Genomic DNA, 144179 nt, shown 5'->3' with positions numbered 1-144179 from the left:
TCCTCTCTGTCTCTCTGTTTCTCTCTCTCTTTTCACCATCCACTCCCACAAACACACACATACATAAACATGTAATATTAGAATGGATATAGCATTTACTTTTTTTTTTAACTTGTTATGTTTCCCATAGAAATATGGAGCTATGTAAAGGATAAAAACTGGAGTCTGTGCTACTTTAACCACTCAAGGTGGATACGCAGAGCACCTCCCTTTATTTCATTACTTGAACTTGTGAGTGATAGGTGCTTATTGTTTTGAAGGTATTGCAAAAGCAACCTTCTCCATGTCCTTTAGATAATTGCAGAAAGCAGTTATGTTGCTCAGAATGCCTTCTTCAGGTCCATGCCATCTGATGCTTTCTAGGCAGCCTTTTACCCACATTCCCAGTTAAGCAGAAGGAGTAAACTCAGTACATGCTCGTTCTGTAGCAGTGGTGAAATCAGCAGGTTTTCCCAGAGGAACTGATGTGATGTGGGGAGTAAATGAAGAAAGTTTCAAACTCCATTAGAAGCCACCATTCCTTTAACACTCTGAAATGCATTGGGCTATGATATGGGATGGTCTTGGAAAAACAGAGACATTAAGACAAATACACCTAAGGTTTATCATTATCTTTTTTTTTCTGGAATGGTTCAAGTAGAGAGGCATATGACCCAATCTGCTCCTTGGCAGGAATCCCAGAGTATCTGTGCTTTTGTCTGTGATAATGTGTACTTCAGATAATCTGTTTCACTTTGACAGGATATTTGGCTGGATATTAGCATTTTTTTCTATGTCAATAAGTGATGCATGAATCATTAGATAATTTCTGCATTTTCTATTTATGGAAGTGTCTTGTACATCTATCCTGTCACTTTACTTTCTAGATGGCCTGTCGCCTTTTGGATTACATCTGCATTTCCATGTGTCCACCCTTGATTTTTTGTGTGTTTCTCTTCAGACAGAAGCTTTACAAAAGGTAAAAGCTATACAAAATTATTCCATATTTAATAGCAAGTTCTGTGTCTTAATAATTCTGCCATTGGCTTCCTGATAAACCTTGGAAGTTAAAAAAAAGATTAAATTCTTTGAGACTGGCTTATTCAAATGAGTATGGTCCAACTTATAATAAAAAAGATACATTCATAAGCCCTTGCAGATAGCAACTTTTCTTCATTTTTGCTATATACTGAAGCACTAAGGTAGTCATTTTCTAACCATATTCAAACTTTTTTCTCCTCCTTCTAGGAAAGACATCTCCTTCTCTGTCATTTGGAAGGATGTTTTACCCGAACAGGAGCATTTTTCACCCAGCCACATTCTTCCTCGTTGGAATCCCTGGTCTGGAAGGGGCCCATGCCTGGATCTCCCTGCCTTTCTGCTCTGTTTACCTCGTGGCTTTACTGGGCAATGCCACGATTTTGCTAGTCATCAAGATGGAGCAGACCCTGAGGAGGGAGCCCATGTTCTATTTTCTGGCCCTCCTTTCAACTATTGATTTGGCCCTTTCCACAACCTCTGTGCCCCGAATGCTGGGAATCTTTTGGTTTGATGCTCATGAGATTAACTTTGGAGCTTGTGTGGCCCAGATGTTTTTAATCCATGCCTTCACTGGCATGGAGGCCGAGGTCCTGGTAGCCATGGCCTTTGATCGCTACGTGGCCATCTGTGCTCCCCTCCACTATACAACCATCTTGACATCGCGAGTGCTGGTCGGCATCAGCATGTGCATTGTGATTCGTCCAGTTTTATTTACACTTCCCATAGTCTATCTCATCTACCGGCTACCCTTCTGTCAGGCTCATGTAATAGCTCACTCCTACTGTGAGCACATGGGCATTGCCAAACTCTCCTGCGGAAACATCCGTGTCAATGCCATCTATGGGCTCTTTGTGGTCTCTCTCTTTCTGCTGAACCTGGTCCTAATTGGCATCTCTTATGTGTACATTCTCCGAGCTGTCTTTCGCCTCCCATCACAGGATGCTCGGCTAAAAGCACTCAGCACATGTGGTTCTCACGTTGGAGTCATCTGTGTTTTCTATATCCCCTCAGTGTTCTCCTTCCTCACTCACCGATTTGGACACAACATACCACGCTACATTCACATTCTTGTTGCCAACCTCTATTTGGTTATCCCACCATCACTCAACCCCATCATTTATGGTGTAAGGACCAAACAGATTCGAGAGCGAGTGCTCCGTGTCTTTGCTAAAAAGTAGGTACTCTTGCCTTTGTTTACCAAGCATATTGACCTTGCAAGGAAAATGTGTATTCTTTTCAGAGATTTCTCACTGCCTAAATTTAGTGATGCCAAATTATATTTCAGAGCATTTGATGTTGGCTCATTATTGATTCTATGATTTGAAGAATCTTCAAAATATTTAAAGTTCAAGGAAGCAAGAACTTTTTGCATTATTTCACTCTGTGTGAGAGTGAACAGTCCAACCAATGACCCTTCCCATCATTACATTTGTTAACAGTGCTTTTGTTCTCCCCCCAAGTTTTAAGTCTTATTTTTCCCTCCATTCAACAAAAGTAAGACAAGAAAACATACAACAAATGCCTTTGTTCTCAACATGTAATTAAAAACTATTATTACTGTAATTTATTTATCTTGAATAAATTCAAGATAAATGTTTTTTGAATAACATTCAAGATAAATAAATTACATGAGACATTTAAGTTGAAAGCACCCAGTTCTAGTTTTTTCTTATCCTAAGAGACAGGAATGATGACTACATACTTTTCATCTTTCTTAGAGTCTAAATTGTTCATTTTTAATTCAATAATTTCATGGGGTTTGGGATTATGATTTTTTTATTTCATGTAAATGGTAATGCATTGTATATCATTTCACAGACAATTGTTTCACTTAATATTAAATGCAAAGATCTATGTTGATACATGTTAGTATTCCTCTTAAATGTACTAGAATCATTCATTTGGATTTTATCTTTTCATCATTTGAATATATGTATAATATTTTAGTTATTTTTTTAAATTTTTATTTATTTACAATAGTCACGCAGAGAGAGAGAGGGAGAGAGGCAGAGACATAGGCAGAGGGAGAAGCAGGCTCCATGCACCAGGAGCCCGACGTGGGATTCGATCCCAGGTCTCCAGGATCACACCCTGAGCCAAAGGCAGGTGCTAAACTGCTGCACCACCCAGGGATCCCTATTTTAGTTATTTTTAATTCAGAATTGATGTTGAGATATCTTTCTGAATTGTTTTTGCACATATTTGAAAAATTCTAAAGTTTCTACACTTAGAAGAAGTAGAAGTAGGATCATCAGATAATAGATTCTGGTTGAATAGGTCATGTTCTTGTTTATTTTTATGATGTTTATTTACTAATTTCCTTGACCCTTCTCCAGGTTTTCTGCCTAGTCTCAAAGCATGAGATTTTGAATACACTTGACATATTAACACTTTACTATAGGTCCTTTATATTTAATAACTTATTTTCATATGACAGATTAAAGTTTTAAATGAAATAAATACTTATTATAATACCTGTAACACAGCATTTTATCACTTTCAAACTTAGGGCTTCTGCATAGCTGTATTATATATCAACATCCCAACATCTATGTTGTTATTTGGATGTGTGTGTGTGTTAGGTTTTACTTCTAATTTCAATCTAACTGCAATTTATTTGGAGGTGAAATCTAAGAAAACGAAATACTTTTCTGTTTCTATTTCCAACCTGTTGAATAACATAATTGACTTAACAATTCATCACTTCAGAACTGATTTGCATTTATTCTTCTCATATTAAATTTCACCTTGTGCAAGAGTCTGCTTTTTATTTATATCATTGGTCTGTCTGTTTGTTCTTGAACCTGTATCACAATGTTTTCATCACTACAGAATTATAATATATTTTAATAACTTTTAGAGCTGATTAATCCTCCTATGATTTTTTCACTCTCCCTTTGTTGTTCAAACTAATTTGTAGGAAAATAAAATAACATACTGTCATTTTGCCATAGTTAAAATTACCCTGATGGAATTTTTTGAGTTCACTTGTTCCTCAGTTTATTTACTATTCATTGATTAAATAATGTGTCTTTAATTACTTAAAATATTAGCTGAGAATTAATTATACTCCTCACCTGGACAAAGACAGATGATAAAATGTGTTTGGCATGACTGCACTATGACTACCTTGCCAACACTTTGTTTCCAGAATTCTCTTCCCTATTAAGTTTCCAGTTTAGAGTTGGTCACATCAGAAAGGCATAAGCTGTGGGAGCAAATGTGAAACACCAGCTACTATTTTCTGTAGTTCAATATTGTTTACAGGTAGTGACAGTCCAACCAGAGAAACAGTGATACTAGAGGATTCTACTTTCTCCCCATGTCCTTCAGCTCTACACAAAGCTCTCCATGGCTACCGACCTACTCATCAACAGGGATCGCAAATCTGCCACTAGATATTTTACTGAAAACACAGAAGCAATAGGCCAGGGATAACAAATCACCTTCCTTAAATTTCTACACTCACTCCCTTTGTGTTCCCACCCCAGAAGCTGAGGGTACCTCATCTTCTGCAAACACCAACTCATTCATGTAGGCCTAATCTGGCTGGTAAATTGTTTTTAGATCTTTTTCTCCCTAGCTCCTCCCACAATTATATCTAATTCCTGTAATAAATCATTTATTCCTTAATACTCATTGTAGTTCTGAACCCTAACTGCCATTAAGTATAGGTACTAAAAGTGCTTCCTGGGCAACAAATTCTTAAGAATGGAATTTAGAATTAGTTCCTTGTCTAATTAGCCTTAGAGACAGTAGGGCCTCTGCTGCTATTGGCAAAGGAGACATTGATGGTATGCAGGATGCAGTGTACTCTTACTAACCTCTATAACCAAGCACTTAAAGAACGCAAGGCTTTCAGTGTCCAAGTATTTCTGCCAAATATTTTAGTAAGAATAAAAAAAAAAGGATAGATTTGTTCTTTCTTTGATAAAGAAGTTGGAGAATGTGGATAAAGGAAACAATGAGCTTTAAATATCCAACCCAAGGCTCAGGCAAGAAAACAGAGCATTTTTGACTACACTAAAAAACAAAACAAACCAAAAAAACAAAATAAAACAATCTCCTAATCTCCTGCTAGGACATTTATTAGATAGAAACAGAATTCTAAAAATTGGAACAGCATTGTGCGAGTAGACTTCAATGAAGGAAATTCTGAGTTCTGCCAAACCCCCTTTACCATTAGAAGCAGCTTTTCTTCTCTTGTATGAGGTAGATAATTTCCTCCTCTCCAAAGAAAATGTAATATCTTTCCCTGAGGTAGTTGGCTTAAAATAGATTGGTGATCTGTGCCATGAAAAATTGCCACCACTCTGCACGGTTTCTGAGAAAAGTGGTATCTAATAGGAATAAAATGTGGGTCATCCATGTAATTAAGGTTTTCTATTAACCATGTTATGAAAGCTAAAAAATATATAATTAGTTCAATAGCATATTTAATCTAACTTAATATTATCCAAAATTTATTTAAGCATAAAATCAATATACATATCAATTAAATATTTAATATCATTTAAATAATAAAAGTAAATCTTCTTAATCTAGTATTTAACACATAAAACACATCTTATTTTGTACACTAAATTTTCAATGGCTAAAATAAAATACAAAACAAAACAAAACATGCCAAACTGAAAAATATTTTATACTGCTTCAGACTTTAAACTTTAATTGAAATAAATAAATATTAAAATACATTCCTTCAGTTGAATTTGTCACACTTAGATGTTCAATAATCATATATGGATAGTGTCAGTGTGTGAGAAATTACAATTCTAAATCTATGATTGGACACAAATGCCTGCAGGGAGTAAAATATATTAACCAAAAGAATTGAAAGATTTCGCCACTTTATACAATAGAAATCTGGGGAACATGTGTGATACTAAATTCTGAGTACTGGATCTGAGTAGTAAAATTTATGACAGCATGAGGCTGAATTGTAATAAGAGGACCTTAAGTAGAGATTCTGGACTCAATGCATTTGGGAATCATTCTAACAGTTGGACAGTAGAATGAAACTTATACTCAAAGATGGTCTTCAGTAAAATGAAATGCCAGAATTACCCTGAAGAAAACCATAAAGGAAATTTCCCGAAGACTTCCAGGAACACAGAATGTTAGAGTGGATTTATTCTACATGCCTGCTCAACCAGCCTATAACTCTGCCTTAGAGGCCCTAGAAAACACTCTCCTCAAGAAGGCTGTGGGAAATATATTCCTGAGGAGAATCTGGTAAGCCAGGAGAAGTTCCTTTTGGGCTACTTTCTGCAGGTCTGGAACGATGTCAGGAATTTCTGCTGTGTTTCCTGAATTCAATCTTGACACAACTCTGAAACGTGGAGCCCACTGAAATGGAGGCTATCTCCCCCTGAAGAAGGATCTTACTGAACAGCCACTTATACACTGGTCTTCCTGAAGGGGACATGTAATCGTTTATCAGCAAGACTGTGCATTGAAAAAGAAAAGAAAAGCTGGAGGCATCATAATTCCAGACTTTAAGCTATATTACAAGGCTGTAGTCATCAAGACAGTGTGGTATTGTCACAAAAACAGACATATATTTCAATGGAACAGAACAGAGAACCCAGAAATGACCCAAAACTGTATGGTCTACTAATCTTCAACAAAGTAGGAAAGAGTATCCAGTGGGAAAAAAAGACAGTCTCTTCACCAAATGTTGTTGAAAAAATTGGACAGTGAGATACAGAAGAATGAAACTGGACCACTTTCTTATACCATACACAAAAATAAAGTCAAAACGGATGAAGACCTGGATGTAAGTCAGAAAACGACCTAAATCCTAGAGGACAATATAGGCAGTAACCTCTTTGACTTCAGCCAAAGTAACTTCATACTAGACATGTCTCTGGAGGCAAGGGAAACAAAAGCAAAAAGGTAGTATTGGGACTTCATCAAGATGGAAAGCTTTTGCACAGTGAAGGAAACAATCAACAAAATTAAGAGGGAACCTTTGGAATGGGAGAAGATATTTGTGAATGACATGTCTGATAAAGGGTTAGTATCCAAAAATCTATAAAGAACCTATCAAACTCAATATCCAAAAGACAAATAATCTGGTTAAGAAATGGGTAGAAGACATGAACACACATTTTTTCCAAAGAAGATATCCAGATGGCTAACAGACCCATGAAAAGATGCTCAACATCACTTATCATAAGGAAATACAAATCAAAATCATCATGAGGTGTCACCTCACAACAGTCAGGATGGCTAAAATTAACAACCTAGGAAACAACAGGTATTGGTGAGGATGCAGAAAAAGGGGGTGAGAATGTAACACACTGTGGGTGGGAATGTAAACTGGTGCAGCCACTCTGGAAAATAGTATGAAGGTTCCTCAAAAAGTTAAAAATAGAACTTTTTTCCACTCTCCAGTTTTCCTGTATTTTCTCTATTTCTGATTTTCTGTTAGAAAAGGAATTATCAGAAACTAGGGACAGTGTCCTATGTATATTGCTGGGGTAAGGACAAAGAATGTCCTTGGGTGAGCTATGTCCACAATCAGTACTTCCCTCAAACTTCCTACTTTCACCAACTCCCATCATTGTCTTTCTTGTATATCCTCCTGGTATACAAGGGAAACACCTGAAGTCTTCCTTGTTACCTTGTCTTCTTCCATCATCCCAGTAACAAAGGGATGCACATTGCTGTAATAACAAGTATTTTGGCTCTGAGATTATTTATTATGGGTCAAATCCTCTTGTGCCTAGTTCAGTTTAACATTTGTTTGATGGTATTTATCTACAAGTGTCTGTTTAATAATTTCATGAGGATATCTATTGATTTTATTTATTTTTTTATTTTTTTTATCTATTGATTTTAGAGATGAATTTCTGAATTTGAAGTCATGTGAAAATTAGTATCAAATGAAACACACTTAAGTCCGTTGGCATATGATGGTTCTTTATGTTAGTGCAGCTCTGTTCAGAGACCCACATCTGTCTTTCTCTGCCTTAATGGTTTGTTTAGGTTTGTCCTTAACATGCTCAATTTGGGAAGTCCTTACATTTTATATTAATCCAGACACTAATCTTTGCTAATAAAAAAGTAGCAGAATATAGATTATTTTGGTTCAGAACTACAGAGGATGTTCTATTATTCCTTGGCATTGGCTCTGCAATTACTTGCCATAAAACTTTTGTTCCTTAGATTCAAGCTGTGTCCAGTGTCAGGAACTTTCCCTTTTCTCTCTCCGATAGGCCAATACAGATAAGAAACAATATCACTGCCTTCTCTTGTACTCTACTAAGTATGAACTAATCATCTGAAAGCATTATGTTTTTTTTCTTTCTTTTTTTTAGTAATAATTTTATTTTTTATTGGTGTTCAATTTGCCAACATTTTTTTTTCTTTCTAGGAATGAATTGGATCTCCTCATATTCCAGCCAAATTCAGAATTCCCCATCAATCCATCATTCTCACTTTTTCTTTTAGGCATGCCAGGGCTTGAGACTACCAATGCCTGGATTTCCTTGCTCTTCTGTTGTATTTAGATTTTAGTTCTTATTTGAATGTAACAATTTAAATAGTGATACAGGCAGACAGAATCCTTGTGACCCCTATAGTATTTCTGGTTCTATATTTGGCTTTCTCCACATCCTTGGCACTACATATCTTTTGGTTGAACACTCAAGAGATTGGCTTTGGGACTCTGGGGCCCAGATGTTTCTCATACACAGGAATGGTGTCTTCAGGACTTCTGCAATGACTTTTGACCATTCAGTGGCCTTCTGTGCACCACTCCACTACACCATCATCGTGATAGTTTATTGCACTGAGTGCAGTTATGCTCACACTGTCTCCAATCTACCTAATCCAGTGTCTGCCTTTTGTGATGCCCACAATATTGCCCAGAAAACAGTGAGCACATGAGCATTGCCAAGTTGGCTTATGCCAATTTTCAAATCAATGCTATCTGTGATCTCTTAGCCACTTTTTTCCTTGTCCTCATCCTGGTACTGCTGGGAATCTCCTATGGCTACATCCTCTGGGTTGTATTCCACCTCAAATTGCAAAATGCCCATCACAAGACACTGAGCAATTGTAGCTCTCATGCTACAGTCATGTTTGTTTTCTACACACCCTCTCTCTTCATTTTTTAAAAAATGTACTCTACATGGATAGAACTGGAGGGTATTATGCTGAGCACAGTAAATCAATCAGAGAAAGACAATTATATGGTTTCATTCATTTGTAAACTATAAGAAGCAGTGTAGAGAATCATAGGGCAAGGGAGGAAAAGCTGAATGGGGGGAAGAAGTCAGAGAGGGAGACAAACCACAAGAGACTCTTAACAATAGAAAACAAACTGAAAGTTGCTAGAGGGGAGGTGGAGAGATGCAGTAACTGGATGATGGGCATCAAGAAGGAGACTTGATGTGATGAGCACTGAGTGTTATATGCAATTGATGAGTACTGAACTCTACATCTGAAACTAATGATGTACTATATGTTGGCTAATTGAATTTAAATAACAAAAAATGTACTAGTGTACATTGTTAATAACAGGGGAAACAGTGAAGGTTGCATAGGAACTCTGTACTACCTTTCAATTTTTCTGAGATCAAACATTTTTAAAAGTCTACTTAAAATAAAAAGGAAAAAGAATCATAGGATTTGAAAATTTCTGGTTCTTCTGGCGGTGAACACATAATTTGGTAAACACTATTTTGGAATAACTGAAACAGCAGTATCACATGTATGAAATTAGTGTTGCATTTGAAGGAATCAGAGAGGTCTTGCGGTTGTCAAGGAATTATCAGAGCAGGGTAAAAAAAAGGAATCTAAAAAGAAAGTTTGGCATTTATGGTCACTTTTCTTTAAAAATGCTTGTCAACTCTTGCATAAGATAATTAAGAGGATGAATCAGATTTTCTTTAGATTGCTTTGCCAGTTGGAACAATATTTTACTGGAATATGGCATCTAGAGAATATTAACAAAGACCTTGTCCATGCCACGGAATGATTCCCACTTGTTTATGAACTTTTGCATGTGTAAGAAAGTTATAAAAAATATGCTAACAATAAACACTAAAGTTGGGACAGTAGTACTTCTACCTGCTGAGGAAATGAGACAGGAGTACAGAGCATGCCTCCATTTTAATTCATGTCTTATTTGTGCTGAAGCCCAAGTGCACAGTTTACTTAAATGACTTCCCATATTCAAGATATTTCATCACAAGAATTGTTAGATGCAAACACTTTGGAGAAGTCTGCAATGACTTATGATACATTTGTTGGATACTGGAGATTAGGAAGGCCCTCATGAGAAGTGTAAGAAAGTGAACGCTAAATGAAGGGCAAAAGGGAATGACGTGCTGGGACCTTGAGATGCATGTGGGAGCTTGAGTCTGTTTTGGCTCTGTGAAGAAACATGAGGGAATTTATTTGTAATAAAGTGAATAGGGAGCACCCCAAAGTTAGTGGAATTTTCTAGTTGTTATTAACATTCATTAAATACTTATTGTGTAAAAGACATCCTATCAGGCAAACTACATGTTACTTCACATAAAACATATGAAAAAGATACTATTTTATTTCCTCTTTTCCATATAAAAAGAATATTAGAGAGGCACCTGGGTGGCTCATTGGTTGAGCACCTGCCTTTGGCTCAGATCCTGATCATGGGGTCCTGGGATTGAGTCCTGCATCAGGCTCCCCCAGGGAGCCTGCTTCTCCCTCTGCCTATGTCTCTGCTTCTCTTTCTGTGTCCCTTATGAATAAATAAAGAAAGTCATGTTTTTAAAGAATATTAGACGTTAATGAGAATAAGTAGCTTGTTCAAAATCACACAGTTAGTAAGCAGATGAGCTTGCAATTAGAATCCATTCTGCTTGAGCTTTATCACATTAGAACTGATTTCTAGAGTGTTAGAAGTATCATAGTGGTGATGGCCAATCTTCCAGGCAGTGACTATATTTGGTTCACAGGCTCAGGTGCACATCACTGATTCTGGATAGTTGGCATCTTTATCCGTATAGAAGAGCAGAACTCCCTAGTGGATTTTTTCTACCTAGTGTAGGACCTGGCTCAAAACAGGGACCTCAAGGCCCTCCTGTCCTTCACAGATAAGGCCCTAGAGAGTTTCCGTTGGAGGCTATCCTTTGGGGAGCATCACATGAAGGATATAACTCTATTTCTTATTTGAGAACATATGAAAATAGAGAGATCAAGACAGGCTCAGAATCGCTTATGGTGCACAGTTTGGTGAGTGGGCTACACCCTTCCCCAGCCCATGGGCAGGATGGTAGCCAGAGCAGAGGGGAAGAAAGGAGAAAAGATAGAAGTGTCATAAAGCTGAGGAGAACAGAGGGGCTGAGATTAGGTGTATGGCACAAAAGAAGTTCTATATGTATACGTAATAACAAAAATATCACTAACTCTTGTTTGCATTTTTATTTTTTCAATCATTATAAGATTAGATGTTTTAATCTAGAAAGATTTGTCCATTGTTTTCTATCAGGATAAGGTGCAAGAAAACCAAACAAACCCTACATGTGTTCTCTCACACTTCAAGGATAGGGTAATCACAAGTAAAAGACATAGAAAGTAACAGTAGAAAGAGTCCACTGTGTTTCTGAGCACTGCTTTGTGCAGTGCATATTAAGGCTTGACCTCATGCTCAGTAAGAGTATGTGTTGAATAAACAGTTCGTAGCACGTGTGGACACTAGAAAAAAAACATGGCATATCTGTAGAAGTCACAAGGTTTTGTTAATGTATTTCCTTGTATAACATTGGCATATGGCACCATCTCCTAGGGTTCAAGATTTTTAGGTTGTAGTTCCTTTGATGGGCATACATTTTGTGTCAGAAAGATAGACCATTTTTTGAAAATTGGAATATATCTTATATGTAGCATCATATAGATTTAGGTGTACAACATGTTAATTTGTCACATTTATATAGTGTCATATGATTGTCATTACGGAGATAATTAACACGTTTATCATATTACATAATTATCCTTTTTTACTGGTTGAAACAATGAAGTCCTAGTCTCTTAGCAAATCTTATGATATTTATACAGTATTGTCTATATTCACTACACTGCATTAGATCTTTAGGGCTTAATTACTGCTCCTTGTAAGTTTGTTCCCTTAAGCAACAGTGACAATTTTATGCAACCACAAAGATTTCCCTACTTTAGAAGCTAAACTTCCTATGATAGACAGAAACCCTTGGGTTCACTTCACTGAATATCTCCATCACTCAAGACTTAAGACTCTTTTTAGGAAATATCCTATATGATTTAAGCTATATTTCATTATATTTTTATGAAAGAAATCTTACAGAGTACTTACATTTTATTAGCTATTTAAATAACAGAACACAAAGATCACAGTTACAATTGTCTCTGTATTGGACAACTTTAAGTTTATTACTAAAAAAAAGAATACCACATATCTTTTCTAATTCAGTAGGTTGCTTTGTTGTTTCATTGATGGTTTCTTTCACTCTGTAATGGAAAAAGATATTTGCAAATGGTATATCTGAGAAGGGGTTAATATCCAAAATATATAAAGAACTTATACAACTCAGCAGCAAAAAACAAAAAACAAAAACAAAAACAAAAAAAAACACACAAATAATCCAATTGAAAATGGCCTGAGGATCTGAATAGACATTTTCCCAAAGAAGACATACAAATGGCTCATAGACTCTCAACATCACTAATCATCAGGGAAATTAAATGCAAACAAAATCGCAATGAGATACCATCTTATACTTTTCAGAATAGCTCAAATCAAAAAGACAGGAAATAACAAGTGTCAGCAAGTATGTGAGGAAAAAAGAACCTTCATGCCGTACTGGTGGGAACACAAGTTGATGGAGCCACTGTGAAAAATAGTACAGAGGTTCCTCAAAAAAATAGTATTACTATATGATCCAATAATTCCACACTGGATATTTACCCAAAGAAAGTAAAAACACTAATTTGAAAAGATATATGTACTCTATGTTTATTGCAGCATTATTTGTAATAGACAAGATAGGGAAGCAACCCGAGTGTCCTGCAATAGATGAATGGATAAAAAGATGTGGTGAGTGGGTGTATATATATATATATATATATATATATATATATACCTATATCTGTATATATGTATATATATTACATATGGAATATTACTCAGACAAGAAAAAATTAGATCTTTGCTATATACAATGACATGGATGGAGCTAGAGAATATAATGCTTAGTGAAAGAAATAAGACTGAGAAAGGCAAATACCATATGATCTCACTCAGATGTGGAATTTAAGAAACAAAATAACAAAAAGAGGACAAGACAAAAAGACTTAAATACAGCAAACAAACTGGTGGTTGCCAAAGGGAAGACGAGAGGGATAAATGGGTGAAATAGAAGGAGGGGTGAAATTGCTGTGATGAGCACTAAGTAATGTATAGAATTGTTATTGTTGAATCACTGTACTGTACACATGACGCTAATATAACACTGCATGTTTATTATACTTCAATTTAAAGAGCTCCCTTAAAATATATATTTAACATTCTCTTAACTGATATGTCAGGCTCAATACTAGGTTTTATATATACAGATATAAGTAAGAGAGGGTTTCTTTAACATTAAAGGGCTGCCTATACATTAGACTAACACAACAGGTAAATATAATTTCACATAATTTTGTAAAATGATAATTCCGAAGAAAATAGGTATATAAAGGAGAGATTATCCTATCAGTATTTCTTCCTCACTCTCTGAATTTTCAGGAAATTTTATTTCTTCTCTTTTTCTGACTACCTTAATCAACATCTGAGGCTTTTTGTATTGCTTTTCTCTTAGTTTTTAAAACGTTATTGTCAGCCACTCTAAAATATACCTATGAGAGATGGAAGATCAATTTTTACAAATATAATTATTATTATTAGAATAATTTAGATTTTCCTTAACAGCCAGGAGAAAAACCAATCCCTTCACAATAATTTTTGTAACCACTACTTGTATTGATTTTACCATATGCAAAATGTAAGCAAACTGTCACCACAACTTTTATGTATGTATAGAGAAACATAAGAATAGCTCATTGTTCACATCTTACAACCTTGTATACACATTTATTAAGTTAAATAAAGATGATATTTGAGATTTAACCAAAGACTTATCTGACAAAAAGATTTTGTTGTCACATCTGTAACTTTTTGTTGCCCAAAAATGATTATCTCTTAGTTCTCTAGCAACCCGTCTTTTTTTATTGAATAAGTTTGCTATCAACAGTGTGTAAATAAATTTAAGGTGTACAACTTTTACTTTACTAACAGTTATATATTGTAATATAAATGCCATTGTAGTGATATTTATCACCCTACCCCTAGCTTCCTGTCTTAACACTCCATGTTCTTGACAGGAAGGACACATTCTGAAGCCATGGGACATGCTCAAAAATGTGTTAAAATGAAGAGGCTCAACTGAAACCACTTTATATATAGTGAAACCACTATATAATACCCACTTTCTAGTATTTTCCTGCCTTCCCCTTTCTCACTGTATTTCTGGATTAAAACATTTCTCAGACTACCCAAGGCTTTTGCATTTAAGCACTTATTTATTTATTTAAAGATTTATTTATTTGAGAGAGAGAGAGCACGAGCAGGAGGGGCAGAGGGGGAGACAATATCAAGTAGACTCTGCCCTGAGCATGGACCCCAATGTGGAGCTCAATCTCACAACTCTGACATCAGTTGTGACACCTGGGTGGCTCAGTGGTTGAGCATCTGCCTTTGGCTCAGGGCATGATCCCAGGGATCCAGGATGGAGTTCCACATCAGGATCCCTGTATGGAACCTGATTCTCCCTCTGCCTATATCTCTGTCTGTCTCTCTCTGTGTCTCATGAGTAAATAAATAAAATATTTAAAAAATAAAAAACTATTCTGACATTAGGGCCTAAGCTGAAACCAAGAGTTGGATGCTTAACTAACTGCACCACCCAGGCACCCCTGCACTTAAGCATTTAAATGAGACCTTTCCATTGATATGGGCACTCTCCTCTATTTGGCTGGGTATTTTTGGCTTAAATAAAGGCCAACATTTATCCATTTCAACAAATTCTGTCACTTTTACTCTGCCTTTAACATAACAGAATTATAAATCACCAAATACTGGATGAGAGAATATTTGCTTTATCTGCTTTCCACTATAATAGTGGGAGAACCAGAAAGACTCCCTTGAGATTTACAACATTTTACTAGTTACAAATAGATTGGTCATTATGAGATATAGACTGTTCCTCATAGTCCAGTGTAATTTATATTTTCTCCATGTGGTATCCTCCTTAGTACTTAGGTTGATTGATGTTTTGTTTTTGTTTGTTTGTTTTTGAGAGAGAGAGAGAGATGGAGAGTACAAGCAGTGGTGGGAAGGATAGAGGGAGAAGGAGAAAATCTTAAGCAGGCTCCAAGCCCAGTGCAGCCTGACATGGGGCATGATTTCTTGACCCTGAGATCATGACCTGAGCTGAAATCAAGAGTGGAACACTTAGAGCACCTGGGTGGCTCAGTCAGTTGGATGTCTGCCTTTGGCTCAGGCCATGATCTCATGGTCCTGGGATCTAGTCCCGTATTGAGTTCCCTGCTCAGCAGGGAGCATGCTTCTCCCTCTCCCCACTGCTTGTACGCTCTCTCTCTATATCAAATAAATAAATAAAATCTTGAAAAAATATCAGGTCACCTAGGTGGCCCAGTTGGTAAGTCTTTTTAAGACACTAGTTGGTCACTAACATTCATGAATGAGGTAAATAATACGTTATTAACATTCTATGTACCATCTTAGTTGGCATGTAACCCACTTTGGATATCAGTATGTTAAAACCTCTGAGGATCATCATTCAAAGATGATGAATTTAAACATTTCCTCCTAGCATGTGGTTTTCAGTAATCTCTAGAGCTCTTTTGGAAATTTAAATACAACCACAAAGGAGAAACAGTTTTGTATGTGTATGTGTGTGTGAATGTTACATGTGTTTTTGGTTAGGATATTTAATCCACAAGCAACCATTAAGTGTCATTAATACATATGGGACAAACTCAGGTTAGTAAGCAACTAAAAAATCATGATCCTGGTTTACATCATAGCTATGTGAAAAAGGGACAGAAATAAACTATATGGAGTGTAGTGAGTATGTATGCTTACATATATGCATTCATATGTATATGTGTGTATTATCTTTATTCATTAATTAATTCACTAATTTCCTCATTGTATGTGTGTATATGTATGCATATATATGTAAATAAGTAGATATAAAACATATACAATAAAACAAGGTCTTGAATAGAATAAGTGAAATGCCTTATGAAACAAATATTTGAGTAATAAAATTGATCCAGCTTTCAGCAACTAAATTCTAGTTATAAACATTTTAAAATAAAAAAAGTTTTAGGATAGAGGTTTTCAGTTATTCTTGCAGCAAGACTATTGATGAGATTTTTGATAATGGGATAAACAGATAAGATATCCACTTTTGTTTTGGTTTTTGTTTTTTTGCAGTAACATAAACATCATCATAACTGACTGGTACCTTCCAATATGGATCAGCACACATCTGCAATGGCACATTCATATGAAATCAAAAGCAAGATGTCTCTTTCCAATCAAACTCAGCTCCACCCCTCCTCCTTCTTGCTGGTGGGAATCCCAGGACTAGAAACAGTCCACATCTGGATTGGCTTTCCCTTTTGTGCCATGTATCTGATTGCACTCATAGGAAACTTCACCATCTTGTTCATCATCCAGACTGAGCACAGCCTCCACCAGCCCATGTTTTACTTTCTAGCAATACTGGCTACCATTGACCTGGGACTGTCCACAACCACTATCCCTAAGATGCTGGGCATATTCTGGTTCGGCCTCAGGGAGATCACTTTTGATGACTGCCTTACTCAGATGTTTTTCATTCACATTTTTACTGGCATGGAATCAGGAGTCCTTCTTGCCATGGCTTATGACCGTTATGTAGCTATCTGTAACCCTCTTCGTTATAACACAATCCTTACTAACAAAGTAGTATCTCTTATTGGTTTTGGGGTGGTTGGGAGATCTTTTTTCATTGTACTCCCCTTTGTATTCCTCATCTTGAGACTGCCCTTTTGTGAACATCATGTCATCTCACACACATACTGTGAGCATATGGGTCTTGCCCGTCTGGCCTGTGCAAGTATCAGAATCAATATTATATATGGTCTGGGGACCATAGCAATCCTGGGGCTTGACATCATGGCCATTTCTCTGTCCTATGTCCAGATTCTCTGTGCCGTTTTCCATTTCCCCTCCCATGAGGCCAGGCTCAAGTCTCTCAGCACCTGTGGCTCCCATGTCTGTGTAATTTTGGCTTTTTACACCCCAGCCCTCTTCTCTTTTTTGACACATCGTTTTGGCCAAAATGTTCCCCACTACATCCATATCCTTCTGGCCAATCTGTATGTAGTGATTCCACCAATGCTCAACCCTGTCATCTATGGAGTCAGAACCAAGCAGATTCATGAAAGGGTGCTCAGAATATTTAGCCAGAAGTAAATAATGGCTGAACATATCCAGTTTTTAGCCAGGGAATTAAATGTTAACATGTATGCATCTGAGGAATGAGAAGAGGCCTTAGAAAGGGAAAATGAGGTAAGGCCATCATCACTTACTTGGAAGGGTGCCATTTTTTGTGCATCAGCCATTCAGGCAGTGAGAACAGAAGCTATGAACTCTAAATATCAAGGTGCATGAGCAACTGTTCCATATTATTTTTATGAAGATGAACATAAATATGTTCATGGTTCCCAGAGATCTGAGGGGTGAGTTGCAGAAGACATTTTTCCAAAAAAAAAAAAAAAGAAGAAGAAGAAGACATTTTTCCATTTCCACTATGAGTGCCAGGTATTCCCTCTTCCTTCTCCGTCTCTCTCTCCTTTTCCTTTTCCTTCTTTTCCTCTTCTTCTTCCTCCTTTTTTTCTGTTATTCATTTTCTTTCTTTTCCTCTCTCCTCCAATTCTCTGTTGGATTGCTTTGCTGTGTCCTACTATAGCTTTTGCCCCCAGACCCCTGTCTTCTCACTTTAGTACTCCATTTCATTTACTCTCAAAGTATAAACACCTTTTTACTTAATGGTTTTATTGATTGAATTAGTGGATTACTTTAGTTAAAGAAGGAAAGGAGTTAAGTCCCCAATGTGATGAGCATGCCATAGAACCAGTGTGTAGCAGGTCAGGGGCCAGCACATGAAAAAAAAATTGGTCAAAGGACAACATCAGAAGAAATTAGAAACAGAGAAGTATAAGTAATGGCAGGAAGCCAGGGCACTGAACAGAAGTAAAATGAATTTTTAGAGATACTAGAAATTCAATATCTTTAAACCAGATACATAACAATCTCACTAAAAGTATTCTGTAGATGGTTTGTGGAAGCACTGTTCATTCAGAAGCCAATGAGGGATACGCTTTGGTCATATCAAACATCTCTCTCTCTCCTTCTTTTCAGAACAATTTCTTATTTATTATACTATTCGTACACTTTGGCTATAAAAGTAATTTGCCTGCAAAAGTAGCTTGTGTGTTTGCATAGAAAACATAGAATCTCTGCAATGAAATATATTTGGGGTGAAAATATAGATCTACAAAATACTGCTGAGTCTCTGAATAGGAAGGAATTATTTCTATTCAGGCAGAGAATACATGTTCAGGTATAAGGTTATAATTAGCATGCAGTTCCAATGACTACTTTCCTAGTGTAGTACACAAAAGTATTTCAAGAAGAGAAAACATGAGGATGTCCAGGAAGATTTGCTAAAATCTTATTTTTGCAGATTCATATGTAAAGTAGAGCAGTTAGTTAAAACAGAGATCGGAGTAGGAACCAAAACTGGTAGTGACCCTATATCAGATCACGCACCACTTATTTTGTAAGGTAAATAATTTGATATTTAATTAGAATAACTAGCTCTGTGACACTAAGGGCTTTCTCATGTATAAGATAGAGGTAAATTATATATGTTAGGAGGAAAAGAGAATATGACCAAAATGTCAACACTGCACTTGACACACAGCAGGACTAGTATATGGTAAATGATTATTCTTTTCATTGCCTGAAAGTCTTGATTTTTTTGTACCGGACAGAACATTATTGCATTCACATTATTCCCAAATTCAATTGGAAAATTTTTCCTACTGTACTTTTAGTTCAAACTGAAGTAGACACTCTAATATCCTCAAAGTACAATGATGCATTTTGAAGACAAAGGGGAGGTATCCACAAATTTAAGTATGGGTATCAAAACAGTAGTATTTGAAATCGGTATGACCTTAAATGTTGAACTAATAATAAATAAACAAATAAATTATTCAGAATCATACAATAGCTTAATGCTTCTAAAGCTCTCACTGTGTACCAGGCAGTTTTGAACACTTTACATATATTATTTGGTTTCATTATCACAGCAATCCTATGGCTCAGGTGTTATTTTTATACTCTAACAGGTGAGGAAAGTGAGACATGCAGACATGAAATACATTGCCCAAGGTCACACAGCTAGTAAGAACTGCAGCCTGATCCCAAGCCAGCTAGTGTGATTCTACCGTTTGATTTCTTTCTTTCTTTCTTTCTTTCTTTCTTTCTTTCTTTCTTTCTTTCTTTCTTTCCTTTCCTTTCCTTTCCTTTCCTTTTGTTTATAGCTATGCTAAACGTGAATAATATATAGAATCTTTAATGATTTATTTTTAGATAGCTTACTTTCTTTCATTGGACTCTCTTCATGATTTAGTGTCAAGAGAAAAAAATTGCGAGCCATAAAATTATATGTAGTATGTAAAACATTAGGAAAATCGAATTTCAGAAATTGACCAGATTTTAAATGATTTATCCCTAGACTGTGAAATTTATTTTTATGGAAATTTTTTAATTGTATAAAATGTTTAATGTTGAACATATATAATTTTTGTTATCATAAAATGTTATCATAAAAGACCATTAAGAGTAAAGAAAGAAGATTTAAAACAAAATAAAATTGAATATTTCCTGTTTAATCATTTTTCCACTTGATATTTTTCCAGTCACTTTTTAACTTCACTTATAAATAAAAATCTATTATTGCCAAAGTTCCTAAATGCACATAACACTCCTGTACACATACACATAACATATCTTCATTACTGACCATCACTATTCAATTTCTAGTGTCCTAAGAAAAATACAGCAGGGACTCTTCCTTGACCTCTCTTTTTCTAGCAATCCACATCAAAGCTATTGGTCAACTTTATTTGTTCTGACTTCGAATTATAGGCAGAATCTGAACATTTCTTGAGATAAATCCACGCTCTTAATCTAATTATTGAAATTCAAATGATAAGTGCTCTAGAAGAAATAATAAGATAATATATTTGAGATGTTGAAAAAGGAAAAGATTTCTTAAACACTTTTATTCCATTAAAAATTATGAAAAAATTTAAAGGGAACCACAGGGAAAAAATATTTACAATATATATAACTGGACTATATAAGGACCTTCTATGATTTAGTTATCAAGAAATTTAAAAAAACATAAAAGAGTGGGTAAAAATTTGCATATATACTCACAAAGAAAGAAATGTAATATACAATAAACAGTAAAACATGCCTAGAAACTTTAATCATAAGGCAAATAAATATTAACTCCTAATGAAATGCCTTTCCCTGCCTCACTAGATTGATAGTATGATGTAGTGACATTATAAATAGAGAGCAACCAGGAACCTCTTAAGTTGATAGTGAGGGTAAAAAGTGTTATAATGTTAAATATACATTTGGTCACATCTATCCTGTGGCCTAAATATTATACTTCTGGTCATTACCCCGAGAGAAATGGAAGCATTTATCCACAGAAAAAGCCAGCATTTAAATGTTCATGGCAACTTTATTCCCAATACTGCCAAAGGGGAAACAATCCAAATACACTTTCACTGGACAATGGATAAACACATCAGGGTATATTTACCCAAGGGAATATTACTCAGTGATTAAAAAGGTAAGAACTTGGGGAGCCTGGGTGGCTCAGTTGTCTAAGTGTCTGACTCCTGCTTTCAGCTCAGGTCATGATCTGATGGCTTTGTGGGGTCAAGCCTCACGTAGGGCTCTGTGCTTAGCAATGAGTCTGCTTGAAGGTTCTCTCCCTCTAAACCTCCCCCCACTCTCTCTCTTTCTCAAATAAATAAATAAATTTTTAAAAAGGGAAGAACTATTGTGCCCAGTACAACATAATAAATATACAAAAAAACACTTTTCTGAGTGAAATAGACTAAAAGGAAAATGAAGACTATTCAAATGCTTATATCTATCACCTTCAAAAACAAAGATTAAAAATTTTAAACAGATACTATAATAACTGAGTAAAAAGAAACAACCAACTAAAAAATATAAAATCATGTAAGAATTACTGTAGTCAAACTTTACAATTGTTGAATACAAATACAATAAAGTGGGAACCTAAGAAATAGCTACAAAAAATTTCCAAATAATACTGAATACTTCGCTAAAAATATAGTAAAAAAAGAGTAAAACAATGAAAGGTTGTTGAATATTTACATCATTTGAGCATAAGTGAAAAATAAGTATTTTTTGAAGAATTTTTAAAAGAAGAAATTGGAAAATAGTGTGAAGGAGCTATATTAAAGATATGGGGGCAGCCCATGTAGCTCAGTGGTTTAGAGCTGCCTTCAGCCCAGGACCTAATCCTGGAGACCCGGGATCCAGTCCCACCTCAGGCTCCCTGCTTGGGGCCTGCTTCTCCCTCTGCCTGTGTCTCTGCCTGTCTGTGTGTCTGTGTCTGTCATGAATAAATAAATAAAATCTTAAACAAAAAAAAAAGTCTGCACCAGATTCTTTCTGGATGGAAAGGCGCTTGCAGGGAACTCGGGCAGAACCACAGGAGGGGCAGTCGGGCCCCCAGGTTCCTGGGGTCACTAACAGAGGAAGCACGCCCCGGGGGAGAGCAAGCCACACACCACAGGTGGAGCGGGTAAAGGGCTGGATCTCGTGCCCGGAGGGACCTCGGGAGAAGCTGGTTGGTCAGGCAGGGGCTCTGGGCGAAGGGGGCTGCACCCTGCTGCCTTCAGGGAGCCGTGGTCCCCAGAGCACAATTCCAGCAGCACAGGCCCGGATCCCAGGGCACGGGGGTCACAGCCCAGTATCCTGTGCTCCCCCGGGACAGGCAGAGGTGGGGAGAGCACAGGACAGGGAGGACACCCCTGTCCCCGGGCTCACCCAAGCTATGCAGGTCAATACCCCCACCCCCAGGAGCATCCAGGCCAGTGTGGACTGGGACACTGTGGGTGCTTACTGGGGGAACTGACTCCAGAGCTGGAGAGCTGGCTGCCACCAGTGTTGTTGTTCCTCCTTGTTTCACTCAGTGCCTGGGGGGGGGGGGCACCAAGTAACAGAGGCCTCCAGGGGTAAACAGCTCCCACTGAGCCCTACACCTGGCAGGGGGTGTGGCAGCTCCCCCAGGTGCACACACCTGAGAATCAGTACAGCAGGCCCCTCCCCCAGAAGACCGGCTGGAAGGACAGGAGAAGAGTAAGTGCTTGACCCAGCAGCACTAGAAAGCTCCAGTGGAAGTTGAGGGATTTACAGTATATAGAACCAGAGGGTACCCTTCCTATTTTTTTCTTCCTTTTTTCAGGAAAACACGTTTTTATATCAGACTGTAAATTTCCATTTTTTTCTCTTTTCTCACCTTAACTACAATATTTTAACACCTCTTCGTTTTTAAGATACTTCCTTTTAGATTTTCATATTTCTACAATTACAGGTCCTAGATATATTTTCCACTTCTAAGATTGCCTTCAACATCCTCAATTTTGGGAGATATACAGGATATGCTTTGTGTGTGTGTGTGTGTGTGTGTGTGTGTTGTTTTCTCTGCCTCATTTTGTTTTACAATGGCAGAAGTTCATACCTCTCTAAAACATGACCAGTATGCACCCAGAACCAAGTGGTACACTGTGCGGGTTCATTCTGTGAGATGCTTCATTCCCATTCTACCCTCCATCTTTTATTTCATTTATGTTGGTGGTCAATGTTGGAGTCTTCTACAAGTATTTCTCGTTTATATAAATTTGGCACTGAGTATGTTATAACCTGCAGAACTTAATATACTCAGAAACAAGAGGACCACCTCTTGTTATAACCTGCAGAACTTAATATACTCAGAAACAAGAGGACCATCCTCAGGTAGAGTAAATTCTCCCTCCACTACAACTTCGTCACCACCACCAATTCTCAGTCCCCCCCACCCACCTTTTTTTCTTCTCCTTTTTTTTTTTCCCTCTTCTTTGGGATTCTTGGCTTTTTATTTTTTACTACTTTGTTTTAAAATTTGTTTTTCACTTCAGGGTCCTTTTGTTTTATTTCATTCTGACCTTTGTTTTCAATTTCTGGTCTCTGACCTAGTCAGAATCATCTATGTGAAATTTACTTAGGTCATGGTTGATATTCTTGACTCAGCCCACTCATACAACCACTCTGCACTGAGCAAAATGACTAGAAAGAAGAACTCACCACAGAAGAATCAGAAACAGTACTCTCTGCCACAGAGTTACAGAATTTGGATTACAATTTGATGTCAGAAAGCCTATTCAGAAGCACAATTTTAAAGCTACTGGTGGCTCCAGAAAAAAGCATAAAGGAATCAAGAGACTTCATGACTGCAAAATTTAGATCTAATCAGGCCAAAATTAAAAATAAATTGAGATGCAATCCAAACTGGAGATCTTAATGATGAGGGTTAATGAGGTAAAAGAAGAGTGACTGACATAGAAGACAAGTTGATAGTAAGGAAGGAAGCTGAGGAAAAAAGATAAAAACAAAAGACCATGAGGAAAAGTTAAGGGAAATAAACAATAGCCTCAAAAGGAAAAATCTCCGTATAATTGGGGTTCCAGAGAGCGCCGAGAGGGATACAGGGCTAGAAAGCATATTAACAAATCATAGCAGACAATCTCCCTAATTTGGGGAGGGAAACAGGCATTCAGATCCAGGAGATAGAGAGGTCCTCCACAAAATCAATAACAACTGTTCAATAGTGAAAGTTGCAAATTCCAAAGATAAAGAAAAAACCTTTAAAGCAACAAGAGACAAGAGATCCATAACTTACATGGGGAAAAGTGCTAGGTTAACAGCAGACCTCTCCACAGAGACCAGGCAGGCAAGAAAGGGCTGGCAAGATATATTCAAGGTCCTAAATGAGAAGAACCTGCAGCCAAGAATACTTTATCTAGCAAGGCTCTCATTCAGAATAGAAGGAGAGATCAAGAGCTTCCAAGATAGGAAGAAACTGAAAGAATATGTGACCACCACACCAGATCTGCAAGAAATATTAAGGGGGACTCTGTAAAAGAAAGAGGAAACCCAAAGAAATAATCCGCAAAATCAGGGACTGAATAGGTATTGCAATGACACTAAATGCATATTTTTCAATAGTAACTCTGAACATGAATGGGCTAAATGATCCCATCAAAAGATGCAGGGTTTCAGACTGGATAAAAAAACAAGACCTATTGGTTTGCTGTCTACAAGAGACTCAGTTGAGACCGAAGGACATCTACAGGCTGAAAATGAAAGGTTAGAGAACCATTTACCATTCAAATGGTCCTCAAAAGAAAGCTGGGGTACCAATCCTCATATCAGATAAATTAAAGTTTATCCCAAAGACTGTAGTAAGATGAAGAGGAACACTATATCATGCTTGGGGGGGGGGGGTATATCCAACAAGATGGCCAGACAATCATGAATACTTATGCCCCTGATGTGGGAGCAGCCAAGTATATCAATCAATTAATAACCAAAGGAAAAACATACTTAGATAATACTACACTTATACTTGGTGACTTCAATATAGTGATTTCTACAATCGACAGATGTTCTAAGCACATCTACAAAGAAACAAGAGCTTTAAATGATACACTGGACCAGATGGACTTCACAGATACATACATATAGAACTTTGCATCCTAACAAAACTGAATACACATTCTCAAGTGCACATGGAACTTTCTGCAGAATAGACCACATACTGGGTCACAAATCTGGTCTCAACAGATGCCAAAAGATTGGGATTGTCCTCTGCATATTTTCAGACCATAATGCTTTGAAACTTGAACTCAATAACAAGAAGAAATTTAGAAGAAACTCAGACTTGTGGAGGTGAAAGACCATCATGCTAAAAGATGAAAGGGTCAACCAGGGAGTTAGAGAAAAATTAAAAAGATTCATGGAAACTAAGGAGAATGAAGATACAACAGTTCAAAATCTTTGGGATACAGCAAAAGCAGCCCTGAGAGGGAAATACATCACAATACAAGCATCCATCAAAAAATTGGAAAAAACTCAAAGACACAAGCTAAACTTGCACCTAAAGGAACTGGAGACAGAACAACAAATCAAACCCAAAACAAGCAGAAGACGAGAGTTAATAAAGATTCCAGCAGAACTCAATGAAATCGAGACCAGAAGAACTGTAGAACAGATCAACAAAACCAGGAGTTGGTTCTTTGAAAGAATTAAAAGGATAGATAAACCATTAGCCAACCTTATTAAAAACAAAAGAGGAAAGACTCAAATTAATAAAATCATGAATGAAAAAGGAGAGATCACCACCATACCAAGGAAATACAAACAATTTTAAAAACATATTATGAGCAGCTATACACCAATAAATTAGACCATCTAGAAGAAATGGACGCATTTCTGGAAAACCACAAACTACCAAAACTGGAAGAGGAAGAAATAGAAATGCTGAACAGGCCAAGAACCAGGGAGGAAATGGAAGCAGTCATCAAAAACCTCCCAAGACACAAAAGCCCAGGGCCAGATGGCTTCCCAGGGGAATTCTATCAAACGTTTAAAGAAGAAACCATACCTATTCTACTAAAGCTGTTCCAAAAGATAAAAAGAGATGGAGTACTTCCAAACTCATTCTATGAGGCCAGCATCACCTTAATTCCAAAACCAGACAAACCCCACCAGAAAGGAGAATTATAGACCAATATCCCTGATGAACCCAGATGCAAAAATTCTCACCAAGATACTAGCTAATAGGATCCAACAGTATATTCAGAATATTATTCACCATGACCAAGTGGAATTTATCCCAGGGATGCAAGTCTGGTTCAACACTCGTAAAGCAATCAATGTGATAGATCCTATCAATAAGAGAAAAAACAAGAACCACATGATCCTCTCAATAGATGCAGAGAAAGCATTTGACAAAATACAGCATCCATTCCTGATCAAAACTCTTCAGAGTGTAGGGATAGAGGGAACATTCCTCAGCATCTTAAAAGCCATCTATGAAAAGCCCACAGCAAATATCCTTCTCCATGGGGAAACACTGGGAGCCTTTCCTTAAGATCAGGAACACGACAGGGATGTCCACTCTCACCACTGTTATTCAACATAGTACTAGAAGTCCTAGCCTCAGCAATCAGGCAACAAAAGATATCAAAGGCATTCAAATTGGTAAAGAAGAAGTAGAACTCTTCCTCTTTGCAGATGACATGATACTATACATAGAAAACCCAAAAGACTCCACCCCAAGATTGCTAGAACTCATACAGCAATTCGGCAGCGTGGCAGGATACAAAATCAATGTTAAGATATCAGTGGCATTTCTATACACTAACAATGAGACTGAAGAAAGAGAAATTAAGGAGTCAATCCCATTTGCAATTGCACCCAAACGCTTAAGATACCTAGGAATAAACCTAACCAAAGAGGTAAAGGATCTATACCCTAAAAACTACAGAACACTTCTGAAAGAAACTGAGGAAGACACAAAGAGATGAAAAATATTCCTTGCTCGTGGTTTGGAAGAATTAATATTGTAAAAATATCTATGCTATACAGGGCAGTTTACACTTTCAATGCAATTCCTATCAAAATACCATGGACTTTCTTCAGACAGTTCGAACAAATAATCTTAAGATTTGTGTGGAATCAGAAAAGACCCCGAGTAGCCAGGGGAATATTTAAAAAGAAAACCAGAGCCAGGGGCATCACAATGCTGGATGTCAAGTTGTACTACAAAGCTGTGATCATCAAGACAGTGAGGTACTGACACAAAAACAGACACATAGATCAATGGAACAGAATAGAGAATCCGGAAATGGGCCCTTAACTCTATGGTGTGCTAATATTCGACAAAGCATGAAGGACTATCCACTGGAGAAAGGACTGTCTTTTCCATAAATGGTGCTGGGAAAATTGGAAAGCCACATGCAGAGGAATGAAACTGGACCATTCTCTTACACCATAGACAAAGATTAACTCAAAATGGATGAAAGATTTAAATATGAGACAAGAATCCATCAAAATCCTAGAAGATAACACAGGCACCACCCTTTTTGAATTTGGCCACAGCAACTTCTTGCAAGATACATCTATGAAGGCAAGGGAAACAAAAGCAAAAATGAACTATTAGGACTTTATCAAGATAAAAAACTTCTGCACAGTAAAAGAAATAGTCAACCAAACTAAAAGACAACCTACAGAATGGGAGAAGATATTTACAAATGATATAGCAGAGAAAGTGCTGGTATCCAAGATCTATAAAGAACTTCTTAAACTCAATGGCAAAGAAACAAACAATCCAATCATGAAATGGGCAAAAGACGTGAACAGAAATCTCACAGAGGAAGACATAGACACGGCCAACAAGCACATGAGAAAATGCTCTGCATCACTTGCCATCAGGGAAATACAAGTCAAAACCACAATGAGATACCACCTCACACCAGTGAGAATGGGGAAATTTAACAAGACAGGAAACAGCAAATATTAGAGAGGATGTGGAGAAAGGGAACCCTCTTGCACTGTTGATGGGAATGTGAACTGGGACAGCCACTCTGGAAAACTGTGTGGAGTTTCCTCAAAGAGTTAAAAATAGACCTGCCCTACGACCCAGCAATTGCACTGCTGGGGATTTACCCCAAAGATACAGATGCAGTGAAACGGCAGGACACCTGCACTCCAGTGTTTATAGCAGCAATGTCAACAATATCTAATCTGTGGAAGGAGTCTCAGTGTCCATCAAAAGATGAATGGATAAAGAAGCTGTGGTCTATGTATACAACAAAATATTCTCAGCCATTAGAAGCAAGGAATACCCACCATTTGCTTCAATGTGGATGGAACTGGAGGGTATTATGCTGAGTGAAATAAGTCAATCAGAGAAAGACAAACATTATATGGTCTCATTGATTTGGGGAATATAAAAATAGTGAAAGGGATTAGAGGGGAAAGAGAGAAAATGAGTGTGAAATATCAGTGAGGGTGACAGAACATGAGAGACTCCTAACTCTGGGAAACGAACAAGGGGTAGTGGAAGGGGAGGTGGGCAGGGGGATCGGGTGACTGGGTGATGGGCACTGAACGGGGCATGTGACAGGATGAGCACTGGGTGATATGCTATACATTGGCAAATCGAACTCCAGCAAAAAAAAATACACAAAACAATAAATAAAATCTGAAATTCTTGGGGATCCCTGGGTGGCTCAGGGGTTTGGCGCCTGCCTTTGGCCCAGGGCACGATCCTGGAGTCCCGGGATTGAGTCCCACGTCAGGCTCCCGGCATGGAGCCTGCTTCTCCCTCCTCCTGTGTCTCTGCCTCTCTCTCTCTGTCTATGATAAATAAATAAATAAATAAATATTTTTTAAAAAAATCTGAAATTATTTATAAAAAAAGAAATAAAATCAGTAGCTCAAAGACAGATGCACACCCCTGTGTTCACTGGATTGTTAGTTGTGGTAGCCCAGATAAGGAGAGTGTCTAAGCATCCATCAACAAATGAATGGATAGAGAAATGTGATATAGGTAAAACAATGGATTACTACTCTCTTCTTGAAAAGAAGGTAATCTTATGCAAAGTGCAATAGCCAGACACAGAGACAAATACTATATGGTCTCATTTTTATATGGAATCTAAAAAAGTAATCTCATAGAACCAGAGAGTAAATGGTGGTTAAGGAGGGGGGAAAAGAGAGGACACTGATAAAGGGTACAATCTTTCAATTATAAGATGAATAGGTGCTGGGGATCTAACGTACAGCATGTCAACTATAGTTAATAATACTGTATTGTATTCTTAAAATTTGCTAGAGTAAACCTTAAGTTTCTCACCACAAAAAATGAAAGGTAACTATGTGAGGTGATGGATTTGTTAAATAACTTGATGGTGTGAACATTTATATATATATATATATATATATTTAAAAAATCACATTGTACAAACTACAGTTTTTATTTGTCAATCATATTTCTATAAAGCTGAGAGATCCACTGTTAATTTATAACTCTGAATCCTCTAAATAACTTTAAAACTAAGATGAAACAAAGTTATTTTTAGGCAAAGAAAGGGAAACTCACTACCATAAAAGTTGTATCAAGGAAATATTTAAGTTTATTCTTCAGGCATGAGTGAAATCTTTACAGATGAAGTAGTAAAGATGCAAGAAGGAAAAGATAACAAAGAAATAGTAAATATTTGGAAACATTTAAATGAATATTGACTTTCTGAAACAATAACCTCATGTGTATAAGTTTTAGAGTTTATAAGAAGAGAATTAAACCAACAATAGTATATTCCAGAAAGTAGAAAAAGGACTACATTTTTTTTTTATTTTAATTAACTTTTATTGGTGTTTAATTAACCAACATACAGAAAAACACCCAGTGCTCATCCCGTCAAGTGTCCACCTCAGTGCCCGTCACCCATTCCCCTCCAACACCCGCCCTCCTCCCCTTCCACCACCCCTAGTTCGTTTCCCCGAGTTAGGAGTCTTTATGTTCTGTCTCCCTTCCTGATATTTCCCAACATTTCTTTTCCCTTCCTTTATGTTCCCTTTCACTATTATTCATATTCCCCAAATGAATGAGAACATACACTGTTTGTCCTTCTCCGATTGACTTATTTCACTCAGCATAATACCCTCCAGTTCCATCCACGTTGAAGCAAATGGTGGGTATTTGTCGTTTCTAATTGCTGAGTAATATTCCATTGTATACATAAACCACATCTTCTTTATCCATTCATCTTTCGATGGACACCGAGGCTCCTTCCACAGTTTGGCTATTGTGGCCATTGCTGATAGAAACATCGGGGTGCAGGTGTCCCGACGTTTCATTGCATCTGAATCTTTGGGGTAAATCCCCAACAGTGCAATTGCTGGGTCGTAGGGCAGGTCTATTTTTAACTCTTTGAGGAACCTCCACACAGTTTTCCAGAGTGGCTGCACCAGTTCACATTCCCACCAACAGTGTAAGAGGGTTCCCTTTTCTCCGCATCCTCTCCAACATTTGTTGTTTCCTGCCTTGTTAATTTTCCCCATTCTCACTGGTGTGAGGTGGTATCTCATTGTGGTTTTGATTTGTATTTCCCTGATGGCAAGTGATGCAGAGCATTTTCTCATGTGCATGTTGGCCATGTCCATGTCTTCCTCTGTGAGATTTCTCTTCATGTCTTTTGCCCATTTCATGATTGGATTGTTTGTTTCTTTGGTGTTGAGTTTAATAAGTTCTTTATAGATTTTGGAAACTAGCCCTTTATCTGATATGTCATTTGCAAATATCTTCTCCCATTCTGTAGGTTGTCTTTTAGTTTTGTTGACTGTATCCTTTGCTGTGCAAAAGCTTCTTATCTTGATGAAGTCCCAATAGTTCATTTTTGCTTTTGTTTCTTTTGCCTTCGTGGATGTATCTTGCAAGAAGTTACTGTGGCCAAGTTCAAAAAGGGTGTTGCCTGTGTTCTCCTCTAGGATTTTGATGGAATCTTGTCTCACATTTAGATCTCTCATCCATTTTGAGTTTATCTTTGTGTATGGTGAAAGAGAGTGGTCCAGTTTCATTCTTCTGCATGTGGATGTCCAATTTTCCCAGCACCATTTATTGAAGAGACTGTCTTTCTTCCAATGGATAGTCTTTCCTCCTTTATCGAATATTAGATGGCCGTACATTTCAGGGTCCACTTCTGGGTTCTCTATTCTGTTCCATTGATCTATGTGTCTGTTTTTGTGCCAGTACCACACTGTCTTGATGACCACAGCTTTGTAATACAACCTGAAATCTGGCATTGTGATGCCCCCAGCTAAGGTTTTCTTTTTTAAAATTCCCCTGGCTATTCGGGGTCTTTTCTGATTCCACACAAATCTTAAAATAATTTGTTCTAACTCTCTGAAGAAAGTCCATGGTATTTTGATAGGGATTGCATTAAACGTATAAATTGCCCTGGGTAACATTGACATTTTTACAATATTAATTCTGCCAATCCATGAGCATGGAATATTTTTCCATCTCTTTGTGTCTTCCTCAATTTCTTTCAGAAGTGTTCTATAGTTTTTAGGGTATAGATCTTTTACCTCTTTGGTTAGGTTTATTCCTAGGTATCTTATGCTTTTGGGTGCAATTGTAAATGGGATTGACTCCTTAATTTCTCTTTCTTCAGTCTCATTGTTAGTGTATAGAAATGCCATTGATTTCTGGGCATTGATTTTGTATCCTGCCACGCTACCAAATTGCTGTATGAGTTCTAGCAATCTGGGGGTGGAGGCTTTTGGGTTTTCTATGTAGAGTATCATGTCATCGGCGAAGAGGGAGAGTTTGACTTCTTCTTTGCCAATTTGAATGCCTTTAATGTCTTTTTGTTGTCTGATTGCTGAGGCGAGGACTTCCAGAACTATGTTGAACAGCAGTGGTGAGAGTGGACATCCCTGTCTTGTTCCTGATCTTAGGGGAAAGGCTCCCAGTGCTTCCCCATTGAGAATGATATTTGCTGTGGGCTTCTCGTAGATGGCTTTTAAGATGTCGAGGAAAGTTCCCTCTATCCCAACACTCTGAAGGGTTTTGATCAGGAATGGATGCTGTATTTTGTCAAATGCTTTCTCTGCATCTAATGAGAGTATCATATGGTTCTTGGTTTTTCTCTTGCTGATATGATGAATCACATTGATGGTTTTACGAGTGTTGAACCAGCCTTGTGTCCCAGGGATAAATCCTACTTGGTCATGGTGAATAATTTTCTTAATGTGTTGTTGGATCCTATTGGCTAGTATCTTGTTGAGAATTTTTGCATCCATGTTCATCAGGGATATTGGTCTGTAATTCTCCTTTTTGGTGGGGTCTTTGTCTGGTTTCGGAATTAAGGTGATGCTGGCCTCATAGAACGAATTTGGAAGTACTCCATCTCTTTCTATCTTTCCAAACAGCTTTAGTAGAATAGGTATGATTTCTTCTTTAAACGTTTGATAGAATTCCCCTGGGAAGCCATCTGGCCCTGGACTCTTGTGTCTTGGGAGGTTTTTGATGACTGCTTCAATTTCCTCCCTGGTTATTGGCCTGTTCAGGTTTTCTATTTCTTCCTGCTCCAGTTTTGGTAGTTTGTGGCTTTCCAGGAATGCGTCCATTTCTTCTAGATTTCCTAATTTATTGGCATACAGCTGTTCATAATATGTTTTTAAAATCGTTTGTATTTCCTTGGTGTTGGTAGTGATGTCCCCTTTCTCATTCATGATTTTATTAATTTGAGTCTTCTCTCTCTTCTTTTTAATAAGGTTGGCTAATGGTTTATCTATCTTATTAATTCTTTCAAAGAACCAACTCCTGGTTCTGTTGATCTGTTCCACAGTTCTTTTGGTCTCGATTTCATTGAGTTCTGCTCGAATTTTAATTAACTCTCTTCTTCTGCTGGGGGTGGGGTCTATTTGTTGCTTTTTCTCTAGTTCCTTTATGTGTAAGGTGAGCTTTTGAATTTGAGATCTTTCCAGTTTTTGAATGTATGCTTGTATTGCGATGTATTTCCCCCTCAGGACTGCTTTTGCTGCATCCCAAAGATTTTGAACGGTTGTATCTTCATTTTCATTAGTTTCCATGAATCTTTTTAATTCTTCCTTAATTTCCTGGTTGACCTTTTCATCTTTTAGCAGGATGGTCCTTAACCTCCACGTGTTTGTGGTCCTTCCATATTTCTTGTTGTGATTAAGTTCTAATTTCAAGGCATTATGGTCTGAGAATATACAGGGGACTATCCCGATCTTTTGGTATCGGTTCAGACCCGATTTGTGACCCAGTATGTGGTCTATTCTGGAGAAAGTTCCATGTGCACTTGAGAAGAATGTGTATTCAGTTGAGTTTGGATGTAAAGTTCTGTAGATATCTGTGAAATCCATCTGGTCCAGTGTATCATTTAAAGCTCTCGTTTCTTTGGAGATATTGTGCTTAGAAGACCTATCCAGGGTAGAAAGAGCTAGATTGAAGTCACCAAGTATAAGTGTATTATTATCAAGGTATTTCTTGAGTTTGGTTATTAATTGGTTTAAATATTTGGCAGCTCCCACATTCGGGGCATATATATTGAGGATTGTTAAGTCCTCTTGTTGGATTGATCCTTTGAGTATGAGATAGTGTCCCTCTTCATCTCTCACTATAGTCTTCGGGGTAAATTTTAATTTATCTGATATAAGGATGGCAACCCCTGCTTTCTTTTGAGGACCATTTGAATGGTAAATGGTTCTCCAACCTTTTATTTTCAGGTTGTAGGTGTCCTTCTGTCTAAAATGAGTCTCTTGTAGACAGCAAATAGATGGGTCCTGCTTTTTTATCCAGTCTGAAACCCTGCGCCTTTTGATGGGGTCATTAAGCCCATTCACATTCAGAGTTACTATTGATAGATATGAGTTTAGTGTCATCATATCTATTCAGTCCTTGTTTTTGTGGATTGTTCCACTGAACTTCTTCTTAAAGGGGAATTTTAAGAGTCCCCCTTAAAATTTCTTGCAGAGCTGGTTTGGAGGTTACATATTCTTTCAGTTCCTGCCTGTCTTGGAAGCTCTTTATCTCTCCTTCCATTTTGAATGAAAGCCTTGCGGGGTAAAGTATTCTTGGTTGCATGTTCTTTTCATTTAGGACCCTGAATATATCCTGCCAGCCCTTTCTGGCCTGCCAGGTCTCTGTGGAGAGGTCTGCTGTTACCCTAATATTCCTCCCCATAAAAGTCAGGGACTTTTTTTCTCTTGCTGCTTTAAGGATCTTCTCCTTATCTTTGGAATTTGCAAGCTTCACTATTAAATGTCGAGGTGTTGAACGGTTTTTGTTGATTTTAGGGGGGGATCTCTCTATTTCCTGGATCTGAATGCCTGTTTCCCTTCCCAGATTCGGAAAGTTTTCAGCTAGGATTTGTTCAAATACATATTCTGGCCCTCTGTCCCTTTCCGCGCCCTCGGGAACCCCAATTAAACGTAGGTTTTTCTTCCTCAGGCTATCATTTATTTCCCTTAATCTATCCTCATGGTCTTTTAATTGCCTGTCTCTTTTTTCCTCAGTTTCCCTCTTTGCCATCAACTTGTCTTCTATGTCACTCACTCGTTCTTCCACCTCGTCAAGCCTCGTCGTTAGGACTTCTAGCTTGGATTGCATCTCATTTAATTGATTTTTAATTTCTGCCTGATTAGATCTGAATTCTGCAGTCATGAAGTCTCTTGAGTCCTTTATGTTTTTTTCTAGAGCCACCAGTAGCTGTAAAATAGTGCTTCTGAATTGGCTTTCTGACATTGAATTGTAATCCATATTTTGTAACTCTGTGGGAGAGTGGGCTGTTTCTGATTCTTTTTTTTGAGGGGTTTTCCTTCTAGTCATTTTGCTCAGTGCAGAGTGGCCAAAAACAAGTTGTATTGGGAAAAGGAGAAAAAGAGAGAGAAGGAAAGAAAAGAGAAAAAGAAAAAAGAGAAAGAAGAAAAAAATAGGGGAAAAAGAGAAGAAAAAGAAAGAAAAAGAAAGAAAGGAGAAAAAAGAAAAAAGGGGGGGGTGGGGGAAGCAATCAGAAATCAAGAAGAAAGAGAGAAAAAAAAGCACAAAACAAAACAAAAAAAAACAAAAAACAAAAAAAAAACAAAAACAAAAACAAAAAAAACAAAAAACAAAAAAAACCACGGGGGAGTATCTTCCGATTCTGTGTAGTTTAAGTCCCTTGACTTCCCTTGGAACTGGTCCGTCTCGCTGGTCTTCTGGGGGAGGGGCCTGCTGTGCTGATTCTCAGGTGTTGGCACTTGGGGGAGCTGCTCTGCCCCTGCCTGGTGCAGGGCTCGGTGGGGGTTGTTGACCCCGTGAGGCCCCGGGAGGAAGCCACAGTGGCGGGGGCAGCTCTGGGACCCTGGATCCAGCCCCCGCAGTAGCTCCGGGGCTCTCCTTCTGCAGGGCCTGGGGGCTCCGGGGCGGGGCCGCTGATCTGCTCAGTTCCAGGCAGGAGCGTCCTTGCTGTCCTGGGCCCTCCCGGCCTCTGCCTGTCCCGGGGGAGGCCGGATCCTGGGCTGTGTCCCGGCGCCCTGTGCTCCGGGGCCTGTGCTGTTGGATTCGCGCTCCCGGCGGTGCAGCCCCCTCCGCGGAGCCGCCGCCCGAGCCTCTCCGAGCTGTTCCCGGAGCCGCGCAGCCCCCTCCGCGCGGAGCTTCTTCCTCTGCGCGAGCCGCCGCCGCTGAGCTGTTCCCGGAGCCGCGCAGCCCCCTCCGCGGAGTCGCAGCCCGAGCCCCTCCGAGCTGTTCCCGGAGCCGCGCAGCCCCCTCCGCGCGGAGCTTCTTCCTCCGCCCGAGCCGCCGCCGCTGAGCTGTTCCCGGAGCCCCGCAGCCCCCTCCGCGGAGCCGCCGCCCGAGCCCCTCCGAGCTGTTCCCGGAGCCCCGCAGCCCCCTCCGCGGAGCCGCCGCCCGAGCCCCTCCGAGCTGCTCCGGGTCCCGCCGAGCGCTGCAGCCCTTAGGGAGCTCGGCGCACTCTCCGGGGCGCAGTTCCTCTGTTACTGTCCCAGGGAGCCCGAGGGCGTCCCCGCCTTTCTGGGGATCCTGCTCCAATTCCCGGGGAGCCCCTTTCCGTGGGGAAGGTCGGTGCAGCTCCTGCTCCTCCGGGACGGGGCTCTCCTGTCCTGGGGACACTCGCCCCGGCCTCAGCCCGGCTCCTCGCGGGGCCCCTCCCCCTTGGAGGCCTTTTGTGTCTTTATTTCTTTTTCCCCGTCTTCCTACCTTGATAGAAGCGCGAACTCTTCTCACTGTAGCGTTCCAGCTGGTCTCTCTTTAAACCTCAGGCCGAATTCGTAGGTTTTCAGGATGATTGGGTGGTTTTCTAGGTAATTTGCTGAGGACAGGTGACCTGGAGACCCTACTCTGCCGCCATCTTGCCCCTCCCCAGGACTACATTTTTTAAAGATCTTTTATGAATAGAAAGCAGAAAGACTGCTTGTTTATATTAAAATTTGATAATTTGCATGGGCATCTGTGGGACAATGGCAAAAGTAACTGTAAAATTATGAATAAAATCAAAGCAAAGTATATGAGATTTAACATCCATGGTTAGAAAATTCTAAAGAGGAAAATCTTTGTTGTGTAAGATCTGTGTCTCAGGTTGAAGTAAAAGATAGTAAATACAAGATTTAATTAATAGAAAAAATAATTATGTTAAATGGGCATAAAATTTGTAGCGTATTTAAAATAGAAAAATTGTCAGACTGGTTTGAGTATAAATTTTTGATACTTGTAAATAGAGACAAATCTAGTTATCGAGATATTAAGAGGCTGAAAGAAAAATGATGAATGTTTATAAGTTCAGTTTAATGACTAAATTTAAACTCCATAAATTCCATAAAGTCAGAGAAAGTGAAATAGTGACTATTTTATCACCAGCTGCCTGCAGTTGTGAAAATACAGTGAGAAAATGATTATATTCGGAGAAGAAAGAAGATCCATGAAACATCAACTAATCTAGTGATAATGGATGCATTCAAAACTTTGACATAGGGCACGTGATCCAGGAGAACCGGGATCGAGTCCGTGGTGGTCTCCCTGCATGGAGCCTGTTTCTCCCTCTGCCAGTGTCTCTGCCTCTCTCTCTGTGTTTCTCATGAGTAAATAAATAAAATCTTAAAAAAAAACTTTGAAAAATAAATATCAGATATTGAAATGAATAAAGTGACATGACCTACTACATGAAATTTTATGGGATGAAGAAGATGTAGCAATGTATATTGGGAAGTGGCCTTAATAGCAGATGGAAATTAAATGCATTTCAATACTGAAAGAATAGAGCCAACATAGATACATATTTTAACAGAATTTTTATGAAAAGGTATGTCTCTGATTTAAGTTTCATACAATGTCATATTGAACTACACATGTATTAGGTGTCATTCTTTTTCCTTTCATTGTTTCTGTAATAATAGTTTCTTCACCCGGTCATAGATCTGCTTGGTCCTGACTCCATATATGACAGGGTTGAGCATTGGTGGCACTACAACATAAAGATTAGCCAGGAGTATGTGGATATAGCGGGGAACATTATGGCCAAAGCGATGTGTCATAAAGGAAAAGAGGGCCGGTGTATAGAAGGCAAGAATTACACAAACATGAGAACCGCACGTGCTGAGGGATTTGAGTCGGGCTTCACGGGAAGGAAGACGGAAAACAGCTCGCAGTATCTGAACATAAGAAAGGGCAATGCCTATGATGTCAAATACTAGATTACAAATTGCACATAAGCCATAAATAATATTGATCTTGATGCTGGCACAAGAGAGACGAGCAAGACCCATGTGTTCACAATAGGTATGGGCAATGACACGATTCCCACAGAAGGGCAATCGCAAAATCAGAAACACAAAAGGAATCACAAAAATAAATGCCCTCACTAACACACCAACACCAATCACAGAAACAACCCTGTTGGTGAGGATGGTGCTATATCGAAGTGGGTTGCAGATGGCCACGTAGCGGTCATAAGCCATTGCCAACAGGACAGCTGACTCCATAAGTGTGAAGCTGTGAATGAAAAACATTTGCACGAGGCAAGCTCCAAAGATGATCTCTCTGAGGTTGAACCAGAAGATTCCAAGCATCTTGGGGATGGTAGCTGTGGACAGACCCAAATCAATAGTAGCCAACATGGCCAGGAAATAGAACATAGGCTGGTGTAGGCTGCTCTCAGCCTGGATGACAAACAGAATAGTGAAGTTCCCTATGAGTGCAATTATGTACACAGCACAAAAGGGAAAGCCAATCCAGAGGTGCAGTGTTTCCATTTCTGGGATCCCCAGCAACAAGAAGGAAAAGAGGTGGAATTGGGTATTATTGGGAGGGAACATTCTATTTGGTAATAAATCTTCAGAAATGTATGCGGACCCAATCTACAAGTCACCAGATAGTTTCTATACTGCTAGAGACCTAAAGATAATAGAAGACACTTAATTAGCTACTTCTTCTCATTATCACCATCATCACCAACAGACACCCCCTTCAATTTTGACCAATTTAGGATTCTGCTAGCTTCTAAATATAGTGATGGAAATCGACTCCAGTCGATTAAGAACACTCTGGGATTAAAACACAGGATGAATAATAACTATACAATAAACACATAGATTTAACAAAATATATACCAAAATATTAGAAATATTGTAATTAGTTAAATTGGTCCTTCTTTTAGTATTTAGTAATTATTATTACAAAATATAATTGGGAATAATAGTGAAAACAGCAACATCAAATAACAGTTATTGTGGTGCTGCCTATTATTTACAAGGCTTTTTGTCAGATTCTATGCAAAAATCATCTCCAATATTTAAATAAAAAAGTCCTTCAAGAAGAACATTAATTTTATTTATTTTACATATAACTTATCTAATGATCACAGAGTAAGTAGCTTATCAGAAGTTTAAAATGCTTTCAATGAAAGGTCTGGGAAATTAAGTTAGGGAGGAAATTAACAAATGGAAATAAAGGAAAAGATGTGTTTTACCTATGCATCTGTAGGTACTATACAACCACATACACACAGACACACACACACACACAATACTCCACACATGTACAAACACAAATTACAAATCTTTTTTAAAAATCACAACATCTATCTGAATAAAACTTGTTAGTATTTCTCATTTTTAGCTAAGGGAATTGTGACTTTAGAGTTGAAGACACAGGTCAAAATGTTAATAAAAGAACTAGTGAGAGAAAACAATTAGGAATATTGGATAATTAGACACATGATAATTCAATCATTTTTGAAGTTCCCTAAACCCTTATTATATGTCTTCATGTAGCTTGTATAGCATTTGATAGGTTATTTCCAAAATATATACTCATTCATGTGTGCAATTATTTTATAGTAAAAAGTATGTCTTCTGGAGTGCCTGGGTGGCTCAGTCGGTTAGTGTCTGCTTTCAGCTCAAGTCATGATCCTGGAGTCCTGGGATGGAGTCACCCGCTTCCCCGCCCCGCTCCACCCCATGGGCTCCCTGCTCAGCAGGGAGTCCGCTTTTTCCTCTCTTTCTTCCCCTTCTCCCCCATGGACCTGTGCTCTCTCTCTCTTTCACTCACCCAGTCTCTCTCTCTTAAATAAATAAATAAAAACTTTGGGGGGAGGGGATGGAGGGAAGCCTCTCTTCTGATCATTTGAAGATTCCATGGTGGCAATGCTAATGGTGACCTCATTTTCAGCATGAAAATCAGTGTATTATCTAGACGTTGATATAGAGGGGCAAATACCCAGAAGAATGTGATAAGCGAGGTATGGAATAAGCAGTTAAATATGGATGGGAGAAAAATTAGAGAGGGAGACAAACCATGAGAGACTCCTAACTCTGGGAAACAAACAAAGGGTTGCAATAGGGGAGGTGGGCAGGGCGGGGGTGTTGGGGCAATGGGTGACAGGCATTGAAGAGGGCATTTGAATCACATTTTGATTGGTAAATGTAATAATAGCTAGTGCTGGTGAGTGAGTGGTATGCTCATTGCTAGTGGGAGTAACTTAGTTTAAGCCTTCTGGAAGGCAATTGGTAATAGATAAAAAAAAAATCTTATAATTGCTTACCTATACTAATCAATTCTGCTTTTAGAAATTCTCTCCATGCTACATTCCCACCCCCTAGTTATCAAAAAGTGGAAAAATATATTAGCAGGGATGTTATTTAAGCATTATTTATAAATACCAAAAATTGGAGACAATGTAATTATAGAATTGGCTAACTACATTTTAGTATATTCATGTAAGGGATACTATGAGCTGTTTGAATATTTTTTGTAGAATATTCAATAATATAATTAAAAATGTTCACATTAAATTGATATGAAAAAAGAAAACTTGTAAAATTATATACAGAGGACATATACCAAAATGATAGGAGTGGTTATCTTTGGGTAAAGAGATAATAAAGCTTGTAATTTAAAAAAAAAAAAAAAAAAGAAGAGGGCATTTGATGGAATGAGCACTGGGTGTTATGCTTAATGTTGGCAAATCGAACTTCAATAAAAACAAGTGAAAAAAAAAAAAAGAATATGGATGGGAAACATGAGAAGAAGCAAAGCCAAGAGCAAGAGATCCTCTGGCGGTTTCAATAGGAACAGAGGCTATTTCCACAAAGTTATGTTATTAGAGTGAAATTAGGAGTATTTTTAAAAGGTATGATTGATAATGGATAAGAGGAGTAAAAGTAGGATTCAGTCCCCAGAGGCAAGTTTTTCTGTGGAAATCAGCAAAAGAAATCAGCAAAGTCTTCCTTTTTTGCAGTATTCATAATGCAACAGTTTCTCAATTGATGGGAAATTTACTTAAGGCACTAGTTGTAGATCTGATTGCAAAGGGTAACAATAAGCTATCTCTGGCTTTTCTAAGAGAGACAGAATGGTACTATATTCTGTGATTGCAAATAAAGTAAGGGAAATTAGTCTCCCAGGTCATACAATTATATTCTGTATGACGCAGTATTAGATAATATTAGTTAAGTATCTAGAAAGTGGTAGGAAAAAACCAAGTAGAAGAAAAATATAGACAAAGAACACAGAAACCAAGAGTAGAAATAGGAAATATGGAGAAAGGAACAGGATCTGATTTCTCTGCAGTTATCTTTATGCTCCTACGGACATTAAGTAGTTTTTCTTAAATAACTATTAAAGAATAAATTTTGTAAAACCCCAGGGACAACGTGAATATATAAAGGTGAGACAGAATAGTAAGGATAGTCTAACCCTGTTGACAAGATCTTCAGGAACTACAAAAGTTTAAATGGAGCAAAGTTACAATGAAATGGATGTGTTGAAGGAAAGGTTACTAGTCTAGTCATCTTGGTTCTTATATTCTCAACCCAAGATACCTACAAGCTTATGCTTAAGCCATCTTGAACTTTTACTCCTTTCCCAAGATATTTTATCCATTTGATGTTACCATAGGAATACCCCGATATTTTCTCCTTGACTCCCTTGTGTTTGAATTGATAAAAAATATCAGTGTTCTGTCTAAGCTTCTCATGGAGAAAAGTTCAAACAAAAAAATTTTTGAAAAGCATCCTTCAAGACATAATCCAGATCCATACACAAGGTATTGGTGACATGATCTCTTCTGTGTTCCTACAAGATCTAATACCAATCTGTATTACAGCATGATTACAGGTGTCACTCATCCTTACATCTCTGTATCTAATTTAAAATGTAAACCACTGGGCAGCCCCAGTGGCTCAGTGGTTTAGCATCACCTTCAGCCCAGGGTGTGATCCTGGAGTCCCAGGATTGAGTCCCGTGTCGGGCTCCCTGCATGGAGCCTGCTTCTCCCTCTGCCTGTGTCTCTGCCTCTCTCTCTCTGTGTCTCTCTCATGAATAAATAAATAAAATCTTTAAAAGAAATAAAAATAAAAATAAAATGTAAACCACTTGCCAAATGTCCAGAGTCTATTATATTAAGTTAATATTTAAATGATTAATAATTTTAAAATGATTGGTATTAATAAATAAAGATTAATGATTAAGACTAAATAATTAATGGTTATAAAGAATTCCTGGATCAGACTAATTCATTCTCTAATTTTATTGTTAATAGTTTCATGATAATGTATGCATTACTCTTTGGTTAAATAAATACTACAGAATGGTTTTTTTTATGTGCCAGAAACTGTTCTGAGACATTTTAAAATTGAGGCCTGTGCAATCATGTGTAATAAAAAAAATGCTCTATATAATCTGATGCAGTGTTTATAAATAAGCATATGCAAGAAAAACAAATTTCTATAAATAAATTCACAGAACTATCCTACAGTCAGTGAAAGAAAATCTATATCAACATTTTAATCTAATCATGCAGTCTATTCTTAAAATTAATACAGAGTAGGATTTCTCAAAATTATGACATTCTGATCACATGTACATACCTCTTCTTAATAGCAAGATCAAATGCTTCCTTGTAAATGTCAACATGGTCTTATATCCTGATATCTGTAGGTGAAAATGTAGACTGTAACTGCATTAGTGTAAGCTGCAGAAAGATAAATGCTGTGATATTGAACATTTCTGATTTTTTTCCACCTCTCTGGTTTCATCTTCTCATTTTCCTTTATTTTTGTTTTTTTCATCTTCCTTTAGACACTTTTTCTGCTGACCATTCATTAACTGTTGGTGAACCTTAACCATCACCTTTAGCTACTGTTATTTCTCATCCAGTTTGATCTCTAGGAACCATCTCATTCACATACATTGCTTTAATAACTATCTTTATAATGAAGAATCCGAAATAATAGTTCCCAACCCTCTGTATTTTATCAAATTCAGATTCTCAAAATTAAATTCCTTCTGGCAATTGCTTTCACTTTTCTTTTGCCAAATATTACAAATAAAACATTTTTAAAACTGAATTCCCAGCCCTGCCTCTACCAAACTCTAGCTTTAACTTCATCTTACTTTCCCTGTTGTTTAATTTTGATAAATGTCATTACCATGTAACCAGTGGGTCCACTCAGAATTAGGAGCAACATCCATTTCCTTTCTCCACCTGTTAAAACAAAAACAAAAACAAAAACCACTCTTGATTCTATTTCTAAAAATAGCACGAAAACCAGTACCAATAATCATTTCTTGGGTTGATTAAGTCACAGCACTTGCCAGTGCCTGAGAGCACGAGCTCTGCAGTCAGGTTAATTGTGCTGAAACCTGGCTTCATGACTTACTCTAGAGTTGAAAGAAAGTAAAGAAAGTATTACTTAGTTGCTGTGCATGCTTGCACAAGAACTGTCACATTGATACACCTCAGTTTCTTCACCTAGAAAACAGAAATAATAAGTGTAAATAAACCTTTAAGAATGAAACCCTTAATTTTAGATAATTCTCTTAAAACACTGAACCATGTTCCAAAGATACTAGTTGTCCATCATTCTTTAGATATCCGACAGACTGATTTTTCTAAAATGCATATTGAATGGATTCAGGCTAAAATCCAAATTCTTTCACTAAAACTTTTTAGATGGTTTTTCCTAATATGATCTTACTCCTTCTCTAAGCATCAGTCTTAGCCTTCTTTCCCTGAAACTTACTTCATGTCTCTTCCTATTTCTCTTTTTCCCCTCAGCCATCACTGTGACATGAGGATGCCATGTGAGCTGGGAGATGGGAAAGACTCACCAGACTGAGTACCAGGATGCAATACTGTCTCTTTTTTGTCTCAACCTGTTCAGTCTTTATGAGGATGCTGCTCTTCGCCAGGGGGAAGCTTTCAATAGAAAATCCCCTAGGGGGCATCTAAGTGGCTCAATCTGTTAAGTGTCCAACTCTTGGTTTGGGCTCAGGGTATGATCTCAGGGTCTTGGGATTGAGCCCCACATGGGGCTCAATGCTCAGCAGGGAGTCTGCCTGGGATTCTATCTCTCCTTCTGCCTCTCCTCACTCCTTCCCTGCTCACATACTCTCTCTCTAAAATATATAAACAGATGAAAATATTTAAAAAGAAAATCTCATGGAACCAGTTTTGTGAAAAACACAAGGTCTCTGAAGATACTAGTTTCTAATCTGGTCCTGAGACAGGAATAGAAAGCCATGACTTTTAAGGAAATGAAGGCATGAAAAAGTAAGGTTCCTTGATCACTTGGTCACTTTGCAAGTCTCCATTAACCTTTTAGTTCCTTGCTCTGTGTTAGAGCATAGGATGACTGATACAGGCCATTCTCTCACCTTCCCGCATCATCATTTTGGGGGACAGTATAATTATGTGTTCAAGAGCAGGGCTTTCAAGCCAGATCACTGCTATTCTACTTGTAGCTCTAACAATTTGCTGAGATACGTGACATCGGTCAGACAATTTAACCTGAGAATTCGGTTTCCCATTTATTTTTCAGTTGTTCCCTCTCTTTTATGGCACCAGCCTACTTCTCACTCAGAGTTAACTTCAAATGTAATCATGTACTCTTTCAATTCTTTTTATGGATATTTAACTTTGTGCTTACATTTTGAGTTACAACCAAAAGGCAAAATTAACATAAAATTTGGTAGTGGAACCCTGTAAATCTTGTAAATCAATAATTTTAAGCAGATGCTAATACTGTGTCTTGGGTATTGCAAGTCAATCCTTATTCTATGAAAAATAAAAACTTGATTGGTGCAGGTACAGTCCTTTTGCTTTCTTTTTTGCCCAGTTACTAACCAATATATCTCAAAAGTTAGGCTAGTAGAGGCTTAGTTAATACCATTAGGCTCTTCATGAGTGTGTGATCACTGCAGCACTTAGAACCCTCCTTCAAAAGGGGACCCTACACTTGACGTTTAATCTCTGCCATACTTGGTCTTTAATGTTGTCTTCAATTTTTAAACCATCTTATCTTCACATTTATGTTCTGTGATTGGAATCTGACATGAAAATGGGGCAGGTGCTGGGGTTTGGAGCCTGACTCATACATTCTCACCTGCTATACCCTCCATATATTCCCAAGATGCTTGCTTGGCTACTTGCTACCTTCCTCCTGCTCAGAGCCTGCTGCTGCCTTTTGCCCTTGGCATACTCCTGACCCCAATCCTATCCACACCTGTAACCAACTCGCCAATTCACAGGACAATAACCCTGTACCCCTGTGCATGTCTGCACCTACCCCATAGGTTTTCCCCAAGCCCAAAAGAGAGCAAGATAAAAGAGAAAATGGGAAACACCATCACTGGTTAAAAGAGAGACCATGGAAGAAAAATGAAAGCTCTTTTCTTCCCTGTATTTTTAACAAAGGGCCAAGCACCTTTGCTTCATACTGGGTCTCTCCTGTTGTGCAGCCAGCACTAGTTAAGACACTGGCTCAGACACACCTGCAAGTTCAGGGCACCCTTATGGACTGAATGCTCATGCCCTCCCCCTCCCCTGCCAAATTCATACATTGAAGCTTTAACCTCCAACATCATAGTATTTGAAGATGGATCTTTGAAGGTAATTAGGGTCAGATTAGGTCCCAAGGGTGGGGCCCTTGTGATGGGATTAATGGCTTTATAATGAAGAAAGGCCCTGGGGGGAAACAGCAAGAAGGCAACCATCTAAAAGCCAGAAAGAGAGGTCTCACCAGGAACCAAATTGGCTGGCACTTGATCTTGCACTTCCTGGGTTTAGAAATGTCACTGAGAAAACTAAAGAACAGTTATGGTTAGAATCCAACCCCCTGCTTTTAAAGTTTCTTCCACCTCCACTGAAACATTTTAACTGTGTTCAGAAACCTGCCTCACCTCTGCATGTGAGGACCTCCATCACACGCTAGGAATTAGAGTGGTGGATGCACTGTCTTGATTCCTCCAAGCTTTACCTCAACATGTGTTACCTTTTCACTTTTCATTTGCATTTCCCAAAAAAGATAGGTCTAAAAGAAAACAGAGAGGTTAGGTCTTAAAAGGAAAAGCTTTTGCTGGGCACAAAGGAAAGTGAATAGAGAGAGTTGTGAAAATCTTAGTGGCCAGAGTGCTACCTTAGGCAGTTGGTGGAACCCAATTATTAGGGAAGAAAAGGAAGATAATCAGATAATTAGATGTATTTTGGCACTTTGACACAGAGGGATAGTATTCTGACTTTTTAGCAGCTTTTGACTTTTGTGGAAAGTGAAACAAAACTGGACATTTCTATGGTGAGACTTGAAATCCTATAACTCGGATCTAGGAATGTAAACATGTTTCTGGTAATAAGGCTTAAAAACAAGTGAATGAACAATATCATCCCCCAAAGATTATGGATCCATTGGAATTCTCTAAAAATATGTGAAAAAAAAGACCATGAGAGAACAATAAGGTGTATAACATGTCTTTCCTCACCTCACTTCACCTCATCTCTCTAGTCTGGCATCCTCACTAACACCTTGCTAGAACTGAAACACCTCTAGTCAAGTTAATGATCTCTAGTCACCAAACTCAAACAAACCCCACCCTCATTCTACAACTTGCAGCAGTGTGTGAAACTGACTGTTCTCTCATTTGAAAATGCTTGCCCTCACACACATTTTTTTTGTAACTACCCTTACATGCTTTTGTTTCCTCCCACGTCACTACATGACCTTTCTTTGTTGGGTCCTCCTCTATTGCCTGAGCTTTAAATGTTGTCATGAGTACCCCATCTCTTACTTCTGCTTTTATTTCTGTTCTCTATAACTATTCTTTTTAAAGATATTTTACTCAGTAATTGGTTATATATATATATATATGAAAATCTGCAGTACTTCTCCATCCCTTACCCCTCTACTGATCTCTACCATGAGATCAGTCCACTAGATACTTCTGCTTATATGTTTAAAAGGCACAGCAAAGATCATATGGCCAAAATGGAATTCTTGATAATTGCCTTAATATTTCCATCTTAGTAAATGTAACGCTTCCTGTACAGTTGGCCAAATTTAAAATTAGGCATTGTCCTCAATTAACAAATTTTTCTGCCCAATCCAATTCATCAACATGTCCTTTTGTTATGAAAGTTGTCAAAAGGCATGTCCTATTTTCCAAAGTATTTTAATTTATTCCCTTCATCACTGTCATGATTTTTCTGTTACACTAATTAGGTTCGTGACTTGAGACTTTTAGTGCCCACGGTCACCTGACAGAGGTAAATATGAATCCTCTAGACTGAAATAGCATTATATAGCATTATTCTAGGCTTCAAATTATTTCGACTTTATTTTTACACAAAATATCCTGCATTAGCATAACAAAGCACAAAAAGAAACAAAGAGATGTGACATAAAACAAAACCATTAAATCATAAAAAACCAAGAAGAAACACTGGAGATTCAATAATACAGTTTTGAGACAGATCTTCTAAGAACTGGTGAAATATACTCAAGAAAATGAAAGACAAGATTGAAATACTCAGAAAGAAACTGGAATTTTTTTTAAAAGAGTCAAATGGAAATTCTATAACTAAATTTTTTTTTAAACCCAAATTAAGAAATTAAGAATTTACTTCAATATTATTAAGGTGTTTATATAATTGAGAGGTTAAGTAAATGTCCAAAGTTGTGGAATTCTTTAGTAAAGTGAAGATTTCAATATGTTATCAAGATACACACACACATGCACATGTGCCACAACAAAAACATAAAACACTTAACTATAAACACTATATAGTAAGTAGAGCATATACAAGCAAATATTTCTTAAATTTCAAAGATTTCTTAATGTTATTAACAAATAATCAAAACAACCTCGGTAGTAGGCAGAATAATGCTCCTCCCATGAAGATAGTCACATCCTGGTCTCAGGTAACTGTGGATAGTTTACCTTACAGAATAAGATGAATTTAGATTATAGATAGAATTAAGGCTAATAATCAGAACTTAAATCAGAGACATTAATCTAGTTTATCTAGATAGGTTCAAGGTAATTACAAGGGCCCTTAAGCAGTAGAAGTGAGAAGCCCCAGAGTTAGTGTCTAAAGGTAAGGTATGAGAAATCCTGACTAGCTGTTACAGACCATGTTTATGTCTCCCTCCAAATCTGTATGTTGAAATCTAATCCACAATGTGATGGTATTTAGAGGTAGGGCCTTTGAGAGATGATTAGATAATGAAGATGGAGCTTAATTATGGAATGGAATGAAATTAATGTTCTTTTGAAGGAGACCCCGAAGAGCTTCCTTGTCCCTTTTGTCATGTGAGGACACAGCAAGAAGACAACCATCTATCAACCAGGAAACTTCTCACAACAGGCTGAATCTGCCTGTCCCTTGATCTTGAACTTCCCAATCTCCAGAATGGTAAAAAATACATTTCTGTTGTAGATAAGCCACACAATCTATGGTATTCTGTTATTGCAACCCAAATGGACTGACAACAGCCATTGCCAGTCTTGAAGACTGATGGAGGCATGCAGTCAAGGAATGTGGGCAGCCTCTAGAAGTCAAGAAAAAAGATTTACCTCTAAAGTTTCCTGAAAAGGATTCTCGCCTGCTGACATCTGGATTTTTAGCCCAGTGATACATGTTTTGAATTTCTAACTTACAGAATTATAAGATAATAAATTTGTGTTGTTTTGAGCCACTAAATTTGTGATAATTTATTATGGCAGCAGTAGGAAACAAATGCAACTTCCACATAATTAAGTTCCTATAAAGACTATTTGGAACAAAAAGACACTTTAATAGAGTTGATCTAATCAATATATATAAAATTCTGCATGTAAGATCACTGAACAGCACACACACACACACACACACACACAAACTGTTATATATAAGTCATAAAGAAATTATGAAATTATCACTAAAGAATATAAGAAAATGAAAAAAAAGGAATATATTGAAAGATTTATGTAGAATTGCCAAAAGCATATGTAATGAATTTTAGAAGGAGGGAAATAATAAATGAAGAGGTGAAATATTTGAAAAAATAACTTCAAAATTAAAGATACATAAAACTTCAGATTTATGGGTTGAATAGATCTTTTTTAACAATACAAGAAGATTTTCACAAATTTAATACAATCATCAGTTTATATATATTTGGGGCCTGGACCAATGGCATCTCCTCCCCCCCCCCCCCCCCCCAGCCTGCTTTGAGGAGTTCAGAATTAATAGCCTAAAACCAATTCCAGGAACCCTGTTGGAAAAAATGTTGAAAAATTTTACAAGACCAAAATAATAATAATTATCCCCCCTGGATATATATTAATTCTAGATTTGGGAGTCAAGGTCCAGAATCAGGATATGGTCTCTCAGTGTCTGGTGATTCTGTTCCACTAATTCACTTAACACTAGAAAAGGCATTAATCCAGATCTCAGAGCTTTGTAGCCCCCACTATCCCCCAAGGAGTTCCAAGACAAAGTTCTCACTCTAGAGGCTGTGGCAACAGTATAAAAAAATCCTCCCACCAAAGCAAATGGAGCTCAGAAGGATGTTAGGGGAGATTTGCCAACTTCTCCAGGAGTCCCTGGCTGGCAAGTAATGCTTTAGAAGTATGGATTCTTATCTGTGGCCTGGTGAGCACAAGGGAGATTGGTAGATGATGATAGGATGCGTGGGGGCAGGGGACGGTAGGAAAACTTGCCGACTAAAGGGAGGGGATGAGAGGACTGACTGTAAGAATGTGTTGGCATAATCTCTCATGTGCACATGAGCAGCTACTGCTTTCATTTATAATACATCCTTATACCATCTCTGTGCACAGACCTTACATCTTTTAACACCTCTGCCACTCTTTCTGTGCATAGAGCTCTTCCTTGACCTGGAGCCTATCTAATTACTAATCTATTAAGGTTCTTTCTTTTCATGTGTTCTGTCTCTTTGCTCACTGTTATCTCTCCTTCAATCCCTTCTAAACTAGTTTATTATTTATTTTAAAGATTATTCATTTTTTTTATTCAAGAGAGACAGACAGAGAGAGGCAGAGACATAGGCAGAGGGAGAAGTAGGCTCCATGCAGAGAGCCTGATGTGGGACTGGATCCTAGAACTCCTTGATCATGCCCCGAGCCACAGGCAGATGCTCTACCGCTGAGCCACTAGGCGTCCCCTAATCTAGTTTAAAGGTTGGATAAATAAATGTCCTCATCCTGGGTGCATTTTTGACACAGAGGGAGAACAGTAATGAAACTTACCTTAAGCTATTCAGAAATTATCTCTCACTAATTACAACCTAGTAAAATACACCAAAAACTAGCTACTTTCTCCCAACTAAAGGTAGTACTAATCCTCTTAGAATGGTTTGGTGTCCGGGTAGATAATGCTATTATGGATAGGGTAATCAGATATACTTTATTGTAAATGTTAGAAACCCTATCAAAATATTTGTATGCAGATAAAGTGAGGATCAGGATTTAGTCTGCTGACCCCTGATGTAAGGATTATCTGAAGGCCTGAGATAAGTCGGAACCACTTCCACTGTAGCTTTCTACTTTATTGTGTTCTTATCAATAGATTCACGAGTAATTGTAACTATACTTTTTGATGGCCCATCTTGGGTCATGCAAAACTTGCATGAATTCTGCTATGTAAGCATTTTAGTCTCATTTCATTGGTGAGGAAACATAGACCCAAAAAAGAAATAATTTAACCAAATTCACATGGCATAAAGACTCTGGCTTTAATTCCTAGTGTGCTTCTAAACATTATGCCATTTCTCATATACTACACTCTAAATTAGCTGAACCTCAAACACAGAAAAATAAATCTGATTATAGGATTCTACTTCATTCCCTTCCCAAATCCCCTGGGTTTAAAAGCCAATCCTTGCATTTAGTCATCCCTGTTTAAATTAGGGATAGTTTTTTTTTTAAATTTTTATTTGTTTATGATAATCACAGAGAGAGAGAGAGAGAGGCAGAGACACAGGTGGAGGGAGAAGCAGGCTCCATGCACCGGGAGCCCGACGTGGGATTCTATCCTGGGTCTCCAGGATCGCTCCCTGGGCCATAGGCAGGCGCTAAACCACTGCACCACCCAGGGATCCCCTAGGGATAGTTTTCTATATAGTTCTTATTTCTTTCTTGAAATCTCTTCTATATCCTCCATCTAGTAATTTGCTTGGCTTGACTAATTATTGTAACTGTCTCCTTCCTGTACCTGTGATCAAACTCTTCTTTCTAGGATTTCTTAAGCAATTTGCCCAAGACTCAAACTGCAATGCACCCTTCCAACACACAGACATACACAGACACATGCTTCCATCCCCAGAAATACTATTCTAATACAGTTCGTCTGGCTAATGTAGTTTATAGCTCATTTCTGCTTTGCACAGGACTTAGAAATCTCACAGAATACTGAGCAGAAGAACAATGGAAAGGCCCAGTTCTGTCTATAAGGGAGTGAAGTACATCAAAGGTGATATATCACAATAATACATTTTACCTCAGCTCTCCAAGTTCTTCCAAACTTCTCATGTTAATAAGGAAATACCCTCCTAGTGGTATGGATTAGATCTACTTTCCAGTTGGTGGTAATTTTCTGAAAATTAGTAATTCTTATTTGAACTGAGTACTTTTAAATGCCAGACCTTCTCTCTGTGTGTGCAGATATCTATCTATCTATCTATCTATCTATCTATCTATCTATCTATCTATCATCTATCTATCTATCTATCTATCTATCTATCATCTATCTATCTACTTACCATCTATCTATCTATTATTATCTATCTATCAAGAGTATATAAAAGGGAAAGCAAGAGCTCTGATACAATGTACTTGAGTTATTAAGGTGCATTTATTGTAACACCTTAGAGAAATGATTATTTCCAGGAGTGATGTGTATAAATTCACTCACTTTACCTGACAATTTTGTGATAGTTCATAAACCTGAATATTATTATTTATGTGCCCACCTGTCAATCTGTGTTTCTTTCTGGACAGATATCAGCAGGAGAACACTTAAGGGTCAAGGCTCCATTTACCTATAATCAGAACAGGAATGAAGAGGAATATATATGTTAAGCAGACCCGGATTAAGAAGATTATCCTGAAGCATTTTAAGCAGACCCGGATTAAGAAGATTATCCTGAAGCATTTTAAGCAGACCCGGATTAAGAAGATTATCCTGAAATGACATTTTGTGTGACTTCTTTAATACAACTTCTTTAATAAAACCTTCTCTGATACAGGCACCAGCAAGAAAAGAGAGATCACAAGATGACTATGGCATGAAAAATGTTTTTGGGGACCTAAACAGTGAGAAGCCTAGATCGAAAATTGTCTAGGAATTGTCTAGATCAATTTTCATAGATCGAAAATTGTCTTAGAAATTTCTGGTTCACTGCACTTGCAGGTTCTTTGAAGAGTGCATTATATGTGTTCAGCTCAGAAATGTGGTACATACAGAATTATAATGACTCTCATTATGTTTATGTTCCTATCTTGTACATAATGTATATAGTCATAAATCAAATAATTTTTCTATACCATAAAAATAATTTTCAGTAAAATATTTCATGTACCTAGGTAGCAAGGAAACAACTTTATCTTTACAATTATTTTGTTAATTGAAATGATTGATTTGCTTAACTGTTTCAACCACTAAAACTAAGTTCCATCGAAAAAAGGAACCTTCTCTAATTCGTCTTTTGCAATCAGTCTTAGCACAGAACTTGGCACATATATACTAGATACTTAGTCAATCTTGGTTGAATAAAAATATTCAATTTAATTGAATGGCTATGATGCAGTACAAGTGGCTTCATTTTGCCATTCAATTTCGTATATTTTCAAGTCTCTGTGATGGGTAGATAGAATAAGTGTTTCACTGAATTCTTCATTTTCTCTGTGTGCTAAGCAAGGATGAGTCTTCTTCACTGAATAAGAGATACTTATCTATAATATATAGCACTATAAAAAATTTCCCAGAAAGATGACCTCACTTAATACTACCCTATTTCATCCCTACTCTTTCTTCCTTCTGGGGATTCCTGGGTTGGAACATATACATATCTGGATTGGTTTCCCTTTCTTTGCTGTGTACCTGACAGCTGTTCTTGGAAATATCATAATTCTTTCTGTGATTGAGACTGAGAGCAGCCTCCACCAGCCCATGTTCTACTTCTTGGCCATTCTGTCATCTATCGATCTGGGCCTGTCAACATCCACCATCCCCAAGATGCTTGGCATCTTCTGGTTCAACCTGAGAGAAATCTCCTTTGAAGGATGCCTCATCCAGATGTTCTTCATCCACCTATACACTGGCATGGAGTCAGCTGTGCTTGTGGCTATGGCCTATGATCGCTATGTGGCCATCTGTAACCCTCTTCAGTACACATTGGTGCTGACAAACAGGGTGGTAGTCGTCATTGCATTGATAATCCTACTGAGACCTTTGTCTTTTGCCATACCCTTTGTTCTACTCATCCTACGGTTACCATTTTGTGGACATCAAATTATTCCTCACACTTACTGTGAGCACATGGGCATTGCCCGCCTGTCTTGTGCCAGCATCAGGATCAACATCATCTATGGCTTATGTGCCATCTCTATTCTGGTGTTTGACATCATAGCTATTGTCATTTCTTATGTCCAGATTCTTCGTGCTGTCTTTCGACTGCCTTCCCACGATGCCCGGCTCAAAGCACTCAGCACCTGTGGCTCTCATGTATGTGTCATGCTGGCTTTCTACACTCCTGCGTTTTTTTCATTTATGACCCACAGGTTTGGCCAGAATATACCACGCTATATCCACATCCTTTTGGCTAATTTCTACGTAGTCATTCCACCTGCCCTCAACCCTGTAATCTACGGTGTCAGAACAAAACAGATTAGAGAAAAGGTGCTGAAAGTCTTTTCCAAGAAAAATACATAACTCTTGTAAAGAATCAAATTAAAGAAGGGAACAGCACTAATTCTCTTTGTTCAGATTGGAAAGAGAACGTTTGGAAGTTATGCAGTTCTGCCTCAGAAGAGGCCTGTCAGCCTCTTTTTCAAACCCAGAAATGAAAAGTGAGGCCCATTTCAATGCATGAATGAAAGTGTCTTATAATTTTCCATTGTTTGGAAATAATTCAGATTCTCCACTTGGAAGAAAATGAGCACTTCGTTCTACTTCCATCAGTACTGAACACATCACATTCCACAGTCTGTATCATTTTAAAGCAAAACCAACCCTCCAAAAAGAAAATACCACACAAATAATAAAAAACCCCATAAATTTCTTAATATCCTAATTTAAACAAAAATAGCATATCAGCCTTACTGTACTGGTTCCAAAATAATAGATGCTTAAACACTTCCCATATGCCAGGACTCCCTCTCAAAAAGAATGTTATTTTGACTCTACCATGTTAGTATTCTTAGACATGAAAGTGATCCTACAAATATAATAATCATGTGAGAAAAGGTGAGATTTTCTATCATGAACAGAATTGTAAAAACTTGACAATTGTAAAAACTTGGCAAATTCATAGGACTTTTGTTTGTTTTGAAGCTATGTTATTTATTTTATTTTATTTTTTTAAGATTCTACTTATTTATTCATGAGAGACACAGAGAGAGAGAGGCAGAGACATAGGCAGAGAGAAAACCAGGCTCCATGCAGGGAGCCTGATGTAGGACTCTATCCCAGGACTCCAGGATCACACCCTGGGCCAAAGGCAGGCACTAAACCTCTGGGACATCCAGGGATCCCCTTGAAGCTATATTATGTTGTTTATTAGAGTTGTTTCCCTCTTATGGAAAGCAGGAATTTTTGGTGATGTCCCAAGTCCAATATTGCCAAATGTGTACATGTGTACTCTTGTTCCATATGATACAACTCAGTGTTCTCTAGTTCTAGGTCTTATTACTGACATTATTTATAGAAAGAATTCAGGGGAAATATATTTGCAAATCCTGGTCAATAAAACAAAAATTTTAACTATATTTTTATTGCAGGATTTCTCAGATCTTTTATTTAACAAATATTCATTTGAAACCTTAAGACAATATTGGCTTCAGATTGCTCCTTTGACCAACCTATTACACTAATATTCCATAGCATACACTTCAAGAAAAAAAATCCAACTTATTCTTATTATAACAGAAAAAATAGTTCTAAATTTATAGAGGGAATTTGTATTAATTAACATCACATCCTGAACTTGAAATTCTTTGAAGCAATCAGTATGCTGTATAATTATAGGCACAAGTGGCTTTTCCTGGAATCCTGTTGTGACACTGATCTCATCCTCTGTCTATTTATTCTACTTATGAAAAGGACTTTAATGATATGGTCTCAGTTGTACCTTATCTTAAATGATTTGCTTAGTGTTCAATCTGTTTATATGTTTTGGCTAATTTGTGGAGAATTTGTATTTATCATTTAAATGACTAAACTCACCAATACAGTCACCTGAGCCTGGAGTCCTCTGTGTTAGAAGGTTCCTAACTACAGATTGAACTTTTTTAAAAGGTAAAGGACTATTTAGGGATGCCTGGGTGGCTCAGTGGTTGAGTGTCTGCCTTTGGCTTAGGGCCTGATCCTGGATTCCCAGGATCAAGTCCTGCATGGGGTTCCTTGTGGGAAGCCTGCTTCTCCCTCTGCCTATATCTCTGCCTTCTCTTTCTTTCTGTGTCTCTTATGAATAAACAAATAAAATATTTTTTAAAAAAGGTAAAGGACTATTCAGGTCATCCATTTCTTCATGCTTTGTTTTGAATGTCCTCTGTGAATGCTTCACATTCATTTAACTTTATCTTTGTTCAGGGTGTGGGCTGATGAGTTGGATTTTTCTCAGTGTTAGATCTTCCTTTGTTGCTGTGGTACAAATAAGGCTACTCCTCATGTTCTCCACACTCCCTCAGGTCTAGAGCACTGTTACCTGTTACTCAAACCCTGCTGGTCTGGTGGTAAGTGCCAGAGGACATTACAATACCAATTGGGCTGGTTCATCCTGCCTGAACCATGTACTATGTCCTTGAATCTTGAAAGTGAAGCCTCCTCAGTGATTCTGTTCCTCCCCTAGTGCTATAGGACCCTAAGGAACCTGCTTCATCTTCAGTTACTGAGTTTGTTTCTGTTCCTTTGTCTCAGCAGCACTGAGTCTCCACTTGTGTTCTTCCTTCAGATGAAAACTTTTGTTCCTTAGGGGAAAGAAACTAGGTGACTGCCCCGGGTAAGCACAGGATCATGTTCCATCATTTTTTGGAGTTACCTATCTTCCCTTGAATTTTTGATTAGTTAGTTGCATTGTGGTTTGAACTTTCTGACAGAGCCAAGAAAATTGTGTTTTTTGATTATCCAGCATACATTTTTTTGTCATAACGTTTTGAGTGACATTCTTTCCAACTTTTATATTCTAAGTAAAAATTGTAAATCTTGGTAGGAATTTTAAATCATGCCACATTTTCTGAGTAGAAGGACATCTATGTGTTTATTCTCAGCTTCTTACAAATGTGGCATAGAGTGTGGATCATAAATTATATAGAATGATTGATGAAAAGTAAATGGGATTTTATTTATGCGATGTGCCACAGACATTTTGAGTCTAATAATCTTAGTGTGGACCTAAGCAATATGTATTTTTAAGAGGCTTCAAGCCTAAATTTTGAAAACTGTCATTCTAGGAAGCTGAAATGTGGTTAATAATAAAATTGGTTGATTGTTAGATGGAGAAAATGAGATAATCTTTAGGAAGTGAAATGACTGAATGCAGAATTAGCTAACTCAAAATGCACAACACTCTAATTCCCAATACACACAGTCCACACTCTATCCTACCTATCTTGACCTAATCCACAGGGAATTTCGATTAGTTGCCTACCTAATGTTCCTGATGTATGTCCTATCTTCTGGAACTATTTTTGACTTTCTATACTCCCTAGCCTTGGTTAATTATGTATCTACTTTCTATTTTATCATAACACTTGTCACATTGATACATCACTGTATATATCAATATGTAACTAAATATGGAGTAATGGTTGAGAATATAAACCTGGTGTCAAAGTTCCTAGGTTCAAATTCTCCATTTTTAACCAATTCTCTATTTTTAATCATTTCTGTGACTATGAGAGAGCCAACTGATCTCTCTATTTCTCAATTTCCTTATTTGTAAAATGAGGATATGAATCCTACAAATCCTTTTTATTTCACATGAAAATTTAATGCATTGATGTATGTAAAGGACTCTGGGGTTGTTATGAGAATGTACACATTATCTAAGTGTTACATGTCATTCTACTGAAAGTAAATGCTTGTATGTCTGAATCAACTTTATAAAAAAAACTATTGGAACAAAATGTTTCTAGCCTACTGGTGAGAAGTGTGTTCATGGGAGTCCATTCAGTGATTTAGCTGTATATGAAACTATTGTAAGATTATAAGAAAATTATGGCTTTAGAGCTAGATAGACTTTATATCCTAGCTCCTCTAAATTAGCACATTGAATATGAGTTTGTTGAGTTACTTATTATGTGGGTATTTATGATAATTAATTCTAAAAAATATCATGATTAAGTGATTATGTATCTAAAACCGACAATAAAAATCTTAGAATCTAGTAAGTGCTTAACAAATGTTGCTTCTCTTCACATTTTAGCTTGAAGGGAGGTACTTGACTGAAATATTTTTCCTATGGTCAACTAATGGTTCTGTGCCTCAACTTATACAGCTGCAGCTCAGTCTTAGCTGCATTTAAGAATCACCTACAGGAAAAAAAAAAAAAAAAGAATCACCTACAGAACTTTAAAACATGAATGCCTGAATACTACCCCCACACCAGCTTTCCTTTCTTAGAGGTTCATTTAAACAGAATCATACAGTATGTAATCTTTTGTCACTTAGCATAATGCCTATGAGGTTTATCTGTGTGATACTATAGAACACCAAAGAAAGCAAGAGGATTTAATGACAGTCAGACAGAAAAGATGATTACCTACAAAATAAAAAAACTTGGCCAAGAACAGATTTCTTCAAAGTAATAGTAGATTCTAGAAGACTGTAGAATAATGATTTGAAAAGGCTAAGGAAATGTAATAATTGGAGAATGGAACTGTCTAGTTAGAAAAGCATCATGCAAGAAGAAATAAAGAAAACATTAGATGAACATAGAACACAAAAGTTAGCACCAAACTATTACCAATAAAAAAGTAATGAGTTATGTATTTGAGAAAGGACATTAGTTAAGAAAAAATGACTGGGGAAAAAAAGGAAACCTGTAAATCTGGTAGTAAATCTTAAATGGTAAACCTAAGATACGTGATTATATATCATGTTAATTTTAAATATTTCTTGTTTTTAGCCACAGATGATTCTATATAGTCTTTATGTTTGTTTTGTGTTTTTTAGGAAATAATATTTTAACATTTGGTGACGAGTCATATATGTGATGATTGTTCCAACATAAAATATATCTTTAGGTGAGTTACTTCCCACAGAAAAATCCTAGCCCTCTGACCATTAAAAGAGGAGTTTCATGAAGAAATCACACACTCTAAGGTAGATAATATAAGATTTGTTCATATATTACTCATATATACACATAAGACTTAGTTCACAGACTTTGAAAAACTGAAAAATTTAAGGAACCTGTCTCATATCCTCTTGGTCCTTACTCCATAGATAATAGGGTTCACCATGGGTGGGACCAGAAGATAGATGTTGGCCACAAATATGTGGACATGGGGAGCCACATGGTGCCCAAACCTGTGGGTGAGGAAAGAGAAGAATGCTGGAGTATAAGACACTAAGATGACACAGATATGGGAGCCACAGGTGCCCAAGGTCTTGAGTCGGGCCTCCTTGGATGGGAGGTGGAAGACTGTGTGGAGTATGAGAACATAAGAACAAATAATCAATATGAAGTCCACCCCACCAGTAAGGAAGGCAACAATGAGGCTGTATGCTCTACGGATTCTTGTCTCAGCACAGGCAATCTTAATAAGGGCCATGAACTCACAGTAGGTGTGGGAAATAATGTTGGTTCTGCAGTAGGGAAGCCAACGTAACAGAAAGGGGTGAGGACTGAGAAGTACTGTGCCACGGAGTACTATACCTAGACCCATCCCCCCTATTACAGCCTGTGTCAGAATAGCTGAATGTCTTAATGGGTTACAAATGGCTATATAACGGTCAAAAGCCATGGCCAGGAAGAAGCCTGATTCCATGGTGGAGCAAGAGTGAATCAGGAACACTTGAGTGAGGCAGGCTTGAATACGAATTTCTCCATCATGGAACCAGAAAAGGCTAAGGAGTTTTGGTACAGCTGTAGTACACACAATAAGATCAGCCACAGCCAGCATGCAGAGGAAGAGGTACATTGGCTCATGGAGGCTGGAGTCTGTCTTGATGATAAACAGAAGAGAACAGTTTCCCAGGAGGGCCAAAAGGTAGACCACACAAAAGGGGATGGAGATCCAGATGTGGGCTGCCTCCAGCCCAGGAATGCCAATGAGAATGAAGATTGATGGATGGACATCAGTCTTATTGTATGCTGACATACCTAGCATCAGAAGTTTCAGCTTCCTCTTCAGGAGCTTTTCTCTACAACAAACAAAAATAATAGCTTATAATTTTTTAAACTTTTGGTGAGTTAAGTCAGTCAAAATGCAGGGAATTGGATGTCATGGAGTAGTTACAATGTCTATAAGTATTTATACATGATTTCATCATCATATCTGACCATCAGATATTGTTTCACAGTTGTAATTTGCAGTGTGGTTGATCTGTAGATGCCAAATGAGGGAAAATATGTAGGTACCAAAAACTGGAGCTAACTGTATGAAAAATGAAAACCCATAATCTTCTATCCACTGAGAAGAAAGTAGTATCAACTGAAAGCTAAAAAATGTGTAAGAGTCCAGTACTCACATATAAGACCTGTATTATCATATGTTAATTAACTAGAACTTAAATAAAGACAAAAAATAAAATAAACAGAAGCATAGATGCACATGGAATAGCTGTATGCTTACCTCATTGAACTACACTGTATGTAATGGCTCCTTCAACTAACTTCTCTCATTAAGATACATGTATTTGTAACCATTTATGTAGAATCATATGGGAAAAACGTGTAAGAGTCATGGGTTAGGAGGGCTTAGAAATGGTTGTAACACAAATTAGACAGGCAGGAGGGATGACAGGAAGTTTTGAATAGAAAATATATCTTTCTTTTTTAGATTTTATCTATCTTAGTTCTGGGACATGGCAAGAAGCCGTTATAGGGTGTAGTTTTGAGAATGGAACACTGAAATTTGGGAATATACATTGCTTGCTTTGGAAGTACCAGAAGGAGGTTTATTCACATCAACATGGAACTCATTAAGTATGATGGCAAGAGTGGGGCTGATAGCAGTGTGTCAGGAAATGAACAGCTCCAGTTCGTTGCATCACTTTGGACTCATTTATGTTTACTCTTGACTTCCCAGACAAGAATTGCAACAATGTGATTATTACCTCTATCATGAATTTCCACTTCCTTGCACGTATTCATGTATATATACTACTTTATGACTTGCTCTCCATTCAGCTTCCTCTCAAGGCAGTTTTCTCACAAACTTCCCCTCATGACCTTCTTTTGCTCTGCACACTTCTTCCTGCATTGGATGATCCATCTCCCCACCCCATATTGTGGTTTGCTGACTATACTTTTACCATTTCTTAAGACTATTAGAACATTTTGAAAGTCATATTGATCCCATAATCAACAGATTTCCTCCCCTTTTCTTCTTAGAAACACGATTGATATTATTCCAAAGACACTTCTTTTACTCTATCACTATTGCAGACTGTTGAAGATTTTGGAGTGTTGTGATCAGAAAAAATAATCCTTAAGGGAGTATTCACTGTAGCCGAGATTGGAATATATACAGCAGACTGGACATCAATATGGAGTGAGAGTGATGACACATATTTTCCTCTTTCTCTGTTGAAGTTTCATGCATAGAGATTTTCTGCTCACTGTGGTTACTTGCCTTCAAGATCCCTAGAGATAAATATTCTCTTTTGAACGTGAAATCAACTGGATACAGTGTCACAGAGCTATAGAAAATTTACATAACATTTCTGTCTAAAGCACACAATGAATTGGGGCTGGAGAGAAATCTAGGGAAACCAGCTTATTGGGGAATTATGTAATAACTGTAATAGTTAAACATTTTACAATGCTTGACGTGAGTCAGTTGTTTTCCTGAAAACATTTCACATATTACCTCATAAATTTTATCTCCATTTTAAAACCAGAAGAATTTAGGTAATTTCTATATAGTTAAATAGCTGGTAAGTGATGGACCCGCTTCTACTCCATTTACTGATTCTAAAGCACTTATTCTTAACTGTGGTGATAAAAATTGCCCTAATGATGTGACAGTCTGTTTGCATTTTTGCATATAAGATGAGGATTGTTTTGTATCTAACAGTAAAGAAATCCATCACCATTAATTTGACTATGAATATTGGTTGAAAGGCCCCAACTATATTCCATAAGGGAACTGGTCCAAATCGAAGCCTTTCTTTTCTTAATTAACCCTTCCTGCACTTTCAATAGGTGACCTGTCAGAGGTAAAATTAAACTCTTAACCCCAGAGAGGTTAACACTTGCAACCAGATAGCTCTGTCAATCTTACCTTGTCCTACCATGAAGTTTATGTGTATGTATATACATCAAGTTAATGCATTTTCACATACTTTCACTTCTTCTGTCCTACAATGAAACTTCATATCTTTTTATCTATATTTGTAGTTCCATCAACATTCTCATATTTCTCTTGCACTTTTGCCTTCATTCCTTCTATTTGCCCTATGCCATTACATAATTTATACATATTTTACCAACAGAAAATATGTGGACGGGGACACCTGAGTGGCTCAGGCAGTTAAGTGTCCAACTCTTGATTTCAGCTAGTGTCATGATTTCAGGGTCATGAGATAGAGCCCTGGATGGGGCTCCATGCTCAGTGGGGAGTCTGCTAGAGATTCTCTCCCCCTCTCTCTGACCTCTCCCCTCAGCTCTCTGTCTCGGTCTCTCTCTCTCTCTCTCTTGAAATAAACAAGTCTTTAAAAAATGAAAGAAAATATCTGGACAGATTATGTAGAGAAAATATTCACACTGCACTGAATGCAAATGTTCAATCACACAAAATAGACTTATTCTTACTGGCAATTAGGAAATTAAAAATTAAATGAATATGATACAATTCATACACTATTATATTTTTAACCAATAAATTTTTAAGATTGATTATAATAAGCATTAGTGAGATTTGGGTTAAAGAGTGGTTCTTACACCCAACTGATTGGAGAAAATTGACTCTACTCTTAGAGGAAAATTGCATAGTAACTATTCTTATTGAAAACAAAGACCTAGGAAGAGCAATTTAACTACTTACCATCCTAGGGAATAATGTTCACATATACATATAGCAGGAAGTATACGAAGTAATTCTCACTGTAAAAGTGCCTATAATAAAATTAATATTGAAGCATTCAAAATGTTCATCAATAAAGTAATACCAAACTTAAAAACCTGTGGTTTCTTTATATTATAGAACACCCAGAAATGCTTAGAATAAGTATACTTATGTCAACTGACAGAGAAAAGCATTACAATGAAAAAAATGAAGCAAATATTTGAATCTTCCATTAATATTGATACATATGCAAAAATTAAGCATATATATATATAGACAGGCATATACACACATTTATAATGAGAATTTTACAAACATAAGAAATAACCTAAAAAGGATACATAGGCAATGTAGAAGAGATCTAAAATGTAGTATGGATGGAAAAGAATATAGACAGTATAATTTAGCTATATCTATATGGCTTGACTTTTTAAACAGTGTCAATGTATTTATTCTATACATATTCATGTGTTAGCCACACAGTTTAAAGTAAGTAAATAAATAATGTAGAATTACAATCATTATTTATCAGAAAAAAATACAGACCAAGAAATCACAAAGAAAATGTGATCTTCCATGTCTTATCAAATGTTAGCAAGTTTTCTAACCTCTGGAAACACCTTTTCTATATCTATTTGCATATACAGAACTGGTCATCTACTCAATTTATGAAGATGGTAACCCCATGTCTTTGTTTGTCATGGCATTTCTTTACACAATCAGACCCTTAGTAACATGGTTAGAATTGAAGACTGATCATATATCAGCTCCTATGAGAATATTTTTCTAAAACTTTGAACCATTATGGATATTCATCTTCAAGTGTTCCTATGATATGTGTACTTACCTGTCTTCTATCTCTTGTCATATTGTATTTTATGTTTCATCATGTTTTTCTCCTTTATTATACTGCAGATTCTTACTTAGCAGAGGCTGTGTATTTTTATATATTTGTTCCAAAGAATGAAAAAAAAAAGAAAAGGAGAAGATAATGGAGTGTAATTATTTTTCTGGTAAATAATTTCAATATAAATTTAAGACAACCAGTGGAATCACTATAAATTTATTATAGTCCACACTATCCTCAAACACTAAGTGCATTAAAAGTTTTCCCGATTCTAATATTAAATCTTCAAGACATACTCAGTGATTACTTTCCAACAAAATCGAAATCTGCCAACATTTGATTCCTTGCCTGACTACATAGCATGGAAAAAAAGAAGGATTGGAGGGAAAGAAACTCATATCTGCTTTGGGGGAGGAATAAAATGGAAAAAAAAATCCTTGTAGTGTCTTCTTCTGGATAAATTCTATGCCTCTATTCATCTCTTTACAAAAATAAAATAACATGAGTTGACATACAGTAGGTACATATAGTACTTACATTGTAGGCATTATCCTATTTAATGCTTAAGGGAGTTTTTAGGTAGATAACTATACTTACAACACAGATTTAAAAAACCAACACCTAAGAACATAATTTAAATTCCCCAAAACCATTCTGCTATGAATTCAAGAATCTGGAATTTAAACCCAAGTATAATTACCAGGTTTGTAATCTTTACATTATAGAAGATGAACATTCCATAGGTTTTATAAATGTAAAATGGCATAATGCATTTAAGACTACTTGAGAAGCATGAAACATTGCTCAAATACCATAGATTTGCTCAAGATATAGGACTGATACATCTATATCCTCATCCTTTCCTTTATCAGCTTTCCTTTGATTTACTAGACTAAGTGGAGAACCTCAGGCACACATTTATTCTCAGTAAAAGCTGTAGCCCAATCTCAACCCAAACATAGTAAAACAGAAGCAATCCACTCAGGGGTCACAAACCCAAATGGATTCAGGTGCTCTAAGAAATGTTAAACAAGATATCTTTCCTAGAACCTGTTTGCTCTGATTAGAGTTCTGAAACCTATTTGGCTATTGTCCACTTAGCTCATGATACAAATGAGTGTGACTAAAAACTACCTTAAGTACCAGGGTTTCTGTGAGGATGAGAATAAGTAAAGGAAGCCTTTACTTCTCTCAAGATTTACAGTGTTTCTAAATGAGCTCAGTTATAGACATGTCTCCTGATTTCTATGGCTCCCATGGGCACAGAGTGGGGATGGCCTCCCCACATGTCAAGAAAAGAGGCCACTGGGAGTTGAATTTGAGTTCAGAACTCATTCTAAGTCTTTGGATCTCACATCTTAATAAGAGGGGAATCCAAGGTGGGGGGGCGGGCAGGAGAGTTTTTCTGGACTGTCTCTGGAGCCTGCCTTTCAGCAGTATTGCTTGAGTCTCAGAATTGTTTGTTCTTAAATACATCATGTGTATGTATGAAAAAAGGATAGATGAATGTCTATTTCCTTCACTTTAAATAGTGCCTTTTTATTTTTAATATAGGAAAATATAAATAAAAAACAAACATCAACCATAATGTCATTTTGATATTAGGTTTAATTTTATTCCTTGATTTTCATATTCCTATGATTTACAATATTCAAGTCATAGTAGACTTTAAAACTTCATATCCTAATTTAAATTGCATGTTATGACATGTAGTTGGACCCTGGCTCACGGGTGCCAACGTGTCCCGGTGGACGCCCCAGAGACTCAGACCCCAGACAGGCAGATGCAATTAGCAAGAGGGTTTATTGGACGTTTGCGCAAACGGGCTCTCCGCCTCCGAGGAGGAAAAGAGCCCTGATTAGCAATTACAGGTATTTTTTAAAAGGCAAAAGAAAAGAAACCGCCTAAAGACAAAAGAACCGCAGGAGTCGCATAGCATCCAGGTTGATTTCTCAGGTCAACATGAACCTATTCAGGGACATTCCTTTTTTTTTTTTTTAATTTTATTTTATTTTTTATTTATTTATGATAGTCACAGAGAGAGAGAGAGAGGCAGAGCACACAGGCAGAGGGAGAAGCAGGCTCCATGCACCAGGAGCCTGACGTGGGATTCAATCCCGGGTCTCCAGGATCGCGCCCTGGGCCAAAGGCAGGCGCCAAACCACTGCGCCACCCAGGGATCCCTTCAGGGACATTCCAATCAGGGTGTGGGGGGAAATGGTTTTCTTATTGTAAACAGAATGCTTTTAGTTGCTAAAATTTCAGGAAGGCACCTGGATGGGCTGCCTCTGGATTAGGGATGGTTCTACTTACAAGGGGGGAGGTTTCTTCAATGTGCCTTATTCTTTTGTAATTTTTCAGAATAAATTTCACAGAAAACTTATTTAATTATACAAAATTAATCAAAATGGGTTTTTGATGAAAGTTGAATTGCATCTAAACATTAATGAAATTTTGACAACTCTAAACATGCAATCCTCTCAGCCATCTAGATTGATTGTGCTTTTACATGTATTCCAGGATCCTTTGAGAGCTTTGAACAGTTTCTAAATTATTTTTGTGTCAACCTCACCAATTTTTAAATTGGAATTTTATCACATTATTTTACATTTACTTGTATTCTTTTTTTAAAATATTTTATTTATTTATTCATGAGAAACACACACACAGAGAGAGAGAGAGAGAGAGAGAGAGAGAGAGAGAGGCAGAGACACAGGCAGAGGGAGAAGCAGGCTCCATGCAGGGAGCCTGACTTGGGACTCAGTCCTGGGTCTCCAAGATTATACCCTGGGCTGAAGGTGGCGCTAAACCCCTGAGCAACCTGAGCTGCCCACATTTACTTATATTCTTTATGTATGTCTTTATGTATGTATGTTTTGGGTACAGTCATATAAATTACATATACATAGTGGGGACCTATTATATGTAAATTCCATATTTATAAGTTTGTCTACTCAGTAAAATTTATTTGTAACCCCAAATAAATTCTTATGGCTATTTATTTATTTATTTATTTATCTTAAAAATAATTTATTTGAAAGAGAGAGAAAGAGTATGCACTAGTGGGAGGTGAGAGGCTAAGGGAGAGGAAAAAGCAGACTCTCCACTCAGGAGGGAGCCCAAGGAGGGGCTTGATCCCAGGACCCTGAGATGATGACCAAAGTCAAAAGTGAATGCTTAACCGACTGAGTCACCCAGGCGCCCCTCTCATGGCACTTTAGCTGTCATTTGCAGACATGCAAAGAGCTGGGAAAAATTTGAGTTGCCTGACAATCACATTCTTAGCTGAGGCTGAACAAAGTGAGGTTCTGACTTCTTATTTCAGCTATAAACAACTGTTTTTACACTCAATTTAATGCCAGGTTTTTCTTTTCTTTTTTTTTTTTTTTAATTTTTATTTATTTATGATAGTCACAGAGAGAGAGAGAGAGAGAGAGAGAGAGAGAGAGAGAGAGGCAGAGGGAGAAGCAGGCTCCATGCACCTGGAGCCCTGATGTGGGATTCGATCCTCGGTCTCCGTGATCGCGCCCTGGGCCAAAGGCAGGCACCAAACCGCTGCGCCACCCAGGGATCCCTAATGCCAGGTTTTTCTTATTTTTGTGCTTTTCGTTGATTCCACTGTTTAACATGGAGCTCCAGTTTAGTGCTAAAGTGCACTAGAATAAGTAAATACCTTGTTACTTATTTGTGGAGTGCACCAGAATACAATAATATTTTCCTAGTGTTCCTAAGTGCAGGAAGGTTGCACTGTTCTTTATGGAGAAAATAACCATGTTGGATAAACTTCACTCAGGTGTGAGTTGTAGCACTGTTGATTGTGAGTTCAAAGTTAATGAATCAAAGATATATAACCACTCAAAGGAAGGAGAAATTCGTCTATCTGTATATGAACTCACTCTGGAAAGTACTAAAGTAACATTGGTAGCATGTGATAGGAATATGGAAAAGATTAAAAAGAGGCTAAATTTATGGATTCTTGAGATGACAACTAATAAAAGTGTTGTGCCCAAGATTGTGAATCCGAGAAACCACCAAGGAGCCCACATCGATGCAAGCGCACGAGGGTTTATTTACAAACTCGAGCTTGGGTCCAAGTGTACCTGACACAGCAGAGCAGGGACTTGGACCCAGAGGTAGGTTCCAGCTTAGTTTTATGGGCTGGTCTAGGGGACCTCCAGAAGGGGGGAGGAATTTCTCAAATTCTGTTTACATTCAGATATGGGGCTTTCAAGGGCATTGAGCTCTGTTCTCATTCTAATTTGGGGCTTCCTGCCACTGGCTTGAGCTCTGTTCTTATTCTAATATGGGGCTTTCTAGGGCTGTAAACTGGTAAGCTGTGAACTGTTTTTTCCCTGTAACTGAAGTAATGTAAAATTCAGCTCTTATTCACAGGGGCCTGAGATGGCTGTACTTGTGCTAACCTGAATTTAAGGTGGAATGGCCTTAATTTCTTCGGCCTCCACAAAAAGTGTAGTGGACAACATCGTGGCAAGGTCAAAGATATTTACATTTACATTACCCAGAGTCAGAAAAAAAAAAAAATCAAGCCCTACTGGCCAGCACATTTCAAAAGGCAACAAATCATAGACAATATTAAACTTAGAGTCTAGGCAGGTTCTGCTAATTAGGAAGCTTCAGAAAAGTTTTTAAAATGCTTATTAAGTGTTCCGGAAAAGGATTATGTAGAAAACAAGTTTCAACACTGATGAGACTCCCTTGTACAAAGATGTTGGTGAATGAAACACAAGTGGACTCCAGAGCTTCTGGTTTTTGATCATGTAAAGGCTGCACAATTAATTATGAACTATGATGAGCTGTGATTTACTGTGAACTATAGTCAATTATGAACTGTGATTAACTATGAACTATGATTAATCAAGAACTATGATTAAACTATGATAACTATGTATTAAAGGAGCTATCTTTTCACAGAAACACATAAAAAAAGGTTATGTATTGATTGATTGACAAAAATGTTGTGACAAGAGGCTTGGAAAACTTACTCTGGATTTCCTTTAAGAGCAATGGCACCAAATTATCTAATTCAGTGTTCAAGGTGACTTTATAGAACAAGCTACTGAAAATAATGAGAACTGACTATGTTTGTATGAACACATACATGTGTCTACACACACACATTCACATATATACACACACACACGCACAAACACACACGTCTCAGGGCCAGCTTGCCCTTTCTTTCTTCCATGAGATAACTCATGCGCTGAGGGAATTTCCCTTGGGACAGAACAGTACTAGGTTGGGGAAAAGAGGATGTGGGTAAAGTGAAACTTTTCTTCTTTTCCTTTTCAATTTGTCTTTTCTTGTATGCCCGGCCAGGGTCCTGTATGTAATCTCTCATCCAAATTCTGGTCCTCTCATAAAGGTCTTTTCATTCGTTAATGATTGTTAAATCTGTGTTTTTGTATTGGGAGGAGTGCTGAGTCTTCCTATTCTGTCATTTTGCTGACCTAAATCTCACTCTTCTGCCTTTATTTCCTTAGAAATCAGGGACCCCTAATGGTTCTCTTTTTGAATCAGAATTAGCCACTAGAATCCTCAAAGACCTTCTGTTTTTCACAAAATTGGCTCTAGGGGATTTTCTATTGAAAACTGCCCCCACCCCACCCCACCCCTCCTAGCAAAGAGCAGCATCCTCATAAAGACTGAGCAGTGTGAGATAAAACAGAGACAGGATTGCATCCTGGTCCTCAGCGTGGTGAGTTTCCCATATCCCAGCTCACAGGGCATTCTTACTTCACAGTGATGGCTGAAGGGAATGAAAGGGGGATAGGAAAGGAAGAGAAGAGATGTGGGATAAGTTGGGTGGAAAGATTAAGACTGATGCTTAGAGAAGGAGTAGGATCATGTTGGGAAAAAACAGCTAGTCCTGGTGAAAGCATTTGGATTTTAGCCTGAATCCATTCAATGTGCATTTTGGAAAAATCAGGTCTGTCTAAGGAAGGATAAACAACTAGTATCTTTGGAACATGGCTCAGAGTGTTTTAAGAAATTATCAGTTTAAAACTAACAACGTACTTAAGGTTTTTATTTTTATTACCTCTATTTTATAGATGAAAAGTACTTGTTACTTTCCTTTGATTACAGAGTGAATAAGTTATGAAGCTGGGTTTCGACACAATTGGTCAGACTGAGGAGCTCATGCTTTTAGGCACTGTAAAGTACTGTGTTGTGATAAATTCCCAAAATGATCCCATTAAGATGGAGACAAGTGTACTGATTTTAAAGATATCGGAAAAGTAGAATCCGTTGTGGCCTTTTTAGTTTTTTTAATATATGAAAGGGGAAGAGGATGCTTTTCAGATTTTTTTCTTTTTAATTTTTAAAAAAGAATTTAGATATAATTAACATAGAACATTATATTAGTTTCAGGTGTACAACATGATGTATAATTGCTGAATGATCCCCTCAATAAGACTGGTTAGTATCCATCACCATACAAAGTTAATCAGAGTTTCGATCTAGCCAGTTCACTAATTGGTAATAACATAAGACAGACAACTACCAAATCTCATTGTTCTCTCTGTCTCCCAACTATTTCTACTTGGCTACTCATAACACTGCCTCTCTGCTTCACTAGCTACTGAGGCCCCATTGTAAGATATAATTATCTGAGTTAAGAAACATACTAATTTATTTCTCTCCACTATTTTATTTTTTAACAAAGAACATATTATCTACGCCTCTATTAACAACAACAAAACAGAAATGGAACTTGTTTTTTTCCTTTAATGATGAACTCTGTACCTAAAAGTAAAGTACTTTTCTTATTTACTGAGAATCTATTATGTATGGGTATGATGAAAAAAGGAAAGCATGGTTTTTATAGCTTTCTGAGACTGCTGCGTACATTCCTGAGCTTCAGAGATGTTCTTGAGGAACACAAAAAAATTAATAAGATAATCTGCCATTGGTACTTTACTGGCATTGATAAATCACAGAAAATTAAGCCCTCATAATTGAATCATACTTTTTATACTTGCGTTGTTCACATCACACCTTTTTAGAGTATTCATTATTCCATCATCTGCCCAGAACACAATAGCGAAAGTTTTTATTCTTATGGTCATTTCACAGTGTCTCCTACAAATAAGATCTATTGTTTTTTGCTTCCTTTCTTTTCAAATGTCTACCATTTCTTTCTAGAGTTCCAGCTTTCTTTACCCATAGTGTACTATGCCTTCTATTACTCATTTATCATGGGCATGGCACTCTTGGCTTTGCTTTCCATATAACCATGTCTGGTAACTACCCTGATTGTCTTACTGAAACTGTGATCATCCTTAGTACTGCTCCTCTGGAATCCTCCAATGATACAAAATGATAAAAAGACACTTTTCACTACAAAACAATTAAATGTAATGAATGATCAAATGTTTTGAAAATACCCTAACAATTGCAATAAATAAGGTATATGAAAATATGTAAGAACCGTTTAAGTAACTTTGAAAATGATCCATTCAGCTCACTCAGAATATGCCATCTAGTCTTTTCTTCAAGATGTTTGTCATGTATCTTAAACTATTAAAATTTATAATGAAGACACTGATATCTCTTATGCCAATGGATATGAGTTTAAAAAGAGATTGTGTAGCTGTGAGTGGACAAAGGAAACCTGGGAAACCTGTGTGTCTGACATGACTGAGGCATGACTTCCTTACTATCCATTCTCTTTCCATTTTGATTTAATTGTTTCTTCTCTACTCTCTGCACTTCTGTAACTATAAGCACTTCAAGCATTTGACAATTGTTTTGAACTATTTTAGGTTCAGATACATATATAAAAATATGGTAACCATGTTTCTCTACATGTGTTTATAAAGCTTAGAGCTGATAATGGCACAGGTTGTGGCAACTTGGAAATAGGCAATACCTTAACGAATGGCTATTACTGCTGTTTTAACCACAATTACTTCTTATTTTGTAATAATAACAAATGAATATTAACAGATGGATTGATTTTAATAGTTTAGACTACATTTTAATGATTCTGTGTTCGTTAACCACCTAATAAAGTCACACCTATGTGTTACCATATAACCAAATGGAACTAATAGAAATAACTATTTACAGATACTGGCATATCCCCATATACATGCCAAAAATGGAAAGTGAATTACATTGATGATGATTGAAGGTAATTAATGAAATAGGTATTAAGGCAAAATCTTAGCATGTTACCAGTGGTGAGACCACTATAAATTAAAGAAAAGAAAGGTGCTAACAAAGATGAATATATTATGTAAAATGTTTTATTGCAATCTACTGCGTACTTCTTCCAAAGGCTTCTTGCTGAGAATTCACTTCTTCATATTGCTCTATATGGATTTCTACTTGTATATTTCTGATTGTGTGTTAACTGAAGAAGAGAATGTATACAATTGTATGATGTTTTTATTTTTCTCTAGGTTTAAAACGTTGCAGAGTTTTACCCAGTGTCCTGCAGATTGGTGAACACACATCTGTAAGAATATGGACTTTTGCATTACCAAGCAGGATGCCCCTTCCCAATGACACCCAGTTTCATCCCTCTTCATTCTTGTTGCTGGGTATTCCAGGACTGGAAACAGTCCACATGTGGATTGGCTTTCCCTTTTGTGCTGTGTACATGATTGCACTTCTAGGAAACCTCACTATTCTGTTTGTCATCCAGGCTGAGAGCAGCCTACACCAACCAATGTTCTACTTCCTAGCCATGTTGGCTACTATTGATTAGGGTCTGTCCACAGCTACCATCCCCAAGATGCTTGGAATCTTCTGGTTTAGTCTCAGGGAGATACTCTTTGATGCTTGTCTCACTCAGATGTTTTTTATCCACAACTTCACTGGTATGGAGTCAGCTGTCCTGTTGGCAATGGCTTATGACCGCTACGTGGCCATCTGCAACCCACTTCGATATAGCACCATCCTCACCAACAGGGTTGTTTCTGTGATTGGTGTTGGTGTGTTAGTGAGGGCATTTATTTCTGTGGTTCCATTTGTGTTTCTGATTTTGCGATTGCCCTTCTGTGGGAATCGTGTCATTGCCCATACCTATTGTGAACACATGGGTCTTGCTCGTCTCTCTTGTGCCAGCATCAAGATCAATATTATTTATGGCTTATGTGCAATTTGTAATCTAGTATTTGACATCATAGGCATTGCCCTTTCTTATGTTCAGATACTGTGAGCTGTTTTCCGTCTTCCTTCCCGTGAAGCCCGACTCAAATCCCTCAGCACGTGCGGTTCTCATGTTTGTGTAATTCTTGCCTTCTATACACCGGCCCTCTTTTCCTTTATGACACATCGCTTTGGCCGAAATGTTCCCCGCTATATCCACATACTCCTGGCCAATCTTTATGTCATAGTGCCACCAATGCTCAACCCTGTCATATATGGAGTCAGAACCAAGCAGATCTATGACCGGGTGAAGAAAATATTATTGCAAAGATAAAGAATTAAAAAGGAATAGCACCTAATGTATATGAGATGGAACTTCTGAGCAGAGATACTTGCCTTGTTATACTAAGTAATTTTAAATGTGCTTGACAGAAATGTTTAATACTCATTTCACTCCTTCTTATTTTTTCTTGTTTTTAAAATATATTTTTAAAGATGTTATCTACTTATTGTGAGAAGAGTGAGAGAGCACAAGCAGGGGGAGGGGCAGATGGAGAGAGAGAATCTCAACTAGACTCCACACCCAGCACAGAACCCAATGTGGGGCTTAATCTCACCACCCTGAAATCGTGACCTGAGCCTAAATCAAGAGTTGGATGCTGAACCGACTGAGCCACCCAGGAACCCCTTATATTTATCTTTTAATCCATGCAGATAGAACGCTTGGTTTTTTGTTTTATTTTGTTTTTTTTGTTTTGTTTTTGTTTTTTGTTTTTTGTTTTCTTGTTCCTGTTTCTTGTCCCCAAAGTTCCACATAAAAACAATCAAGTGTAAAAATCTTAAGAGCACAATTTGATGTGTCGGGTTTTATCTTTACAAGATTTCTGTTAGATTAATACATTTTGCATATAACAATAGTTCAGTTGTGTTTCTTTTTTTCCATTTGTTTGCTTCTTATTGTTTTATATATGTGTTGTTTTATTTCTTCATAGATAGTATTTTCATTAATGAATAAACCCAATAATGTAGTCTACTATTGTTGAATAATTTGACTTGTTTGATTTTTTTTCACTATTCTGAATACACTCCTATGAATATTTTTGCATATGTATTTTGGTGAACACAATCATTTATTTGCTTTGAACATTTACCTAGTAGTAATTGCTGTTACATAGGGAATATTTAGAATACATAGACACTTCCAGTTTCCAAAGTGGTCCATAGAAGCTCCTTATTATGAAGAATATTTAGAATTAGCAGTCTTAATTTTAGCCATACTGGAAAGGTTGCTGGGTGTCACACTGTCCTTTGAATTCACATTTTTTTAAACTATTTTAAACATTTTTTTTTTAATCTTTATTTATGATAGTCAGAGAGAGAGAGAGGCAGAGACACAGGCAGAGGGAGAAGCAGGCCCCATGCACCGGGAGCCCGACGTGGGACTCGATCCCAGGTCTCCAGGATCGCGCCCCGGGCCAAAGGCAGGCGCCAAACCGCTGTGCCACCCAGGGATCCCCGAATTCACATTTTTCTGATAAGTAAAAGTGATGAAAAAAAATTTTTTTAATAATAAATTTATTTTTTATTGGTGTTCAATTTACCAACATACAGAATAACACCCAGTGCTCATCCCGTCAAGTGCCCCCCTCAGTGCCCGCCACCCGGCCCCCCCCCCCCCCCGCCCTCCCCCCTTCCACCACCCCTAGTTCGTTTCCCAGAGTTAGGAGTCTCTCATGGTCTGTCTCCCTTCCTGATATTTCCCACACATTTCTTCTCCCTTCCCTTATATTCCCTTTCACTATTATTTATATTCCCCAAACGAATGAGAACATACACTGTTTGTCCTTCTCCGATTGACTTACTTCACTCAGCATAATACCCTCCAGTTCCATCCACGTTGAAGCAAATGGTGGGTATTTGTCGTTTCTAATGGCTGAGGAATATTCCATTGTATACATAAACCACATCTTCTTTATCCATTCATCTTTCGATGGACACCGAGGCTCCTTCCACAGTTTGGCTATTGTGGACATTGCTGCTAGAAACATCGGGGTGCAGGTGTCCCAGTGTTTCATTGCATCTGAATCTTTGGGGTAAATCCTTATTTTCATCAGGTCTTCTTTTCCTTTTAAGTGCCAGAATAAGTTTTTGCTCTTATAATTTTATATTCAGTTGTCATTTCTTTGTAAACTTATAGTAATTTCAATACACTATTTTAATGTGTTATTAATATAAGGGCTTAACCTATATATATATAATGGGTATATCATCTCCAAGTCAATGATTTTCCTACTGCATCACCATTCTAATAGAAACTTTGGTAAGTGGTGTTCTTATATTTTTCTATGACTAAGTAATGTCATTTCACTTTTATCTTTTATTCATTATGTTGAAAAATATATTTTGACTTGTATTTTGTAATATTAGGGTAACATCTATCCTTTCTTTGGCTTCCACATATTTTGTCTCTTCAAATACATTTTATGTTATTTTATTTTTCTGTTAAATTAATTTATTGACTTTTAGTTAAAGCCAGTAAGACCAGCACCACAAAGAAAAGATACAAGAAATTTTGTTTTATTTGATAACTATGATATATTAATAAATTATAGAGACTGCTAAGAAATGGGTGTGGGGAAGGAAGATAAATATATTGTTCATTAATGTTCTAAATCTGCATTTCTATAATAGCTAATAAAAACCAGGTTGCAAAATTTACCCAGTAGGAGATTCTGTTCATTTCATCTTTCTCTCTCTTTTTTTAAGCTTTTATTTATTTACTTGAGAGGGAAAGAGAGGGCAAGTCAGAGAGAGCATAAACAACAAGTGGGGGGAGAGACAGGGGGAGAGGGAGAGGCCAACTCCCTGGAATGTAGGACCCAAACTCGGGGCTAGGTCCCAGGACCCCAGGATCATGACCTGAGCCAGTCAAACTTTAACCGACCAAGCCATCCAGGAACCCCCATTTCATATTTCATATGAATACATTTGGTAGCATTAGTTTGTGTCTCTGACTTCTTGTCTATTGACAAGACGTGTTAGGTGGAGAGGAATGAGGGAGATGTCTGCATCTCCATCAGTCCCTTTATCCCAGGTGCAGAGAATGAGATCTTCCTCAGGAGACTTTCAGGTGATTAGTTCTGATTCATGCAGGGAATTTGAGTTGGGTTTGTTTTCAGGCCACCAAGGACCCTAAATATGGGTAGTATAAAGCCTTATTCCCCTTAGTAGATATACCAGAGCTCTCTAGCTCTAGTCCTACTGGAGGTGAGTTTCCTATTAAATGCCTGATGGAAATGAATAGTGATCAGAGTCTTGTCTAATAGTTAAGGAACAGGCTACCACTGAATTTATTAAGCTGATATATTCTATCTCATTACTGTAGAAAGATTACCAGATTGAAAGAGGTCCTTACTAGATTATACTGAGACAACTTAAATTTTTAAAATAACCCTCTATAGAAAGAACTTAAATTTGTGCTATAAATGAGCTCAATTCTCAGTGATAATTGTGCATTAGGGTATGATCTTCCATAATAATAATTTAAAAATATGTTCATCAGAGGCCCAGAGTTAAGTGTAGGTTTATAAAATTGATTACGAAGAGGGAAGCAGAGAAAAAAGCAGCCTGCAGATGAACAACAACATTATGTACAGTCTTGCAAGACTTAAAACTAACTGGAGAGCCTCTATTTTTTAAATGTCATTAATAACATATTTCTTCAAATTTGGTCTTTGTCACTTTTCTCAGGAGTCAATTAGAGCTGAGATGATCTTCCTCCCTATCTTCCTTCTGTTTTTCTTTCCTTTTTACTTCTTTTTTTTTTACTCCCTCTAGCCCTATAGTTCTTTATCCTTTCCTTCATTTTTCTATAGTACTATCTTATCTCTGCTTGGTTTTTTTTCCTAAAGAAAGGAAGAAGGAAAGAAAGAATGAAAGAGAGAAAGAAAGTAAAGAAGGAAGTAAGGCAAGGGAGGGAAGGAAGGAGAGAGGGAAGAAGAAAGAAAAGAAGGAACACAGGAGAGAGAGAGAAATCACAACTACAGTGTAGTGAATCAGGAGCATGGGTTTCTTAAGCCTGGTGTTGACCACCATCATTGTCATTGGAAACAAATCTTTACTTCTCTCAAAGCTTCTCCTTTGAATACACCTTTTCACTATTCTTCAACCAAACCTCTCCCTCACACACATACAAGGGTGGGGAGAATTGTTGGGTATCTTGGAGAATTTTTGAGAATTTGGCGACTGACAGAAACTGGGATTCTTTATTAAATTAATTCCCATCAGAACGGTAGAGGAAAAGGTTTCATTTCTCTCTTGGAGGTGATTTCCATCTGCATTGCCCTCCTATCTTTGTGTGGCTCTTTTCATATCTGAGGTACAGTACAATGTGTCTATTCATCTTTGTGCAACTTTACTATATCTGAGATATAGCCCAGAATGTCTATGGGAGCATATGAGTAAATATGGAGGGATGCATTAATGAAACACAGTTCTTCATTTTGGATTAATAACTGATGCTGATCAAACTGGTTTAAGAAGTCCTGCTGTTTTTTCTATCATTCTATAGGTCTAGATACACTTATATTCTTATTATGTTGTCATATTCTGTGTGCAAGTGTTTGTTTCAGTTGTTCTGTGGTTTTGTGTTGATGTGTTTAGGTAAAGTATATTTTGTTTCCAAAGAAGATTGATATCTCAGTGTAAATATAAGCCCTTTCATGTTTTTAAAATTCATTCCAGGTTTTATATGGAGTTTCAGCAAATCAATATAAGATATTATCATCCAAAATTTGAGAGGGATACCTTTCATAAAGTTAATATTCCTCCTATTTGAAGGGGGCTCAGTCTTTGCCTACATATTACTCTGAACTCAAGTTTTAGTATTAGATTTTAAAATAATAAAACTACAGATAAAAAATAACTCTACTGGAAAGTTTTGAGATATGCATTTATAGCTCTTATTTTTCCTTCTAGAGGTAGTCAACTATTTCTCTTCTCATCAGTGGCAAGATGTTCCACACAAATACTTCCACTTTCCACCCGGAAAACTTTTATCTTATAGGCATTCCAGGACTTGAGGGTTCCCATGGCTGGATCTCCCTGCCTTTTTGCTCCATTTACTTAATGGCTCTGTTGGGCAATGCTACAATTTTGCTGATCATCTGGTCTGATCGTGCTCTGCGGGATCCTATGTTCTACTTTCTGGCCATCTTATCAGCCATAGATTTGGCCCTTTCCACATCCTCAGTGCCCCGAATGTTGGGTATCTTCTGGTTTGATGCACATGAAATTGGTTTTGGAACATGTGTGGCTCAGATGTTCCTGATACACACTTTTACAGGAATGGAGTCTGCCGTTCTGCTGGCTATGGCTTTTGACCGCTATGTGGCTATCTGTGTACCACTCCTCTACACAACCATCCTGACACCCCGAGTGCTAGCAGGCATTGGGGTGGGTATTATAATGCGCCCTGTCCTGCTCATGTTGCCCATTATCTACCTAACCCATCGTCTGCCCTTCTGTGAGACACGAATTATTGTCCATTCCTACTGTGAGCACATGGGCATTGCCAAGTTGGCCTGTGCCAACATTAGAGTTAATGCCATTTATGGACTCTTTGTGGCTTCTTTTCTTATTTTGGATGTGGCGCTAGTTGGAATCTCTTATGCCTACATCCTTCGAGCAGTTTTCCGCCTCCCATCTCAAGATGCTCGTCACAAAGCTTTGAGCACATGTGGGTCACATGTTGGGGTCATGTGTGTTTTCTATACACCTTCTCTCTTCTCCTTCCTCACCCACCGATTTGGCAAAAAAATTCCCCGTTATGTCCACATCCTGGTTGCCAATCTCTATGTGGTCTTCCCACCTGCCCTCAATCCTATTATCTATGGTGTGAGGACAAAGCAGATTCGTGAGCGTGTGATCCATACTTTCACCTCAAAGTAGAGTCTCGTATTTCCTTAGTTCTTGAGTATATGGATGTAGCTGAAAGAAGTTAATTTTGACCCTAATGCTAGGTTGATTATCTTTTTAAATATTCCTCATATCAAGAGATCTTACAACTACTAAAGGTACAAACTCTGGAGAATGATTTATGTTTTTAAATCTTAATGTTTCCTCTATGTATTGGTGTTGAGTGCTTATTCTTTTGAATATAGGGTTCCATTACAGTAGGGGAAACATCCCACTGAGAGCCCTTTCCCTTTTAAACATGGAGATTTTGTGAGTCTCAATTTCTCTGTGTTTGAAAATAGGATAATATTCCAGCTAGCACAATTAGTTTATGTCAATTGTCTTGCTTTCTCTGAAAGAAAGAACTAAATTTGAATGTAAAATTATAAAGATCTTCATAGATTTCTCAGTTAAAAACTTAAACGTGTCTGACTTATCTGAAGACAATACCGGGATATTTAGTGCAATTAAAAAAAAAAAGTCTCCAGTTTTTACCTTTCATTTTAGCAACATTTTTTTTTTTATTCTTCATAAAACCTGTAGGCACTATGTGCCACCACCTCCTTTTCAGGAGAAACATGAAGTTAACATACCTGAAAATAATACTTGTGTTAAAGAATGAAAATCTTATTTTTAAGAGAAGCTTGAATGTATGGAATTCTAACAGTGGTTTTGAGTCATGATTAATCAGATTGTTTCCTTGGGAGAGTGTATGGTGTGTTGTAAAGTGTGTATGTATGTATGTATGTGTGCGGTAAGTGTATTTAGGCAACCTTTTGTCTATAGCGTCAGTTCTGCCTTTCCAAAGCCCTCTTTCTTGTGGACTGCAACATACATGCATCCTTTGGAAGCTGATGCTTTGCAAAGTAGATGAATCTCAGACAAGTTGAGGTGGAAAATAAATTTTCAAAGTACCCTACGTTTACAAGAATTTGCTGGATATTCTTACAAGCATTTTGTGTAATCTCTTAGGGACATATTTCCTCCATGACTCCTGGGGATCAAAGATATTTTTATTATTCTTCCTGAATTTGTTGTCAGCAAAAACTGCTGTGCACATAAAAAAAAAATCATGAAATAGAACACAAAAGTGACAGCTCAGGACGCCAGGAACTAATTTCCTGATGGCATGTTCACCATCTGATGGTACAAAAATGACAGTAAAACTCTGCAAAGTGACTGAACCAGAACATGTATCTTCAGGGTTTGGAAGTCTGGATGATTCTTTCAGTAAGGGGCATGGACTAGAGATTTCAGTAAACACTTTCTGAAAGGAGTTAATGGAAGGTGACACAAGGGATATCTAAATATGATATTTAGAACCTTAAGAGTTTATTTCCTGTGAGCACTTTGAGTACATTAAATGCTCTTTTCTCTCAGAGACAGAAAGATGTACATTCTGAGCTTTTGTCAAAAGAATATCAACAGCATTCTTTCCAGTGTTTTCCCTAATTCGGATGTTGTGTCTTATTTTAAGGACACCTCAAATTTAAAATATTTAATAATAAAATACACAAAATAAAGATTGATATTTTTACATTTATAAATTATTTATTTTTATAAGTTGATTTTAAATCTCCATCCAATATGGAACCCCCTACCTCCAAAGTCACACAGGATTAACAGCAGGTGTTATCAAAAAAAACTAAATTCAGCATTTTACCTTTTAAGGGAAAGTTCCTACATATTTCCATTTGGTCTGATTGATAAGATTCTGATGTGCTAATCTGTAAGTAATGATGTTCTCTATTAAAATGTTAATGGCTACCTTATATTCATGTCCTAACCATGTTTTTTATATTGATAATGTTCATTGTCTCCAACCATCTCCTAACTTTTTTTTTTTTACCATCTCCTAATTTTATGTAAATTGCATGCACTACAACTAAAAGCTAAGCAGGGTTTAGCAGCAAGAGCATTGAAAATATCTTTAAGTCATATATATAGGGTCAGCACCTCTAACCGCTGTGTTGTTGGATTCTTGATCCCAAACAACACAAGAATTGGAGCACTCTCCTCCCACACCCACACAGTCAAAAATACACTTACAACTTTTGACACCCCACAGACTTAACTACTAATAGCCTACTGTTGACTTGAAGTCTAACTGATAATATAAACTGTCAAATAATACATATTTTGTAAGCTATATGTATTATATACTGTATTCTTATAATAAAGAACTTATCATAGTACTGTACTGTATTTAAGTGGATCCACACAGTTTAAACTCATGTTGTTCAATGGTCAACTGAATATATATAAATGATATAAAGCCCACAGAAGAAAATTTATAGTTCTGAATACTAAATATACTTATTTTAAAAATTGCATCACTAATGAATAATCATAAAAAAATAAGGTTCTGAGGGTTTCACTGATGAATTCTACCAAACACTAAGGAAAGAAATGATGTCAATTCTCTAAAATCACTTCCAGATCACAGAAGCACAAAAAATACTCAGTAATTTTATGAAGCTGGACATACCTGAACACCAGAGTCAGTTAAGATGTCCAAAAAACAAAACAAAACAAAAAACCCCCAAACATATATATAGGCCATGTCTCAAAATTACATCTCATGAACAGATGCAAAAATCCTCAATGAAATATTAGTAAATTAAAACTAACAATTTACAGAATAACTATACAACATTGACTAAATGGTATTTATTCTTGGTATGTAAGACTGACTCCATGTTTAAAAACAAACAATGTAACCTAGAACATCAACCTAAAGAAGAAAAATCATATTAATCATATCAATAGTTGAAGAAAAATATTTTTTTAAAAAAATGACAAAAACACATATTTATAACAACACATGGTAACAAGGATTAAAGAATTTCCTCAATTTGATTTAAAAAATAAAACATGTAACTTTAAAAAATAATAATAATCCAAGTAAAAATTGAGCTAAAAATTTGTCCAGACACCTCCTAAAGACAATATACAGACTGAAAAGGAAGACATGAAAAAATGCTCAGTATATTTTTCCATCAAGGAATTACAAATTAAAAAATGAAATATGATTCCACTTCACACCTCTAAAAATGGTTGAAGTTAAAAATAAATAAATAAAGCAATACCATAGATAGGTGACTATGCAAAGAAAATAATAGAACTTTTCATTCATTTTTGGTGGAAATGCAAAATGGCACAGTCATTTTAGAAAAAAATTTGGAAGTTTCTTACAAAGCTAAATACAGTCTTACCATATAATCCAATAGTTACATTCTAAAGAATTTACCCAGTGGGTTTCTAAACTATGTCCATGCATAAACCTGCACATGGATACTTACAGCAACTTTATTCATAAAGAACTGGAAACAACCAAAATGCCCTCAATAGGTAAATGAATATCCAAACTATGGTATATACAGTATAACTAAAACAATGGATATATCCAGCAGTAATAAGAAATAAGATGCTGAGCCATGAAAAGACACAGATAAATTTTAAATGCATATTCTGATGTCAATGAAACCAATCTGACAGGGCTTCACACTATGAAGAATCACAATGTGATTCTAGTGAAATTACATTAGAGGAAAAGCAAAATTATACAGACTGCAAAAATATCCAGGGTTGCCAGGAGAAGAAGGACCGGGGAGATGTTGAATATGTGAAGCACATGGAAATTTTTAGGTTGGTGAAACTATTCTATATGATACTGTAATTGTGGATGTTTGATAATACATTTGGCAAAACCCTTAGAATTATAATCCCAAAAGATGATCTTAATGTCTGAAAATTTTAAAAAATCATCGAGGAGTTCAGGGAATTCCATGATGAAATGCTCAGTATGAGAAATACTATGCATTCAAATTGTAGGAAAAAAAAACTCACTAAAGTGGATGAAGAAAATATGTTAACCTAAGTAACTCTGGAAATGAGTGGAGTAGGCAAAAAGAACTACACATAAAGCATTGTACTCTATTAGATATTTTTTTTCCCATGGAGTTATAGATTAACAATTCTAATGCATCTACATATGCATATTGAATAATTTTGTAAATGTATGGCATGTAGTCAGGACTATGTTTCTCATTTTTGGAGTTTATTAGTTTATAGAGAAACATGAAAGGATATTAGAATAATTCATGTAACAGATTGGAGACATCACTATGTTTAGTTCTAGGTAGATGACAGATGATAGAAAGATGACAGATAAATAGATGCTATGTGTTCACAGATACATGCATATGCAAACAGGTTGGCATACACACATGTATTTCACTGCCAGCTGAGATGGTCTAAACCAATGACATCCCAGGAGCAAATACATCCAACACCCCAAACTTTGTTTCTAATACTATTATCCAATTAAAAGTATCAGTAATCCTTGGAGAAATACCACATTCTAAGATTTTCTAAGATTGGACAGGTGATGTATGGATATGACTGTAGCATCCTATGGTCTCGGTAAATAAGGAAGTGACCCTCCCCTACCAAAAAAGAACACACATTTATGGGTATAAGTCAAAGGGACACAAGAGCCAACTGAAAGAGCTCCCAATAGCCAAAGCTGATCAACGTGACAAAATAAAGTAGAACTGGATTACGACACAAAGTACAAAATAAGTATTTGAGGCCATACTGATAAAAATAAATGAGCGAATATATAAACAAAAGGTGGAATAGATTATCTCTCATGCAAAAAAAAAAAAAGTCCAAGCAATATATGAGGATGCCTCATGTTCAAGAGGTGGAACATAACTATTCCCCGTTTAATTTGTAGCATACACTTTGTAACTTACTTCTAAAGAGAAAACTTGGAAATGGAAGAGAAAGAGAATCTGACAAACATGACCTCAGCAAGGTGATGAAGCTCAATATCAACAGTGATAAACCGTGTTGATAGTATGTATCTTTGACGTGGTTTAACATAAATAGTATTTTACTTCATTGATCTTCCCCAGTCATATAACTCTGTTCTAATCATGGGGGAAATAATCAGCCTAATTTCAATTTAGGGATATTTTACAAAAACCTGACGAGTACTTCTTTATAAAAAAGAAAATAGGGGTGCCTAGGTGGCTCAGTGGTTGAGCATTTGCCTTTGGCTCAGGTCTTGATCCCAGGGTCTTGGGACTGGGTCCTCTCCTGATCCCAGGGAGTCTCGCATCAGGCTCCTTGCAGGGAGTCTGCTCTCTGCCTATGTCTCTGCCTCTTTCTGTCTTTCATAGATAAATAAAATCTTAAAAAGAAAAAAGGAATTTATGTACTTGAGCACTAGTGTGCACATGCATATGCACATGGGTCCCAGTGATAGGAAGGGCAGTGGGAAAGAATCTTCAAGCAGGGCTCCAGGCTAAGCTGGGAAGCCCACCACCTATGGGATCATGAACCCAAACGGAAACCAAAAGTCAGAGGCTCAATTGCTGAGCCACCCAGGCACCTCCAAAACCTGACTAGTACTTCTAAAAATTGTGAAGTCATCAAAACTAAGAAAAGCTGTAGTAACTGTCACAGTCAAGAGAACCTAAGAGACCTACTAGATAAAACTAGTAAATGTAATTTGGTGTCCTGGATGGGATCACATTAGAGAAGAACATAAAGTATGACTATAGAAATCTGAATATGAATGTTAATAAAATATGAACTTTAGTTAATATTATCAATTATAATAAATGTTACTAGTAGGGGAAATTATGTATGTGTTTATATGAAAGCTCTTTGTCCTATATTTTCATTTTTCTGTAATCTACAAGTGTTATAAATAAACTTTTTAAAAAGCAGATAGAAAATCAGTTAGCCAGAAATTACCTTATATACCTAGGAGACAGAAACACGGTATGTTCTATGAAGTATCCACAATTTTAATATACTGGTGAAAGTATCAAAGAAAATAACTGACAAAAGAATAAACAAAAAAAGTGAATACACTGAATAGAGAATTCTAGAAACTCAGAGATTTAATTGTCACATGACAGTGCTGACATTGCAGATCCCAGTATCACTTTCCAAAATTCAGGAATTCCATAACTTTCCTGACAAGCCTCTGCCCCTCCAACCAAAAACCTGAGCTTTTGAGGTAGGTTAAATTTAGGGGCTTGAAAGGACAAAGATTGTTAGGAAGCCCAAATGACCAGTTTGTATGCACAACTAAACCAAGAAATACTACAGAGATTTTACTCAGTAATAATGCTGGTGTTCTAAAGCTATTTGTTTTACTCATATGTTTTGTTCTTTATTGGAAATAAAGAAATAGGGCTACAGAATATTGATAGACAGCTTGAAAGAAAAAGAGCTATGATTTAAACAAAATTTTTTAGCTCCAAATCCTGAACTTTTTCCATTATTACATATCTTAAAGTCAGTTTTGGTTACGTGGGCCCCAACTGCAATCCCATAAAGCCCTTTCTATATTTCTGACTCCAAATTATTGCCCTTGAGTATGTATCATTGCTACCAATCACTGTCTTTTCTATGTAAATTTATTATTTTTTCTCCTTGTCACCAAAACAGTCATAATCCAGTTAACTGAAAAAGATCTGACCACCTAACTTACTATTATTCCTATGAATAGGATCAACAAAATAAAATATTCCTTTCCTTGGTAACCATAGTTTTGCATAATAATTGCGAAATTCATGGAAGTCTTCTGAATGAGAGTTGATGAATAAGTAGGGTTCTAAGAATCTCTGAACCTCTAGAAACTCCAAAAGGCAGAAAATGTCTTGTCTGGGTCAATTCTATTTATCTTTTTCTTCTCCTTTCGCCTCTAAAAGGAGAACATCAACACAGTAAAACCCTGAGAAAATCTTTAGTAGCTACCTAATGTTGTTATTGTTGTTGTTGTTGTTATTATTATTATTATTATTATATTTACCACATACTAGTCATTCTTCTTTGACATAATTCTTTTGAGAGCTCCTAATATATACTTTTCAAAAAGTGCTTGAAAGTTACAACTTCAGTAAAGCAAAAAGTTCTCTCACAAATAACTCTAGTTGAGGAAGGGATAGAGCACTACAAAACCTGAGAATAGGGATCCCTGGGTGGCGCAGCGGTTTGGCGCCTGCCTTTGACCCAGGGCGCGATCCTGGAGACCCGGGATCGAATCCCACATCGGGCTCCCGGTGCATGGAGCCTGCTTCTCCCTCTGCCTGTGTCTCTGCCTCTCTCTCTCTCTCTCTGTGACTATCATAAATAAATAATAATAAAAAAAATTAAAAAAAAAAAACCTGAGAATATCATAGTACACAATGGAATCAGTGCCCATGTTTTGTTTTGAGAATTTAAAGGAGAGAAAAAGACATGTAAAATCCGGGCTACAAGATATTGTAATTCACACTGTTTTATTAAATTCACCCTTATATTTTTAAAACACATTCTAATTCATATATAATTGCTTATCTATATTATCTTATCCTTCAGCAGTTTCCAAATGTCGAATAAGTTAAATCAGATTAACTTGAGGAGATTTATAGAAATCATAAGGTACTGTCCCATACCTAATATCTCAGAATTTTCAGGGTCAGAACTTAGAATCTGTTTTTGTGTCTAATAATCCACAGGCTATTATGAAAAGTCAGGATTAGAAATCACTGCTGTGTAAACCCTCTCTCAGTGTGTATATTTATAGGAACTCATGCAGAGCTTTGGTTACTTCTTGCTTGCATTAACTTGAGATAACCTTGAAGAGCAAGTCAATTGTCACACATATAACCACCTGGCAAAAATGAAGCCAAACATGAGGTGCTCGTAAATCTGTGAAGTCACTTCTTTCAATTTCTTAGGATACGGTAAGGTAAATATTTGCTAGAAAACATGAGAAAAATGATAATGTTAAACATTAATGAAATATAACAGGTATTTTTGAAAGGTGGTTGGAATCTGACACAGAGAAATGAAGTAGAGTGTGGGCATAAAGAAGGAGGAAAAAATAATGAAGGAAATAGTGAAAAGTGACCATGTTGTCATGTAATCCAGAAAATTCTGTTAGTGTGCCCATCTCAGCTATGCGCCTTTAATATCTAGACTTTCCCTCTCCTGTATGAAAAATTCTATCATATCAACTCTCTCTAATTTAAATTTATAAATACTACTCCGATGACATTATTATTTCTTAAATAGCCCTTGGACTAAGTTTGTTAAGTACTTAGGAAGCAGCATGACATATTGTCACTAGTATGGTATTTGAATCCCAAATCCTAATTCTGATGTTTTTGGGGTGGGTTACTAAGTGGTTTTGTGATTCATCAGAGCCTTTCTCTCCTCTTCATTATAATTGTGTCAATAATTACTACCTTTCTGAATTCTGGATTTTTTTTTTTTTTTAATTCATGAGAGACAGAGAGAGGCAGAGAGACAGAGGGAGAAGCAGGCTCCTCCCAGGAAGTCTGATATGGGACTTGATCCCCAGACCTGGGATCACACCCTGAACCAAAGGCAGATGCTCAACTGCTGAGCCACCCAGGCATCCCCCTTTCTGGATTCTTAAATAATGTATACAAATTGACACAAAGCTGTGTTTATTAACACAGGCTGGTGAAGATCTAGAAAGATGAATACATTAAAAATTTCATTAGACACTGTGTTGAAAACAAGGTTTAGCTCCAGCAACCAGAGCACTTGGAAAGGAAGTGGTTGCAGAAGTCAGGGTTAAATTTGGGGCAGTTGGTTTCACAACTGAATGAAGAGATAGCAGCAAAAGAAAGACTTTTCTTTCTTTTGCTGAGAGATGGGAAAGGATCTGATCTGGAGAGTTGAAGAAGTGAAACTGTCAGGAAATACATAATTGTGAAGAAAAAGAATGAACCACGGGCTACAGAACTTGATATGACCAGGAACAGAGGTGAGAATAAAGATCTATAAGAGGGAGGGGAAAATGTGAGGTGTGATCTGGCTGTACGACTTGGAGTTCAATAATTGAAAGATAGGGTATCTATATATGCAAACAGACTGAGGATATAACTGTAGGAAAAACAGCAAAAGATGTGTGGCCATGAACAGCTATTGAAGCCAGTAAGAATTCAAGTCACACCTTTTTATGATGTGAAATAGAAACAATGCTAATGACACATAGATACTAAATTCATTTTAATGCAGCTTGGCACTATTTTGTTATTATTGTTTTGAATGTTTCTACACAGGTATTAAAAATATCTCCTAAAACAGCTTCATAAGGAAAAGTTCACACTACATAAAATATTCTAATTTAATTTCTTTACATGGTAATGCAAAGTCAACCTTTGATTGTTACTGCTGCTTTGACCCAAATTGCTCTTATGGTTTCATCGTTATCTCTTCTGCTATTTTCAACAATCAACTATAAAATATAATGGTGAAGTCACCTCAGTTGTATGCATTATAAACACCATGAGTTGGATTTCCTGCATTTAATACAGTCTTCCTTAATTGTAATGTTTCTGAAGAAAGAAGTATAAGAATTGACCTAGCTGCTTTTTCCATTAGGGTTTCACACATTTAAAGGTTTTTGTGTAAATTTTACTTCCACAGGCTATAACAATTGACTATGAGATGGTGTTGCTTGGGATGAAAAAGGAAAATGTACTCGTTAAAATCCCAGAGAAACCATACATTTTATTATTATTTTAATTCCTAAGCTAGAACTGCTTTAAAGAAGAGTAACGATGTATAATCTGTACACCAAATATTTAGCCATTTACATGATATTCTATCGGTCCTTAATGAAAGTTTAATTATGTTATAGAAATGAATGAAAACAAATCTAATAAATCTGAAAACTCGGTTGAAATAAAATAATAACAGCATGTACTTCAGTTTTCAAAAAAAATCACACAGTTATGTCATGATGGTCAGGGATATTAGAAAACCTCAAACATATTTTTGTATCATTGTGTAGGAAATCAATAACATTGGGAGACATCTAGTCTATGCAGCTGTACAAGTTCTACAGAAGCACGGTGCCTTCTAATGACACACAATTCCATCCCAATTTCTTTCTCTTGCTGGGAATTCCAGGGCTGGAAGACATGCATATGTGGATTGGTTTTCCATTTCGTGTTATATATCTGACAGCCTTATTGGGAAATCTTACAATTCTTTTTGTGATTCAGACTGATCATAGTCTCCATCATCCTTTGTTCTACTTTTTGGCCATTCTCTCCTCTGTTGACATGGACCTATCCACATCCACCATCCCCAAGATGGTTGGCATTTTCTGGTTCAACTTGAGAGAAATCACTTTTGAGGGCTGCCTCATTCAGATGTTCTTCATCCATTTATGTACTGGCATGGAGTCGGCTGTGCTCATGGCCATCGCCTATGATCGCTATGTGGCCATCTTTAACCCTCTTCGGTACACACTGGTGTTGACAAACAAGGTGGTATCCATTATAGCATTGATCATCCTTCTGAGATCCCTAGCTTTCCCTAGCAATCCCCTTTGTTCTGCTCATCTTAAGATTACCTTTCTGTGGACACCAAATCATCTCCCACACTTACTGTGAGCACATGGGCATTGCCCGCCTGTCCTGTGCCAGCATAAAGGTACACATCATCTATGGCTTATGTGCTATCTCTATTTTGGTGTTTGACATCATAGCCATTATCATCTCCTATGTCTGTACCCTCAATGCTGTCTTTTGTCTCCCTTCCAGGAATGTCCAAATGAAGGCACTCAGCACTTGTAGCTCCCATGTGTATGTAATGTTGGCTTTCAACACTCCAGCATTTTTCTCCTTCATGACCCACCGATTTGGCCAAAATGTTACTCAATACATCCACATTCTTCTTGCCAACTTCTATGTCATCATCCCACCTGCTCTCAACCCTGTAATTTATGGGGTCAGAACTAGGCAGATAAGAGAAAAAGTAACTAGAACTTTCACATATAAACTATGAAGTTTGGACTTCAGAAATTAAGAGGCTTGAGTATGAGAAAATGGAACTTATTCTCTACTCTCAAAATTGCCACAGTACAATGTTTGGGGAAGATGGTATCCTATGTGCAGATTTATAAAGTCTTTCATTCATCTTAGAAAATGTCAGCCAAAAGAAACAATAATAAATACTTAATATAAGCATAGTTTCAACCACATATCACAAATGCCAGAAATTGTGATAAATTAAATAGCATTTACATGAAAAAATTCCATAAAATTGATAAAAATTTAAAAATAATAACAAAAATAGACATATATTATGAGCCAGCCACTGCTTCCAAGACTTTGTGTTTATTCTTTAAATTCTTACAACTATAATAAGTAGTTTCTATTTTTTCTCCCGTTCTATAGCTGAGGGAACTGAAGCAATAATAATATTACATATTAACATTATTTTAGAGTAAGTACTATTTTCAAAGTTTAAATAGAAACTCTCATTTCTCAGATGAGTAAACTACACACACAACATGAGCATATAAAAAAGACTATGGACAAAAACAAGTAAATAAATTTTACATGTAAGTAGGGATAAGATACTATTAATAAGAAAAATGAACTCTTTATATAAGGTATTGTTGGGAAGACGCACTCCATAATCTCTTATGACTTAAGAGTCATTGAACTCTATGAAACAAGAGGTAATATGGCTACTAATAATGGCATCTAATATTTCTTGACCCTTTATAATGTTCTAGAAACTACATTTGGTTCTTGGGTAGTTCACATTTTATAATGAGTTAAGTGGAGATCCAGAAGTTAAGTAATTTTTACAACTATGTAACAGGATTTTAAATGAGTTATTTAGTTTCAGGACAGTTTTCTTACCTGCTTTGCTATAATTTAATATAGAAACAGACTGTGAAATAGGTGCTCAAAGGTTAAGAAAACATGTAGGTGTCAACATATTATTATGTAGCTTAAAATGGAATTATATAACACAGTGAGCATAAATATTCAGAAATGAGAATGAAAGATGTCTTATATAATATATATATATACTTTGAATACGAAGATACTATCATTAAAATAGAGAAAATTAATAGATATAAAAGATGGACATGAAAGTGAACGACATAAAAATTAGCATGCCTAAGAGACAAATACAAAAAGAATTCTCAGTTCCCTGGAAGCAGGTATGAACCCAGATGCTTAAGAAAGCCTGACTCAAGCTCTCCAGATACTCAGTCCCTGAAGGGATTTACCAATGATGTCCTTCCCACGGGAGCTACATCCTCTGCATAAAGTCTTCTTGAGGGATCCTGGACAGAAAGGCCAGCCTGACACTGCAGGAGAAGGCATAACATTTTCCCTGAGAAGGTAGCCCAAGTTATATTTTCATACTTATGGGAGGTCTCCCATGAAAAAGTTGAGATGGGCGGGGCAGCTCAGCATAGTGAACACTGAGGAGAGTTTTAGAAAGTTGCATCAGGTAGTGCCACTTACAGATATATCACAGATGGAAGTCCTTTTTTTTCCCAGCTACCCCACAGAGAAGGAACATACAGGAAGGAGCACTTCCCTACAGATGTTAGCCTGGGTGAGTGATCAGAGGCCAGAACCATGGAAACCAAAGTGGTAGTGAGGATGATGACCTTTGTGCTCTGAGCTGCAAAATTCATTCTACCTGTGAATTAACCAGTGTTTAGATTTTGTAAAGATGAGAGTGTTTTTCAGTTTGAGTGATCAAAAAGGAAGAATTTGAGATAGAGTCCTGTTTTGTTCCAGTTGAATCAAATCCAACCTATGTATTCTGTGTTTCAGAATGAAATTAAAGTAATTTGCATATTTAACTCAGGAAGAAAGTTTAATGGAATTCAGTAAAGGAGTCTTAAAAGTCTTACCATTTGTCCCCTAACTAAATGAGCAATGCTTGCCTGGAATATTATGAAGATGCTTTAAAACATATCTCCTAATCTAATTAGATTAAGTTTTTAATTTTTGACTTAGCTTGAATGGTGAGGACTCCGTTCTCACGGTCCTTTCTATGGACTATGTTTAAAGTATTAGTAAGCTAATAGTGTTTTTTTTCACTTTGTGTTGTTTTTAGAAAATCAAATATTAACATCAAGAATCACATCTATGGACAAATTATGGATAATGACAAATTATCCTACCTAATGGTGCTAAGGTCATAGCATCAAGACATTTTGTTAGGCACCATATATACAGCCTCTTATTGTATTAGCACTAGATCTATTTGAAGTTTATACAATGATTATCTCAACCTCTATAGATAAGTAAAATAAAGCTCAAGGAATGACTTTCTAAAGGTTATTAGTATGTGAGAGAGTGAAGGAAAATGCTATGTTTACCTGGGTTAAAAGAGAGCGTCACTGAACACCAACCTAACTGATTCTTAATCAGTCACAATAGGAAGATGGGTTCTGATGGGGACAGAAAGATGAATTTGACACTGAGCGGACATCAGTTGGCAAAAACAGTCTAGTAAGAGGCTCTATCTACTGGTCAGGGTCTGAAACAATGTAAATCATAAGACTTTCAAATAAATCCACACCTTTACAACTTTTGAGAAAGGGTAGGCATGGGACACACTGGTTCATCTGTCAGGCAAATGTCTATAAATAGACAGTGAATGTCGGAAGTACTCTGTGGAGAAATTTTGGCATTAAGCCTACCTAGTCTCAATAATCTAATGATGTATTGTTGGTGTCAAATATTTTTAACCCTGAATTAGACTGAAATGAATGTAATGAAAATATTGAAATAAGTTACTAATCCCTAATGGTGGCAAAATCATAGATACTAAGGAGAAGACTGACTTTGTTAACAGAGAATCTTTCACCATGAACCTCACATTTATGATTCTCTCTTTTTTTTTTTTTGACTTTTATTTATTTATGATAGTCACAGAGAGAGAGAGAGAGAGGCAGAGACACAGGCAGAGGGAGAAGCAGGCTCCAAGCACTGGGAGCCGGATGTGGGATTCGATCCTGGGTCTCCAGGATCGTGCCCTGGGCCAAAGGCAGGCGCCAAACCGCTGCGCCACCCAGGGATCCCTTTATGATTCTCTTTAATTAAACTTCAAACCATTGAAATTTCCTTTTACATGCCTGTAATGCCTGTGTTTCAACTGGGATGTACTTATCAGATGGTATCATCAACACAATAGCAAATGAAGATGAAATAGTCCTAGAGAATGTCAAGTCATACCTTCTATGTTTTAATTACAACAATTTTTCCTAAGTAAAAATAGCTCCCTGAAATTCACTAACTTTTCCTTTGTGTACTCCCCCAAAACTCAACATATTTCCATTGCTCTAGTTGCTAAGAACCACTGAAATCCTCAGACTTTTCTTTCCTTCTAATCTCACCTCTACCTGGCCCTGGGATCACTCTAGACCCTCACCAATTCTAGATCGTATAATTTGTGGTCTAAACTGCCAACCTCTTTCTTCTTATACTTGAAGAACACATATCTTGTTTTTGTTTTAGGATCTGACTGCTAAACACTACAGGAAATGAGACAGGAAGAAAAAAACATGAATATTTAATAATTATAAAATTATTTCTATAATTCTGAATAGAAGTTTTTTATTTTTAATTTATAATTAATCCCTACTTCTATATTTACCTTAGCAGTGGTATTAAATTTGCCCAGGGTAAATTTAATAATAGGGAGACAGACACATAATTCAATTTCTAATCATACAACAAATGTTTGTGAGTTATGTAAGACAAACACCTTGGACTCTTTTCACTTTAGCTTTGTTTGCCTGTAAATCTGGTATGATAACAGCTACCTCAGAGAGACGTTTTGAAATTTGAGTGAGAATATTTATAAAGCATTGAGTATTGGTGTTTGGTAAATATTTTTTTCTTTGCTTGACCTTTTGGTAGCATAAAGTCAGTCAAATAAAGGAGAATAATATCTATGTATGTATCTGAATTATCTATGTATGTATCTGAATTAGAGAAAAAATATATTTCAAAGACCATCTCAGTTGATTATTCTCAGTTGATTATGCCTCTGGATTCCTAAAATAAGTTATGAATTTTAATAATGGAGTAATTTGAAATTTGGTTGAAGATGTTGAGGATGTTTGGGAAATTTCAATAGAACATAAAAATACCCTAATAACTGCAAAACAAATGATAAATTTAAGAAAGCTCAGAGATAAGAGTAAAACACATCCTAGGATACACTGCTAGCATACAGTGTGGTTGTGTACTTCCCCCTCAAATTTGTCATTATTCAGAGTGATTTTGGTCAGTGAACTTGTTGCACATAATCATAAAGAAAATACCACAGTTAGCATTTGACTTAAAAGCTGATGAGTGTGAATAAAAAGGAAAATATCAGGAATAAAAGCTAAATGCCATTTGAAACAAAAATTATTACAGAATATTTAAACTTAACATAGATTATTTATTATATGTTATGCTCCTTGAGTGGGATTTTGAAATATTTTACATTTTGGGAATTTTTAGGGAGGTAAATAATTCTGTGTTTAAAATAAGCTCCCAAACTGAATATTTTATTAAAGCAAATGATACTGTACTTTATAAAACATTAAAGATGACACTTATTTCAACTAGGTTTATATATTATACCATTTCAATGGAGCATTTCAAAAGTCCTTTTGTGTTCTTTCCCAGTCTGTCTGTGACCCCTTTCAAATTCTGGGCGACCACTAAATAGATATTTTCAGTATCCATTTTTTGTTAAATATTTAATTTTAAGTAATCTCTACACCCAAGTTGGTGCTTGAACTCACAACCATGAGATCAGGAGTCACAAGCTCTACCGACTGAGACAGCCATGTGCTGCAGTTCCCATTTTCTTTGTATGGTCTAGATCTTCATATAAATGAAGTTGTTTAATTAGTACTCTTTAGTAATTAGTAGCAGTTGATATTTCACTATAATGATATAGATTCATCTACATTGTCACACATATAAATAGTCAATTCATTTTTATTGCTGAGTAGAATTTCATTGTATAAGTATTTCAAAATTTATTTGTCTGTTCACTATTGATGCTACCAAGATTCTTGTACAAGTCTTTGTGTGGACACATACTTTTACTCACCTTGAGAAGGCTCCTAGGAGTTCAGTTTTTGCTGGTTATTTGCTAGCTGTAAGCACTGTCATATGCTCTTAACACAAATCCTTTTACAGAAATAAGAGGTTGTGACTGTTTTCTCCCTGGCTTTGACCAGGGAGAAAGAGTAAGTTTTGTTCTTAAGAGTAAGTTTTAAAATTTAATAGCATTTAAGAGGCTATATTTTTATGGTTATTGCTTTTTGTGTTCTAAGAAACCATCACTTTCCATTGGGTTGCAAAGATATTCTCCTTCCTTTGACTTCATACATGTTAGAATTTGAGTTGCTTTTTTTAATTTCAACATCTATGTCTATTCTAGAAATGTAATTAATATTTGATTTTGTTGTGAAGCTAGAATCAAGATTCTTTTTTTGTTTTCCATAAGTATATTTAGTTGCACCATTATTGTTGGTAGAAACAACTCTCCTATCTACACTGAATTACTACATTGGTCACTTTATAAAATTTACCTGATGATGGAAAATATGTCTATTCTGTTCTTTCTATTATGCTGTATTTATCTATTTGTCCATCTTTGTGCAATTAGCTCACTTCCTTGAACTTCTTAAAGTCTGAAGTCTACTATAAGTACCTCTGTCTTGTTATTCTTTTTCCAAAGAATTTAGGATATTCTTATAATTATTTTAGAAAAAGCTTAAATTTCTTGGTATTAATTGAAGCTGTTTTAAAGTTATTGATCAATTTAGGAAGAACTGACATCTTAACATATTTCAGTTTTCCAGACCATGGACATGTTGTATGTTTTAAAATGTCTTTTAAAATTTTAAGTGCTTATTGTTAAGTACTCCATGCTTTTGATACCATTATAAATGGTATGTGAATTTTCACAAAATTTTAATTTAAAATTTTAATTTCTAATTGTATGCTGGAAGTATACAGAAAAGTATTGATTCTTGTATCTGATTAATTGGTAAGCTAAATAATTAGTTCTAAATTACTGATTTTTAAAAAAAATTATTTATTTATTTATGAGAGACACAGAGAGTCAGAGACACAGGCTGAGGAAGAAGCAGGCTTCTTGAGGGGAGCCTAATGTGGGACTCGATCCTGGGTCTCTGGGGCCAAACCCTGAGCCAAAGGCAAGACACCTAGGCATGCCTAAATTTATTGATTTTTATGTAAGTGTTCATATCACTTATGAATAAGAAAGTTTACTTCCTTCATTCCAATTTTAATGTCTTCTTATTTACTTTTTCTTGATTTTGTTGGAACCTCCAGTAAAATATTAAATATAATTGATGGTAGTTGATATGCTTGCTTTATTCTCAACCCCAGAAACAAACCTTTCTGTGTTTCACCACTCACTATATGGGTTTTTCATATTCCTTTCACTAAATTGAACAAGTTTTATTTTTCTCCTACTTTGCTAAAAGTTTCTTATTTTTAAAATATCACATCTAGATTCTGAATTTAATGAATATTTTTTACATGTACTACAATTATCTCTCTTTTTGTATTGTTTATGTGGTGAATTTTTGATGGTAAAAGTAGAAAACACTACTAATAAGTTCATTACAGCCTAAATGCACAGTTTTATGAAAATATAAATATAAATACAGTCTTATTAAGGCAAGTAAAGGGAAAGGTATCACCTAACAAAGAGGGCACTATGATAGACAAATAAGCCTTGTAAGTAGATATCTTCTTGATCATCATATCAAAAGTTTCTTCTCATTCCAATTCCTCATTCTTTTTTTTCCATAGCATTTTTGTAGAGTTTTCTCTTACATATCCACTCAACTAAGTCACCAAGTTGATCTGAAAATGTAATACAAATTTTGGTTACTGGAAGGGTTTGCAGTTGATAATAGTAAATACAGATGAGATTTTCACAAAAGAATGAGCTAAAGATGATCATGGATCACTACAACACACTACCACCAGAAAAGACTATTTTCAACTTTCACAGTCTCCATGGAATATTACATGGAATAGTCAATAATTAAATTTAAAGGTCAATTATCCTTACATTCTTTCCCATTATGTTTGTAAGTGTCTAGTTGGTGTACCATTATATATTTACAATCACCATATATATTCCCTTGTGTCTCCCCAGAAATACTGAAGAAGACCATAGAGTATTTTCCAAGAGTTCTCAGCAGGATGTCTTCTGTCAATGACAGTGCCTCATATCCCTCTGCCTTCCTTTTGTTGGGTATACCTGGTTTGGAAGCTTTCCATATCTGGATTGCTTTCCCTTTCTTTGTTGTTTATCTGATAGCACTTGTGGGGAATGTCACAATCCTGTTTGTGATTAAGACTGATCAGAGTCTTCATCAACCCATGTTCTATTTTCTGGCTCTCCTCTCCTTTATTGACCTAGGTCTCTCCACTTCTACCATTCCCAAAATGCTAGCTATATTCTGGCTTAACTTCAGGGAGATAAGATTTGAAGGCTGCCTCATCCAGATGTTCTTTATCCATACCTATACTGGTATGGAATCTGTCGTACTGCTGGCCATGGCAATTGACCGCTTTGTTGCTATCTGTTATCCACTGAGATACACCACCTGTTCTCACCAACAGAGTGGTAGCCATCATGGCCTCCTTTGTAGTGGGGAGGCCAGTCCTCCTTGTCATCCCCTTCTGCCCTCTTCTCAAACGATTGCCCTTTTGTGGACACTACATTATTCCTCACACCTACTGTGAACACATGGGAATCGCCCGTCTTGCCTGTGCTAATATAAGGGTCAACATAATCTATGGTTTATTTACCATTGCTGCCCTGATTTTTGACTTGATCCTTATTGCCCTTTCCTATGTTCAAATCCTACGAGCTGTTTTCCGTCTTCCTTCAAGGGATGCCAGACTCAAAGCACTTAGTACATGTGGTTCACATGTCTGTGTCATCCTAGCCTTCTACACACCAGCATTTTTCTCTTTTATGACACACCGATTTGGCAGAAATATTCCTCACTACATTCACATCCTCTTGGCCAATCTGTACGTGGTTGTTCCTCCTTGTTTAAATCCAGTCATTTATGGGGTCAGGACAAAGCAAATTCGGGATCGAGTTGTGAAAATATTTGTAAAGAAAGAGTGACCCAAATGTATTCAAAAATCAATAAATTCTTTTAGGCTGACCTTCAACCTGTATATTTCTCAAGGTGCCCCAAACTGGAATCATGTAAGGGCCACTTTAGCATCACTTCAGTCTTTATTAGTGTCTCCTAAATTCACACTTCATCATGCCTTTATGTAATTTGCACTTTTTCAATAGATTACATACTGCTTTTTCTCATTGAAGGTGAAAGAAGACTGTGGGGCTTCGTAAAGAATGTAACGAAATTCTCAAATGTGTGTAAACATGCCAGCAGTGAAATTTATGTACAGATTTGATTTAAAAAAAGATTCTGGTGGCATAAAATTCTTCAGTTTTTCAAAATATTGATGCACCAATATTTTGGAATCTGTTATTCAATTACACATTTATCTGCCAATATTACTTTTATCTAGGTGATATTTCTTAATTTCACTCAGAGGGTTATGGCAGTCTGCATGCTATTTATCACTCAACTGAGTCTCTGAAAGAGTTAAACTCATTCTATGTTGCCAACTCTACAAAACCAGAGGAAAGCATTCATGAAAACAAAATTATTTATCAAATTCCTTCATAAACTCAGTTGCAAAAAGTATTAAGAATTATGTAAATTGAGTTTAATGATAAATAACATAATCCTATATTATGGCCAAGTAGCACTTACCTAACAAAAGCAGGGGAAATTTTAATTTGAAAATAAATTAATGCTTTTCAACATATTTTCAAACAAAGGTAATTATATACTATGTTAATAAATGCAGAAAAAAATTTGACAAAATCCATCATGAATTCCTGATAAAAATTTCAGAAAATGAGAAAGAGAAGGAAACTCACCAGTAGGATAAGGAAAACCTCTGGAAATTGATAGATTACATCATAATGAAGAAAAACTATTTTGTCTCTATTATCAAAAATATTCAAGGCTCCCTGTTCTTAAAATGTCTACTTGCTTTTGTCCTGGAGGTTCCAGCCAATGTAGTAAGGTCAGTAAAAGGAAATAAAAATCATTGATATTAGAAAGAAATTTACTATTGATATGGTTTTTCCATGTAGAAAAATCTTACATAACATACTAAAAGCTGCTAGAACTAATCTGTGGGTTTAGAGGATACCAGATTACTATACAAACATTTAAATTTCTTATTCTAATGACATTCTGTTAGAAAATTATATAAAAATATTATTTGCAATAGCCTCAAGATAGAATATTTAGGGACACATTTTATTTTTTAAAAAAGTAAGACTTGCAGAAAGAAAACAAAAAACAATGGTGAGAACATATATAAAAGGAGAGATATACACATTGTCATGTATCCAAGTCTCGGTATTGTGAATATTTCTATTCTCTCCAAGTTGATATATAGATTTAATCATATTCCAATTTAATTTCCAGCAGGCTTTCTCTTGTAGAAATTGAAAAACTGTTTCAAAAATATATGTGGAAATGTAAAGTAACTAACCAAACAAATTTGAAAAAATGTTAACAAAGTTGGAAGATTTAATAAAGACAGTATGCATAAAGTAGTGGCATAAAGAAATGCAAATTAATCAACAAACTAATATAGGAAGCCTAAAATAGATCCACACATATAGTCTTAATTGATTTTCAACAAAATGCTAAAGTAATTCAATATAGAATGGATAGATTTTGGAACAATTGGGTGATCATATGCAAAAGTATGCCCCTCAATCTATACCTTCCATCCTATACAAAAATAAGTATGGATCATAAATATAAACGTAAAACCTAAAATTAAAAATCTTCTAGGAGACATTAAAGATTAATAATCAGATATACTTTTTAAATTATTGAGCTGCATTTCATAAAATTTAAGAGCTTCTGTTCTTCCAAAGTTTAATTAAGAGAATAAAAACACAAATTGCAGAGTTCAAGAAAATCTAGCAAATTAATTATATGATAGTGCACTTGTATTTAATATACACAAGGTAGTTTTAAAATTAGATAAAAAGATGGGCACTTGGATGGTTCAGCCAGTAAGTGTCTGTCTACAGCTCAGGTCTTGATGCCAGGGTCCTGGGATAGAGGCCTGCATCTGGCTCCCTGCTAGGCGGGAAGTCTTCTTCTCCTCTCCCTCTGCTGCTCCCCCCTGCTTTTTGCATTCTCTTTCTCAGTCTCTCTCTCTCTCTCTCAAATAAATAAATATTTTTAAAAAATAAAATAAAATTAGATAAAAAACCTAACCATTCAATATTAGTGGACAAACTATTTTAATATAAAAATAAAAAAAATAAAATGAAAAATTTATGCAGATTGAAAATCACTGCATAAAACATCTCAGTGCCATTAATAATCAGGAAATGTAATTAAAGTCTCAGTGATATTCAACACACTATTATGAAGTCCAAAAATATTATGACTTTAATATGTGTTGACTCTATTTTGAGGGACCTATTCCTGAGCTCTCTATTCTGTTCCATTGATCTGTTTATTCTGTTGTCTATATCACATTGTCTTAATTATATAGATTTATACTAAGTCTTTAGGTCAGGTAGTATAACCTCCAACTTCGTTCTTTTCCTTCAATGTTGCATTGGCTATTCTGGACATCTTTTTCCTCTTCATATAAACTGTAATCAATTTCCCAATACTCACAAGTAACTTCCTGAGATTTTGACTGGGATTATAATAAATCTATACATCACGTTGGGAAGATCTAACATCTTGACAATATTGTCATCCTTCTATGAACATGTACTACTCCTCTTTTTATTTCTTTGATCTTTCTCTTTACAGAGTTTTACAGTTTTTCTCATATAGATATTGTACATGTGTTTTAAGATTTATACCTAAGCATTTTTGACTTGCTAATGTAAATTGTATTATGTTTTTAATTTTAAATTCCACTTTTTCATTGTTGGTATTTAGGAAAGTAATGGACATTTTTAGAGGTTTTAATTTTAATTCAAGTATTGTTAACATATAGTATTATATTAGTTATAGGTGTAAAAATATGGTGATTCAACAATTCTATACATTACTCAGTGCTCAGCATGATAAGTGCACTCCTTAGTCCCCATCACCTATTTTATCCATCACTCCACCCACTTCCCCTCTGGTAACCATCTATTTGTTCTCTACAGTTATGAATGTATTTCTTGGTTTGTTTCTCTTTCTCTTTTCCCCCCTTTGTTTGCTTGTTTCATTTCTTAAATTCCACATATAAGTGGTATTTGTCTTTCTCTGACTGACTTACTTAACATTATACTCTCTATCTCCATCCATGTGTAGCAAATAGTAAAATCTCATTTTTTTTATGGCTGAATGATATGTGATTGTATCTATACTGCATCTTCTTTATCCATTCATCTATAGATAGACAGTTAGGCTGGTTTCATAATTTGGCTATTGCAAATAATCCTGCAATAAACCTAAAGATGAATATATTCTTTGGAATTAGTATTTTGTATTCTTTGCAGTGCTACCACTGGATATTTTTAGTACTATTTTTAACTTTTTGAGGAACCTCCATACTGTTTTCCATAGTTGCCACAGTTCATGGCAAACGCAACAGTTTGCATTCCCACCAATAATGTACTAGTGTCCCTTTTTCTCTACATCCTCGCCAATACCTGTTGCTTCTTATGTTGTTGATTTTAGCCATTCTGACAGATGTGGGGTGATATCTCATCACAGTTTTGATGTACATTTTCCTTTTACAAATCATGATGAACATGTGTCTGTTGCCCATCTGTATGTCTTCTCTGGAAAATTGTCTATTCATGTCCTCTGCCCATTTTTAATTGGATTATTTGGTTTTTGAGTGTTGAATTGTATAAGTTCTTTATAAACTCTTGATACAGATACTTTGTCAGCTATGTCATTTGCAAATATCTTCTCCCATTCAGTAGATTGACTTTCAGTTTTGTTGATTGTTTTCCTTTGCTTCTGATTTTGATATAGTCCCAATGGTTTATTTTTGCTTTTATCCTCTTTGGCTCAGGAGACAAATTTAGAAATCCATTGCTTTTGCTGATGTCAGAGAAATTATTGCCTGTGCTCTCTTCTAGGAATTTTATGGTTTAGGTCTTTAATGCATTTTGAATTTATTTTTGTTTATGGTGTAATAAAGTAATCCAGTTTCATTCCTTTGCATGTAGCTGTCCGATTTTCCCAACACCATTTATTGAAAATATTTTTTCCCCATCGTATATTTTTCCCTCCCATATTGAAGATTAATTGACCAATTAATCACTGGTTTGTTTCTGGGCTTCTGATTATCTTTGTGTCTATTTTTCTGATAGTTCCACAGTGTTTTGAGTATTACAGTTTGTAGTTTAATATGAAATCTAGAATTATGATATCTCCAGCTGTATTTTTCTTTTACAGGATTGTCTTGGCTTTTGTAGTTCCACATAAATTTTAAAATTATTTGTTCTGGTTCTTTGAAAAATGTTGGTATTTTGATAGGGATTGCATAAAATCTGTAGATTGCTTTGGGTATTGTGGACATTTTAAGAATATTTGTTCTTCCAATCATAAGCATAGTTAATTTTCCATTTGTTTGCATCATCTTCAATTTCTTTCATCAGTGTTTTATGGTTTTCAGAGTATAGAACTTTCACCTACTTGATTATGTTTATTTCTACGTATTTTATTATTTTTGGTGGAATTATAAATGGGATTGCATTCTTAATTTCTCTTTCTGATGCTTCACTCTTGGTGTGTAGAAATGCAATGGATTTCTGTCCGTTGATATTTTAACCTGCAGTTTTAGAATTCATTTATCAGTTCTAGCAGGTTATTATTTGTGTGTGTGTGTGTGTGTGTGTGTGTGTGTGTGGTGTGTGTGTGTGTCTGGAGTCTTTAGATTTTCCTCTAAGAGTATCATGTCATCTGCAAATAGTGAAAAGTTGAGTTCTTTATTACCAATTTGGATGCCTTTCACTCTTTTATGTTATCTGATTGTTGTGGCCAGGACTTCCAGTACTATATTGAATGAAAGTGGTGATAGTGGACATCCTTGCCTTGTTCTTGATATTAGGGGGAAGTCTCTTATTGAGTATGATGCTGGGTATGGGTTTTCCATATAAGGCCTTTATTATATTGAGGTAAGTTCCCTCCAAACTTACTTTGTTGAGGGTTATTACTGTGAATGAATGTTGTACTCCATCAAAAGCTTTTTCTACATCTACTGAAATGATCATAGGGTTTTTGTCCTTTCTCTTATTGATGTAACATATCACATTGATTGATTTGTGAACATTGAACTATTCTTGCATCCTGGGGATAAATCCCACTGGATCATGATGGATGATTTATTTTTGTAATGTTGTTACTTTCAGTTTGCTAATATTTTATTGAGAATTTTTGCATCTAGGTTCATCAGAGATATTAGCTTGTAGTTATCTTTCTTGTGATGTCTTTATCTGATTCTGACATCATGGTGATATCAACCTCATAGATTGAATTTGGAAGTTCTTCGAATTTTTTGGAATAATTGAGAATAGGTGTTAATTTTTCTGTAAGTGATTAGGAGAATTTTCCTGAGAAGCCATTTGGTCCTGGACTTTTATTTTTTGGGAATGTTTTTTTTATTATTCAAGCTCATTACTGGTAATCAGTAATCAGTCTATTCAAATTTTCTATTTCTTCCTACTTCAGTTTTTGTAGGTTATATATTTCTAGGAATTTATCAATTTCTTCTTGGTTGTCTAATTGGTTGGCATATAGTTTTTCATAATATTCTTTTACAATCATTTGTATTCTATGATGTTGGTTGTTATTTCACCTCTTTAATTTGTAATTTTGCTTATTTGATTCTTTTCTCTCTCTTTCTAAAAATAAGTCTGGATAGAGATTTATAAATTTTGTTGATCTTCTCAAAGAAATAACTCCTGGTTTAATTGACCTGTTCTGTTGTTTTATTTTGTTTTGTTTTTAGTTTCTATGTTACTTATTTCTACTCTAATCTTTATCATTTCCATCCTTTTGCTAGCTTTGTGTTTTACTTTTTCTTCTTTTTCTAGCTCCTAATATAAGATTTTTCTTGCTTCTTGATGTAGGCTTATATTGCTCTAAACATCCCTCTTAGAACTGCTTTTGCTGAATCCCAAAGATTTTGGATAGTTGTGTTTTCATTTTTGTTTGTTTCTATGTACTTTTTGATTTCCTCTTTGATTTCTTCAATCACCCATTCATTGTTTAGTAACATGTTGTTTAACCTCCACATATTTGTAATCTTTCCAAATTTTTTTCTGGTGGTTGATTTCTAGTTTCATAACATTGTGCTCAGAAAAGGTGCATGGTATGATCAATATTCTTAGATTTGTTGAGTCTTGTGCCATTGCCTAATATATAATCTATTCTGGAGAATATTCCATGTGTGCTTGAAAAGAATGTGTATTCTGTTATTTTAGCATGGGATATTTTGAATGTATCTGTTAAATCTATCTGGTTCAGTGTGACATTCAAAACCACTGTTTCCTTGTTGGTTTTCTGTTTAGATGATCTGTCCATGGATGTATATGGGATGTTGAAGTGCCCTATTATTATTGTGTTGCTATCAATTATATCCCTTATGTTTGTTTTTAACTTCTTTAAGTATTTGAATGCTCCCATATTGGGTACTTAAATATTTATAATTATTATATCTCCTTGTTGGATAGTCCAATGAATAATTGCATAGTGTCCCTCTTTGTATCTTGTTACAATCTTTGTTTTAGAGTCTTTTTTTTTCTGAGATAAGTTATTGCTGCTCTGGCTTTTATTTTCATATTCATTTGAATGATAAATGCTTTTCTATCCTTTCACTTTCAATCTGCATGTGTCTTCAGGTCTGAAATGAGTCCCTTATAGGTAGCATATGGATGGGTTTTGGACGTTTTTTTTTTTTTATCCATTCCACCACCTTATGTCCTTTCATTGGAGTGTTTAGCTCATTTACACTCAAAGTAATTATTGATAGGTGTGTTTTTATTTGACATATTTTTTTCCTGTTGTTTTTTTTTAATTCTTCTCTGTTCCTTTCTTCCCTTGCTGTCTTCTCTCACAATAAATTGGCTTTCTTTAGTGATATGTTTAGATTCCTTTCTCTTTATTTTTTGTATATCTATTATTGGTTTTTTATTTGTTGTTACCATTTGGTTTGTATATACCATCTTCTGTATATAGCAGTCTATATTAAGTTGATGGTAGCTCTAGTTTCAACTCATTCTTATTCCTCTCCTCCCTACATTTTAGGCATATAGTGTCATACTTTATATCTTTTTACTTTGTGAATACATTGACTGATTTTTACTAATATACTTATTTTTATTGCTTTTGTGCTTCCTACGTTCCTTAATCTCACTTACAGTTTTCCCACTCAAAGAGTCCCCTGTAACATTTCTTGTAGAGCTCATTTAGTGATCATGAATTCCTTTAACTTTTTGTCTGGGAAACTCTATTATCTCTTCTTCTATTCTGCATGAAACCTTTGCGAGATAGAGTATTCTTGGCCATAGATTTTTTTTTTTCTTTTCAGCACTTTGAATATATTATGCCACTCTCTCTGGACTGCAAAATTTCTGCTAAAAAATTAGCTAAGAGCCTAATGCGGTTTCCCTTATATATAACTGCTTTCTTTTCTCTTGCTGCTTTTTAAATTGTCTCTTTGTCACTACTTTTTGCCATCTTTAATTGCTATGTGTCTTGGTGTGGACCTTTTTGGGTTGATTTTATTTGGTGATCTCTGTGCCTCCTGGATATGGATTTCTATTTCCTTCCCCAGATTCAGGATGTGTTCAGCTATTATTTCTTCAAATAAATTTTCCAATTCCTTTTTTCTTCCTCTTCTCCTTCTAGGATTCATATAATGTAAATATTATTATGCTTTATAGTGCCTCTGAGTTTCCTAAGTCTTTTTCTTTTGCATTTTTTTCCTTTCACCTGCTCAGCTTGATTAATTCCATTTCTCTGTCCTCCAAGTCACTGATTTGTTCTTCTTGCTTTGTTTAGTTTGTTTATTCCATCTAGTGTGTTTTCAATTTCACTTCTTGAATTCTTCATCTCTGATTGATTCTTTTTTTATCTAATTGTTAAGGGTTTCGCTGATGTCCTCTATTCTTTTCTCAAGTCCAGTATCTTTATGATCATGACTTTAAATTCTTTATCAGGGGCACCTGAGTGGCTCAGTGGTTGAGCATCTGCCTTTGGCCCAGGTTGAGATACTGGGATTGAGTCCTGAAGGACTCTGCCTATATCTCCCTCTGCCCATGTCTCTGCCTCTCTCTTTGTGTCTCTCATGAATAAATAAATGAAACATTTAAAAAATAAATAAATAAAATTAATTAATTAATTAATTAATTAATTTTCTATTAGGTATACTACTTATCTACATCTTGCTTAAGTCTCTTGCTGTGATTTTGTCCTGTTCTTTCATTTGATATATATTTCTATGTCTCTTCTTTTTGTTTAACTCAGTGTCTGTTTCTCTGTTTTAGGAAAGACAGTTGTATCTCCTGCACTTGAAAGTAATAGCCTTATGATGAAGAGGTCCTGTAGTGCCCTACCAGGCAGTGCCTCTGTTCACTGGAACCTGGCACTTCAAGGGTATCTTTTATGTGTGATGTGTATGCCCTGCTCTTGTGGCTGAGCCACTTTTTCCTTTAGTCCAGTCATCTGCAATGGCCTTTTGTGGGCAGTGTTTGGTTCCTGTGGTGTTACTGGGCCAGTATAAGGATACCTTGGGCTTGGTTGACTCAGACTAGTTGCTTAAAACTGAAGGGTGCTTTCCTTGTCTTGTCCCCTGAGAACCTTTTTTTGGTGGGTGGGGCCTGCAATCAGATCAGTTGTCTTCTTCCAGCCCATTGCTGGATCTCTATCTAACTAGTGCGTATGGTTATCTTTCCCACTTTCCAGAACAGGACTGACTTTGGACTGGTGCTGACACTGTATTGGCTGCATGCACTGCCTGTCCTGTGGTATCCCTTTCTATAGCCTCTTGCCAAGAAAGTACTGGAAAAGGAAGATCTGTTCAAGTACAGTACAGTGGGGCACCTATACCACCCAGATTGAAGGAGGCTGTCTAGAGGGTGGAAATACAGCATGGATTGGGGGGACACAGCAGTGCTAGCAAGTTAGGTAAGGAGTCCACAGGTTGTGTTTACCCTGAGAGGGGAAATGGCTTCTGGCAGTTCCTCTGTTCCTGGAGGACTTCCCCAGTGATTTCTGTCCCTCCAGGACACATTCTGAGATTAGTAAATAACTCTCCTGTATGCTCCAAGCACCTTTCAAACTGTTGCTTCTATGCTGTATCTCCTTGGGCTGTTTGTTATGCTGTCTCTTTAAGGGCAAGGACTCAGTGTCTTCTCATCCTCCAGGCTCTCCCAGAACTTAGCACACTGATTTTTTTTTTAAAAAATTCATGGTTTAAGTCCTACTAGTTGTAAGAAGCTGGTGTTCTGGTACTCCTATGGTGATTCGTCTTCCCCATGTGGGCTCCCTGGTGTGACCGTCGGCTTTCCTCTCTTCCAGGCCTACAGCATCTCTCCTTGTTGTGGACAGTCCCACAAGTCTGTTTAGTTCCTGATTGCATTTCTACAATGTCTACCCTCTGAGGTGTGTCTAGACCTCTTCTCTATGTGTAGCTGTGGAGTTTCTTCTGCCAGTTTTCAGGTCATTTTATGGCTTATTTACACTGATGTGAGTGTTTTCTAGTTGAATCTTGGATGAGTGAGCTTAGGGTCCTCCTACTCCACCATCTTCCCTGGAAGTCTGGAAAGTAACTGACTTTTACATATTAACCTTGTATCCTGCAACATTGTTGTAATTGCTTATTACCACTAAATACTTTTACCTATGAAAATTGTAGGCATATATTCACAGAAAGTTTTATACACAAATACTCAGAGCTACTTCATTCACAATACCCAAAAGCTGGAATCACCTCACATATTTATCAATAATGACTTTATGGACAAACTCAGGCTTATCTACATAATATTATACCCTCAGCATTATAAGGGAATTAGCTGATGATATATATCACATGTGGATAAATATTAAAATAATGTGTTTAGTGAAAAAAGAATATACCAGAAGAAAAGAGGCATAGTGTATAATTACATCTATATAAAATTAAAACAAAGACAAAAGCCCCAACCTGATCTACAGACACAAGCTGCCATTACTTGGGAAAACAGGATGGACTTCAGGAGAAGACAATAAGTATGTATTTCATAGGCACATGAGGAAATTTAAAGTAATAAAAGATATGTTTATTACTTTGGCAATTCTTTCACAGTTGAATACATATGACAACATATCTTAAATTGTATATTTTAACTATATTTACTATGTTAGACATCAATAAGGTTGTTAAAACATATCCCCAGTGACTGCCATTCTTACTCATAACATAAGCCAAATACATTAGCATTACCTGGGTGTTCTACATGTGGGGTTGAGATATCCTTGAGCTATTTCTTTTACTATTCTCTCCTTTACATTTTCCTTTTTACTCTGAAGCTATATTGGCTTTCTCATTTCTTTCAGATTTGAAAGACAGTGCAAAATGCAATGCTTTTTTCTATTTCTTCTCCTTAAAGTACTCTTAGAGTTTGTCTTGTTAAATCTGTTGTCTCCAAATACTTTCTCATGTACCATCTATTAAATGATACTTTTCTGACAACCCTAAATAGAAATATATCTTCCACTGCATACACAACATCTCTTCATTCTCCTTTCTTTATGTTTTCCACAGCATTTCTCTTCAATTGTTCTACTATTTTTATACTTAAAACTTTATATTATAAACAAAGTCTAGTTTTACTAAAATGCAACAAGTCCACCATAGCCAGCTTCTCCAACAGATTAAAACTAAAATCTGGACAAATTATAAAACAGTTACCATAGAATTCTATAAAGTTAGCAAATCAATCAAGTTAAAATTGAAGTCAAATTTTGAAGAAGTGACTTATAGCATATAGGTTCTCAAGAAAATTTTCCCTATATTTGTTTCCTCCACTGATTAGAGAACAAGCATCCCACAGAGACATAGCAGGTTTTACAGGGAACAAAATTACAAAATAAACCTCATTGTTTTCTGGTCAGAGGATCAAGAGAAAGGTGTCTGCGGGCTGAAGAGAAAGAGGAGGATCCTCCTGATTTATTCTTTGTTTTTCTACTGGACCCAGCTGAAAGTTGCCTCCCTTTCTTAGAAAAGTACAATCAGCTGAAACTCCAAGAAAAGGTTTACCTTTCTGGCCAGTAAGAAGGAAGGAAGGAAGGAAGGAAGGAAGGAAGGAAGGAAAGAAGGAAAGAAGGAAGGAAAGTAAAATAAGGAAAGCAGGAAAAGGAACGCCTGGGTGGCTCAGCGTTTAAGTGTCTGTCTTTGGCTCAGGTGGTGATCCTGGAGTCCCAGGATTAAGTCCCACATTGGGCTCCCTGCATGGGGCCTGCTTATTCCTGTGCCTGTGTCTCTGCCTCTCTCTCTCTCTCTCTCTCTCTCTCTCTCTCTGTGTGTGTGTGTGTGTCTCATGAATAAATAAAATAAAATCTTAAAAAAAAGCAAAGCAAAAAAAAAGGAGGAGGGAGGGACAGAGGAAAGGAAGGGAGGGAGGGAAAGAGGGAGGAGAGAAGGAAGAGAGGGGAAAGGAAAGAAAAAAGAGAAGGCTGATACTGGAGAATGTATGTGAAATTCCTATCATTATCTTCCCTCTTTCTTCTTTCTTTCTATCTCTTTGTCTCTCTCCCTCTCTTCCTTTCTTCCTTTCTTCCTTCTTCCCTCCCTCTCTTCCTTTCTTCCTTTTTTCCTTTCTTCCTTCCCTCTTTCCTTTCTTCTTTCCCCAAGGGCAGTACGTGTTTTGATGGCAGGGTGATACATGCAGCTACAACTCTTTCAGAAATGCTGCCTTTTTGATCATGGAAATGTGAGAGGTGTCCCTTTATAACTGCAGAATATTAAAAGAATCCTGGAGAGAAGAGAAATGGATAAGTAGCTCTTTAAATTATGTATATGAACTGACACAAACCATGAGTTTACTCCTGAACTGCACATGCATAGGACAGACCCAACAGAACACACGAAAGCACTGAGAACTGAACTACAGTATAAACCATCTCCAAATCTCAGGATAAGTAACACAAATATTGGACAGACAAAAGGCACTTATTAGAACCACTACAGGAGGCAAAGTGGACTTGTAGCCTGAATATAACCAAATTGATTTCCTGGTAAAGCAAAACAAAATGAAGGAAAACAAAATCAACTCCCTATAAAGAGTTTTAAAAGATCCATATTCAAAATGTCCAGAATAAAATTTTTCAAAAATTGTTAAACATATGAAAAACCAGAAAACATGTGACTATCAAGGGAAAGAATAATCCACAGATCCCAATCTCAATATCATTCAGTGTTAGAATTATTATACAAAGACTCTAAAGCAGTTATTACAACTATAAATTCTGACTTAAAAGTAAACACTGTTAAAATATGGAAAAGAGAGGTCCTCAGCAGAGAAAATAGAAAGTATTAAAAAAGAACAAAGCCATGATTTTAAAAGTAAAAGTCTTAACATCTGAAATTCATCAGATGAACCCAATAGCAGAATGAAGATGAGGAAAGCATAAACTTGAAAACAGATTAGGAAAAAATGATTCAATCTGAAGAATAGAGAAAAAAATAAAATCATGAACAGAGCATCAGGGATGTGGAGCACATTTAAAAATCTCTAATATTCATGTCACTGGGAACCCAGAAGCAAAAGAAAAAAATATTGGACAGAGAAATATATTTAATGAAACAATGGGAAATCATTTTCATACTTGTTAAAGACATAAATTTACAGATTTTAAGACTCCCAAAACAAGTAAATTTGATGAAAATCATACATATAGAAAAAACATGGAATTGATAAAAACCAAAGATAATGAAAATTTATTGCAGAGTCAGAAATATATGTCATATTATATATAGATGAATAATAATTTGAATGACTGTAATTCCTCAAAAGAAGCTGAAACGTCAGAAAACAGTAAAACAATATTTTTAAAATACTGAAAATTACTTTCTAAAAAATCAGTTACCCCAGAATTCTATATACAGAGAAAATATATTTCAGGAATATAGATGAAATAAAGGCTTTGCTAGATGAGGAAAATCTGAGAGAATTCATCACCAGCTGACATCCTTAAAATGAAAACCTAAAATGAGATCCATTTGAAAGGAAATTATACGTGAGAAAATTAGACCAGTAGTAAAGGAAGAGCAACAGAATTTATAATAATTTGCCTAAATATGAAACACATTTGCTTCAGTTGTTTAAAATAACTTTTAAATAGCCCTTGTAGGGTTTTCAGGCATGTGGAGTATATATGACAACTGCAGCATGTAAGGAAGTACAGGATCCTATAACGGTAGGGTTCATTTAGATTTCACTTGAAGTGGTAAATATTAACTTGAAGTCAATTGTGAAAGATTAGGTATGTATACTGCAATCTGTAGATGGGTAGTTTTCAGTTATTTTTGCTCTCAATAATACATTTGACAATTTCCAGAGGCACTATTGGTTGTTACTAGTATCTAGCAGCCACAGACCATAAAAACTGCTAAACTTCCTGCAGTACACAGGACAACCTTCATATCAAAGTATTATCTGGCTGAAAATAGTAATCATGCTCAAACTGGAAAACCATGTTCTGGAGCAATCCCTAAAAAATATAATAATTATAGCCAAAAACCAATAGATACATTAAAACTCAATACTAAAACTATTCAAATCCAAAAGTAGGCAGTGGGGGAAGGGGATGAAGATGAATAACAAACAGGAAATACACATCAAAATGGTAAACTTAAATCAACCATATCACTAGTTACACTAAATGAAAATGGTCTAAACACACCAATTTAAAAGAGAGATAGAAATAAAATAAAAGAACAAAATCCAAACTATATTTGTGTACACAAACATACTTTAAATATAAATACATATGTAAGTTAAAAAGATGGGAAATATATTCCATGCAGACAGTTTTTAAAAGAGGCTGAATCAGCTATATTAATATAAGACAAAGTAGAATTCAGAATAAGAAATATTGTCAAAGATAAAGATGGGTATTATATAAAGAAAAAAGAATCCTCCAAGAATATAACCATACTAAGTGCATACGCACTTAAGTGTAGAGCTTCAAATTACATGAAGAGAAACAGATGGAATGAAAGAACATATAGTCAAACATACTATTGTATTTGGAGAATTTCAGATTCTTATTTTAGTATCCAATAATACAAATAGAAAATCAGCAATCAAAAAGTGTGGGATACAACTAAAAAAACTGACTAAAATTTATGATATTAAACAGTATTAGAAAAGGCTATATGATAGTGAGTATACATTAATTACTTTCATTTAGCACCTTTCTTTATTGGTTATAAATTCCACTTAGAGAAGTAATTCTGCTTCTTTTGTTTACTGTCATGTTTTCTATGCCCATATAAATGCTAGGCACATTACAGATGCTTGCTAGATAAGGAGTGAATAGATAATGCAAAATCAGTCATCATTTTATTTTATTTGCTCATTTCAGGAATAAGAGTTCTGATTGTTTGAAAGTTTCCACAAGTTTGAAAGATACACAATGTTTGCACTAGCAATGGGAATGACTCACTTTACAATCCGTATTCATTCTCTATATATTAACTATAAGTTCCACTTACAGAATAGTAAGTGGAAGAATTAAGCTTCTAATACTTGGTCTTACTGAAGCTAGAATAGAATCCAAAAAAAAAAATTTGTACCAAAGAATTATAGGAAGATGAGAATAAGTAGAAAAGTAGGACCCAGAATTCTCAGTTGATTTAATTTTTTTTCTCAGTTGATTTTAGTCATAAATAATTGTAGAACACATTCTCGGATGTGTCTGGTCCTTACTCCATAGATGATAGGGTTCAGCATAGGAGGTACCAACAAGTACATGTTGGCCAGCAGGGTGTGGGTGTGCAGTGGTATATGCTTACTAAAACGGTGGGTGAGGAAGGAGAAAAGAGCAGGGATGTAGAAGGTGAGAATGACACATACATGAGACCCACAAGTGCTGAGAGTTTTCAACCTGGCATCATTAGAAGGGAGATTAAATACGGTACGAAGTATTTGTACATAGGACAGAGAGATACATGTCACATCAGTCCCAACAATTAAGATGATGACAGCCAAACTATAAAGACTATTGATGGAAATGTCAGCACAAGCCAATTTCACCACAGCCATGTGCTTACAGTATGTGTGGGGAACTACATTGGACTGGCAATATGGCCATCTCCTCACCAGGAAGGGATGTGGTGTCATTAGTACTAATCCACGTAGAAGTGCCACCATGCCAATGTGAGCCACCACAGAATTTGTAAGAATGGATGAGTGTCTCAGTGGGTTGCAGATTGCCACATACCGGTCAAGTGCCATGGCCACAAGAAGCCCTGACTCCACCCCAGAAAAAGCATGGATGAAAAACATCTGAGTGAGGCAGGCATGGAAGCTGATTTCATGATCACTGAACCAGAATATACCCAACATCTTGGGAAGAGTGGAGGTTGACAACGTGAGATCTGTGATGGCTAACATGGAAAGAAAATAGAACATGGGTTCATGGAGGGCAGTCTCAGTTTTGATGATGAAAAGGATGAATATGTTTCCTAGGAGAGCAACAATATACATTGAGCAAAAAGGGATGGATATCCAAATGTGCAAGTCTTCTAGACCGGGTATGCCCATCAGGAAGAAGGTACTAGGATTGGTGAATGTAGTGGAGTTAAAGTCAACCATGGTGATTCTGGCTACCTGAAGATATATTCTTGCTTTCTTTCCCTCCTTTGTCCCTGTAGTAGTCAAATGCACATACGCTCAGATAAATATACGGTAGAATTACTTAGTGAAAAAATACAACTGTGCAAATTTATTCAAATTTTTAGTCCTCCTTGATGAGCTTCTCTGAAATTCCAAGTATTGCATTACTCAGTGCAAGTTATTAATCTCACTAAGAACTAGCTAGAGTAGAGAGTGGCTTCTAAGGCTCAGAAGCTCTACAGTACTCTGCCTAATGCTAAGTGTTCTCTTTCTGTCTGTGATACCAGGCTGAGCAAAAGTTTTGATAAATAAATCACATTCCTCACAAGCCAATGGAGGGAACCTATAACATTGTCCTCAGTGAAAAGTACCTCTCCAAAATAATTATGGTCTTGGAAACGTGTTGCCTGAGGTCAATTCTAAATAGAGATTTTTGAAAGCAAGACCTGAAGGAATAAAAAGCTTTCCAAACTTAACAATGCTTTGAATGACAATACCTTTGAAATTTGCTGCCCTGAGGAGTTTTTGGCAATAAAAGAACCAGCATCTGAGCACTTAAATGTATAATAGCTTTAAAAGCAGCAACAAAGTCATTGACATACCCAAAAAAGTACGTTCCCTGGATTTTCTAGGATTCCTGGGGAAATGTGACTTAGATAGATTGTCCATGTTTTCATGGTAATTCATATTACACATATATATGAATTATATATACTATATACATATACAATATGTATATTTAATTTCCCCAAAAGGATGACCATTAAATTTGTTTAAAACAATTCCCAGGGAGAGGAAGTTACTTGCTAAAGAACACAGCCTCTTTTTAGTATTATTGAAGTGTAGTTGATATACAATTTTTTATTAGTTTCAAGTAGGCAACATAGTGATTCCACAATTTTATACATTATTCATTAAGTTATTAAATCTTTCTCCTTGTCAAATTTATACTGAAGTGCTAACTAAGGTACAGGAGCTTCTTACCACACCAAAGAAATCAGAATACACTTGGGAAAGAAGGACTGATGAGCTCTAAATCAATCAAACAACATCAACATTTGAAAGTAGTAACAGTGGCTACCTTCTTGTACCATAACATGTTACCACACAAAATGCAAATGTCATTTCTAGTACTCCAATTCCTGATTTGTATAAAATCTAGTGATGCTGATATTACTCTCAATTTATGAAAGAAGAAACTTTTTTTTAAAGATTTTATTTATTTATTCATGATAGACATAGAGAGAGAGAGAGGCAGAGACACAGGCAGAGGGAGAAGCAGGCTCCATGCACCGGGAGCCCGACGTGGGATTCGATCCCTCCCGGGACTCCAGGATCGTGCCCTGGGCCAAAGGCAGGCGCTAAACCGCCGAGCCACCCAGGGATCCCCCTGAAAGAAGAAACTTATACTTTACATAAGCTAACTATTCCTCCAAAGTCACACAATTAGCATGTTATCAGGGAAAACACACTCTAGTTTCATTTCAAAACTTCATCTTGGGGTGCCCAGGTGTGGTTCAGTGGTTGAGCATCTGCCTTTGACTCAGGTCATGATCCTGGGATTGAGTCCCACATAGGACTCCCCGAAGGAAGCCTGCTTCTCCCTCTGCCTCTCTCTGTGTCTCTCATGAATAAATAAATGAAGTCTTTTAAAAGAAAAAAAAGCAATACTTCACCTTTGTTCCAGTACAATATGCAATAAAAACAAAGGGAAAGCTCATGATAAAGGTTTTCACCAATTTTATCATAAATGAACCTCACAGCATAAACAGAGACAATAAAGACATAAATTCTTATTTCTTTGTTTTATAACTGGTTTATAGATTGACTAATATGGCTTATATAAAATCCATAAAATAATACTAAACTTTCTATTACAATATCTGTTAATGCCAGATGTTCACTGTGAAATCAATTCCCACTGAAGCTAATGTTAGTGTGTTATTTCTTACTAAATTATTCCTAAACCCAGAGAATATACCTGGTTACACTTCCTTTTCCAAAGTTGGTACCAGTTGACTTGTGAACCAGAATTTCTAAAGGATGGTTGAGAAAAACTTCAAGAGCATCTTCATCTAACCTTCTAAGTGGGTAGTTCTTTATGACGGGGCTTCACTGATGTACCTGTCAACTGCGAGGCAATCCAGAGAAGTTTCTAACTTCTCTTCAGAGGGACCACCCTGTTTTCATGCTCTCAGTTTATTTTTGGCCCAGTTGAGTCTCAGGAATCCAAAGTAGTTTTGAGTATTTGTTCTTCAGCTCCAGAAAGGTCTTCCTCATACTAATATATTACAATCTCCTCATAACTGCCTCTCTCACTTCTTAGGCTTGAGTAAACATAGATGAGTTGTCTATCCCTCCAGATTAATTGTGTTGTATTGAGTCAAAGCCAGGAACTCAGAGATTTGAATTATTCCCATATGAAAGGCTAATTTCAGATTTTATAGCTCTACTGGGACAGTCCCAGGGGCTCAAACCCTGCAACACATGTTTCTTTACCTTCAGAGAAGTATAAATGATACCAGAGGGAGTACACAATTTTTCTCACAATTACTCTATCACATGATGTCAGTTGATAATTACATTTGATTTGAGTGAGGCTTCTAAAAATTAACAAAAAGTCAATGGAAAGTTACAACCAGTAATATGTCTGGAGATTTAATGCATAGCATAATGATTATAGACAAAGATGCTGTATTATAAACTTCAAAGTAGCTAAGAGATTATATTTTAAGTGTTCCTACCTTCAAAAAAGAAATGGTACTAAGACACAAAAATATTAAAAAAATATATGATTAAAGATGTTAGCTAATGTTAACATATTGCAGTATGATTACCACTGTAATATATAAATATATAAATGTGCCAAATTAACAAGAGTACAACTTAAACTTATACAATGTCATATATCAACGTTATCTCAATATAAATAATTTCTTAAAAAAAGTCAAGAAGCATTGGGTGTTATTCTGTATGTTGGCAAATTGAACACCAATAAAAAATAAATTTATTATTAAAAAATATAAATAAAAAATAAAAAAAGTCAAGAGTTCTGAACTCCTAGAGATCTTAAAAGCAGATAGAATAAAAAGACAGATTACCCAAATAAGCATGTAAATATAAATTATTCTTCACAGAAGACTTCTCAACATTAATGGTAAACAAAATATTGTCAATTAAATTTACCCCAGAAATGCAAGTTTGACTTAATATTTGATAACCTGATATTAATGCATATAACAGAAAGGGAACATATGATTATATTAATATATGCAGAAAAAGCATTTATTAAAATTCAATAGCCATTCATTACTAAAGATAAAAAGTCTTAGTATAGCCCAGAAATTGACTCTACAATGAAATGTCCTCTATCCAAGAAAATATATTCAAAACATAAATAAGTAACCTTAGAATAAGCGTCACACTAAAGGCAAAAGATTTGATTTCCCCCCTTGAGTTTCCTAGAGGGCATTCAATATAAGATAGTAGAACAATTAAAAGCTAAGATAATTAAGACAGTGTGGATCAGTTCAGGGATAAAAAAATAGATCAGTGAAACAGAATAAGGATAAAACAAAGTCATATGTGGTGTTCTAGAAGATAAAAGAAAAGGAAACTATAGATGATACTCATTATGAACATTGATGCACAAATCCTTATTAATATACCAGCAAACTAACTTCAGCAGCATATTAGAACAAATGGGATTTAACCTTTGTGTTAGGAAAAACTCAGTCCTTTCTCTTGTAATTCTCATTTACTCTTACACCACTACCTTACTCCCAACACTTCTGATACCAGATGTGAGGGTGGTTTCCCCCACCTAGCAATTCTGCACCACCATCTGGGTATCCTATATATAACTCAATTCTGACACTATCCACCTAGAGATAGCATCAGATCCCACACGTTAAGGCTCAGTCTCACAACAGTGCTCTCACTTCAGATGCCAGTCACAAATCCAGGCTGTCATCTGTGCTTCTGATTTATCAGCTCTAAGTCAGAGGTTGCTATATTGTCCTCCTCACTTTTGATTAATTTGCTAGAGTGGGTCACAGAAGTCAAAGAAACACTTACCTACGTTTACTAGTTTATTCAAAGGTATGATAAAGGATAGAGATGAACAGCTAGATGAAGAGATAATAAGACAAGGTCAAGGAAGGTCCTGACATAAGAGCTTTTGTCCCTGTGCAGTTGAAGTGCATCACCCTCCTGGTAGGTGGATGATGTTTTCACCAACCCCGAAGCTCTTCAACCCAATACAATTGGGACTTTTATGTAGACTTTGTCATTTAGGCATGATCAACGACTAAGTCCATTTCCAGCCCCTTTCCTCTATCTGGAGAAATGGCAAGAGGTTAGGGATGAAACTTTCGAGCTTTTAATTATGGTTTGGTCTTTCTGGTGACCAGTGCCCATCCAGGAGCCCACACTGAGTCATCTCATTAGAATAAAAGATGTTCCTAATGCTCAAATCACTTAGAAATTTACAACAGTTTTAGGAGCCCTGAGGCAGAAACTGGAGGCAGGTATATACATATGTATATTTACTATTAGTTCACAACCCTAAAGTATATGTTTCACATTTGTTCACAACCACAGAATAGTGCTAACATTATTCAATGAAGAAAGGATAGTCTTTTCAACAAATGGTGCTGGGAATATTGGATATCTACATGCAAAAGAATGAAGTTGTATTCTTACTTAACACCATAAATGAAAGTCAATTCAAAATAGATCAAAGACCTAAACTCTTAGGAGAAAATATCAGGAAAAAGCCTTATGACATTGAAATTAGCAATGATTTACTAGATAAGAAACCAAAGGCACAGAGAACGTAAGAGAAAATATATTTGTTTGTTGTTAGGAGCTGGGTGAAGGAAGAAGTGAAGAATTACTATTTCATAGGCATAGAATTTCAGTTTTACAGGATGAAGAGGCATGGAATGGATGGTGTTGATAGCAGCAGACAATGTGAATGTATTAATTCCACTGAACTGTACACCTAAAAATGGTTATGATGGTAAATCTTTTGTTATCTGTATTGTACCTCAACAAAGAAAAAACTGGGAAAAAAGAAACCCACATATGATCTATAACAATGTGTGGATAGAATGGAGTTTCTAACACAGAATATTAGATTATTAGGTAGCCATATCAAGGAGATGTGTATGTCCACCCTATATTACACCCTCCTCCCCCCAAAAATCAACTTATATTGTTTGTACAATTAGTGAGTTAGAAAATATTGCTTTTAGGGCAGCCCGGGTGGCTCAATGGCTTACTGCCACCTTTGGCCCAGGGCATGATCCTGGAGACCTGGGATCGAGTCCACGTTGGGCTCCCTGGATGGAGCCTGCTTCTCCCTCTTCCTGTGTCTCTCTCTGTGTCTCTCATGAATAAATAAATAAAATCTTAAAAATAAGAAATAAAAAAATTGCTTTTAGAAGAAAACAGAAATATCTTATTAGCTTGAAATAGGCTTTGCTCTCTTAAATAGGACCACTGCTACCAACAATAATAAAATATAAAGAGCCCCATTGATAAACCCCAATATACATTGGAATTTTTTATACGTCTAATATAGTTTTCTAAATCTGTAGGGTAAATCCATTTTATGCAGCTACTGGTGCCAGTAAAACAGGTTACTTATATGCAAAAATACCCCAAAATATATATGGAAAATAAGGTTCAGCTAAATTATACTGAAAACTTAAATGTATAAAAAACAACAAAAAATGGTTTAGTATATACAATACCTTACATTATATTATAGAATTTAATTTCATATATCATAATCTATCTCCTCTCTTTACATATATATATATATATATATATATATATATATACACCTATCTTCTTATCATGTTAGCTAGTTATAAAAAAATTAAAGCAGGAATTATCAAATGAAAATACAGAATTACCTGACTATTAAGAAATTATTTTTAACAATCATAGCAGAAAAACCACAATCACAATTTTTAAAAAATGAGATGTGAAGAAAAAATACCTTGCACAAAAATGGTAAACTCCCCAATGTACAAAGAAATATGGATCATGGAAGACAAAACAATTCAAACAAACAGAAAAGTTAGTGAAAGGGTATCTGCAAGTAATTCAAAAGAGAGGAATTCTTATGGACTACACATTTTTTTAAAAAATGGCTCATTTTATTAAATAATATTCAATATGCATATAACTTTGAACTGAAATGTAGTATAATACAAGTAATATAAGTAAAACAAGTAATATAATGATTCAGAATTTGCATACAAATAGAAGCAGAGGGGCACTGGCTAGCTCAGTTGGTAGAGCATATGATTCTGGATCTCAGGGTCATGAGCTGAAGCCCCACGTTGGGCATGGAGACTACTATAAAAAATAAATAAGTAAAACTCATAGAACTACCCACTAAAAAGGATAGAATTTACACTTCATAAATTATATTTTAATAAGCATGACTTTAAAAGAAGGAATAAGGGAGCCTGGCTAGTTGAGTCAGTAGAGTATCTGACTATCAATGTTGGGGTTGTGGGTTCAGGTCCCAGGTTGGGTGTAGAAATTACTTAAGAATAAAATGAGTGAAAATATCAGTGAGGGTGACAAAACATGAGAGACACCTAACTCTGGGAAACGAACAAGGGGTAGTGGAAAGAGAGGTGGGTGGGGGGTTGGGGTGACTGGGTAATGGGCACTGAGGGGGGCACTTGGTGGGATGAGCACTGGGTGTTATGCTATATGTTGGCAAATTGAACTCCAATAAAAAAAATTTAAAAAAAGAATAAAATCTTTAAAAAATAAACAAAATAATAAAATAAATAGAAGCAGAAACTATGTACAATAGTAGTTAGCATAGCAAAATTTAGTGACATAAACGTAAATGTAAATTGAATTCCTGCCAAAAGTAATTCTAGACACAGATATTACAACCATTCACAAAAATTAGTTCTAAATGAATCAGACTTAAAAGTAAAATGCAAAACTAGAAAACTCTTGAAAGATAACATAGGAGAACATGTAGATGACCATCTTGGATTGGGGGATCAGTTTTTACAACACCAAAGGCACGACACATGAAATAATAATTGATTATTAGACTCCAATTAAAATTTAAAACTTTTGTTCTGTGAAGGACAGTCAAGAGAATAAGATGACTAGTCAGAAATTGGGAGAAAATATTTGCAAAGACATATCTGGTAAAAGATTGTTACACAAAATATATAAGGAATTCTTGAAACTCAACAAGAAGAAAATGATCAACCCAATTTGAACAGACATCTCACCAGAAGCTATACAGATGGCAAAGAGCATATGAAAAGATGCTCAACATCATCTATTAGGGAATTGCAAATTCAACCGGCAATGATATAGCGTAACATACCTGTTGTAATTGGGAAGATTCAAGACACAGTGACCATACCAAATGTTGATGAGGATGTAGAAGAATAGGAACCCTTATTTGTAGTTTGTGGAAATGCAAAATTGTACACTCACTTTGGAAGACAGTTTGGTGGTTTCTTACAAAACTAAACATACTCTTACCATATGAGTCAGCAATTGCTATCTTTAGTATTTACCCAAAGGAGTTGAAAACTTAAGCCCACACAAAAATCTGCACATGAATGTTTAAAACAACTTTATTCTTAATTGCCAAAACATGGAGGTAACCAAGATCTTCTTTAGTAGGTGAATTAATAAATAGTCTGTTATAAAAAAAAAGTCTGTGGTACACTCAGATAGAATATTATTCAGCACTAAAAATAAATAACAAGTCAAGCCATGAAAAAACATGGAGGGACCTTAAGTGCATATTATTAAATGAAAGAAGCCAAGGCTACATATTATATGATTCCAATTCTATGACACTCTGGAAAATGTAATACTAGGGAGACAGTTTTAGCAGCTGGGGGATGGGAAGGAAGAATATGGAGAGGACAGAAGCTTTTATTGCAGTGAAATTGTTCTGTATGATACTATAACAATGGATAAACGCCACATGTCATGATACGTTTGTCACCACACACAGAATGTACAATATCAAGGATTAACCCTAATGCAAACTGTGGACTTTGAGCAATAGTCATGTGCCAATGCAAGTTAACTGCCTATAACAAATGCATCCCCTTTATGAGGGATGTTGATAGTAGGGTATGCTATGTGTATGTGGGGTCAGAGAGTATATAGGAATTCTCTGTACCTTCCTCTCAATTTTGCTTCTAAACTAAATGTCTTATAAAAAATAAAGTTTACATAACTAGATAGATAATAAATGACTTTTTTTCTTTAGAAATTGAATGCCTAGCAACAGAGAATGAGTTTAATAAGGTCCAATATATCTATACTAACAAATATTTTGTGGAAATCAGAAAGGATTAAATATTGACAGTGGCATTATTCTTAAGTCACTCAGAGTCAGAAAGTGTAGAATATCATGTAAAATATGTATTCCATTTTCAGCAATTTTTAAAACCACCTTCTCTTGATTCTCATGTTTCTTTTTTTCCTAATATTTCTTTAAACTACAAATAAGAATGGTAAAAGGTATAACAGGATTGATGATTTGGTCACACTACCTAACTTGAGAGAGACTTTGAGATTATATAGGGAATGGTGGTAGAAAATAAAAGGTAATTTCTAGAGTAAAAATGTATACTGTCCACATTATGGAAAATTATAATATTTATGTATACTGCAAACCACAGAGTTCCATGAAAGGAATACTAACAAAATGTCCATTGTGTTTGTTGTCAGTATACTGGATTTACACTTTTTTTTAAAGATCTATTTATGTATTTTAGGGGGGTAGAGGGAGAGACTTAAACAGACTCTCTGCTGAGTGAGGAGACTGACGTGGGGTTTGATCTCACAAGTCTGAGATCATGTCTCAAGCCAAAACCAAGAGTCAGATGCTTAACCAGTTATGCCACCTAGGCATCCCTGTGTTTACGCTTCTAGACAAATGTTTTCCTTTTGCCTTTTCAATGTTGTTTGAATTTTCAAAAAAATATTTCAATTGCATTATGAGAAAAAGTATACAGTCACTGTCATATGGAAATTGTGAATAAAGTGAGATGATCTATATCATATAAAGCCAATTTAATAACATGCTGATTTTTAGTTTTAAAAACCAAACCTTAATTTTTGGCTTTACTTGATCTTTATATTAATCTCACTTTATGAAGTTCAAACAAAGCATCCAGCCATACCTCTCAGACACATCACTAGAGTGGCAGCTAAATGAGCACTATTTTAGAGTTTATTTTGTTTGTCATTAATTTTGGTCTTAAATTTCTTTTTACATCTTCAAAATATTTTGTTCAGCTGCACCAGTAGGTCCATAAAATATTATGTTCAAATAATTCTGTTCTTTTAGATAAATAGCCTCCATTTTAAATTCCCTAAGTGCTGCCTTTCTTTTACTTACCTTAGCCTATTTTGGAGACCCTCCAGATGCCCCTACAATTTAACTTTTGACATAAAGACTGGCCCAGCAGAAGACCTTTCTGACCCTGCTTCTGTCCTAGGTTGGAGTCCATTTGCTGCTCACTAAACTTGCCATATAAGCTGTTTAATGCTTTTAATTACTCTTCAGTTTTTCTCTTGAGTAGAAATGCCTATCTTAGGTACTCCTCCTATTTCTTCATCTGGCCGGTCTTTGACTGTGTTGTACTGGGCTTTCAGATGGCTATAAGACTTGTTCTGGTACTCATGGGGTTTTCAGGAGGGTTATGGAAAATTAGTGTTTCATGGAGTTGGCTGTCAATGATCACAAGTGAGAATATCTCTTTGTTCCTCTAGAGGAGACAGATGACAGTCTTCAAGAGTTTTGGTCACCAAAGGACTAGCCTCAGGAACTAAGAATTAAAGAGTCTAGAGTCTATGGATATTAGGGTCATAATGGTGATTGTTTAACTGTACTTTTGTTGGACTAAACAGTATAGATTGTATAGGGAAAATAACAATCTTCACTACATTAGGTTGATTCAACTTTCTATAGCCCCACATTTCTGAACAGTAGAGTTCTAAGTCAGTATGTTTTGGTGCTGTGCCAATAAAGTATTACCCATGCAGTACCTGCCTCAGCGATAGCTTGAAATGATCATATTTATCCAGATATTCCCTAAAATTTCATATTTCCCCCAGATATTGCCCAAGTTATATCAGCTTAGTTGATGTTATTTTCTTATCTTAAAAAGGAGGATGATATCTATTTTTCTGGGGTTCTGTGATATTAAAATTAGTAGTATTTAAAATAGGATTCTCGGGATCCCTGGGTGGCGCAGCTGTTTGGCGCCTGCCTTTGGCCCAGGGCGCGATCCTGGAGACCCGGGATCGAATCCCACGTCGGGCTCCCGGTGCATGGAGCCTGCTTCTCCCTCTTCCTGTGTCTCTGCCTCTCTCTCTGTCTCTCTGTGACTATCATAAATAAATAAAAATTAAAAAAAAAAAAAAAAATAGGATTCCCTAAAATAGGATTCCCTATTTACTATTTGACAAAAAGTCATTTTATATTTATTATTGTTGCTGTTTTTTTTAATATTGCCTTTCAAATGTAAGCTTGACGTTTCCATTTCCAAATGGACATGAAGAACTAAGTAACAATGTCAAGCAGTGTAATTAAATTCCCTATTGCGATTAATTGATAGCTTTGGAAAGAATCTTTTAAATTAGTAATGACAATCATTGATGACCATGAAGGAGTAATTATTAACCCAGACATAAGTCAAAATAGACCATTCAATGAGTCATTTTGTCCCCTGTCATTAGTCTTTCTCCTGTCATTAGTCTTTTCTGTCCAATCTGCTATTACAGACTTCCCTAGACCGTCAACTGTACCACTAATTTTGCATATGTTTATGTTGCTTATGATATCTTCACTAAAGCTTATAGGATAAATGATTTGCCTAATTCAAACAAAAGTAACTGAAGATGTCTCAAAGAACACATTTATAATTGGGAGATTTAATATGTCAACTTGAATGAAAGAGGAAAAAATGTATAGTGCTATATAACATATTTTATCCCAGGATCTGAGTTTCCTTTCTCAAAGACCTTTTTCTCAGTGTAATGTAAAAGGCCCTTACTTGATACATAAACTGCAAGTAAAGCATAGTATTATTAATTTCGGAATGTTGATATTAATATCTGCTTCTTATTAATATCAGCATATTTGATACTAATATCTATTCCATAGATAGATCATAAAACAAATGTGTGAAATACCAGGAATTCTATATCCTATCCCTTTTCTTCTTTTTTAAAAAAGATGTAAATAAATAGAGATATATATACATTAATATATAGATAGTAATATTTGCATACATATATTTCTGTATCTCTTGATTACTAAATAATCTAGAATACTCTGAATGTAAGGTGTTTAGTCTTCTTCAGTAAACCTGGGGGACTAAGTGGCTAAGGTTTATAAATGGACGAACCTCCTTTTATTGTTAAGGCCAGCAGGAGCATCTTTAGGTAAAACTGATGAACCTTATGCTGTAGAAGACCTGGTTTCAGGGTTGGCTTTGCCATCTACTGACTGTACAACCATTTTCAATAATTTAGTCTTTACAAGCTCAAATTTCCTACAGTTTAAAATATGGACCTAGTAGTACATATATCATAATGTCTATATGAAGCTTGAATAAATTAATATAGCTGTAGTGTTAAATAGAATGAATAACATAGTAATCACATTAATAAGTGGTAGTGATTAATGATGTTGGGAGTTGCAGCCATGATAATAAATGGTACATAGATTTTCTTCTCCTCATGTCTATATGTTAGCATATGGAACTCCAATTAAAATAAAATAAAATAAAATAAAATAAAATAAAATAAAATAAATAAAATTTCCCTCATTGAAAAGGGAAATCTTCCCTTATACCCTAGAGCCAGCTGCCCTCAGGGGGCTCCAGTTCTGCTTAGCTCTTCTGTGCCTTAAATTTGATATGGGTAAACACCTGTGCAAAGATGGATAGCAATAAAGCCCTGACTGTGAATGATTGGGTAATTATGTCTAGATTTTCTTACAAATAAAAATAGAGGCAAAGTTCATGCAGATGAAAGCAATATCCTCCAAAAGCAGCTCTGCTTTTAATAAAGGTATATTTAAAACAAAGTATTTGCTTTAAAATGCCTCAGTTGTCAGTGGGCTCAGAATACAGACAGGGCAGACATTGGTGTCATGTTGCCCCTGGTCCTATGTCCCTAAACCAAGTAATAATATTTTCCCTTACTCTTCTTTTCACTCCACTGTGTGTCTGTAGTATCTGCCAGAAAGCCTCTGTCAGGATTTTCCACTGAGCTTTGGGTAAAAGATGGGGGGATAGGCATCTTTCTACATGAAAAAAATAAGCAGCAACTAATTAGTTCAGATTAGTTTGAGCTACTCTACCCAAAACATGTGTGAATCAGTCTACCCAAAACTGGAGGAAGAACCACATGCAAAAAATTGGGCCAATACTTGAAGCCAACCCTTTTTGAGAAGCCATACTGGGATTTTTCATAATTTATTGTGAAATCTGTATCTATAGTCTCTATATAACAATATCACAGTAAACATAGAAAGATATAGGGAGACCACAGAGTGGGGCGAAATGAGTACTAGATGCTCTGCTTTCACATAGGGCAGCCTAAAAACAACACTTGACAAGATCGACCAATTTTTCAGTCTAATCAAGTCTCAGAATGAAGCTTTAAAACAGAAATACAAAAAATTTTTTAGCATCCAACATGGTAAAATATATAATGCCTGGTATCTGTTCCAATTTATCAGTCATGAAAAGAAGTAGAAAAACAAAGTTCATAATGAGTGAGAACAATCAATCAATTGAAACTGACCCAGAAATGATACAGATACTAGAATTAATAGACATAGTGATTAAAAGTCCTTACAACTACATTATATATCATTGAAAACCAGCGTTTAAGCATCCAAGGAAAGAAATAAAATTGGGATGTCAGTCCAAAATTCACCACCAAAATAAACTGTCACTATTTGACACAACTGGAAGCTCACTAAAATGCCCCATTAAAAGGCTTGGTTTCCTTTGTTTGTCTATTTTTTTATTTGACATGACTCAGAAATCACCCTCTGAGAAAAAGGCATTTGTAGTGGCAATTCTTTAACATTAGAGTATCTTAAGGCAAACTTATTGAGTGGGCTAACAAAAAACTGACTATAAAACTTAAACAAACAAACAAAAAACAGAGAATGAGATGTCCATAGGAGGATTTGAAAAGTTCCAAAATATTCCTAGGAATCTAGAAAGCCTCATACCTGAGTGCATAGCACATGCACAAGGTTTAAAACAAACAAACAAACAAACAAAAACAAGCACTCAAAATAAAAATCTTGGTTGCTAATTAAAGGCTTGATATCAGCTATTATAAATAAGTTCTAAGAACTAAAAGAAAGCAAGTCTAAAGAAGAAAAAGAAAGTTTGAGAATTATGTGTCACCAAATAGAGAATATAAAGACATAGGATTATTTTAAAAGAACCAAATATAATGGAAAAGTATAATAAACGAAATGTAAAATTCACTACAGGTATTTGAAAGCATATTTAGACTTGTAGGAAAAAACAAATAAGCAAACTTAAAAAGAGTCCAATTGAGACTATCCAGCTAAAGAAGCAAAAAAAAAAAAAAAATAGTACAGAGAAATAAAGAGTCTCAAAGATCTGCAGGATACTGACAAAATATTTTGTTCAGCTGCACCAGTAGGTCCATAAAATATTATGTTCAAATAATTCTGTTCTTTTAGATAAATAGCCTCCATTTTAAATTCCCTAAGTGCTGCCTTTCTTTTACTTACCTTAGCCTATTTTGGAGACCCTCCAGATGCCCCTACAATTTAACTTTTGACATAAAGACTGGCCCAGCAGAAGACCTTTCTGACCCTGCTTCTGTCCTAGGTTGGAGTCCATTTGCTGCTCACTAAACTTGCCATATAAGCTGTTTAATGCTTTTAATTACTCTTCAGTTTTTCTCTTGAGTAGAAATGCCTATCTTAGGTACTCCTCCTATTTCTTCATCTGGCCGGTCTTTGACTGTGTTGTACTGGGCTTTCAGATGGCTATAAGACTTGTTCTGGTACTCATGGGGTTTTCAGGAGGGTTATGGAAAATTAGTGTTTCATGGAGTTGGCTGTCAATGATCACAAGTGAGAATATCTCTTTGTTCCTCTAGAGGAGACAGATGACAGTCTTCAAGAGTTTTGGTCACCAAAGGACTAGCCTCAGGAACTAAGAATTAAAGAGTCTAGAGTCTATGGATATTAGGGTCATAATGGTGATTGTTTAACTGTACTTTTGTTGGACTAAACAGTATAGATTGTATAGGGAAAATAACAATCTTCACTACATTAGGTTGATTCAACTTTCTATAGCCCCACATTTCTGAACAGTAGAGTTCTAAGTCAGTATGTTTTGGTGCTGTGCCAATAAAGTATTACCCATGCAGTACCTGCCTCAGCGATAGCTTGAAATGATCATATTTATCCAGATATTCCCTAAAATTTCATATTTCCCCCAGATATTGCCCAAGTTATATCAGCTTAGTTGATGTTATTTTCTTATCTTAAAAAGGAGGATGATATCTATTTTTCTGGGGTTCTGTGATATTAAAATTAGTAGTATTTAAAATAGGATTCCCTAAAATAGGATTCCCTATTTACTATTTGACAAAAAGTCATTTTATATTTATTATTGTTGCTGTTTTTTTTAATATTGCCTTTCAAATGTAAGCTTGACGTTTCCATTTCCAAATGGACATGAAGAACTAAGTAACAATGTCAAGCAGTGTAATTAAATTCCCTATTGCGATTAATTGATAGCTTTGGAAAGAATCTTTTAAATTAGTAATGACAATCATTGATGACCATGAAGGAGTAATTATTAACCCAGACATAAGTCAAAATAGACCATTCAATGAGTCATTTTGTCCCCTGTCATTAGTCTTTCTCCTGTCATTAGTCTTTTCTGTCCAATCTGCTATTACAGACTTCCCTAGACCGTCAACTGTACCACTAATTTTGCATATGTTTATGTTGCTTATGATATCTTCACTAAAGCTTATAGGATAAATGATTTGCCTAATTCAAACAAAAGTAACTGAAGATGTCTCAAAGAACACATTTATAATTGGGAGATTTAATATGTCAACTTGAATGAAAGAGGAAAAAATGTATAGTGCTATATAACATATTTTATCCCAGGATCTGAGTTTCCTTTCTCAAAGACCTTTTTCTCAGTGTAATGTAAAAGGCCCTTACTTGATACATAAACTGCAAGTAAAGCATAGTATTATTAATTTCGGAATGTTGATATTAATATCTGCTTCTTATTAATATCAGCATATTTGATACTAATATCTATTCCATAGATAGATCATAAAACAAATGTGTGAAATACCAGGAATTCTATATCCTATCCCTTTTCTTCTTTTTTAAAAAAGATGTAAATAAATAGAGATATATATACATTAATATATAGATAGTAATATTTGCATACATATATTTCTGTATCTCTTGATTACTAAATAATCTAGAATACTCTGAATGTAAGGTGTTTAGTCTTCTTCAGTAAACCTGGGGGACTAAGTGGCTAAGGTTTATAAATGGACGAACCTCCTTTTATTGTTAAGGCCAGCAGGAGCATCTTTAGGTAAAACTGATGAACCTTATGCTGTAGAAGACCTGGTTTCAGGGTTGGCTTTGCCATCTACTGACTGTACAACCATTTTCAATAATTTAGTCTTTACAAGCTCAAATTTCCTACAGTTTAAAATATGGACCTAGTAGTACATATATCATAATGTCTATATGAAGCTTGAATAAATTAATATAGCTGTAGTGTTAAATAGAATGAATAACATAGTAATCACATTAATAAGTGGTAGTGATTAATGATGTTGGGAGTTGCAGCCATGATAATAAATGGTACATAGATTTTCTTCTCCTCATGTCTATATGTTAGCATATGGAACTCCAATTAAAATAAAATAAAATAAAATAAAATAAAATAAAATAAAATAAATAAAATTTCCCTCATTGAAAAGGGAAATCTTCCCTTATACCCTAGAGCCAGCTGCCCTCAGGGGGCTCCAGTTCTGCTTAGCTCTTCTGTGCCTTAAATTTGATATGGGTAAACACCTGTGCAAAGATGGATAGCAATAAAGCCCTGACTGTGAATGATTGGGTAATTATGTCTAGATTTTCTTACAAATAAAAATAGAGGCAAAGTTCATGCAGATGAAAGCAATATCCTCCAAAAGCAGCTCTGCTTTTAATAAAGGTATATTTAAAACAAAGTATTTGCTTTAAAATGCCTCAGTTGTCAGTGGGCTCAGAATACAGACAGGGCAGACATTGGTGTCATGTTGCCCCTGGTCCTATGTCCCTAAACCAAGTAATAATATTTTCCCTTACTCTTCTTTTCACTCCACTGTGTGTCTGTAGTATCTGCCAGAAAGCCTCTGTCAGGATTTTCCACTGAGCTTTGGGTAAAAGATGGGGGGATAGGCATCTTTCTACATGAAAAAAATAAGCAGCAACTAATTAGTTCAGATTAGTTTGAGCTACTCTACCCAAAACATGTGTGAATCAGTCTACCCAAAACTGGAGGAAGAACCACATGCAAAAAATTGGGCCAATACTTGAAGCCAACCCTTTTTGAGAAGCCATACTGGGATTTTTCATAATTTATTGTGAAATCTGTATCTATAGTCTCTATATAACAATATCACAGTAAACATAGAAAGATATAGGGAGACCACAGAGTGGGGCGAAATGAGTACTAGATGCTCTGCTTTCACATAGGGCAGCCTAAAAACAACACTTGACAAGATCGACCAATTTTTCAGTCTAATCAAGTCTCAGAATGAAGCTTTAAAACAGAAATACAAAAAATTTTTTAGCATCCAACATGGTAAAATATATAATGCCTGGTATCTGTTCCAATTTATCAGTCATGAAAAGAAGTAGAAAAACAAAGTTCATAATGAGTGAGAACAATCAATCAATTGAAACTGACCCAGAAATGATACAGATACTAGAATTAATAGACATAGTGATTAAAAGTCCTTACAACTACATTATATATCATTGAAAACCAGCGTTTAAGCATCCAAGGAAAGAAATAAAATTGGGATGTCAGTCCAAAATTCACCACCAAAATAAACTGTCACTATTTGACACAACTGGAAGCTCACTAAAATGCCCCATTAAAAGGCTTGGTTTCCTTTGTTTGTCTATTTTTTTATTTGACATGACTCAGAAATCACCCTCTGAGAAAAAGGCATTTGTAGTGGCAATTCTTTAACATTAGAGTATCTTAAGGCAAACTTATTGAGTGGGCTAACAAAAAACTGACTATAAAACTTAAACAAACAAACAAAAAACAGAGAATGAGATGTCCATAGGAGGATTTGAAAAGTTCCAAAATATTCCTAGGAATCTAGAAAGCCTCATACCTGAGTGCATAGCACATGCACAAGGTTTAAAACAAACAAACAAACAAACAAAAACAAGCACTCAAAATAAAAATCTTGGTTGCTAATTAAAGGCTTGATATCAGCTATTATAAATAAGTTCTAAGAACTAAAAGAAAGCAAGTCTAAAGAAGAAAAAGAAAGTTTGAGAATTATGTGTCACCAAATAGAGAATATAAAGACATAGGAATTATTTTAAAAGAACCAAATATAATGGAAAAGTATAATAAACGAAATGTAAAATTCACTACAGGTATTTGAAAGCATATTTAGACTTGTAGGAAAAAACAAATAAGCAAACTTAAAAAGAGTCCAATTGAGACTATCCAGCTAAAGAAGCAAAAAAAAAAAAAAAAATAGTACAGAGAAATAAAGAGTCTCAAAGATCTGCAGGATACTGACAAAAATACCAACATACTTAGAAAGGAAATCCTAGAATCAGAATAGAAACAGAAATAACATTTAAAGAAATAATGGCTGAAAATTTTCAAAAATTGAAGAAAAAACTTTAATACTCAAATATAAGAAGCTCAGCAAATTTGAAATAGAATGAAAAGAAGATATTCTTCAGTAAAGTGTCAAACTTTTGAAAGAAAACAAAGGGCAATCTTAAAAGAAACATGATATGCTTTCAAACACATTTGATTGTTAAGAATTTAAAAAATCTCTCCCTGATTCTTTTTGTCTTCACACCATAAATAATAGGGTTCATCATAGGTGGAATAAGAAGATATATATTGGCTACAAAAATATGAATATGTGGAGCAATGTGGTGACCAAACCTATGAGTGAGAAAAGAGAAGAAGGCTGGTGTATAAAACACTAAGATGACCCATACATGGGAGACACATGTACTTAAGGTCTTGAGGCGGGCAGCTTTGGATGGGAGATTAAAGACAGTGAGAAGAATAAGGACATAGGAACAGATGATCAATATGAAATCCAACCCCCCTGTAAGGAATGCCACAATTAGGCTGTAGGCTCTACGAATCTTGGTCTCAGTGCAAACCAGTTTTATTAGGGCCATAAACTCACAGTAGGTATGGGAGATGACATTAGTTCTGCAATAGGAAAGCCACCGCAGTAAAAAGGGGTGTGGACTGAGGAGTATAGCTCCTCTGAAAACAATGCCCAAACCCAAACCTACAATCACTGCAGGTGTTAAGAGAGTGGAATGTCTTAATGGGTGACAGATGGCTATGTAGCGGTCAAAAGCCATGGCCAAAATAAATCCAGATTCCATAGTAGACAAAGAATGAATGAGGTACATTTGAAGGAGGCAGGCTTCAAAGTAGATCTCTCTGTAATTGAACCAGAAGAGGCTGAGTATCTTGGGAAGTGTAGAAGAAGTAAGCATCAGATCAGCTACTGACAACATGCATAGAAAGAGGTACATAGGTTCATGCAGTTTGTGGTCTGTCTTGACAATTAATAGAAGAGCAATATTTCCCATCAGTGATACTAAGTAGACGAGGCAAAAAGGGACAGAAATCCATATGTGGACAGCCTCCAATCCTGGAATGCCAAGTAGTAGGAAGGTGGTAGGGCGAAGACTGGTCCTGTTGTAATTTAACAGTAGATATTCCATGACCCTGTCCAAATTTTTAAAAAAAATCACAGAAATTATAAATATATGAATACCAATTTTTTCATTATGGGTGGGAGAGATGTTGGCTATTGAACTATTGCTTCAGTAGTATAATCTTGAAATGCATCAAATATATGGGACTATACTTTTTCATGTAAGAAATACTAGTAGAAAAGCATCTATCATCTATCTATCATCTATCTATCTATCTATCTATCTATCTATCTATCTATCTATCTATCTATCTATCTATCATCTATCATCTATCTCCTTGCCTTTTTTCAGAAAGTGTTGCTAAGTTAGCCAGATGCATTTCAGTAGTATTATAGTATTACAGAAGTAGTAGTTAATATATTGCTGAGTATAAAAATATAATTTTCTACTATTTGAGACAAGCAAAAAAATGTAACTACCACTGTCATGAATGAGATCAGTGATTTGTGATATTTTAGACCCTCTTCTTTCTGTCCTTCCTAATGATAGGGCTTATAGGTATAAAGAAAAGATGACTTGGAAAATACTAAATAACAATTGGGGAAATTAGCTAAAAAGGCAGATTGATAGGTATGAACCAAACTGATATATTTTTAAAGGTGAGCCAACGAGCTAATAAATGAAGGACACTTATCCTTATAAAATCAGTTCAATTGAATGATAAGAAAATTCTTAGCAAAGAACATAGAGAAAATGACCAAATCTGGAAAATATGGGTATTCAAATTACCAGATATTTGTGGGTTTTTTTGTAAAAGATCATCAAATTTTTCCAGAAGGTACATAATACATTCTTCAATCACACAACACACTTCATACTGACTTTTGTTTCCAGAGTAAACTTTTTTTCCCTATATGCCCTGTGCTGTGCCTTTTATTCCTGTGATTTATTCATTCCCTCACTGGAAGCCTCTACCTCCCATTCCTCTTCACTTATTTTGTCCATCTCCCACCGCCCTTCCCTCTAGCAATGGTTTGTTGCCTGTGTTTACAGGTCTGATTCCTGAAGCCAACTTTTAAATGCAACTCTTGGCTCCCACATGTCAGCTTGCCAAAAAGCATGCCTTAGAATTTGTGAAAATTATTTTGGAAAGGTATCCTAACAATACTAAATTTTTAATTGATAAATCATTATTTTGGTTCAAATATTGGTACATGTTAAGCTTATATAGCATGAGGTATTCTTTCACTCTGAATAGAACTAAGTATGATTTTTTTTTAAAGTTTTGACCAATGCAGTTCAGGATTAAATCCTAGGAGTAGATTAACAAAAATTCTGAACAAAGCTTACCTCTCAGCTTAAAGATTGAGTTCATCTTCATATACCTTACTTTTCTGTCAAGAAGTTTAACCACCTTCCAGAGAGTCATAACTACTTAAGACTGGATCTAGGACGCCATGCTAGGCTCCATCATTCACTTCTCACAGAAGCACTGAATTTTCCCACCCCAACTCAACTACAATTTTGCAGGATATAACCTAATTATCTTACCTCTACAATGTGATGGTCTCATTGCTCACCCTGAAGGTCAGCTTAATATTGGCTATAACTACAAGAGCCATTATACGTCTTATCCTGGGGGACCAGAGGCTTGTAAAGAATAACTTGCCTATCACCACTCATGAGAATGCTAATTGTAAGCAATTTCAGCAATCTCTCCCAGTCTCTCCAGGCATAATTTTGTCTCTTGAAGGAAATCAATCCTTTGTCACTAGTGTCTTCACCACCTACGCTTTTAGCTTAGGAACCAATAGGAGATGGCCTCTGGATGCCAGATCTGGAGATACTTGACTCATCACACCTCCTGGGCTTAAGCACACACAGGTGCTGTGAATTAATGCCTTCTTACAAATTATATGATGAGAGCTAGGAGTGGGGGATACCAGAAAGACGCATGTTTATGAATTAATTAGGGCATGCATATTAACATCTCCACATGACTCCAGATATTTTTAAGTAACTTACTTGAATCTTACTTAGTTCTGAAAAACAACTGAAGCTCCAGGATATTTTCTGGTCATGTTGCTGTTTGTGAATCCCCCTGAACTTTACTTGTTTGATCAATTGTGGGATATTAATTATCCCTATATACAAAAAAAAAAAACATTATTTGCATTTTGGTTGGGATATTATGCAAATAGTGGGTATGTTTTCCTTATAGATATGTCCTTCCTCATCCTCCTCTCCTATTTCTGTATTTCAGGAGTGATGATGAGCATTATAGGCTATATTTCCCAGGATCACAGATCACCTATATTTATGCTGGGTTTGTTCAGTGGAGGCACTAGCAAGAAAATATTAAGGAAAAGGAAAGAAATCCAGGTTTATTTCTCCCTATTTCTCGCTATCTTCAACTGCATCTGTCTGCTCCAGGGCTCCAGATCTTTCTATGGTTTCAGCTTCCACTAAGAGACTCATATCTTTAAGCTATGATTGAACTGCTGGTTCCTCTCTCTGTTTCACTGACCTAGAGTTGGTATGGCTTTCCATAGTCCTTTTTTTTCAATTTTTATGTTTTTTTAGTAGGCCCCACCCACACTTAGCATGGGAGTCCAACACAGAAGCTGGAACTCATCACCCTGAGATCAAGACCTGAGCTGAGATCAAGATTGGAGGTTTAACCAACTAAGCCACCCACACACCCCAATGAATACCTATAGTTCTTAATTTCTGGGAGACTTTATTTTCAAATAATTCACTTCTCAAAAGTTCTATAATTTATATAATTATAAGTATTAAAGATACCTTGTAGAGTAAACATTCAATATTCAAGAGCTTTTTGTTTCCTAGTTAGATTCTGACTAATACAAATACATTTCATAATACTATATGGCTTTGGTAATTGGTCAATTTAAAATAATGACAGTATTTCCTTGTTAACTGTTTTTAAATATTAGAAATATTTTTTTAGAAGAAATAAAAAACAACCAACAACCTTGAACCCAACATAATAAAGGCCATATATGAAAAGCCCTTGTGCTAACATTGTACTCAATGATGAAATACTGAACTTTTTTTTTTTTCTCCATGATCAGAAACAAGACAAGAATCCCCTCTTCTGTCCCTTGTATTCAACATAGTACTAGAAGTCCTAGTCAAAACAAATAGATAAGAAAAAGAAATAAAAGGCATCCAAGTTAGGAAGGAAGATATAATATTAGCTTTGTTTGTAGATGATTTGATCTTAAAAGAAGAAAACCACAAAGATCATACATACACACACACACACACACACACACACATGCACATACACACATCTACTAGAACTGATAAAGAAATTAGAAAAATTGCAGGATTCAAAATCAACATGCAGAAATCAAAAATTGCAGATTTGAGCAATCTGAGAAGGAAATTATATAAACAATTCCATTTACAATAGTATCAAAAAGAATAAAATAGGAATAAATTGAAGAGAGAGACAGATATTTACTTGTACACTAAAAACTAGAAAACATTGTTGAAAGATACCATCGAAGACACAAATAAATAGAAAACTATTCCATACCCATGGATTGGTAGATATAATATTGTTAATATGTCAATACTACCCAAAGTGATCTACAAATTCAATGCAATCTCTACCAAAGTTGCAATGACATTTTTGTTGCAGAAACAGAAAAATCCAATGTAAAATTCATACAAAATCTTAAGGAACCCAAAATAGCCAAAAGAAAAAAAATCTTGAAAAGTAAGAACAAAGTTGAAGTCTCATACTTCCTGATTTTATAACTTACTACAAAGCTAAAGTAATCAAACCAAAATGATAATGGCCTAAAGATAGACATATGACCTATAGAATAAAAAGGAGAGCTCCCAAATAAACTCACATATAGGGTCAGATAATTTCTATAAGATCATTCAATGGGGAAAAAATTGTTTGTTTTCTCAACAAACAGTGATAAAAAAAACTATAGATCCACATACAATAGAATGATGTTGGACTCCCAGAATTTAAAAAATTACTAAAAATGGATCAAAGACCTAAATAGGAGAGGTAAAACTATCAAATTGTTAGGAAAAACAGAGAAAAACATTATGAGATTGTATTTGACAACTTCTTGGCTATGACACCAAAACACAGACAACAAAAGTAAAAATAAATTAACTGGACTTTATCAAAATTAAAACTTTTGTGCTTAAATACAGAAGACAAACTAGTGATTGCCGAAGGGGAGGTGGGTGGGGAGATAGGCAAAATAGGTGATGGGTATTAAGGAGTACACTTGCTGTGATGAGCTCCAAATGATTTATGTAAGTACTGAATCACTATATTGTACACCTGAAACTGATATTACACTGTATGTTGACCATGCTTTTAATTTTAAAAAATAAGCAGAAAAAATACTCTTTTCTATCGAAGGACACTATCAACAGAGTGAAAAGGCAACCCACAGAATGGGAGAGGGTATTTGCAAATTGTGTATCTGATAAGAAGTTAATAGCCAGAATATATAAAGAACTAAAACACAACAGCAATGACAACAACAACAAAATGACTGAATCAGAAAATGAGCAAATGCCTTGAATGAAGATTTTTCCAAAGAATGTGTGTAAGTGGGAAAAAAACACATGAAAAGATGTTCAACATCACTAATTTTTAAGGAACTGCAAATCAAACTCACAATGAGACATTACTTCAAATTTATTAGGGTACTCATTCCTTTAAAAAATAGAAAAAAAGAAAAATTGTTGGTGTGGAAATTAAAACACTGGAGCCCTTGTGCATTGCTAGTGGGAATGTAAAATGATGTAGATCCTGTGGAGGAAGGCATGGTCATTCTTTACGAATGAAAACACAGAATTATCATACGATACAGGAATTCCACTTCTGGGTATATACTCAAATTAAAACAGAAACTCAAACATATATTTATACAACTATATTCAGTAGCATTTATTCACAATAGCCAAAAGGTAGAAGCAACCCAAGTGTCCATCCACAGATAAATGGGTAAACAAAATCTAAGATAGATAGATGATAGATAGATAGATGACAGATAGGAATCAATATCTAGATCTATATCTGTTTTATCTATGTAACTATAGTCCACTATAATATATATATATAGACATTATTCAACATAAAAAGGACGGAAATTCTGATGCATTCTACATGAATAAATCTTGAAGATTTTATGCTAAGTCAAATAAGCCAGTGACAAAAAGACAAATACTCTATGATTCCACTTAGATGAAGAACCTAAAGTAGCCAAATTCACAGAGACAGTAAATATAATGGTAGTTGCCACAGGATGTGGGGAATGGGGTGTTAATGTTAATGGGTAGAATTTTAGATGGGGAAGTTAAAAAAAATCCCTGAAGAAGGATAGTGGTGATGATTGCACAATAATGTGAATGCACTAATTCCACTGGACTGGACAATTAAAAATGATTAAAATAATACCTATTATGTTATTTTACCACAATAATAAAAAAGCCACCAGTAAATGCCCTTTAGTTACGTTCCACCTTAATGCTAAAAACATGAGTGATGATACTGGATAGATAAATAAATACATAGATGATAGATCAGTCTTCATTGCTTTTTTCTTTATAACATTACATACAAATATATATTATCAAAGAGAAACATCAGAAGCATCTTTCAGTTGTACCTGAGCTGTTCCATAAATAAGAATAGGAAACCATCCATCATTTAGTTCTCTAGAGAAATCTTAGTTTGTTTACTCTATATATCTTTTTCTCCTTCTTCAACTGTTCACTCGCTATTTGTAATTATCCTCCAAAACACACTTAGAAGAAGATTAACAATTTGTCCTTCAATATTTAATAAATGAATAAGTCTAAATAACTTTTGAATTACAGTTTTTGGAATTCACAGACATATAGTAATAAAAGAGAACTTTCAGGCAGTAAATGCAATTCAGCTTGCAGGATTAAGAGCAGCTAGTTATTTTACTTATATCATCTCTTTTATTTCCATTTATTTTGCCAATCCAACTAAAATCAAGCAACTTTGACCTTTAATGTCCTAAGAACACATTCCTGCATCTTTTTGGCCCTTACCCCATACACAATGGGGTTGAGAAAAGGGGGCACCAAAAGGTATATGTTTGCAATAAAAATATGGATGTGTGCAGGCACATTCTTCCCAAAACGGTGAGTGAAAATGGAAAAACCAGCTGTGGAATAGAACAGGAATAACACAGACATGTGACCCACATGTGCCCAAAGCCTTAAAGCCAGCTTCCCGGGATGGCAGGCTGAACACAGAGCAGAGGATGAGGGCATAGGATATAGCAATGAGAATGGCATCAGATGAGCCAATGATAGAAGCCACACTGAGGCTATAACTCTTGGTGGCCCCTATGTCCACACACACCAGCTTCACTACAACCATGAACTCATAGTAAATGTGGGCAATGATTCATGTTCTGCAGTAGGGCAGCTGTTTGAGCAGGATGGGATGTGGAGAAAAGAAGGCTACACCCCGAATCACCACAATAATACCCATTATGGTGATGTGAGCATGGGTGAGAATGGTGCTATGGCACAGTGGATGACAAATAGCCACATAACAGTCAAAGGCCATGGCCAGGAAAAAGCCCGATTCCATAGCAGTAAAACTGTGAATAAAAAACATTTGAGCCAGAAAAGAGTCAAAGGCAATGTCATGGGCTCCGAGCCAAAAGACACAGAGCATGCAGGGAAGCGTGGATGAGGAGAAGACCAGGTCAGAGATGGAGAGCATGCCGAGAAAGAAGAACATAGGCTCATGGAGACTTCACTCTGCCCTCACCACGGCCAGTATGGTCTCATTCCCCACCACAGCCACCATGTACATGGAGCAGAAGGGGATCCCAATCCACATATGCAGGTCCTCTAGTCCTGGGATGCTCATCAATAAGAAGGTGACAGAAGAGGTGTTGAAAGGAGGCATGACTTTTTTTCCTGTGCTTATCAGTACTTTAAAAAATAAAGTTGCTATGACAGATGATTACAACCAGATGCAGAAAACATGGAAATCTGATTCAAGAAGATCCTTAATGATCTGTTGCTAAAAACAATTCAAATTCATAATTAGGTGTATTTAAATTCACTAGGATCATAATACTAAATTTAGTAATAACATACTAAATGACTGTTTAAAAGTACAGAAAGATAATACTCATATTATCTTAGGGGTCTATATGTCACCTCATCTCTTCATTTGCAGTAAGATTTCATCTTTAGTCCGACTTATACTTAATTCAACAAATGTTTACTGTGAGGTTAATGAATTTCTTTCTTGAGCTTTCATTCAGTATTTCCCTCAGGTCAATGAGTTTTCCATAACTGGAAGTGAGCAGCAGAGGCCTTGTGAAAATATCAAGGAGTTATTGAAAGGACCCTTACAATCCACTCTGCCATTCTCTTGGGGAATAGAAATATATGGTCTTTGTCCCTTTATGGACATGAAATTGAAGTCTTTGGCACAGCTTTTGAAGTAAAATCATCTCAATCTGTATCTTTAACCTTTCATTTGCTGCTCTGCATGTGTAACTAATCTGACAAAATTTAACAATGATGTCACATTTTTCCTATTGTTTTTTTCTATCAAGTCTCACTTTAGAATGGCACATATTACGTACTTTTGAACCAACAGATATCCATTGGTTAAGATATGGTATTTCTTAACATTAACCCCACTGACTACTTTTTTATTGTCATTCTTTTTCAGAGTTAGATTATTTCCTTCATTTCTTGATCCAGAAACCCAAATTCTCAAACATGCATAACAGTTTATTTACTGGATTGTTAAATTTACCTCATGATGCTTGAGATATCAGTTTCTGACTAAGTAGGTTTCTTTATACTTCTTCCTGCAGTTCCAAAGGACAGTCAAACCTCCATGGCAGAGAAGCCCTCGGATAAAGTGGTTGAGCATGAGCAGGAATTGAGAAGGATGAAGAAAAGAACTACTTTTTTTATTATTTTATTTTAGATCACTTTTATTTTCTTTTTTTAAAAATGTAGAAAAACATTTTTTTGGAAATATAAATGTCATATCTCTTTACATATGAAATATGGTCTTTTAAATTAAATATATCCATGTGAATTAAAACGCTGGAATATTTCAGTTTGTATTTTTAATTGATCAGTAGCCCATTCAAGTATTACTTTGATTATGTCAATGACTCATAAGCTTTGCCCTTTCTGCATTGACTGGCAGCATAGCTGATTTTTAAAGGACTATTTCTGGCTTCATTGACATTTGTAGTGACCACAGTTCCTTTCAGTCATTTGCTTCCTTTGATGATACTTTTATTGGCTCAATGAAGAACAATATCTTCAGTATTCATATTTAAGTATTCAGAACACAGACATGAGAGCAATAGCCTAATTAACATGCTTAATTATAATAATTCATATGGTAAATGATGCCATTACATTTTAAATTAAGTTTTCTATTCATGAGTTCAGCAGGGGCTTCCTCCAACTTCAGAGTAAAGTAGAAATCTTGCTCCTCTGCAAATATTTTTGAAAGAAACAAAATATCAAAAGACAAAAACAGCAGCTTACTGGGCCTTAAGATGATTTATGTTTTGAGCCAGATTTGAATAAACAGAAAAAGCAATTATAGTTCATAGATTATTCAAAATAAAGTAAACATTATTTATTATTGCTGTCTAATTATGCATTTTTAAAATTTATTTTATTGCTTGCTGATTATTTCACAGTCCTGCCACATTAGTAGACGTAGTCTAGTTCTTATATTAAACTAATTAAAAGGTATGGATTAAATTTTAATTTCCATTCTACTTCCACTGCAATAATCTGAAAAATCTTCATATTTCTCTGTAAAATAAAACATTATTCTTAGTTACAAAATACTAGTTAGTGTATAAGGCTTCTAGCATTTTAGGACATTTTCTAATTACATATCTTTTTTCATGTTATATTAATAGGAAAATCATTCATTTATTTTAGTGCATTGTAATTTATGGGGATTTGTTATTAGCTATGGCAATATTAACGGTAAACATAACCCTAGAATGTCAATCTAGCTATGAAACATAAATCTCAATAGATAAGGGCTCCTGGGTGGCTCAGTTAAGCACCTGACTTTAAATTTATTTTTTATTGGAGTTCAATTTGCCAACATATAGCATAACACCGAGTGCTCATCCCGCCAATGCCCGCCTCAGTGCCCATCGCCCAGTAACCCCAACCCTCCTCCCACCTCCCCTTCCACTACTGCTTGTTCATTTCCCAGAGTTAGGTATCTCTCATGTTTTGCCACCCTCACTGATATTTTCACTCATTTTCTCTCCTTTCCCTTTCACTAATTTTTATATTCCCAAATGAATGAGACCATATAACGTTTGTCCTTTTCTGATTGACTTATTTCACTCAGCATAATACCCTCCAGGTTCCTCCATGTTGAAGCAAATGGTGGGTATTTGTCATTTCTAATGGCTGAGTAATATTCCATTGTATAGATATACCACATTTTCTTTATCCATTCATCTTTCGATGGACACTGAGACTCCTTCCAGTTTGGCTATTGTGGATATTGCTGCTAGAAACATTGGGGTGCAGGTGTCCTGCTGTTTCACTGCATCTGTATCTTTGGGGTAAATCCCCAGTAGTGCAATTGCTGGGTCGTAGGGCAGGTCTATTTTTAACTCTCTGAGGAACCTCCACACAGTTTTCCAGAGTGGCTGCACCAGTTCACATTCCCACCAACAGTGCAGGAGGGTTCCCCTTTCTCCACATCCTCTCCAACATTTGCTGTTTCCTGCCTTGTTAATTTTCCCCATTCCCACTGGTGTGAGGTGGTATCTCATTGTGGTTTTGATTTGTATTTCCCTGATGGCCAGTGATGCGGAGCATTTTCTCATGTGCCTGTTGGCCATGTCTATGTCTTCCTCTGTGAGATTTCTGTTCATGTCTTTTGCCCATTTCATGATTGGATTGTTTGTTTCTCTGGTGTTGAGTTTAATAAGTTCTTTATAGATCTTGGAAACTAGCCCTTTACCTGATAGGTCATTTGCAAATATCTTCTCCCATTCTGTAGGTTGTCTTTTAGTTTTGTTGAGTATTTCCTTTGGTTGACAGAAGCTTTTTATCTTGATGAAGTCCCAATAATTCATTTTTGCTTTTGTTTCCCTTGCCTTCACAGATGTATCTTGCAAGAAGTTGCTGTGGCCAAGTTCAAAAAGGGTGTTGCCTGTGTTCTTCTCTAGGATTTTGATGGAATCTTGTCTCACATTTAGATCTTTCATCTATTTTGAGTTTATCTTTGTGTATGGTGCAAGAGAATGGTCTAGTTTCATTCTTCTGCATGTGGATGTCCAATTTTCCCAGCACCATTTATTGAAGAGACTTTTTTCCAATGGATAGTCTTTCATGCTTTGTCAAATATTAGTTGAACATAGAGTTGAGGGCCCATTTCTGGATTCTCTATTCTGTTCCATTGATCCATGTGTCTGTTTTTCTGCCAGTACCACACTGTCTTGATGACCACAACTTTGTAGCACAACCTGAAACCTGGCATTGTGATGCCCCCAGATATGGTTTTCTTTTTCAATATTCCCCTGGCTACTAGGGGTCTTTTCTGATTCCACACAAACCTTAAGATAATTTGTTCCAATTCTCTGAAGAAAGTCCATGGTATTTGGATAGGGATTGCATTAAACGTGTAAATTGCCCTGGGTAACATTGACATTTTCACAGTATTAATTCTTCCAATCCATGAGCATGGAATATTTTTCCATGTCTTTGTGTCTTCCTCAATTTCTTTTAGAAGAAGTGTTCTATAGTTTTTAGGGTATAGATCCTTTACCTCTTTGGTTAGGTTTATTCCTAAATATCTTATGCTTTTGGGTACAATTGTAAATGGGATTGAGTCCTTAAATTCTCTTTCTTCTGTATCATTGTTAGTGTATAGAAATGCCACTGATTTCTGGGATTGATTTTGTACCCTGCCACACTGCCAAATTGCTGTATGCGTTCTAGCAGTCTTAGGGTGGAGTCTTTTGGGTTTTCTAAGTACAGTATCATGCCATCTGCAAAGAGGGAGAGTTTGACTTCTTTGCCAATTTGAATGCCTTTAATGTCTTTTTGTTGTCTGATTGCTGAGGCGAGGACTTCCAGTACTATGTTGAATAGCAGTGGTGAGAGTGGACATCCCTGTCTTGTTCCTGATCTTAGGGGAAAGTCTCCAGTGCTTCCCCATTGAGAAGGATATTTGCTGTGGGCTTTTCGTAGATGGCTCTTAAGATATTGAGGAATGTTCCCTCTATCCCTACACTGTGAAGAGTTTTGATTAGGAATGGATGCGGTATTTTGTCAAATGTTTTCTCTGCATCTATTGAGAGGATCCTATGGTTCTTGGTTTTTCTCTTGCTGATATGATGAATCACATTGACTGCTTTACGAGTGTTGAACCACTTTGCATCCCGGGGATAAATCCCACATGGATATGGTGAATAATTTTCTTAATAAATTTTTGGATCCTATTGGCTAGTATCTTGGTGAGAATTTTTACATCTGGGTTCATCAGGGATATTGGTTTATAATTCTCCTTTCTGGTGGGGTCTTTGTCTGGTTTTGGAATTAAGGTGATGCTGGCCTCATAGAATGAGATTGGAAGTACTCCATCTCTTTCTATCTTTCAGAACAGCTTTAGTAGAATAGGTATGGCTTCTTCTTTAAACGTGTGATAGAATTCCCCTGGGAAGCCATCTGGCCTTGGACTTTTGTGTCTTGGGAGGTTTTTAATGACTGCTTCAATTTCCTCCCTGGTTATTGGCCTGTTCAGGTCTTCTATTTCTTCCTGTTCCAGTTTTGATAGTTTTTGGTTTTCCAGAAATGCATTCGTTTCTTCTAGATGGCCTAATTTATTGGCGTATAGCTGCTTATAATATGTTTTAAAATCGTTTGTATTTCATTGGTGTTGGTGGTGATATCTCCTTTCTCATTCATGATTCAAATAAATTTGAGTCTTCTCTCTCTTCTTTTTAATAAGGCTGGCTAATGGTTTATCTATCTTATTAATTCTTTCAAAGAACCAACTCCTGGTTTTGTTAATCTGTTCCACAGTTCTTCTGGTCTCGATTTCATGGAGTTTGGCTCGAATCTTTATTAACTCTCTTCTTCTGCTGGGTGTAGAATCTATTTGCTGTTTTTTTCTCCAGCTCCTTTAGGTGTAAGGTTAGCATTTGTATTTGATTTCTTTCCAATTTCTGGATGGATGCTTGTATTGTGATGTGTTCCCCCTCAGGACTGCTTTTGCAGTATCCCAAAGATTTTGAATGGTTGTATCTACATTCTCATTAGTTTCCATGAATCTTTTTAATTCTTC

General features: G+C 36.1%; 11 protein-coding genes and 1 pseudogene across 11 annotated transcripts; 7 read left to right on the top strand and 5 right to left on the bottom strand.

Moving 5' to 3' along the window:
• Positions 1–1259: 1259 nt before the first annotated feature.
• On the top strand, positions 1260–2198 carry LOC121476331 (olfactory receptor 52J3-like). The gene has a single exon (XM_041730262.1). The coding sequence runs from the start codon at positions 1260–1262 to the stop codon at positions 2196–2198; it is 939 nt and encodes a 312-aa protein (XP_041586196.1).
• A 14438-nt stretch (positions 2199–16636) lies between these two features.
• On the top strand, positions 16637–17578 carry LOC121476335 (olfactory receptor 52E2-like). The gene has a single exon (XM_041730265.1). The coding sequence runs from the start codon at positions 16643–16645 to the stop codon at positions 17576–17578; it is 936 nt and encodes a 311-aa protein (XP_041586199.1). The 5' UTR covers positions 16637–16642.
• Positions 17579–37237: 19659 nt separating this feature from the next.
• On the bottom strand, positions 37238–38176 carry LOC121476332 (olfactory receptor 52E2-like). The gene has a single exon (XM_041730263.1). It carries the CDS (start codon positions 38174–38176, stop codon positions 37238–37240), a length of 939 nt encoding a protein of 312 aa, XP_041586197.1.
• A 14450-nt stretch (positions 38177–52626) lies between these two features.
• LOC121476156 (olfactory receptor 52E1-like) lies at positions 52627–53568 on the top strand. The gene has a single exon (XM_041729891.1). The coding sequence runs from the start codon at positions 52627–52629 to the stop codon at positions 53566–53568; it is 942 nt and encodes a 313-aa protein (XP_041585825.1).
• A 4706-nt stretch (positions 53569–58274) lies between these two features.
• On the bottom strand, positions 58275–59189 carry LOC121476042 (olfactory receptor 52D1-like). Its single transcript, XM_041729768.1, has one exon. The coding sequence runs from the start codon at positions 59187–59189 to the stop codon at positions 58275–58277; it is 915 nt and encodes a 304-aa protein (XP_041585702.1).
• A 12266-nt stretch (positions 59190–71455) lies between these two features.
• LOC121476400 (olfactory receptor 52E2-like) lies at positions 71456–72391 on the top strand. The gene is given in 1 exon segment (XM_041730409.1): positions 71456–72391. A coding segment is annotated over 1 exon segment (936 nt).
• A 4673-nt stretch (positions 72392–77064) lies between these two features.
• On the top strand, positions 77065–78006 carry LOC121476427 (olfactory receptor 52J3-like). Its single transcript, XM_041730439.1, has one exon. It carries the CDS (start codon positions 77071–77073, stop codon positions 78004–78006), a length of 936 nt encoding a protein of 311 aa, XP_041586373.1. The 5' UTR covers positions 77065–77070.
• Positions 78007–87878: 9872 nt separating this feature from the next.
• On the top strand, positions 87879–88848 carry LOC121476155 (olfactory receptor 52E1-like). Its single transcript, XM_041729890.1, is given in 2 exon segments — positions 87879–88376; positions 88378–88848. Coding segments are annotated over 2 exon segments (969 nt in total).
• Positions 88849–96071: 7223 nt separating this feature from the next.
• On the top strand, positions 96072–97017 carry LOC121476392 (olfactory receptor 52E4-like). Its single transcript, XM_041730383.1, is given in 2 exon segments — positions 96072–96485; positions 96487–97017. Coding segments are annotated over 2 exon segments (939 nt in total). The 5' UTR covers positions 96072–96077.
• Positions 97018–111825: 14808 nt separating this feature from the next.
• On the bottom strand, positions 111826–112773 carry LOC121476432 (olfactory receptor 52E4-like). Its single transcript, XM_041730445.1, has one exon. It carries the CDS (start codon positions 112771–112773, stop codon positions 111826–111828), a length of 948 nt encoding a protein of 315 aa, XP_041586379.1.
• Positions 112774–130918: 18145 nt separating this feature from the next.
• Positions 130919–131875, bottom strand: LOC121476154 (olfactory receptor 52K2-like). The gene has a single exon (XM_041729889.1). It carries the CDS (start codon positions 131873–131875, stop codon positions 130919–130921), a length of 957 nt encoding a protein of 318 aa, XP_041585823.1.
• A 5961-nt stretch (positions 131876–137836) lies between these two features.
• LOC121476153 lies at positions 137837–138770 on the bottom strand (annotated as a pseudogene).
• Between the last annotated feature and the right edge of the window lie 5409 nt (positions 138771–144179).

The sequence above is a fragment of the Vulpes lagopus genome, chromosome 15, assembly GCF_018345385.1.
Source record: "Vulpes lagopus strain Blue_001 chromosome 15, ASM1834538v1, whole genome shotgun sequence".
Classification (NCBI taxonomy): domain Eukaryota; kingdom Metazoa; phylum Chordata; class Mammalia; order Carnivora; family Canidae; genus Vulpes; species Vulpes lagopus.
Note: the sequence above shows the minus strand (reverse complement) of the source record. Positions and strands in the feature narration are given on the sequence as shown.

Coding starts and splice junctions, on each gene's coding strand:
- LOC121476331 (XM_041730262.1), top strand. CDS start 1,260: ATGTTTTACCCGAACAGGAGCATTTTTCACCCAGCCACATTCTTCCTC.
- LOC121476427 (XM_041730439.1), top strand. CDS start 77,071: ATGTTCCACACAAATACTTCCACTTTCCACCCGGAAAACTTTTATCTT.
- LOC121476154 (XM_041729889.1), bottom strand. CDS start 131,875: ATGGAATATCTACTGTTAAATTACAACAGGACCAGTCTTCGCCCTACC.
- LOC121476156 (XM_041729891.1), top strand. CDS start 52,627: ATGACCTCACTTAATACTACCCTATTTCATCCCTACTCTTTCTTCCTT.
- LOC121476335 (XM_041730265.1), top strand. CDS start 16,643: ATGTCTCTTTCCAATCAAACTCAGCTCCACCCCTCCTCCTTCTTGCTG.
- LOC121476432 (XM_041730445.1), bottom strand. CDS start 112,773: ATGGTTGACTTTAACTCCACTACATTCACCAATCCTAGTACCTTCTTC.
- LOC121476042 (XM_041729768.1), bottom strand. CDS start 59,189: ATGCTAGGTATGTCAGCATACAATAAGACTGATGTCCATCCATCAATC.
- LOC121476332 (XM_041730263.1), bottom strand. CDS start 38,176: ATGTTCCCTCCCAATAATACCCAATTCCACCTCTTTTCCTTCTTGTTG.